The sequence below is a fragment of the Mytilus galloprovincialis genome, chromosome 5, assembly GCF_965363235.1.
Source record: "Mytilus galloprovincialis chromosome 5, xbMytGall1.hap1.1, whole genome shotgun sequence".
NCBI classification, from domain to species: domain Eukaryota; kingdom Metazoa; phylum Mollusca; class Bivalvia; order Mytilida; family Mytilidae; genus Mytilus; species Mytilus galloprovincialis.
Window position 1 is genome coordinate 2291749 of NC_134842.1, and position 144179 is coordinate 2435927.

The 144179-nt window shown below is 32.3% G+C and overlaps 7 protein-coding genes and 1 long non-coding RNA gene across 10 annotated transcripts; 5 read left to right on the forward strand and 3 right to left on the reverse strand.

The window, feature by feature from the left end:
- Positions 1–16064: 16064 nt before the first annotated feature.
- LOC143074947 (uncharacterized) lies at positions 16065–32619 on the forward strand. The gene is made up of 5 exons (XR_012978192.1): positions 16065–16206; positions 17779–18033; positions 21173–21259; positions 26129–26248; positions 27649–32619. It is a non-coding gene; the product is annotated as an uncharacterized LOC143074947 (long non-coding RNA).
- Positions 32620–38261: 5642 nt separating this feature from the next.
- Positions 38262–64601, reverse strand: LOC143074949 (splicing factor, suppressor of white-apricot homolog). Its single transcript, XM_076250149.1, has 16 exons — positions 64397–64601; positions 60581–60741; positions 59347–59454; positions 57994–58052; positions 57127–57355; positions 54902–55079; positions 54270–54554; positions 49282–49507; positions 48464–48605; positions 47860–47988; positions 45372–45524; positions 44256–44466; positions 42525–42701; positions 41885–41998; positions 40782–40860; positions 38262–38418 (listed from the first exon to the last, which is right to left on the reverse strand). Exons 1-16 carry the CDS (start codon positions 64573–64575, stop codon positions 38335–38337), a joined length of 2514 nt encoding a protein of 837 aa, XP_076106264.1. The 5' UTR covers positions 64576–64601; the 3' UTR covers positions 38262–38334.
- A 208-nt stretch (positions 64602–64809) lies between these two features.
- Positions 64810–73301, forward strand: LOC143074948 (vacuolar ATPase assembly protein VMA12-like). Its single transcript, XM_076250148.1, has 6 exons — positions 64810–64991; positions 67145–67221; positions 69152–69244; positions 70352–70382; positions 71838–71965; positions 73028–73301. Exons 1-6 carry the CDS (start codon positions 64811–64813, stop codon positions 73106–73108), a joined length of 591 nt encoding a protein of 196 aa, XP_076106263.1. The 5' UTR covers position 64810; the 3' UTR covers positions 73109–73301.
- A 4868-nt stretch (positions 73302–78169) lies between these two features.
- Positions 78170–83891, reverse strand: LOC143074950 (uncharacterized). Of its 2 annotated transcripts, none has more exons than XM_076250150.1 (3): positions 82810–83891; positions 80439–80597; positions 78170–80029 (listed from the first exon to the last, which is right to left on the reverse strand). In XM_076250150.1, the coding sequence occupies exons 1-3, from the start codon at positions 83807–83809 to the stop codon at positions 78246–78248; spliced, it is 2943 nt and encodes a 980-aa protein (XP_076106265.1). In that variant the 5' UTR covers positions 83810–83891; the 3' UTR covers positions 78170–78245. The 2 variants fall into 2 exon arrangements, with proteins under 2 accessions (XP_076106265.1, XP_076106266.1); XM_076250151.1 differs by lacking the exon at positions 82810–83891 and adding an exon at positions 81514–81536.
- Positions 83892–84107: 216 nt separating this feature from the next.
- LOC143074951 (F-box only protein 39-like) lies at positions 84108–87999 on the forward strand. Its single transcript, XM_076250152.1, has 3 exons — positions 84108–85203; positions 86361–86522; positions 87769–87999. The coding sequence occupies exons 1-3, from the start codon at positions 84162–84164 to the stop codon at positions 87921–87923; spliced, it is 1359 nt and encodes a 452-aa protein (XP_076106267.1). The 5' UTR covers positions 84108–84161; the 3' UTR covers positions 87924–87999.
- Positions 88000–92854: 4855 nt separating this feature from the next.
- On the reverse strand, positions 92855–109257 carry LOC143074953 (SKA complex subunit 2-like). The gene is made up of 9 exons (XM_076250155.1): positions 109184–109257; positions 99591–99671; positions 99147–99242; positions 98469–98549; positions 95633–95807; positions 94848–94978; positions 94344–94387; positions 93612–93687; positions 92855–93058 (listed from the first exon to the last, which is right to left on the reverse strand). The coding sequence occupies exons 1-9, from the start codon at positions 109214–109216 to the stop codon at positions 92999–93001; spliced, it is 777 nt and encodes a 258-aa protein (XP_076106270.1). The 5' UTR covers positions 109217–109257; the 3' UTR covers positions 92855–92998.
- A 49-nt stretch (positions 109258–109306) lies between these two features.
- On the forward strand, positions 109307–119936 carry LOC143074952 (uncharacterized). Its single transcript, XM_076250153.1, has 10 exons — positions 109307–109408; positions 113089–113155; positions 113756–113888; positions 114598–114687; positions 115097–115321; positions 115836–115928; positions 116529–116644; positions 117114–117164; positions 118174–118273; positions 118810–119936. Exons 2-10 carry the CDS (start codon positions 113121–113123, stop codon positions 118885–118887), a joined length of 921 nt encoding a protein of 306 aa, XP_076106268.1. The 5' UTR covers positions 109307–109408; positions 113089–113120; the 3' UTR covers positions 118888–119936.
- Positions 119937–125607: 5671 nt separating this feature from the next.
- On the forward strand, positions 125608–143265 carry LOC143074954 (RING finger protein 215-like). Of its 2 annotated transcripts, XM_076250156.1 has the most exons (12): positions 125608–125941; positions 126741–126866; positions 127603–127674; positions 128088–128173; positions 130035–130089; positions 130757–130864; positions 131521–131634; positions 132376–132492; positions 135847–135949; positions 140136–140772; positions 142121–142614; positions 142855–143265. In XM_076250156.1, exons 1-10 carry the CDS (start codon positions 125660–125662, stop codon positions 140165–140167), a joined length of 1095 nt encoding a protein of 364 aa, XP_076106271.1. In that variant the 5' UTR covers positions 125608–125659; the 3' UTR covers positions 140168–140772; positions 142121–142614; positions 142855–143265. The 2 variants fall into 2 exon arrangements, with proteins under 2 accessions (XP_076106271.1, XP_076106272.1); XM_076250157.1 differs by having other exon boundaries at positions 125609–125941; positions 142121–143265.
- Positions 143266–144179: the final 914 nt, after the last annotated feature.

Below are 144179 nucleotides of genomic sequence, written 5' to 3' on the forward strand. Positions count from 1 at the left end.
TCTAAAAATGTAGTTAAATTTTTTTTATTGGCCCAGATTTCAAGTTGGCCCAAACGTTGTTTGATTTCATTAAATAATTGGGGTTTTTTTATATGCCGAATCTAACCGTGTATTTAGAATCTTAAAATTTGGTCCTGTTTATAAATTGGTCAACATTAAGGTCCAAAGGGTCCAAAATTAAACTTAATTTGATTTTAACAAAAATTGAATTCTTGGAGTTCTTTGATATGCTGAATATAATAACATGTACTTAGGTTTTTGATTATGGGCCCAGTTTTCAAATTGGTCTAAGTCAGGGTCCAAAAATAAATTTTGTTTGAAATCAACAAATTTTGAATATATGGGGTTCTTCAATAAGTTCAATCTTACCATGCATTCAGAATTTTTAACCGGATTTTTGTGACTAAAATGTCGGTTATTAATTTGGGGATGTATGGCGGCCGGGCGTGCGTCCACCAAATGTTGTTCGTGCATTTACTCATGAACCGTTCAACCAAACCTTTTACAATTTTAATATGTTGTTACTGACAACAATATGAAGGTCAAGTTCAATAATGACGACTTTGACTTTTACCTTTCAGGAGTTACGGTTTCTTGAAAGTTTAAAATATGTTGTGTCCGTGCATTTACTCATGAACTGTTCAACCAAACCTTTTAAAATTTTAATTTGTTGTTACTGACAACAAAATGAAGGTCAAGTTCAATAATGACGATTTTGACTTTTACTGTTCAAGAGTTAAGGTTCTTGAAAGTTTAAAAAATATCGTGTCCGTGCATTTACTCATGAACCATTCAACCAAACCTTTTAAAATTTAAATATGTTGTTACTGACAACAAAATGAAGGTCAAGTTTAATAATGACGATTTTGACTTTTACCGTTCAGGAGTTACAGTTCTTGAAAGATTAAAAAATGTCGTGTCCATGCATTTACTCATGAACCTTTCAACCAAACCTTTTAAAATTTAAATATGTTGTTACTGACAACAAAATGAAGGTCAAGTTAAATAATGACGATTTTGACTTTTACTGTTCAGGAGTTACAGTTCTTGAAAGATTAAAAAATGTCGTGTCCGTGCATTTACTCATGAACCGTTCAACCAAACCTTTTACAATTTTAATATGTTGTTACTGACAACAAAATGAAGGTCAAGTTCAATAATGACGACTTTGACTTTTACCTTTCATGAGTTACGGTTTCTTGAAAGTTTAAAATATGTCGTGTCCGTGCATTTACTCATGAACTGTTCTACCAAACCTTTTAAAATTTTAATATGTTGTTACTGACAACAAAATGAAGGTCAAGTTCAATAATGACGATTTTGACTTTTACCGTTCAAGAGTTAAGGTTCTTGAAAGTTTAAAAAATGTTGTGTCCGTGCATTTACTCATGAACCATTCAACCAAACCTTTTAAAATTTAAATATGTTGTTACTGACAACAAAATGAAGGTCAAGTTTAATAATGACGATTTTGACTTTTACCGTTCAGGAGTTACAGTTCTTGAAAGATTAAAAAATGTCGTGTCCATGCATTTACTCATGAACCTTTCAACCAAACCTTTTAAAATTTAAATATGTTGTTACTGACAACAAAATGAAGGTCAAGTTATGACTTTTACTGTTCAGGAGTTACGGTTCTTGAAAGTTAAAAAAATGTCGTGTCCGTGCATTTACTCATGAACCTTTCAACCAAACCTTTTAAAATTTTAATATGTTGTTACTGACAACAAAATGAAGGTCAAGTTCAATAATGACGATTTTGTCTTTTACCGTTCGGGAGTTATGGTTCTTTGAAGATTGAAAAATGGCGTTTCCATTCTTGTTGTTGCATTTACTTATGAACCATTCAACCTAAGCATTTCAAATTTTAATATGTTGATACTGATGACAAAATTGAGGTAAAATTTGATATTGACAATTTTCACTTTCACCGTTCATCAGTTATGGTTCTTGTGATATTGGCAGGACACAAATAAATGTTAATAAATCCGGTTTGCTGTCGTTGTGACAGCCTCTTGTTAATATTTGGGCCCGGTTATCAATTTGGTCCACATTGAGGTCTTAAGGGTCTAAAATTGAACATTATTTGATTTCATCAAAAATTGTATTCTTGGTGTTTCTATGATATGCTGCTCCAACCATGTATTTAGATTTTGGATATTCGACCATAATAGGTAAATGTCTAGACTTGCCACATGTCCCTTCCTAATTATGTTTTTCTTTTCTTTTTTCAATTTTGCCCCTTTAATAATTTTACTGCTGTAATTAGGAGATAACAATTATACTGACATCTACAGGAGGAAGGAACTTGTAAAGTTTGTCTGAGGCTTGACCAAACGGTTAATCTTGGAGTAATTAAGATTGACATTTATTGATAAGAATTTCAGATAACAGTTGGGAAGTGAAACTTGATATTCCAGTGTTGTGCAAAGACTGTTTATTTGTTTTCATTTTATTACTTACTAGAAAGATAAGGTCACTGAACTTATACATATGATCAAACATCACATCATTGTCAGAGTTTCTGTTGTTTCAAATGGCAGACAGTTCTACTCCAAATTTTTTTTTTAGATTTATAAAATTTACTCCCAACAACTTTCCCCAAGGGCAATCAGTAGGCTAACATATAAATTAGTAAGAGAAAAATAATAGAAAGGGAATTGTAGCAAGTCTAGTAAATGTCCAATTTAAAATGTTTAAGTTTTTAAGTTTAATTTCGTAGACCATGTTCATTCTGTGTCAGAAACCTATGTTGTGTCAACTATTTAATCACAATTCAAATTGAGAGCTATATCAAGCTTAAATGTTGTGTCCATACTTGCCCCAACCGTTCAAGGTTCAACCTCTGCGGTCGTATAAAGCTGCACCCTGTGGAGCATCTGGTATAAGATTCATAAACTATCCTGGATTTTTACCAAATTTGGATAGAAGCTTCTTGCAATTAAAAGATAGTATCGAGAGGAATATTTTAATTGATTTTTTCATCATTTTTGTTGAGCCTGCGATTAACAGCAAAAGAGGGCAAGACACTGGGTTATGCAAAACCCTTTCAATTTTTTTAAATACATCAGACAGTTGGTTTCCTCGTTTGAATGGTTTTACCCTAGTACTTTTGGGGCCCTTTATAGGTTTCTGTTAGGTGTGAGCCAACCTCCGTGTTGAAGACCGTACCTTCATCTCTTTTATAAATTGTAAAATTGAGAATGGAAATGGGGAATATATTAAAGAGACAACAATCCGACCATAGAAAAAACAACAGCAGAAGGTCACCAACAGGTCTTCAATGTAATGAGAAAATCACGCAACCGGAGGCGTCCTTCAGCTGGCCCCTAAACAAATATATAATAGTTCAGTGTGACTTGGATGGAGAGTTGTCTCATTGACACTCATACCACATCTTCCTATATCTATACAGTATGTGCAAGTACTTTTAAAGTCCTAATTACAAAATCTGGTGCTTCTTTTCAAAAGTTAGAAATTCAGGTACATGAGTACCTCTTGACTAATTTTTAGCTCACATGGTCCAAAGGGCCAAGTGAGCTTTTCTCATCACTTGGCGTCCAACGTCTTCCAGCATGGTTAACTATTAGAAAAATCTTCTCCTCTGAAACTACTGGGCCACAGTTAACCAAACTTGGCCACAATCATCTTTGGGGTATCTTGTTTAAAAAATGTGTCCGGTGACCCTGTCATCTAATCCTGATGGCTGCCACGGCTAAAAATAGAACAAACGGGTAAAATACAGTTTTTGGCTTATAACTCAAAAACCAAAGCATTTAGGCAGCAACCATTTGATTTTCTGGTGGGGGCTATGGGGTTTTTTTTCTGGACAGATTTTTTTTTTCGCCTGTGGCGAAAAACAATCTATTTTGTTCACGACAAGTGGAAAACAATTTTTTCTATCAATGTTAGCATTACACATAGTGGCAGCTGAGGGTGAAACAAACAATTTTTTTTTCTTTCTCAGAATCAAAAACAAATTATTTTTTTCTCCAAAAACTGGAAACAAACTTTTTTTTCCAAAAAAAAACAAAGCCCCCCCCTCCCCCAGAAAATCAAATGGTTTCTGCCTTAGGGCAATCTGACATGGGGGTAAAATTGTTTATTAGGTCAAGATATATCTGCCCTGAAATTTTCAGATGAATCTGAAAACCTGTTGTTGGGTTGCTGCCCCTGAATTGGTTATTTTAAGGAAATTTTGCTCTTTTTAGTTATTTTCTTGAATATTATTATAGTTAGAGATAAACTGTAAACAGCAATAATGTTCAGCAAAGTAAGAATTACAAATAAGTCAACATTACCGAAATGGTCAATTGACTCCCTTATTGTCCTTTATAGTCAACTTTTAACAATTTTCATAAAATTTGTAAATTTTTCTAACATTTTCCACTGAAACTACTGGGCCAAGTTCATTATAGATGGAGATAATTGTAAGCAGCAAGAATGTTCAGTAAAGTTAGATGAACAAACACATCACCATCACCAAAACACAATTTCGTCATGAATCCATCTGATTAATATTCAGATAGACCAAGGTGAGCGACACAGGCTCTTTAGAGCCTCTAGTTTATCAGTTTATACATACATTAATTTCTGTAGAACATTGCACGTTCGAAAATGAGACAACAAATTTGTTATCAAACAAACTTGATTTTCGACTGAAGCTACATCCGGTTTTGGAGTACTTTGAAACGTGAAACGAGGACCCTAAAAAATACATGAAAACCTATAGTCCATGGAGCAAAAAAAATATTATAAGATAAATATTCAAATATTGTACACAAGACTCGGATGCATATAAATCTAGCTATTGATAGCATGTATACTATAAAGTCCTTGCACGGTCGGTGTATCCCTTTGGTATCTTTTCTCTCTTTTTTAATAACAAACTTTGGTTGATGAAATATTGCTGCTATTCGATTTATACAAGAGAAAAGTGAAGTTGTATTATAATGATCAGTTTTCAAATGTAATGACAATTTTTGAAAATTAAGTATGAAGATGAATAATTACCACATTTATGATTTAACTTTCTTCTATATATAGTGGACAGGGACGTATATAAGTCCTTGTAGTGGATGAGTATGACGTAAATTTTATTCTTAATTTACATATTTTGTATTCTGTGTAGTGTTTTCTGTACGTTGGTTTATCGCTTTGGTTGTTTGTTTTTCTCCGCCTGTATCGTCTGCCTGATCAAACTGCAGAACTATGACACTATGTGATTATACAAAAGAGCAATGTAGACGCTCACTTTACCAACCTTTTTTGCTTCATTTACTTGTATGCTTTTGAGATTTATTTAAACTGAGTGACCACCATTCGTATAGATTAATAGATAGGTCTAGAATAACATACTACATGCAGTAACTGTTGGGTTGATTGCAGATCTTGGGTTATCTCTGTTATCAGTCTAATTAAAATGTAGAACTGTCAGAATTCTCAGTATATATTGATTAGATTGACTCTTATATTTACAACGTATTAGTTTCTCAGCAATTTCAAAATAGCTCTTTGTTTCCATCAGGTATGTCTTTTGTTAAAGACCCTTTTACTCTAGATGTCATTGTGGGTTATTTCTGTGGTATCACTGGGCGACTCCTTTTTATGATTTATTCATTTTAAGCTCACCTGGCCCAAAAGGCTTAGTAAGCTTTTCTCATCACTTGGCGCCCGTCGGTCGTCTGTCGTCGTCCGTCGTCCATTAACTTTTAAAAAAAAAAATCCTCTGGAACTATTAAGCAAAATTTATTCTAAACTGGACACAATCATCACTAGGTTATATAGTTTTTAAAATGTGTCCACTGACCCAGGCCGCGAACCAAGATGGCCGACATTGATAAAAATAGTATAAGTGTAAAATGCAGTTATTGGCTCATATCTCAGAAACCAAAACATTTAAACAAATCTGAGGAGGGATACATTGATCATTAGTTCCAGACCAATAAGGTAACCTGTTGTTGGGCTACTACCCCTGAATTGATAAATTTAAGACAATTTAGCTTTTTTTGGTCATTATGTTCAATATTATTATAGATAGGGATAAACTGTAAAAAGCAATAATGAACATCAAAGTAAGATCTACAAATAATTGACACCTTTAGGAGTTACTGCCCCCTATTGCCAATTTTTAACAATTTTAATTTTTGAAATTTTTTTACACTATATTTTCCTCTGAAGCTACTGGGCCAAGTTCATTATAGATAGAGATATTTGTAAGCAGCAAGAATTTTTAGTGAAGTAAAATCTACAAACACATCATCATCACCAACAACACAATGTTGTCATATGTATCCATGTGTGTCCTTTGTTTAATATGCACATAGACCAAGGTGAGCGACACCGGCTCTTTAGAGCCTCTAGTTTAATTTATTTTTACTGACAAAACTTAGAAACTTTATCGACTGCGTTGTGCATAGATTGTCAAAAGGTAACCAACCATCAGAACGTGACATACTTTATCAACCTTTAAAGTTTAAAATATATGATACGTCACACCTTGGTTTTTTGAAAATGCTTCACATCAATGCATATGATTTTAACTATTAGGTAAACATGCAAAAGATGGTATGCATAAGAAAGATTCATCGAATCGAATACCGAAAAATGTGAGGTGTTTCGCTGTTTGCAGTCCAAAAGTTAAGTTTAAAGGAGTTTGCTTCTGAAATAATATACGTGTTGGCAGTTTTTATAAAGTATTTTTAATGCATTTTGTTTGTGTGAATGTATTTATATGTCGATTGACTGTTACTGCTTGTTTTATTTCCAGTGGCAAATATTCCATATATATTCAGATGAGAGAACGTTAATATAGGGTCTGCAAGGTAAAAAAAACTATTCGAACTCAATTTAGATAAATATTCATTTATAACTTTGGCCTTGCGCAGAACAACGTCAGTGATAAAATGAAAATTTCCATTTATGGATTTGAACGTACACGTACCTATGAAAAACTGTGTCAAGTTTTATGGTCATGGAACTATTTAAACTATAGAAGAATGGATTTTTGTTAATTTCACAAGTATGTTGATCAAGACAGTTTGTTTTTTTATTGACAAGAAAGATATGATTTAGGGTAACTATTTTTAATATTTAAAGGTTTATTTTGTGTAATGGCGGAAATCAATATTTCTTTTCTTACGACGTGTTGATAACATTAGTGTGAAATAAAAAATGCAAGATATTTGACGTCAGGTCCTACCGATGCAGATTATCAAAACTTTCGATGTCTGCGTTTGCATTCCCCCTTTCCATAACCCTTAACATTGCATGAAACCCATTAAGTATTAATCTTTATTAAAGTCTAATTTTGATTGATTTTAAAAGTTGATAGTTGTTCAATTTCACTCGTCGGATCTTCTGTAGTTGGTGATCGCAATACTGGTTTTGTGCCAGTATTGTATTCCAGTATTGTACCAGTATTGTTGTTTTTATAAGATAAACTATTCATTATAGGTACAATGTATAAATTAATCTTTAATTGCAGGTGTCACATATCATGCATAATGAACATAACATATGACATGACAATTTTATAAGGAATTATTACTAGTATATGTTTAACAGATGCTGCCATTGATTGTACATTGCCATCAAAGAAGGTTTTAAATCTTGTGATGTTTTTCTTTCTTATATATTTTTTATATGTTTTCTTATATTTAGGTATCCAGTCTCTGTGGACTTTCTCTTATGCTTACTATATTTGTACATTACACGACTTTTCTGATAACACCTGTACGGCTCTCTTACTGTTAGAGTGCTTATTTAGTATAAGTATTTGTACCAGTAGATATATCTGCTATAAATTGTTTTGTCCATGATTCAGAATCAACTGCTTTAACTACCCTTAACATTCATGTAGTCAAACAAGTTAGTTTTATTATAAATAGGTTCCCATATTAAGCAACTTTTTATGGTTAATGGATATTGATATCCTTTACTGGTGTAACGTGTAACCGGGCGGGGACGTTTATATGTTTTTATCCTCGGGTTCGTACCAGTTTCCTGGGATTTGAAAAGTAATTCAAAAGTTCTAAAGTCAATAAAAAGTTTACACTATCACTATCAAATATGTAACAAATACTATACTACATAAAACGAATTTCAACACCTATCAACCTAACCCGAACTTGTTTAATTGAAACTGTTTAAAACCCCTTTCTGTCCGATACTGTTTAAAACCAACTGTTTGAAACTATAGTCTGGAACCTAAATGTATAGAACTGGTTTTAAACCTAAATGTATAAAACTGGTCTGAAACCTAAATGTATGAAACTGGTCAGACGGTTTGGAACTATTGTCTGAAACCTAAATGTTTGGAACCTGTCTGAAACCTAAATGTTTGGAACCTGTCTGAAACCTAAATGTATCAAACGGACTGAAACCGAAATGTATCAAACTAGGCTGAAACCTAAAAGGTATAAAACTTTATTTAATAAACATGTCTATAACTGTCTGAACAACAGGGCAGCACTAAGGCATGGTATGTCAGCAAACACTCACTGCAATAGTGAGAGATGTGAGACGCAAAACCTTAGCACCAGCCCTGTTTGGACAATCTGTACCGAACCAACAGTCTCAGCCCTTTCTATATTCTTTCCGCAGGTTCCAAGCACTTCACTTTACTTAAACTAAACCGTCTGCCTGCTATTCACTACTTTCTTTCCAACCTATCCGATGTTAACTGTCTGCTGTCTTCGGTACAAATGACAATTTACACTGGATAGCTACCCACTATTTATACTTCTAACGCGGACCTCGAAGAGAGCACAATAGTAACAACTGTACAGGTAAAGCGTCTGATAGCAACCAAGGATAAAGGGATGTTTTTAGATACAGTTTTCAACGATAAACGGATGATATAGGAAAGTAATAGAGATATCGGAAAATATAAAACTGCAGAACTATTATAACCTTCTTAAACTGCAAATTCGCAACACTACCCACGCCTCCGATTTCATGCGTCCTCGCATGAGTTTAACAATTTTATACTGACTTAATCAAAACACCATCAAAACTGTTCTCGTTAAACTAGCTGACACCATACCAAGTTTCTATTTTAAACCTCAATGTATCCACTCATTCCGCGGCAGAATACCTCTCCCAGCAACTGTTTGTACACCGAGGGTTATACCATGATAACCAACTAATGGCTTTCCTACAACAATCTGTTGACAAGCGTCAGACCTAGGGGTACCTTAGCCTACTCACAGTTCCGGGGTTCCTGTCAGCCTCTTTCGACTTGCATGTTCTCTCTTTTTTGTTTGTTAAGTTCCTATTTTCAAAATATCCTACTTTAATTCACATTTGTACAAGCAACTGAATACTGAACTTAGATTAAACTTTGACCACATAAAACCATTTCAAATATTCTATTTTGAATACCACTTGAAAAGTTGTGTTGCCAAAAACCGGTTTAAAACAATTTTGCCTCACAACAGGCCACTTATGGACCCCTCAATGAGAGTTGTTGTAAAGGGTTCTTTAACGTGCACAAGACGTGGTACTTCCTGAACACGGGACCTCGGATTTAACGTCCCCATCCGACGGACGGACAGTCATAGACAATCACAAAATACTCAACAGAGATGCTAGAAAAATCCCACCGCTAAGCCACCATTTGTAACGTGTAACCGGGCGGGGACGTTTATATGTTTTTATCCTCGGGTTCGTACCAGTTTCCTGGGATTTGAAAAGCAATTCAAAAGTTCTAAAGTCAATAAAAAGTTTACACTATCACTATCAAATATGTAACAAATACTATACTACATAAAACGAATTTCAACACCTATCAACCTAACCCGAACTTGTTTAATTAAAACTGTTTAAAACCCCTTTCTGTCCGATACTGTTTAAAACCAACTGTTTGAAACTATAGTCTGGAACCTAAATGTATAGAACTGGTTTTAAACCTAAATGTATAAAACTGGTCTGAAACCTAAATGTATGAAACTGGTCAGACGGTTTGGAACTATTGTCTGAAACCTAAATGTTTGGAACCTGTCTGAAACCTAAATGTTTGGAACCTGTCTGAAACCTAAATGTATCAAACGGACTGAAACCGAAATGTATCAAACTAGGCTGAAACCTAAAAGGTATAAAACTTTATTTAATAAACATGTCTATAACTGTCTGAACAACAGGGCAGCACTAAGGCATGGTATGTCAGCAAACACTTACTGCAATAGTGAGAGATGTGAGACGCAAAACCTTAGCACCAGCCCTGTTTGGACAATCTGTACCGAACCAACAGTCTCAGCCCTTTCTATATTCTTTCCGCAGGTTCCAAGCACTTCACTTTACTTAAACTAAACCGTCTGCCTGCTATTCACTACTTTCTTTCCAACCTATCCGATGTTAACTGTCTGCTGTCTTCGGTACAAATGACAATTTACACTGGATAGCTACCCACTATTTATACTTCTAACGCGGACCTCGAAGAGAGCACAATAGTAACAACTGTACAGGTAAAGCGTCTGATAGCAACCAAGGATAAAGGGATGTTTTTAGATACAGTTTTCAACGATAAACGGATGATATAGGAAAGTAATAGAGATATCGGAAAATATAAAACTGCAGAACTATTATAACCTTCTTAAACTGCAAATTCGCAACACTGGGAAAGATTAATAAGTCATTAAAGACCAACAACATGAACAAATGCATACGTATCTTAGTATACATGTATTACAATGTCTGTGAAAAATATACGATGGCATACATTGTACATGTTATGATGTAAATGCCGAATTTACAGTGTTCGAGTGTAATAATTTGCTTGATTTTATTAAATAATAATTCAGATAATAATATAAAATATGGAAATATGATAAAATTAAATGTATTAGCAATTATTTTATTCATTAAATTTACAATTGTTTGAATAATATTAGTTAATTACAATAATCAGTTTGTTTATTTCTTAAAACCAAATGATATGAATAATAGTCTATACCCTGAAATTTTCAGATGAATAGGACAACCCGTTGTTGGGTTGCTGCCCCTGAATTGGTAATTTTAGGGAAATTTTGCTGTTTTTGGTTAATATCTTGAATTTTATTATAGATAGAGATAAACTGTAAACAGCAATAATGTTCAGCAAAGTAAGATTTACAAATAAGTCAACATGACCAAAATGGTCAGTTGACTACTTTAGGAGTTATTGCCCTTTAAAGTCAATTTTTAACCATTTTTCCGAAATCTTATATATCACAAAATGTTCTCCTCTGTAACTACTGGGCCAAATTAATCCAAACTTGGCCACAATCATCTTTGGGGTATATAGTTTTTAAAGTTTGTGGCGTGACTTGTCAAACTAACCAAGATGGCCGCCATGGCTTAAAATAGAACATAGGGGTAAAATGCAGTTTTTGGCTTTTAACTCAAAAACCAAAGCATTAAGAGCAAATCTGACGGGGTCAAATTGTTTATCAGGTCAAGATCTATCTGCCCTGAAATTTTCAGATGAATAGGACAACCTGTTGTTGGGTTACTGCCCCTGAATTGGTAATTTAAGGGAAATTTTGCTGTTTTGGTTAATGCTTAATATTATAATAGATAGATTTTTGAAAAATTGGCGTCCTATTTCACTTTTAAACACTGTCTATAAAATTGGGTCAGCAGTAATTGCAAACAGATTTAAGACTGTCCTTGACAAGCTTATTAATCTAGATCAGACGGGTTTTATCAGTGGGAGGTACATAGGAGAAAATATAAGGCTCTTATATGATATCATGCAATACACGGAAGATCACGAAATACCTGGACTCTTGTTGTTAATTGATTTTGAAAAGGCTTTTGATTCTATTTCTTGGGATTTTTTGCTAAATGTTTTAAAGTTCTTTAATTTTGGAGAATCAATTATCAACTGGATAAAAGCTTTTTATCATAATATCAAGTCTGCAGTTATACAAGGGGGTAACCTTTCTGAATTTTTTAACATAGGTCGAGGATGCCGACAAGGTGATCATCTTTCACCTTATCTTTTCATCCTTTGTGCTGAGATTCTTGCACTAAAGATAAGAGGAAATAAGGAAATTAGTGGTATTGAAGTTACTCAAGTTGAGCATAAGTTATCACAGTTTGCTGATGACACTTCATTGATTTTATATGGTAGTGAAAAATCTTTATATGAATCCTTATCTGAATTGGACTGGTTTGCAAAAATATCTGGTTTAAATATAAATTTTGAGAAAACACAAGTAATTTGGTTTGGAAGTAAACAGTATAGCAAGGAAATTTTATGTCCTGACGTTAACCTGTCATGGGGGGAGACAACTTTTAAACTACTTAGGATAAATTTTGATGTGGACTTAGACAATATTGTCAACATCAACTATAATGATAAAATTATACAGATTAAGAACATAATAAAACAATGGTCGAAAAGAAACCTTACAGTAATAGGAAGAATAACTGTGATAAAAACTCTTGTTTTACCTATTTTAAACCACCTCATTATTTCTTTGCCTAATCCTACAAACAGTGTATTCCAAAAAATTAATGACATTTTCTATTCGTTTGTATGGAATTCTCCTATTCATAGAGTGAAGAAGGACGTATTGATTAAAGAATATTTGGAGGGAGGATTAAAAATGATAGATATTTATAGTTTTACCATGGCACTAAAATCATCATGGATAAGAAGGATTTTTCAGAGAGATAATAAGTGGCAAAGTATATTGATGTCAGATATTGATAAAAATAAACTTTTTAATTGTGGTGTTCAGTATATCAAACAAGCTAGTTTATATATCAAAAATAGTTTTTGGAAAGATGTATTCAGAGCATGGGAAATGATTACTGATAAAGAAAGAAATATGGACTATGAATATTTTTTATCAATTCCTCTTTGGTTTAACAATAGGATCAGAATTGGTAATAAACCTGTTTTTTATCAACATTGGTTTAATCATGGTTTACAATATGTTAATGATGTAATAGATGAAAATGGATGTTTTATTTCATTAGAATTGTTACAACAATGTTATGATGTCAATGTAAATTTTTTGAATTACATGAGTGTTATTTCTGCTATTAAAAAAGCAGCAAATAATTACAAAAAAGGTTCATATAAGTTATGTTGTCCATTTATTCCAGCTTGCTTACAAGTCTTTTTCAAAAGTAGAAAAGGTACTAAAGATATGTACAAAATACTCATAAGTAATGAGGTGACTCCAACAGGACAACTGAAGTGGAGTGAAATATTAGGTGAAGATCTCATTTGGAAACATATATTCAAACTACCTTTTACAGTCACTGTCAATACTAAACTACAGTGGCTTCAGTACAGGATCAACCATAGAATTCTTGCCACAAATAAATGTTTATGTAAAATCAAACTTATTGATAACCCTCTATGTACTTTTTGTAAATTAGAAGATGAAACCATTGAACATATTCTGTGGAATTGTGAGATTATTCAAATTTTTTTACAAGATGTAGATTATTGGTTCTTATCTGGTGGGGTAAGCCTGCCATTGAATAAGTTGAATTTTATTTTTGGAGATGTAACAAAAGTTAGAAAAGGTGACCCATATAATTTGATTTTTCTATACATGAAACAATATATATACAACAGTAGATGTTTTTCAAAAGATCTTTCAGTCAGTGCCATTAAAGAAAAGTTAAAATATATGAACAATTTAGAAAAAATAATGGCAGTCAAAAATAAGAGACAAAAACACTTTGATACCATGTGGAATGCATTTAAAGTATTATTTTTATAATTCAATTTGTCATTTGTTTTTACAATCTATATTTATTGTCAAAACTAACATAAAATATTATTGTATCTAATAGCACAATTTATTATGTACTGAAAATCTTACAGGATATTTTTTATTTTTTATGAATTTTTTTTTTTTTTTTTTTTTTACAATTCTCAAGTGCCACACAGTGGTACATGAACAATTAACTCTAATTATATTTTCTTACTTCTTTTTTTTCTCATATAAATAGAAAAAATAAATTTACAACAATTTTTATTGTCATAAATAAATATATATTCAAATTTATTGCTAATATTACTGTATGTATGTTTGATGTGTTGTATTTGTTGTAAATCTTGAAAATAATAAAAATTTAAAAAAAAATATTTTAATAGATAGAGATAAGCTTTAAACAGCAATAATGTTCAGCAAAGTAAGATTTACAAATAAGTCAACATGACCAAAATGGTCAGTTTACCCCTATAGGAGTTATTGCCCTTTAAAGTAAATTTTTAACCATTTTTCGTAAATCTAATATATATTTTACAAAAATCTTCTCATCTAAAACTGCTAAGCCAATTAATCCAAACTTTGCCACAATCATCTTTGGGGTATCAAGTTTAAAAAATGTGTGACGTGACCTGTCAAACCAACCAAGATGGCCGCCAAGGGTCAAAAAAGAACATAGGGATAAAATGCAGTTTTTGGCTTATAACTCAAAAACCAAAGCATAAAGAGCAAATCTGACGGGGAGAATTGTTTATCAGATCAAGATATATCTGCCCTGAAATTTTCAGATGAATAAGACAACCCGTTGTTGGGTTGCTGCCCCTGAATTGGTAATTTTAGGAAAATTTTGCTGTTTTGGGTTATTATCTTGAATATTATTATAGATAGAGATAAACTGTAAACAGCAATAATGTTCAGCAAAGTAAGATTTACAAATAAGTCAACATGACCAAAATGGTCAGTTGAGCCCTTTAGGAGTTATTGCCCTTTAAAGTCAATTTTTAACCATTTTTCGTAAATCTTATATATCTTTTACAAAAATCTTCTTCTCTGAAACTACTGGGCCAAATTAATCCAAACTTGGCCACAATCATCTTTGGGGTATTTAGTTTAAAAAAAATTGTGACGTGATCTGTCATACCAACCAAGATGGCCGACATGGCTAAAAATAGAACATAGGGATAAAATGCAGTTTTTGGCTTATAACTCAAAAACCAAAGCATTAAGAGCAAATCTGACGGGGTAAATTGTTTATCAGGTCAAGATCTATCTTCCCTGAAATTTTCAGATGAATAAGACAACCCGTTGTTGGTTTACTGCTCCTGAATTGGTAATTTTAGGGAAATTTTGCTGTTTTTGGTTAATATCTTGAATATTATTATAGATAGAGATAAACTGTAAACAGCAATAATGAAAAGGTCAGTTTACCCCTTTAGGAGTAATTGCCCTTTAAAGTCAATTTTTAACCATTTTTTGTAAATTTTATTTATCTTTTACAAAAAATCTTTTCCTCTGAAACTGCTGGGCCAAATTAATCTAAACTTTGCCACAATCATCTTTGGGGTATCTTATTTTAAAAAGATTCTGTCAAACCGCCATGGTTAAAAAAAGAACATAGGTTAAAGTGCAGTTTTTGGCTTATAACACAAAAATCAAAGCATGAAGCGCAAATCTGACGGGGTAAAATTGCTTATCAGGTCAAGATCTATCTGCCCTGAAATTTTCAGATGAATCGGACAACCCGTTGTTGTGTGCTGCCCAAGAATTAGTAATTTTCAGGAAATTTTGTCCGTTTTCCATGATTTTCCTGAAAATTATTATAGATAGAGATTAACTGTAACAGCAATAATGTTCAGCAAAGTAAGATTTACAAATAAGTCAACATGACCAAGATGGTCAGTTGACCCCTTAAGTACAAATTGCCCTTTATAGTCAATTTTTAACAGTTTTCATGAATTTGGTAAATTTTGTTAAGTTTTTACAAAATATTTTCCTCTATAACTAAAGGGCCAAGTTTATTACAGATAGAGAAAATTGTAGGTATCAAGAACGATCAGTAAAGTATAATCTACAAACAAATCACCATCACACAATTTTGTCATGAATCCATCTGTTTCTTTTGTTTAATATGCACATACACCAAGGTGAGCGACACAGGCTCTTAAGAGCCTCTAGTTTTTAATGTGATCTTTTGAAAAGAATAATTTTTTCACAAAAAAATGCTTGATTTAGTTGTACTATAGGTGGTTGAATTTTCTCTGACTTGTTTGTTTACAAAAATCTTGAATTTCTGCAGGTATTTTTAAATATATTTTTTTGATTTTAACTTTACTAATTGTAGGAATCGTATTTACTGGTGACGTGACATAAGTTGAAATGGCTGCTGCTCTGGGGACAAACTTAGATGGAAGCTTGTGCGAACAAGATGAATACCATGATGCTCTTTGTCCGGAAGAATTGGAGGAACTTTGGCAGCTAGAGGATACAGGTAAATGTATTGATAATAAAATATATAAATATGCTAATAGACTGTCATCTGTAATGAAAATAATAAACACTGTTACAAGATTTACAAATATTTACTAATTATAACCCATTTCGGCGATTTGCTAGACGAGATTTTAAGCCATGTTTGCAAATCAAGAATTAATAGGAACTTTGGACAAACCATATGGATTCCCCCACCTGGGTATCGGAAAATGTAAAGTGATGCACAAGTCAGTCTGTCACTCATAAATTTGATTACCGGATGATTATTTTAGTATCGCTTGATCAAATTTTTACAAACGTCAGAAACGATAAAAAAAATAAAGGTCAAGTTCGATTTCGATGGTTTTGTCAGTTATTGCTTAAAAGTTTTTTCCTTTTTTTATGGAGCAACTATTTAATTTCAAGGGGTGTGAATTTTTTATGAGTAAGAATTTTTTTTTGAATTTTATGAAGCAATCAATCAAATATGTTTTTCAAAAAATGTTCTGATTTTCTCAAAATGTTCTGATTTTCTCAATTCTTTAAAAGAGGGACGAAAGATACCAAAGGGACAGTCAAACTCGTAAATCTAAAACAAACTGACAACGCCATGGCAAAAAATGAAAAAGACAAACAGAAAAACAATAGTACACATGACACAACATAGAAAACTAAAGAATAAACAACACGAACCCCACCAAAAACTAGGGGTGATCTCAGGTGCTCCGGAAGGGTAAGCAGATCCTGCTCCACATGCGGCATCCGTCGTGTTGCTTATGTGATTACAAATCCGGTAAATAGTCTAATTCGGTAGGTCAAATTCATGAAAAGGAAGGGGATTGTAGTTACGACGTAAGGAACATATCCGATATCATTTGTGAAACGGTTATTCCATAACGGTCAACCAACTCGTGATGGCGTCCGTAAAATTTACGAAGGGATGATTTCAACTTCACCATTTGGAACTCTTGGTTTAATAGCTTCCTTGTGAGCAGTAACCCTCTATCAAGAAAATCATGATAGGAAATGCAAGCACGGGAATATCGTATCATTTGGGAGATATATACCCCGTATGCAGGTGCTGCTGGAATGTTGCTACTTAGAAATGGAAAGTTCACAATTGGAAAGCTGAAATCATCTCTTTTGTCGTAAAGTTTTGTCTTCAACCGACCCTCATTTTCAATTTCTAGATGTAAGTCAAGATATGAAGCCGACTTAACTGTATCTGTAGTATCCTTTATCTCCAATTCGATGGGGTAGAATTTTTTAGTGAAAGAACGTCATCTATATAGCGGAAAGTAGAGTTAAAGGATATTGCTAACTTCTTATCTTTCTTCCTAAGAAGTTCCTGCATGAAGTCAGCCTCATAATAATAAAGAAACAAGTCAGCAAGGAGAGGGGCACAGTTTGTTCCCATTGGGTTCCCATTTAAGGTGTTAAATTTTATGGTTAAATGTCAATTGAACCTCTTAGTTAGAGATCGGTTACGAATGAACTAGGCGTGGTGAGCTAGTAAAAGAGGGGATGTCAAACTTTATCTTGAAAACTAGATTAAGACTACCATCGATCAAATGTAAAGAAAATATTTCAGAAATTCTAGACATAGCTGGTGAAATAGGAGGTGATTGGATGATTATAGGAATACAACTCGGCTACACCAGAGTTATGCTTAGTCATTTGGAAGAAGTTTACCCAAGACAACCAAAATGGAGGAACTTTATGATGATTGCTGAATGGTGTGATGTTGTATCACATCTTGGTTTGAATGTTAAACAATACCTTGCCAAGTGTTTAGCGGGCGCAGGACATGCCGACATTGCAGATGCTCTTGGTACTGACTACAACAGTAAGTAAAATAATATATACACAGCAATCACCAACACATTGGACAGCGCACCAAACCTTGCCATGCAACCACAAAAAAATCCCAGACATACAAGCAAGGAACACTAACAACGAATAATATATTTAAGTTAACCAAACGTCTTTCTTTTAAGAAATGTTGAAGTTGGTTTGCGCATTTGATTTCGTTGTTATATACTAAAATCTACACTTTTTGACTGGGGTGGGGGGAATACAACTAGAGGCTCTAAAGAGCACGTGTCGCTCACCTTGGTCTATGTGCATATTAAACATAGGACACAGATAGATTCATGACAAAATTATGTTTTGGTGATAGTGACGTGTTTGTAGATCTTACTTTATTGAACATTCTTGCTACTTACAATTTTCTATAATAAACTTGGCCCTTTACATACAAAGGAAAATAATTTTGAACTAGTTTGAATCTCGGTCTATTTCTGTAATTTATTCTTACATACTTTTGATTTTTTAACTCTGTATGCGTACATTGCCTATGAAAAAAATTTAAAATTGTTTGTATGCACATTGAACATCAAATTTATGTGACGTATATAATTTTTCTAACGTCAGACACTCAAATCAATCCATGTGTTCTTAGACAGTAGATGTTATTGTGTCCTGTTAAATTGTTCCCTTTAAAAAGTTTTGGATTCTCATATATTCTATGTATAATTTTTGGACTAGTTTGAATCTCGGTCTATTTCTGTAATTTATTCTTACATACTTTTGATTTTTTAACCCTGTATGCGTACATTGCCTATGTAAATTTTAAAATTGTTTGTATGCACATTGAACGACAAATTTATGTGACGTATATAATTTTTCTGACGTCGGACACTCAAGTAGATCCATGTGTTCGTGGATAGGTTTTTGTGTCCTGTTAAATTGTTCCTTTTAAAAGTTTTGGATTCTCATAAATTCTATGTATAACTTTTGGACTAGTTTGATTTCTGTAATTTATTCTTACATACTTTTGATTTTTTAACCCTGTCTGCGCTCATTGCCTATGTAAAATTTAAAATTGTTTATAATCCAGGTACTTTGGATAACTATTGTATGCACATTGAACGACAAATTTATGTGACGTATATAATTTTTCTGACGTCAGACACTCAAATCAATCCATGTGTTCGTAGATAGTAGATGTTGTTGTGTCCTGTTAAATTGTTATACGATGATGACTGATGTTCCCATATTTTGACTATTTTATTGATTGTGACTGTTTATTTAACGCATCATGTAAATGTAACGGAATTTGATGAGACTGTTATTAAAGTGAGAGGGTTAGCGCTATAGAACCAGGTTTAATCCACCATTTTCTACATTTGAAAATGCCTGTACCAAGTCAGGAATATGACAGTTCTTGTCCATTCGTTTTTGATGCGTTTTGTTTTTTGATTTTGCAATGTGATTATGGACTTTCCAAATTGATTTTCCTCTGAGTTCAGTATTTTTGTGATTTTACTTTTTCCTTAAGGGATCAACTGACCAGTTTGTTCATTTGACTTATTTTTAGATCTTACTTAGCTGAACATTATTGCTGTTTACAGTTTATCTCTTTCTATACTAGTATTCAAGATAATAACCAAAAAACGACAAAATTTCTTTAAAATTACAAATTGTTGCAGCAACCCAACAACCAGTTGTCAAATTCATTTAGATAGATAGATATTGACTTGATAAACAATTTAACCCCTCTCAGATTTGATCTTTTAAAAATGATTTGGTTTCAGAGTTATAAGCCCAAATCTACATTTGACCCCTATGTTCTATTTTTAACCATGACAGCCATCTGGGTTGGTTGGCCGGGTCACCGGACACATTTGTCAAACTATATACCCTAATAATAATTGTGGCTAAGTTTGGTTAAGTTTTGCCAAGTAGTTTTAGAGGAGAAGATTTTTGTAAAAGATTAAAAAAAAATTATGAAAAATTGTTTAAAAAAAATACTATAAAGGGCATGCGCAATAACTCCTTAAGGGGTCAATTAACCATTTAGTTCGTGTTAACTTATTTTTAGATGTTACTTTGTTGAACATTATTGCTGTTTCCAGTTTATCTCTATCTATAATAATATTCAAGATAATTACAAACAAGAGGCTCTCAAGAGCCTGTGTCGCTCACCTTAGTGTATGTGCATATTAAACAATGGACACAGATAAATCCATAACACAATTGTGTTTTGGTCATGGTGATGTGTTTGTAGATCTTACTTTACTGAATATTCTTGGTTACAATTATCTCTATCTATAATGAACTTGCCCAGTAATTACAGTGGAAAATATTTTCTAAAAATTTACAAAAATCTATGAAAAATGTTAAAAATTGAATATAAAGGGCAATAACTCCTTAAGGGGTCAATTTACAATTTTGGTCTAGTTGACTTATTTGTAGATTTTATTATGCTGAATATAGATAGAGATAAACTGTACACAGCAATAATGTACAGCAAAGTAGGACCTAAAAATAAGTCAACATGACCAAAATGGTCAATTGACCACCTAAGGAGTTATTGTCCTTTATAGTCATTTTTTAACAATTTTCATAAAATTTGTAAATTTTTACTAACATTTTACACTGAAACTACTTGGCCAAGTTCATTATAGAGACTCAGAGATAATTGTAAGCAGCAAGAATGTTCAGTGAAGTAAGATGTACAAACACATCACCATCACCAAAACACAATTTTGTCATGAATCCATCTGCGTCCTTTGTTTAATATTCACATAGACCAAGGTGAGCGACACAGCCTCTAGTTTAAACAAGATACTCCAATAATGATTGTGGCCAAGTTTAGTTAAATATGGACCAGTAGTTTCAGAGGAGAAATTTGTAAAAGTTAACGACGACGGCATAGGTACAGTTTCCAATTTGTTAGCCGGCATGACGTAAAAACAGCGAATCAAAGAATTCAACTTTATTTATAACTAATATAGGTAAATGTTGTTGATTAAAACTAACACCATTCCAAGTACAAAGCTTTTACCAATTTGTATTGAACTTCAAAGAAATATCGATAATCTTAATGACGCCTTTGCATAAGGAATGTTGTAATCTAGCATTTACATATGGTATGTATTTTCAATTGACTATTAATCAAATAATATTTTTGTACTTTTCAGTTGTAGGGAATTCATTAGAGGATATTTCCAAGCATGTTAAACATATATCGTTCGACAAGCCAATACCTAAGGTTTTGGGTATCATTGGTAAGACTTCACATTTTCTTATTTTAATTTTGAAAACCAGTTACCTTTATAATAATCGAAACAAGTTACAAAATGTAACGCTTTCAAATAAAGGAAAATTATATCATATTAACCTTATACACTTCTTGATAAATTTCCAATTGCGATTAATGTAGATTTTAAACGTGTGCCTGTGTATTTGTTTCCTTCAAACCAATGTCTTCCAAATTCAATCCAATCAAAATTTTTAAAACATTAACATTGGACCAAGTTATAGCTTGTAGTGATTTTGATTCCCGTATAATATTGCGTGTGGAACGACGTACAACTTTAGATAAGCTTTGAATTTTTAAGGATTCTGACTCATTTCCAATCTTAGTATAAATCTGTTGTGTCTGTTTTGTTCACGCATCGTTGTAAATATAACGGAATGTGATGCGACTGTCATACAAGTGAGAGGTTTAGCGCTATAAAACCAGGTTCAATCCACCCTTTTTAACATTTGAAAATGCCTGTAACAAGAAAAATACTAGTTGACCCCATAACTAAATTATTTAACCTAATCTTCAAAGAAGAAACATTTAGTTGTCGCTTTTGAATTGTTTTACATTGTCCCTTCGGGGCCTCTTATAACTGACTATGCGTTATGTGATTTGTTCATTGTTGAAGGCCGTACGGTGACATATAGTTGTTAATTTTTGTGTCATTTTGGTCTCTTGTGGAGAGTTGTCTCATTGGCAATCATACCACATCTTCTTTTTTATATTTCCTAAGGTGTGGAATGAAAGTTTCATTTCTTTAATACACAAAAAGGGCAATGAGTTGGACCCTTCAAACTACAGGGGAATTTCTATAACCTCTAACCTGGGAACATTATTTAATACAGTTATTTATATGAGAATTACAAACTTTGAATGAACACAACATTATTAGTGAACACAAATTGGATTTAAAGAAAAATCTCGTACATTATAAAATTGAGAATGGAAATGGGGAATGTGTCAAAGAGACAACAACCCGACCAAATAAAAAAAACAACAGCAGATGGTCACCAACAGGTCTTCAATGTAGCGAGAAATTCCCGCACCCGGAGGCGTCCTTCAGCTGGCCCCTTAGATCACATCTTCACTTTAAAATCTATAATAGAACCAAAGAAAAATAAGAATCATAAGGTGTTTGCTGACTTTGTTGATCTCAGGAAAGCATTTTTTGGCCTTTGATACAGTTTGGAGAAATGGATTAATTTATACCCTTTTGGAACTTATTTGAATTACCCTGTAAACCTTTTAATATAATGCATTCCGTGTAGTGAAGTATGGTGAATATGCACACAACATATGGATTCAGATCCCTTTGAACACTTGCAGTTTGAATTATACGTGTTGTTTATTCTTTGGTTTTCTATGTTGTGTCATGTGTACTATTGTTTGTCTGGTTTTTTTTCATTTTTAGCCATGGCGTTGTCAGTTTGTTTTAGATTTATGAGTTTGACTGTCGCTTTGGTATCTTTCGTCCCTCTTTTAAATTTATTAAAGATATTCTAGGAATAGCATCAAATGCTGCATGTTTAGTTGAGCTGAATAGATTGCCTTAATATACCAGAATAGAATCTTCATCAATAAAATTTTGGATTTATATACTAGAGTCAAATAATTCTCTTGCCCTAAAAATATGCAAAGCAAATGGAAAAACCAACTCTTAAATAATAAATATGAAAAATAGTATTTCAATTTATCTGTTTCCTATTGATATAAAAAGTAAAAACACAAAAAGACTGAACTCCGAGAAAAATCCAAAAGGGAAAGTCCAAAATCAAAAGGCAAAATCAAAAGTCCAAACACATCAAACAAATGATAACAACTGTCATATTCCCAACTTGGTAGAGGCATTTTCTAATGTAGAAAATGGTGGATTGGACCTGGTTTTATAGCTATCTAAATATCTCACTTCTATGACAGTCGCATCAAATTCCATTACATTGCCAACGATGCATGAGCAAAACAAACATACTCAAAGAGTAAAAATGTCAAAAATAGGGGTACAGCAGTCAATATTGTGTTATAATCTTAATATCACTATAAAAACAACAAATGTAACGAAGAAGCACAAAAAGGCATACATCAAATCAAAATATATTTAAAACCCATTCAAGAGAGAATCAATGATATAGCCTCTCAGAAGCAAGGGACTGACATCAATCAAATTAAAAAAATAAACTTTTTAATATATCAATTCTAAATAATAATTCCCCAACAATATTAAAAATTTTGTCAACTATTTGAATGAATGCTTGTTGGTGAGAAACTCATTAGTAAAAGGTACTTGATTTTTTTCTAATAATTTACATGCTTTTTTTTATATTTTCTGATAATTATCCACTGTCACTCCTTCATTGTATATTATATGTTATTTAGGTCTCAGACAGGGTATATACTGTGACATTCCCGGCTTAGAGTTTATATCCCCTGAGCCGAAGGCGAAGTGGATATCAGCACTAAGCCGGGAATGTCACAGTATATACCCTGTCTGAGACCTGAATTACTGTAAATTCAGAAATTATTGCGTGCACTTATTATTGCGATTTTGTCATTTTAAACTTGAATGCGATTTTAATTTTTACGATTTTGAGAAAAGTCATGCTTAATTCAGGTAAAATATTACAAAATGCGAGTTTTAATTATTGCGTTTAAAACTCTGTCGCATTATTCGCAATAATAAAAACCAACCTGATATGTTCGGCATACGTGAAGGATTTTCTAATTTGCTGTGAACATAATTTTATCGTGTATGTAATAATTTGTAATAACACTTTTAACATTAAATTCAAGTATCAAAAGCGTTAATTGCGTGATTTGTATCAAAAATGTATTATTGATTGAAGCACGTCATTATTTTCCCTCTGTGAGCCTCTGACAGTCTGATAGCTTTTGACTACGTCACATAGTAACCGGTGTTATGATGACGTTTTTGAGGTTCCAATTGGGGATAAAAACGTCGTATATACCCCGGCAGTTTCCTGAATATATACTGACATCTCTGTGTTGTTATCCAATCACTAACCTCGACACATTTGTAATCCGTAATATATGTTATTGTAGTTTGTCTTTAATTTGTTGCCATAACCTTTCATTGTTAATGCGTTAGTGCCAATAAAGTTATCTTATATGCTCCGTCAAAATATGAAATAAGATTTTTTGCTAAAATCTGCCAAATCTCCGCAATAAAGCAAATATAATGATAACATCGTACAATAGCTCTAGTACAAAAGGACACGTTTTAGCTCACCTGGCCCTGCCGGCCAAGTGAGCTTTTCTCATCACTTGGCGTCCTCGTCGTTGTCGTCATCGTCGTCGACACCATCAATCAGCGCATATTCAACATCATGCAATGAATTTAGTGTAAAGATGTCATTAAAAGTCAGAGAAAAACATTACTTTGTGCAATGCCATGATACGGGTATCGATGATTATAGATTCCCGAAATTGTATATGTATATAACAATAAATTTTTACTTTGCTTTTAATTTACTGATAACAAAACAGCATTTCCGTGAAATAGAGGATGTGCTATCCCGTTTGAAATACGTTTTCTACTGGTACAACCAAACTTCAAAACAAAAATCTTTATATCTATGGAAAAAAAAACAGTAAAGTTTTTATTTAATTTATGGTAACGAAATCCATGGCTCAATAATTCAATAATTTACCAGTCATACATAAGTTACGTTCGTTAAAATAAAAAAAAAACGTCACAATAGCTGATACGGGCATAGCAAACGAGCTGTGAAATGTAAACACTGTAAGGTGGTGCCACGGATATGGACATAAAAGAACGAAAATATCAGTAGTACCAAATATAGCATTTTGTCGGGCATAATATCATCAAGTATCAATCTGTACAAAAAATCCTAACAAACAAAAAAACATTACGGGATTAGCAACACTGATGGCCCTAATTTAACCAAACGTAGCCACGCTCAGCATTAGAGTATCCAGTTTTAAAGATGTGTCCTATGACCACGCTTGTAAACCAGATTTCAGAAATTAAAAAGATTTTTTCTACAAAATGTTTTTTTAGGGGTTAATATTCAACAGCATATATAGTGTATTGCTCAATAGCAAAAATCTAAATACATATTAAGTTCATTAGATCTCATTCATTCTGTGTCAGAAACCAATGATGTGGCAACTACTTAATCACAATCCAAATTCAGAGCTGTATCAAGCTTGAATGTTGTGTCCATATTTGCCCCCAAATGTTAAGGGTTCGACCACTGCGGTTGTATAAAGTTGCGCCCTGCGGAGCATCTGGTTGGTTATCATATTACATATTCTTAAAGATAGTCAGAGATTATTTATGTACAGCAATAATGTTGAGGAAATTACGATCTACTATTGTCCATTGACCTCTTCAGGAGTTATGACCCTTTAAAGTCTTCTCTCTGAACTTTATTGTAATCTTTTACAAAAATCTTCTCCACTAAATCTACTTGGCCAAATTGAAATAAACTTAGTCACAATTTTGAATAGGATATACATTGATTGAAAATATATCCGATGACTCTCTTATCGAATCAACATGGCCGCAATGACTAAAAATAGAACAAAGGGGTAATTCACTATGAAAATTTATGGTCACAACTTGGAAAACTTATTTAAATAATGATAAGGGGTCTTCAGTATTTATCGTAAGACTACAATGGGATGACGTGCTTTTAATTTAACTTCTTAGACAAATTAAACCTCAATCTTTATTAGGGTGTTTAATACTATTAATTATGATATAACCTTATTTTACATGATTTCCAAACCAACTGTAGATACAGATGAGCCACACAGGCTCTTAGAAGCTTCTAGTTTTATTTACTCATTTTGTATTTTTTCTTAATAGATATGACTGTAATTGAAAAGTCTTTAGGAAAAGCATCCCAAGCACGGTTTGAACTTAGACTAAGTGGACCATTGGAAAATCAGGAACATATCAGAGCAATTGAGTGGCAAGAACAGTCAGGTATTTAATAAAAACAAATGTTACCTCGCTAGTACTAAAATCCATGAGGTTCCATTTTATAACACACCATGTATTAGTTTTAATGACTGTCATTGTGTTACAACTGCACAATTACCTATTTTTTAACTGAATATTTACAAACAAAATGTTTTTTGATTTTACCCCGACCTCAATTAAAATAAAATGCTGTATATAATATCTTTATCGGAACCAACTTGACTTAATCTATCCTTTCCTCATATATGTGTTATACGATACGTCGATTCGGATACTCCAGCAAATACTTGATTAATGCAAATTCTCTATTATGTGTTACTGCTATCAACCTATCGACGTAATCTCTGGGCTACCAATCGGTTGCAATTTAAAGGTCTTTTTATATATATATATTCAATTCAATTCAAAGCTTTATTTATAGTCGGCATGTTACATAACAAATAAACATAAGCTCTCTGAGCTTTTGTAACCGACAAATACATACATTTACATAATAATCATATACAATACAAATATTAAAACATAAAAGACATAGAATATACATTCCATACACATTAAGGCTGCACTATTTTAATATTATAATTATACTAAACACATACATAAGCATAAACACTAAAAGCAAACATAAAAAGTAAAGCACAGCATTCACAAATTATAAAAGGCTAAGCAAACAGTCTCAAAATACAGCACTATTATGTTTCAAGCTGTAACATAAAATAAATAAAATTAGGAACATGCATTGCAATGGCATGAGTTGCCATTCCATGGGTTTATTAGACTCTTGTATTGGGTAAAAGATGTTTCAGTTCTAAAGTGGTTTGGCAACTCATTCCATAGTTGGCAGTAGAATATTTGAAAGATTTCGAGCCATACCTTGTTGTTTTTAGGTCACACCATCACACCTCCTGTAAGTTTATCTGGCATATTTCTTTCGTTCATCTATTTTTTAGCATTAAATCACTCAACGAAATTGTTGACCCTTGTTTAACTTTCAATATGGAAATCATTTTCTTTAAATAATTGACTACAGAAATCCTAGAACATACATATGCGTAACTCATCTCCAGGTATGGGGGTTACATTTTGAAGTTCATATCAATACGAATTCCCCCGATGTCGAAGTATTCACTTGTAAATACATCAGCTATATGTTTGAACTTATTACTAATAGTATGACGAACTTTTCCAAAATAAATTCTTTTAAGTTATAACGAGATATTATTTCAAATTCACCTTTTATTAATACTTAAAACGAAAACAAAAAATTGTATTTCAGATTGTTGTCTAATTCGTAGCTAATGTCCACATCCATATATTTCCAGCTTAGACATCTATTACTGGCATATAGCAAATATAGTTATAACACACGGTGAAATTATTTTGTTCTCTATTTATCTTTTCAGATGAAGTCGTAGATACTGAAGATGTTTGGTCAATGGAAGACATGAAAGTTGCTCTTCCAAATACATCTTTTGATGAAAGAGAAACAGCTTTATCAAAATTATTGTTAGATTTATCACTCAATCAGTATTATCCTGCAAAGATAGTTATGTCTGACATTCAGGAAATAAAACATAAACAAGAGCTTGATGAAAAAAATTTGCCGTGGAGTCTTCTGAACAAAATTGTAATGCTCAATTACAATGCACGGGAGGAAGATCTTAACAGTTTATTTAAAAAGGCAATATCCAAGAATTATGACGATTATGACGATTCTGATACAGACTCGGACGACGGCCTATTTGAGGACAGAACAATCAACTATATAAATCCAATGGATCTTTTTTATGCAACATATCTGTGTTGTCATCCCATACTCAAACAAGATATTATTTCAAAGATGTATGACTGTAAACTTGCTATTCCGTTCATTTATACAGATTATAATCAACAAGTGACCCTGTCACAATGGGCTTTACGGAAAATTTTGATTGATAAACGTTTAGATGACAAAATCTTACAAATCGATCCTTTGCAACATGACATTAAAATTGTTTCATTTTTAAGAATAGGATCATTAAGCATGTCGAAGTCAAAAATCATAAATGAAATCCTTCATGATAAGTACCATCCAACTTTTTTTAACAGAGATTGTCATTTAGGAACAACTTCTCGTAAGGTAGCAGATGGTATTGTTGAGGCATCCTGGTTTATTCCATCTGGGCGAGAAACTGATATTTTCAATGATATCATTATGGTTTTGAATTTAAGAGGTGACAGCATGCACTACAGTAAGATCAGCGAAATTGTATTCAAACTATCTCAGGCAGTAGTTGTCCATATTGATGTTGAACAATTATCATCAACACATGTGAGAGATGCCTTAATGGCTGTTCATAATTATAACATTCCAGTCATATATGCCCTCGAAGCAAATAACATGTCTGGTAAAAATCCTGCTGACATCTGGAAGTCATATAAAGCTAGTATAAAAAATTATAAAACACAGATCAAAGTTCTAAACTTAAAAACATTCAAACAAACTAAGAGTTCATCAGATATTACAAAGGAAATGAGATGCTTTATCATTGATTCCTTACAGAATAAAAGCCCTCTTAAATTGATTAACCTTACCAAAAAAATAAGTTTTACAGATGAAAAACTGATTGGTGAATGTCGTCTAAGCAAGCGACTGGCAGGTGTTGTTATGAAAGAAATTGCAAACTTAGAACCTACAGAAAAAGCAAGTATACTTCCGCTTCAAGGTCGCCCATGGTCTTCCTGGTGCTCTGACCTGAAGAAAATGTTTAAATCAATGTCGGACGTTGAGCAAGATCATCTGAAATCTAGCATGGATTTGGTGAGGACAGAACAAGTACATAATCTGGATCATCTCCATAAATTTATGGCATTATTTATTCATTACTTAGATTTTGAGTCCAATGAGAATATGGAAAAAACTGTTTTTTTCTTAAACTGGATTAAGATATATTTAGATGAAAAGAGTAGACGTGTTGTACCTCATCTTATATCTAAGTATCAGCAATGTTGCCTATGCCTTCGAACTGCCGTTGAAAATCACAGAATCAATGAAGTGGAGAATCTCAGGATGTTAGTTGATAAGGCAGAACAGGGTTTGGTTGAGGCTACTTTTGGTCTAGAGCATTTGATAAGAGAATTGGGACAGATTTATGAAGCTGTTAAGATTAAATCTGCCTATACTAACTCATCAGTTGAAAAATTTCCTGAATTAGTAAGCAAACTCATTCAGTGTGGTTATCCTCTGGAAATAATGAATGGAGATACTGCTTCTGTTCCTTTACTGTGGGTTGAATCGGTCATGGGGCAGCTTCAAAAAGATTTAGGAGATAGAAAACTTTTAGTGATTTCAGTTTTGGGTATTCAAAGTTCTGGAAAGTCTACTTTACTTAACGTGATGTTCGGAGTACAGTTTGCAGTCAGTGCTGGACGTTGTACAAAGGGTGTTTTTGCGCAACTTGTAAAGGTACAAGAGGGAACGTTGCCTTATGATTATGTTCTCATAATAGACACTGAAGGCCTGAGAGCACCGGAATTAGGAGATCAAAAACAAACCCATGATAATGAATTAGCTACATTTGTTCTTGGTTTGGGCAATATCACAATTATCAATATCAAAGGCGAAAATACGCAAGAAATGGAAGATGTTCTTCAGATTGCTGTTCATGCATTTTTGCGATTAAAAATGGCAAATAGTAATATAGACATGAAACGAACGTGCATATTTGTACATCAGAATGTGCCTGCAGTCGACGCTGCTACAAAAATGATTCATGCTCGACAGAAAATGATGGACAAGTTAGACAAACTAACTTGTGAAGCAGCGAAACAGGAAGGTATTGCGGATATTAATTCCTTTAGTCAAGTTATCGAAGTAAATCATGATACACACATGTGGTACTTTTCGGATCTGTGGTCCGGTGACCCCCCAATGGCTCCTATTAATGTAGGTTATAGTAGAAATGTACAAGATGTCAAGCGACAGTTATTGTTTGATTTTGGTAGAAAGAGAAAAACATTTTTGACCATATCCGAAACAACAACTCAAATGAAAGACTTGTGGTATGGTATTTTATCAGACAATTTTGTATTCAGTTTCCGAAATAGTCTCGAAGTAAAAGCATATCATACAATGGATGAAAAATTTCATAAGCTTATGTGGGATATAGAATTGGAAATGCATCGTTTTGTGCAGAAAAAAGCAAATTTTCAAATTGTACGATGTGCAAATAACGAAATGTTAGAAAAGGAGACCAACACACTCTTAAATACCTTGAATTCAATTCTTCACCAACAATTGCAAGAAAAAACTAATTTGTGGAATAAGTTTATTGAAAATTGTCCTCTTCAAGAAATAATGGAACAATGGAGACAAAATAGAATTTTACATTTAACAGAAAATGTGAATGACCTTGTTCGAACTGGTGAAAAAAAAATACGTAAACTAAAAGCCCAACAAGCTGCAAACCTAGTCAGTATAGAGAAAAGATCAGTCCATGAATTGGAACTACGACTCAAAGCAGAAGCTTTGGCAAATCAATTTAAAGAAAAATCGCTTTCGGATGGAGAACTAGAAAAAATATTTAATGTTTTTTGGGATAAAAGCATCAGTGGAGCGGAACACTCAAATACCCCTGATAAGCGTTCGGTGGCAGATGAGATAGAAAAAGTGTTATTCGACCTTTTTAAAAGTGATACGAGTCTTTTAAAGAAGAAAACGAAAAGAAAAGCAAAGGTTGTATATACTAAAATGAACATGCTTGAAAACTCGATTTCTCCTAATGAACTGAAAGATAAAGATATAAGCATATCACAAGCTTGGTACAAAAATATCTTAAATTTTAAAGTAAAAAAAGAGCAGTGCAAAGAGCATGCATCAAATATTATCAACATGATACTAGGGAAAATCGATAACTTCTTAGAAAGCGTAATATATGAAGACAGTCCATTTGAAAGCACCCATGCTAAAGAGGTATTCATGATATTCATTGAAAGCATTAAATCTCATAATGCTGGAATTGATGATACACATAGCTTTACATTTACTGCAGCATTACGTATCAAATTGGCAGTTCATGTAACACGATATATAACTATTGTTTTCACAAATATGGATAAAAGATACGAGGCAAACCACAACATTATCGCACAGATAGAGGACTATAAAACTTCTATTTGGCATTATTTTAGAGGTGTGTACAAAAACATTCAAGATGATATTACAACAGCAAACATGATAACCCGCCAACTTGAAATAATTGTAAAAAGTGAAATTCAAGAGAATCTACCCTTACAAGTTGTAGACACCATTGTCACTGAACATTTTTTTACAAAACATAGCTTAATACTCGCAGTGATGGAAGATCTTACGAAAAGAGACGATTTTCAAAGTTTTTACCGTTACATTAATGACGCCGAAAACTTTACTTTGAAATGGGTAACAAAATTTACCAATGATCGTATGTTTGAAACCAGCGGTAAATCAAGTAGTAGGTACATGGTTATTGTACGAACATTAATTGATGTTTATTTAAAAGAAATAAAGCAAAGCGCGGATACTGCAACGTTTGTTTCTAAAAACCACAACCCAAACAAGTGGTCATTTCCGAAGCACGTTATTTGGAAAAAAACATTTGAGCATAATCTCTCTAAATACCTTCCTATTCCACTGACTGCTTTTTCTTTTCTTGAAAATCAGACGGGTGTGGATTTTCAAAATCTTCATAAATGTTTAGTCAATCAGCTAAAGGATATTAGATGTAACCTTCTGCGGGAATTTCGTGACGAGTCACAACATCATGTTATTTGGAAAGGCGAAAATCCTTGTAAAACCATTTTTGATAAGTTGTGGGGATGCAATGAAAGATGCCCATTCTGCAAAGAGGTTTGTGAAAAGACTAAAAGACATATATTTGAGAATCATTCTTGTATTCAACATAGGGTACCAGGTATTGTTGGTGTTCGAAGACGTGAATCAAAAATAATGTCATGGGAGTCTTGTAATTATAAAGTGCACTCAAATCATACATTCAGATGTGATGTTGTCGATAAACGTTGTCAGAAATATGGCGAATGCAAAGGAAAAGGTGCAGAAGGGGCATCACATTTTTACAGAGACTATAAAAGGCTTATTCCTAATTGGAAAATTGAACCGTCTTCTTTGATGGATTCGTCTGCATACTGGATGTGGTTTGTTTATACATACCGTGCCGAACTGTCCGTATCATACAACTATATAGTTCCAGCAAATATTTTGAAATGGGGACGTATTACTAAAACAATGGCTATCGAATCTCTTAAAACACCAGCATTTATGCTACTTTAATAGAGTTAGATCGTCAGTGAAGTGAGGCAGCCAATGGGATATTACCATTCAAATGCTAATGCAAATTATTATATTGATTATTGTTTTACTGATCTGTTGTTGGTTGCTTACTTTTCTAGCATGTAACTTTTTCTCCTCTTAAACTAATGAATATAAATGGAACGCAAATTAGCAATAAATGTACTATACAGAATTTGTAATTTTGGTGCCAATCGATTAGTGAACGTTGCCGAGACTAATAATGTGTTTAAGGTGGCTGTGATAATGGACTATCTATCTATCGATTGTGGAAACCTCTGCAGACTTTTCCATATGACCAACACAAATCTTTGAGAAAAATGTCATTCGTCATTTTCTAATTCATATGATGTATTTCATGAAGGAATTGTTGTTGTGAATTCATGTGCTGAAAGACTGACAATAAAAACACTGATTGAATGGGATTAATGTTAATTATGTCCTGCCACAGATCATCTCGTTTGTCTTGTAAAAGATTACAGGATACCAGTAGTAGGTAAATGTCCATCTTAATATCATACTGCAGAACATAAGTCAATAACATATTTGGCGGAAGTCCTTGTACAATTTCACACAAAAACCTGCGAGATATTTCTAACATTGTAAGTTCTGTTTGAGCCAAATTGTTCCATAATTCACAAGCTTTGCTGTTACATATTTGAAGTATAATCTTTGAACACGTCAAATGTTTAAAATTGATGGATGAATTCAAGATTGTAGAGCTGAAGCACACATTCTATGTCTGGTTCATTGATCTAACTCTTCAGTTCAGAAGAATGCCGACATGTTTGGCAGACGTCATGTGCGGTATGATGTCATTATTTATATAATTATTAATTTCATAATATAAATTTACAATATATGTTTGTCATCGTTTTTACCTTTATAAGAATGATTTTTTGTGGATTGAATCAGTCATTCAAATTATTTTCCTTTGTTTTATACAATCAATATTGACATTATTTTCCTTAATACAACTTTACACATACAATTCACATGTTATCGAACTCTAGCTGAGGGGTTAAATTGATGTTCACATGAATGCGGATTCAATGCAAGTTTATAATTCACTACCAATATTTCTTAGCTTAAATTGGCAAAATTGAATCATACTGGCTGCTAAAAGCAAATAATTATTTCACTATTTCACTTTCATTAATGATTGATCAAAAACAATTATATATTAGATTTTTTATACAGCTTCTAGCTAGTGTCCCTTTAAATTTAGCCAAGTACATTCATTTTCCAATTTCAAATTTTATAATTAGTGGTATCGACTTCAAATGGAAAGGTGGTCTTTTTTTACCTAGTCTATGTTTCTTCAGATTGTCAGTCCGTTTAATTTCGTCCAAGTTTTTCCAGGCAAACCCTTCTTAAAATAAACAGATATTCATAAAATATGTATTCGTTTTTGTATGGTTTGAAAGAAACAAAGCGCTTTTTCTCTGTAGATATGATATAAACCAAATGTTATGGTCACCTTACAGGCATGTTGTCGCTGGAATGTACTGTTATCAAAGGTACCAGGATTATAATTTAGGATGCCAGACGCCTGATTCGTCTACATAAGACTCATCAGTGACGCTCATATCAAAATATTTATAAAGCCAAACAAGTATAAAATTGAAGAGCATTGAGGATCCAAAATTCCAAAAAGATGTGCCAAATATGGCTAAGGAAATCTATGCCTGGGATAAGAAAATAATGTTTTTTCGAAAAAAAGTTTTGTAAACAGTAAATTTATAAAAATGAACACATTTATATTGATATTCTTGTTAACACTGAAGTGTTGCCTACTGGGCTGATGATACCCTCAGGGAGAAAACGTCCACTAGCAGCAGGTAGCTTCAGCTGTAGTCCAGTCGATCTAGCATAAATTTGATCCTAACCTTGAAGTAATTGCAACAGAAGATTTTGAGTTTTAATCTTTAGCATTATACCCCAAATATACACAGAAAAAAGTTCAACAAAATCTAACTTAATCAAAGAGCTGATAGCTCTGAAGTGGAAGAAGGTGAATAAAAAGTAACTTGAATTACCATAAAAGCAGCCCCACTTACCCAGGCTGCTTTGTTCCATTATTGTTAAAATGTATTTTTTTCTTCAAACAAGAAAAGGTCATAAGTACATGGATTTCCCATCCGTACAATCATTTTCTATGTTCAGTTGACTATGAAAATTAGGTTAAATCTTTAATTTGGCAGTAAAATTTAGAAGATCATATCAAGAGGAACACATGTGTACTAAGTTTCAAGTTGATTGGATTTCAACTTCATCAAAAACTACCTCGACCTTAAACTTTATAACCAGAAGCAGGACGGACGGACAGACTAGAAAACATATTGCCCATAAATGGAGCATAAAAATAGTAAGACTTGTTACATACCCGCCAACTTTTGAAAGTTCCCATATGGGTTTTTACCGCACAACAACAATTTTAAAGGTTACAATTTTTAGCGACGTATTTTGCAAGATCTGGATTGTCTAGAAAAAGTGTCATATTTGTACGATGAACTTACATGCCTTTTCCTTAAGTCTGTTTGCATGATTCTAGTTATATATTAAATCAGTAGAAAAAATATACATGAAGCTAGCAGACCAGGGTTTATTTTCCAGATTAAGAATATTAGATGCTTGTTGAAATTTCCAATTTTGAATAATGCACAAAGATGGACCTTTAACATGTTGGGAACAACACTCCAAATGAGGGTAACTAACTGGAAGATCATCACAACCCACTGTAAAAAATGAGCACAAAAAAAGTCATTTATATTCATATTATTTGATGAAACTTTTCCCCAAGAACTATGCATCTATTAAGTACTGAATGGTCAAAACATCATGTTTTTTATCGACATAAATTTTGTCGTAAATGTAACCAAATGATGTAGAAATTGTGTTTTTTCTTCAAATTTCCATCAAATTGTGATGTTTATAGTTCCCTTATTGCCTCTCTATTTGAATAAAATAAAATAATAAGAAGAATCTGTTTCTTGTTTTGTTTTGTTTTTGACAAATGATTGTTCACTGCTTGCAAATGAATCATTATATTTATATATCTTATCTGTATATATTTTTGTTCATGTCTCCATCTCCTTATCATTTGTAAATGTTTAGACAAATAAGAAAGAAATAAGCTCCACATGTATATTTGCAACATCGTAAATTAATTAAAAAAATAACATACACTAGCACTAGTACTGCATGGATTTTAAGCATTATGAAAGTCATATTTGTAGAAAGCTTAAAAAGACTTAAAAACAGTGTAAAATGTTTTGCTATTTCTTAGCTTACACATTAAAATCTAATATATACTAACATTTACAAATTTAAATTTCAAGATTTTACTAGGAATTCATCTAACTACTAGACCTTTTATTAGTCTAGTTGCACATAATGTATGTTAACTTCTAATCAGACAGAAACAAATTTATCATATAAACTTCAATGTAATCCTTGAAAGGAGGTCTAGATTGCTAAAATAATTTATAAATTTTAATTTTTTTATTTGTCCAAAATCATTTAAATTCATTTAATCAACATCATTTTATGATTATTTGATTAAAATATTAATCATTTATATTCTTTTTACAATTTACATTTTTGAAAGCAAAATAACTGGAAACAGGCTAAAACAAAGGGAAGTAACAAAAAAGTATTTCAATATTCCCAATACACATCGTTTTGATAACACAACAGCAGTTAGCCGGAGGTAAACATCGTTGATTACCAGTATGTTTGACACCCAAGCTGTCAAGTGAAGCCATATAATAATACATCTTCTTTGATGTTCAGGTAAAATTTAACACAGGTGTCAATTACACCCGTACAGTAGTAAGAAATGATCAAATATGGCGTCTGAAAATTTTCATTCATGAAATATTTCATACACGGGAGTTTTTTCTCCTAAACGGGAGGACGGGAGGGGACCCCTGAAAACGGGAGTTTTGTACTCCCGTCGGGAGGTTCACATGTATGTAATACGAAGGGCATCTAATTCACATGACAAAGGAAAACCATGAATAAAGACAACACTTTATATATCCTTTTTATTTATATAAAAACAAAATCTTCTTGTCTGCAGGATTGCAAATTCGTAACTTCAAGGGCGAACTTGTAAACAGGGCGAGTTGTCCCGAAACCAAATTCACGCATGCGTAATACAAATATATACAGTTAAAACATCCTGTTACAAGTAAACAAATAACGTTCATGTGGATGAGATGAAATCTAATAATTTACATAAATAAAAGGGTCATATTTACGATAGTGATTGTTTTACAATCATAATTTACAAATTAAATGATGCAGATGCCTAATCATGTGTAAAAATCGGTGTCAGGAATCTTAAGTTGTTTTGAAATTGTAATACACGAAATGAATGCGGCATACGGAGACTCAATGACAAGGGTCGGCCCCTTAAGTCTTCAGCAGACACTTGTCTTCTTCCACTAAAAACTTAACAAATGATTTTAAAATTCCTATGGAGATTTGCATTGAAATGGGAGATAATTCCGCAAAACAAGCAGAAATATCAATAAAAATTGATACAAAATTATATCTTTATCGCTTCTATTCAACAGAATGTATTGATTTTGTTTTATATTTTATAGTATAACAAACAACTCTATAGGTGTTTTCATATCTTTTATCAAGCTACAACCTAGATTTCATCATTCATTAGTTGACCATTTATTAGATTTTTCAAATAAAGCATCTATTCTTTTTGTGGTTTAAAGTATATTGAAACAAGGTAGATGCTGAACAAATATAATTTACAGATTTAAACAATGCCAAATTCACTTTTTTTTTAAATTGGTCACATAAATTTGCCATTTGTTTAATGAAAAATGTGCAATAACAAATAAAAAAACACATTTATAACACTTTTCATGAGCAGAAGATAATTCAATGTAGTCAAATATAAACTTATAATCCCATCAAGTATCATACTTTACATGAATTTTAAGAAAATCAACCAAAATTGACCAAAAAAGTCTCAATTTTGCAGAGTTATCACCCTTTCCAATGTTAATTTTTTTAAAGCGTGTCTGACCTTTATACAAAATTTTAATCCTGGTATCTATGATGGGTTTGTTTTCCATTGGAAATTAAAAATGCTGATTTTGAGTTTTCCTCAAGCAAGATTTTATGGGACTTTTTTCTGTGTATATTTAGGGCTAAATGCTATAGATTAGAACTAACACATTTTCTGGTGCAACTAGTTTGAGGTATAAACTTAGTTTGACCTGATAACTGGTATTCAAATTCATTTGAGAGTAGTTTGTAATATTAAGACCTTGAATAAATTGGACCTTCAGGCGATTTTCATGCACTTCTTATAAAGCTATGCAGTTTCTGTCTTTTGCTATCTCCTTATGAATATAAATATGATCATCAATCACTCAGTCTGCACTTATAATAGACATATTGAGAATGTGATCATGCTGTTGTTTACAAAGGAAATGAAGCATGTCATATAAGAATTCTTGTTTTCACATTTCAATTGTTTTGAGCAAAAATGAATCAGCAAACTACATTGGCAGCAGATTCTTGGTCTACATGAATTGTATAACAACACTAGTGTTTCTAGTTATCTGGTATTGATATGAGATCAAAAGTTGATCCCATTAAGCAACAACAGTAAAAGCATCTTAACTATAGATAATAATGGACTAATGTTAAAACTAAAAACACTGTTACTATATTTATTAGAGTGATAACAGTATACAATACAGACAGAATAAACAATTGTAAAATATTGATGTCACGTGTCTTCAAATATATCTTCATCTTTCTTCACTGCTTCCTTGCTGGCCTTAATCAGAGCTCTTACCCTATGTAACATGTACTGGAATGAAGAAGAAAAAATGAAATTTTAGGTAATTTAAAGGTATAACTCAAGATCTGTGTTTAAGGTTTACAACTGGTAGAAGATTTTTATGCACTGCTAATAATTGGCAATGTTATATTGTGTTACATGTGTCTGTCCTTCCATCATCCATCTTGTTGAAAAGTTGTTTAAACTTATTTCATTGAATCTGCATTGCATTTTGTTCCGGTTTTCCAAACTTTCCCTTGAATTATTCCTCTTACCAGGGGTATGTCAAAGAAAGTCTCATCCTTTTTCTAAAAAAGTTCATCGGAAGATACCCAGAACTTGTTGATAAATATTCCGTATCAACTTCACAAATAATACAAGATGGTCTTGAAGTATAGATTTTGCGTACTGACTTTGGGTTATCATCTTAATAACGTGTTATATTATTCTTTTATTTGTCTTTATTAATATTACTTGTACTGTTAAGGAGGCTCGCGGGTATAAGATTTTCAGAAAAAAAATAAACATTTATTTTTCATTACAAATTTTATTTATTACCTTCAGTAGTTATTACTTTATCATATGGTACAAAAATCATTCCAAAAAATCAATTCGTGTTTGCCTCAGGTGACTTTTAAAATGCAGATATCATTGAAAAAGCTCCAAATTATCTTCCTTTGGTGCAAAAATGCAATTTTTTGGCATTAAAATTAAAATATTTTTTTTAACACATCGGTGACCTATATTTTTTATTGCTGTTTTCGAATAAGCTGTACATTAACTAAATAATTGTAAAATTTAAGCGATTTCTGTAATTAAGTTCTTTTTTTATTTCGATATTACCGCTATTTCTCCTATTAGTTCAACAGAAAAAAAGGACATAAATTTACAAAAATGTATGCTTTTTTCGAAGGCAGATTGTGAGCGGAAATGAACGGTGACCCCACATTTTTATTTCATATTTCTATTAAGTATAAGATAACGTTCACTTATAGAAAAATATAGCGAATTCTTATATCAAAATAAAAAATTTGATTTAGACCCGCGAGCCACCTTAAGTCAGTTTTTTCATATATTCTTTTGGAGCGACCCTGTGGTTGTGTAAAACATCATACTTTGATCGCCAAAATTATTTCATTTACAATTATTTCTTTTACGTATTGATCTTGAATACTATGAATGACAAAACTATTTTATTCAATAATATTACTTTTTCTGTCAAGTCTGTTTTTTATGATATACATTTGACGTGAAACTGTACTTATGTATCCCGTCACACTTTGAACCACACAATTATTTTATTTATTATTATTACTTTTACTGTTAAATCTGTTTTTGTTATATCTACTTTAAGTGACTCTTCATGTATGTATGCCGTCATACTTGGAAGGACAAAATAATTTTTATGCCTACCTGTGCGAATTTCAAGCGCGCAATTTTACACCAGTACTGAAAACCTTCTATCCTTTACGGGAAGGCTTTACATACATAATTTAAGTTGTATAAGAAAAACAAAATCAGTATGTTAAATTTCATGTATGCCTTTTTGTGCTTCTTCGGTACATTTGTTGTTTTTACAGTGATATTAAGATGATAACACATTATTGACTGCTGTACCCCTATTTTTGACATTTTTACTCTTTGAGTATGTTTGTTTTGTTCATTCATCGTTGACAATGTAATGGAATTTGATGCGACTGTCATACAAGTGAGAGGTTTAGCTAGCTATAAAACCAGGTTCAATCCACCATTTTCTACATTAGAAAATGCCTGTACCAAGTCAGGAATATGACAGTTGTTATCTATTCGTTTGATGTGCTTGGACTTTTGATTTTGCCTTTTGATTTTTGATTTTCCTTTTTGAATTTTCCTCGGAGTTTAGTATTTTTGTGTTTTTACTTTTCTTATACTGAAAAAATATCATGAAAATGTACTGAGATATAGAATGATGTGGTATGAGTGCCAATGAGACAACTGTCCTGTTTTGTTTTATTTTTTTGACATTGACTGCAGATTCAGTTAATCTTTGGTTCATTAGTGTATAATGATAACCTAACAATAGAACATGGCTTTTTTTCCTGTTGGCAGAATTTTTCTATAATTGCATATCTGTTCAACATCTACTTCCTATTCACTGATTCATGTACTTTGAACTACAAGTATTGTGTTTTCATGCTTGCATTCCTCTTAGCACTTGCACCTAGTTGATCATTGTTTTAATTGCCCTATAACCCGATTTAAACTAACATTTTTTAAAATTTGTAATTGGTCAGACTTTAGATATTTTACAGTAAACTGATCACACACAAAAAAGGTTGCCTTTATGTTCAGGTTGACAAATATTTTTAAAAATAATATACAATTTCCACAAATTCCACTTTGTTGATACTTACATTAGAAACATTTTTAGAACTATCAGTTGACATGGTACTGTTACTGTCTTCATCTAATGGCTGTGAGATTCTTGTGGAACTAAGAAAATAAATCATTAAAGAGGTCAACACTTGTGGAACTAAGAAAATAAATCATTAATAATATAAAAACTTGTGGAACTAAGAAATAAATCATTATATAGAAATTTGTGGATCCAGAGGCTATTTACACAGTAAAATTATAACAAGCATTTAGTTTTAATGATGTTTTTAAAATGATAATTATTTGAGTGATTTTTAATTATGTTGTTGTTACAATAGACAACTTTCGAGTTTGATGCATTTTCGTCAAAAACTTTGGTTTTAGTGAAGGTCACTCGTGTGTTTAGGTGCATCCTGACATCCGTTTCAATGTAGAGCGAGTGGTTGAAAAACTATAAAGCTATATTGCAGAAATTATTCGGCAAACTATATATTCTTATAATTGACAATCTGCCCCACTGTCATTAGGGAATTGTGATAAAGTATCTACTGAACTAACTTTTTTCTAGTTAATCCTGTACAACAATGATCACTAAGACGCTTGATAAACCTTTATAGTGAAGGGATACAGGCCAGCCCCTCTATCTGGTAAATGACGTCACAAAGGCGCTTATAATTGACAAGTTATTTTCCAGTGAAGGATGAAGTCGAAAGTGGTGTATTAGAACATTAATTTGGATATTTAATCTTGTCCTTGATACTCAAACTTATTAAATTTGGTTAAAAAAACCCAACTTAAATGATAATTTATCTCAATCTAATAAAATTCTTATTCATTTGTCAGAATATTTGCAATTACATATTATTTATGTATTCCATATGGAATTCTCTGAAATGGGTGTTGCGTTTAAAAAACTTCCTGTTTGCCTATTTTGGAGCTTTAACTTTTCCAAATATGTCTATGAGTAATAAACAATAAATAACCATTTTTCTCTTGTTTCTTGGACCACAAAGGGGTTGTGCATTATACACCCCAAAAGACGGTAGCTATTTTAACTGGAGATTTTGAAAAGACAAACTTTAGTGATGCACAATTAGAAAATACAATGTATCCCAACAAATATTATCAACTGAGTACTTACATGTCAGGTGATATTGAGGTAGTTAATGGCGCCGGACTAGCTGATAATCTCTCCCTTATACTATCTAATGCCTCGGGTTCTTCATATTTTTTAGATGACTTTCTGCTGGGAGATCTGAAATGATTATTTAGGAATACAATGAAATATACAATGCATCAACTTTTTGTATTTTTTTCATACTTTACCATTTTTGTGTTTTTACTATTTATGTGTAGAGGCTTGCCAAAATGTGTAACCATCATGGACAGACTAGAAAACATAATGCCCCTCTACTATCGTAGGTAGGGCATAATCAAGGATTTAAATGTATTGAAGAGTTCATCCGACAACTAATACATTGTTAAGTCACTGACCACTGTATAATAATAACATTCTTTATCCACAACAGTTTACATAAGATAATCTTTGATCATCATAATAAATAATAAGTGATACAGTGTTTTAATAATGTGAATGAAAACTATTAAATATGTTTGACAACAATTATAATTATCAACTTTTAATTTATCTTACAAATAAACATCCCTTTTGTCTACTCAAAGATTATTTTGGATAAAAATTTCAGACATATTTTTGTATCCCAATATATAAATATATCCCTTAAAACTTTTCATACGACACTTATCATTAATCATCATACCTGGATTTTGTCCTTGAACTTTTCTTTGACTTCTTTGACTTCTTTGTTTTAGTTGGTGGATCTAAATCTATTACAGTTGGTGGTGACCTTGACCTTTTACGACTAGGTGATCTTGACTTTTGATATGGACTAGAATGCCTGGAAGTTTTATATCTACTTGGTGACCTAGATTCTGACCTTAAAAAAAAATCAATAACATTCAAGTTCAACAACATTATTCTGAGACAACAAAGTTACCTACCAATCTAAGTTATATAGTAATATACAGTTGTTAATAAAAGTATTATTGCTTTTCTTCTAATGAAATCTTATAAAATACACATCAGCAATGAGAAAAATATAGTAACCAAGGTTGGTGAGAAATATAATTCAAATATTAACAATAAGTGTTCAAACAAATGCTTATCTTTCATTGGTTGAATAAAATTATAGAAATATAAGATCTGCCAACCTACACTTGAAATTAATCAACACATTGTTATTATACTTCATTCAAACCGTATGGCTTTTAAAAAATCATGTTTTATTGAATTTAATCTGACATTATGAATATACTGTGGATTTATTTATTTTTATGGGTACAAAGTTTTGTTGAGGAAACTTGCACATATATTAGATATTTGATTTCATGGTTTTCCATGAGTCTGCATGTTTAGTAGGTGTCTTTTGTTGATGTGGTTCATAAGTGCTTCTATTTTTTTTTTTTTTATAAAGATTAAACTTTTGGTTTTCCTGTTTGAATGGTTTTACACTAGTCATTTTTGGGACCCTTTATACATTTTATAGCTTGCTGTTCCATGTGAACCACTGCTCCTTGTTAAACACTGCACCTTGACCTATAAAGGTTTTTCTTTTACAAATTGTGACTTGGATGGTGAGTTGTCTCATTAGCACTCATACCACATCTCTTACATTTTTGTCTTATATCTATATATTCATATTAAGCCAATTTGTAATTCTTTAAATATTTCAATTCTTGGTTTCCCTGTACCTGAAAATACACAAAATTGGTATCTAAAAAATAATAATAATAACAGTCAGTCGGGGTACTACTTGTATAAGTTATTTTTATTTTCTTGAAGAAGTAAAAAAAAAAAAATACACATATAAGTGAATTGATAATGTTTAAATAATCTCCCTTCAATTTTCTCAAACATTTACTTGTATAAGTAAATTTTTCTTACAATCCTACAAATATTCTCAAGTTTTGAGATGTAAAATCAGGGCTTTTATGATTTTACCAAGGTTAGCTCATATTTTTTAATTAGAGTTCAATGTTTCATCTCATTAATTCAACAAAGAAACTGATTGTGCAAAGATCTTAAGTATTTGCTCAATGCCTTCAACAATTGCCCCTAGGGGGCTTGTAAATGAGCAGTGTTCTGAAGACAAATGGGATTTTCAATGCCCATGAAATTACACTTAAATGTTTAGTAAAGACATCTGCAAGGGGCAGATAACTTAAAATTATATTAGAGCAAAGAAATCTTAAGAATTCAATAAAAGAAGATAGGATGACTTTTTTACTTATACAAGTAAAAAAATCTGAATGTCTAAGGGACATAAGTCAGCCAATATTTTTTTACTTATACAAGTAAATAAAATTCACTTGTATAAGTAGCCTACAAATTTGCTTATATAAGTATATTAATATTACTTCTTCAAGTAATTGTACAAGTAGTACCCCTGACTGACAGTATCAAGAGTATAGCTTTGATTGAAGATAAATACCTTTGTATACTAGGGAAGGCACTAGGTGGTGGTGCTGGAGATTTACGTTTCCTAGGTGACCGTGACCTTGAACGATGTTTTGATCTCTTAGGTGACCTTGATCTTGACCTTGAGTATTTAGACTTTTTTGTTCTCTTTGGCTCACTGTCTTCCCTTGGATCCTCTGATGGAGCAGGTGTGTGTGATCTACTACTACTGGGTGTTCCTCCATCTGTAAAAACAATAATTTCTATGTCAGTTATATTAATATTACATTGTGCTTACAGTAAGTGCATGTACATTTTAATACAGTACATTGAGGTGCCTGTAATTCAGTGGGTGTCATTTGTTTATGTGTTACATATTTGTTTTTCGTTCATTTTTTGTACTTAAGTAAGGCCATAGTTTTCTCATTTGAATTGTTTTTCATTGCCATTTCAGGGCCTTTTATAGCTGATTATGCGGAACAGACTTTTTGTTGAAGGCAGTGACCTATAGTTGTTAATTTCTGTGTCATTTTGGTCTCTTGTGGAGAGTTGTCTCATTGGAATTCATAACACATCTTCTTTTTATAGCTAAAACTGACAAGACAGGATTGCCAATGAAAGAACTAGCTTGTTCAAGTAATCTTGTCAGTGGTTGTCTTTGGTTGTATATTTGACTGTATTTCTGTATCCTATAGAGAGTTCAGTGTTCATGGCAGAGCTTTTTTGTCCCTGTTAAATTTATCAACATTTCTTCTAGATTCTGCAGGATTCAGAGCTAGACTAATAGTAAAGACTTTTATCTATAGTAATGATTGTAAAATGATCTCTAGATGCCGTTTGTGTACTGCTGTTGCTTTCATTAACCCCATAATTTCAATCAATTAAACATAAAATATATCTGTAACCACAAAAATTTTCTGTCAATTTTTAATGATTTACAATGAAGAAAAATAAATCTTTTTACAATATCAAACTTTAGTTTTAAATATAATATTTTTTGTTTTATAACACAAATGCAAGGTTTGTCATATATTATATAGCTAATGCAATTATAAACCTGATACCGGAGGTCAGAAAATGGCTAATGATTACACCTCTCTACTCCTGTATTTCTACTCATAGGATTTTAAAGTGGAGAAGTTTGACCTACTTTTAGTTTCATCAGAAGATTTTGTAGATTTTAACATATTGATAAACATGGCTGCCTTCCTTTTCCTCTCAGCCTGGACCTGTTTCTCTCGACTGGCTTTAGATAACTTCTCTCGAGCAGCCATTGCTAATTTATCTTTCAGTTTTTCTTGAGCTGCAAACAAATTTAAATAAGTTGTAAATCAACTAAAACACTAAATTAATTAGCTTCTTATAAAAATTTTTAAAGTTCTGTGGATCCCTTGTAATTGATATTAATTCATTGGATACCAATTTTCGTTAAAAACCATGAAATAAATTGTTCAAGGAAATTACTAATTCTACATGCCTTGAATGGAGACATTGGCAGAACCACGAAATTGCAAGTTTTCCTCAATCCACAAAAATTGGTACCCATGAAAATAAATGAATCCACAGTACTTTCTCTGAACTCATGCATGTTTTGATCAAAGTCCTTTATAAGAACAAGAGTGCACACGCTGAAATGTCTCGCCTTCTATACTAATCATTGATATTATGTTGATAGTCCTTAGTATAAAGCTAAGCTTTATAACAACTGTCACATAAACTTAACATTAACCAAGATAACTAAACATAGACCAATGAACCTTGAAAATGAGGTCAAGGTCAGATGAACCATGCCAGGCAGACATGTACAGCTAACAATGCTTCTATACAACATATATAGTTGACTTATTACTTATAGTTTAAGAAAAATAGACCAAAACACAAAAACTTAACACTGTGCAATGAACCGTGAAAATGAGGTCACGATCAAATAAAACCTGTGCGACTGACATAAAGATCATAAAATATTTCCATACACCAAATATAGTTGACCTATGGCATATAGTATTAGATAAAAAGACCAAAACTCAAAAACTTAACTTTGACCACTGAACCATGAAAATGAGGTCAAGGTCACATGACATCTGCCCACTAGACATGTACACCTTACAATAGTTCCATACAACAAATATAGTAGACCTATTGCATATAGTATGAGAAAAACAGACCAAAACACAAAAATTTAACTTTGACCACTGAACCATGAAAATGAGGTCAAGGTCACATGACATCTGCCCGCTAGACATGTACACCTTACAATCGTTCCATACAACAAATATAGTAGACCTATTGCATACAGTATGAGAAAAACAGACCAAAACACAAAAATTTAACTTTGACCACTGAACCACGAAAATGAGGTCAAGGTCACATGACATCTGCCCGCTAGACATGTACACCTTACAATCGTTCCATACAACAAATATAGTAGACCTATTGCATATAGTATGAGAAAAACAGACCAAAACACAAAAATTTAACTATAACCACTGAACCATGAAAATTAGGTCAAGGTCAGATGACACCTGCCAGTTGGACATGTACACCTTACAGTCCTTCCATACACTGAATATACTAGCCCTATTGCTTATAGTATCTGAGATAGGGACTTGACCACCAAAACTTAACCTTGTTCACTGATCCATGAAATGAGGTCGAGGTCAAGTGAAAACTGTCTGACAGACATGTGAACCTTGCAAGGTACGCACATATCAAATATAGTTATCCTATTACTTATAATAAGAGAGAATTCAACATTACAAAAAAATTGAACTTTTTTTTCAAGTGGTCACTGAACCATGAAAATGAGGTCAAGGACATTGGACATGTGACTGACGGAAACTTCGTAACATGAGGCATCTATATACAAAGTATGAAGCATCCAGGTCTTCCACCTTCTAAAATATAAAGCTTTTAAGAAGTTAGCTAACGCCGCCGCCGTAGCCGCCGTAGCCGCCGCCGGATCACTATCCCTATGTCGAGCTTTCTGCAACAAAAGTTGCAGGCTCGACAAAAATCATTAAGAAAAATTGCAAGATACAAGTTTATAAATATAATATTGAGGTTATCAAAAGGGACATTTTAGACAAAGAAGTAAAGAAAGGAAAGAGAAAATTTGTAATTCAGAACAATGTATTAAAAAGGAGGGTGTTAGAATACTATTTTGCTCTCTAAATTCTGTCCTATTTCATTGTATTTAATTTAGATGTGTGGATAGGTAACTCTCAACACTAAATCCTAGAGAATATTTTTAATGCATAAGAATAACAAAATTTGGTTAACTTTTATCATCAGTAGCACATTGTGTGGCGACATCCTTCTAGAATCAGATCTACCCATAATTAACAAGTTCCTGAAGTTATATCTCACATTGGCTTACATACTATTATATATAGAAATTAAAAGCATGGTATACATGCCAATGAAAGAACTCGCCATCCAAAACACAAGGTGTAAAAAGTAAACAGTCATTTTTGAGGTCCTTTGTAGCTTGCTGTTCAGTGCAAGCCAAGGCTCTGTATTGAATACCATACTTTGATCTAGGCCTTTAATGGTTTACTTTTACAAATTGTGACTTAGATGTAGAGTTGTCTCATTGGCCCTCGTACCATGTATAGGTCAATATCTCACATTAGTCTTACCTAGTTTTTTCTCTGACCTCTCTGATTGCCTCTCGTCTGACGATATTCTACTGGACGACTCCCAATCAACAGGTGTTGAAGTTCCAGACAAATCAGATCTAATACTTCTATCTCTCGTACTTTCAGAATCTAAAATCAGAAAAATAAATGTATGCTTCATTTAAGCAACTATTTTTTTAAGATTAAGTGTTATAATAGCAGGTTATAGAAAGCAGGTTTAAACAAGAGTTCTATACAAAATAATAACCCATCTTATGCTAGCTAGTAAAGTTCTCTTCCATCATTTATACTAAAGATGAATGAAGTCTTCTGTCACATTATATCCTTAATATTGAAATGGACAGATGGATGGATGGATGGAGTAGAGGGTTACTAGACCTGCTTTCATCTTTGGAAACACAGGTAATAACAAAATGAATAGAAACCATGGTGAATATGCAAAACTTTAATTTTTTCTAACAAAGAAAATAAACTGAGAAAATAAAGTGCTCAAAAGTGAGCCAAAAAGGGGTTTAACACGTAAAAAAAAGTAGTTTTTATCACAACCACAAGAAAACTTCAACAAAATATAGAATCCAAAAAGACAACTTGTTTGGTCTCATACCTTCATCTCCACTACTGTCATGGTCAAACACTTTCTTCTCTGATGAGACAACACCGTCCTGATCTTTGGTTTTATTCTTTATAGAGAAACTAAGTTTGGCTGGTTTGTCTTTCTCAAGTTTTTCTCGTTCTTTCAATACTTCCTGGAAATATACGAAAAACAAAATTACAAAACAATTTCCCACAATTCCATATCCTTAAAGTGTGGTTAAATTCAAAACTTTAACATCAAGGTCAAAGCTTTTGTAAACTAGCCTGTTAACTATATAGCTAAGTCTTGTATTTCTTAGCTAAGCCTAGTAAAATATTGTTTTAAGAACAAGATTGAAACCCTAAGCTTGTAACGATTGAATTCTGTTTATTTCATATAAGGATTTAAATTTCTACAAGTAGAATCAGTTTTGATAAAACTAGATTACTGTAGATCTTTCATTTCATATATACCAGTTTTCATGGATTGAGGAACAATTGTTTTATTGGCAGATAATTGTTTTATTGGCAGATAATTGTTTTATTGGCTTTGCCAGGCCTGCATGGAAGGCTACAACAAATGTTTACTTTGTTGAACATTAAAATTCTGGGTTCACAATAAATAAAAATTCCACAGTAGTTACATGAGATTTTTCATTTCCTTTTAATTTCTGATAATTAAATCAGTGATCTTGTGGTTGTATGCTCACCTCCAGTGCTAAAGGTTTTTGTGTGTTTCGACTCCTTGGATCAATACATTAAAATATGTTTTATTAAATTTTATCCTCATTTAAATACAAATGTTCAGGTGGGTATATTCATGTGCCCAACAATGGTTTCATTACTTACCTCAATAAATATTTTCTTTTTCGAGTTGTAATATCTGAAGTATGAATGCCATGGTTGTAGAAATTCAAAGCGTGGATCATTTTTACTTCTGACTACAATCTCAAATTCTACCCCATTCTTGGCGACATACATGGCCATCCTATCAATGATTGGTTGGATGTCAGGCGGAGGTGGTATAACTTTAGGCTCTAACGATGGACCCATCATCACAGGGGCATGCTGAACACTAGAAAAAAACATTCAAAAATACTTTCATACAGATACTATTATGTAAATAAACTCATAGATACCAGGATTAAATTATTGTTTGCCAGACAGTTATTTCGTCTACAAGAGACATCAGTGACATTCACAATTTTTTTTTATTTCTAAAGGCCAAAAAATGTATGAAGTTGGAAACACTGAGGAAGGAAAATGATTTATTGATCCTAAAATTAGCATTTTTTTAACATGACAAATTAATACACCAATAGAATACACGAAATACAGTTGGATTTCAATTATCTTTTTCTATGTACCAACTTTTAATTTGTCAGTTTACCTATTCTTGTAAAATCCAACGAAAAGATGAACCTATAAACTGAATCTACAGCAACTAAGTAACAACATTTACAATATGTTTTAAAATACAGCTTTTAAAGGTAGACTATGTCTTTATGCCATAACAGATCAGCTTTTAAAGGTAGACTATGTCTTTATGCCATAACAGATCAGCTTTTAAAGGTACACTATGTCTTTATGCCATAACAGATCAGCTTTTAAAGGTACACTTTGTCTTTATGCCATAACAGATCAGCTTTTAAAGGTAGACTATGTCTTTATGCCATAACAGATCAGCATTTAAAGGTAGACTATGTCTTTATGCCAGTAGACTATGTCTTTATGCCATAACAGATCAGCTTTTAAAGGTAGACTTTGTCTTTATGCCATAACAGATCAGCCTTTAAAGGTACACTATGCCTTTATGCCATAACAGATCAGCCTTTAAAGGTACACTATGTCTTTATGCCATAACAGATCAGCCTTTAAAGGTACACTATGTCTTTATGCCATAACAGATCAGCCTTTAAAGGTACACTATGTCTTTATGCCATAACAGATCAGCTTTTAAAGGTAGACTATGTCTTTATGCCATAACAGATCAGCTTTTAAAGGTAGACCATGTCTTTATGCCATAACAGATCAGCCTTTAAAGGTACACTATGTCTTTATGCCATAACAGATCAGCCTTTAATGGTACACTATGTCTTTATGCCATAACAGATCAGCTTTTAAAGGTAGACTATGTCTTTATGCCATAACAGATCAGCCTTTAAAGGTACACTATGTCTTTATGCCATAACAGATCAGCCTTTAAAGGTACACTATGTCTTTATGCCATAACAGATCAGCCTTTAAAGGTACACTATGTTTTTATGCCATAACAGATCAGCTTTTAAAGGTACACTATGTTATATGCCATAACAGATCAGCTTTTAAAGGTACACTATGTCTTTATGACAGAACAGATCAGCTTTTAAAGGTACACTATGTCTTTATGACAGAACAGATCAGCTTTTAAAGGTACACTATGTCTTTATGCTATAACAGATCAGCTTTTAATGTAGACTATGTCTTTATGCCATAACAGATCAGCTTTTAAAGGTAGACTATGTCTTTATGCCATAAGAGATCAGCTTTTATAGGTAGACCATGTCTTTATGCCATAACAGATCAGCTTTTAAAGGTAGACTATGTCTTTATGACAGAACAGATCAGCTTTTAAAGGTACACTATGTCTTTATGACAGAACAGATCAGCTTTTAAAGGTACACTACGTCTTTATGCCATAACAGATCAGCTTTTAAAGGTACACTATGTCTTTATGCCATAACAGATCAGCTTTTAAAGGTAGACTATGTCTTTATGCCATAATAGATCAGCTTTTAAAGGTAGACTATGTCTTTATGCCATAACAGATCAGCTTTTAAAGGTAGACTATGTCTTTATGCCATAACAGATCAGCTTTTAAAGGTAGACTATGTTTTTATGCCATAACAGATCAGCTTTTAAAGGTAGACTATGTCTTTATGCCATAACAGATCAGCCTTTAAAGGTAGACTAGGTACACTATGTCTTTATGCCATAACAGATCAGCCTTTAAAGGTAGACTAGGTACACTATGTCTTTATGCCATAACAGATCAGCTTTTAAAGGTAGACTATGTCTTTATTCCATAACAGATCAGCCTTTAAAGGTACACTATGTCTTTATGCCATAACAGATCAGCTTTTAAAGGTAGACTATGTCTTTATGCCATAACAGATCAGCTTTTAAAGGTTCACTATGTCTTTATGACATAACAGATCAGCTTTTAAAGGTAGACTATGTAGATCAGCCTTTAAAGGTACACTATGTCTTTATGCCATAACAGATCAGCTTTTAAAGGTACACTATGTCTTTATGACATAACAGATCAGCTTTTAAAGGTACACTTTGTCTTTATGCCATAACAGATCAGCTTTTAAAGGTAGACTATGTCTTTATGACATAACAGATCAGCCTTTAAAGGTACACTATGTCTTTATGCCATAACAGATCAGCTTTTAAAGGTACACTATGTCTTTATGCCATAACAGATCAGCATTTAAAGGTACACTATGTATTTATGCCATAACAGATCAGCTTTTAAAGGTAGACTATGTCTTTATGACAGAACAGATCAGCTTTTAAAGGTACACTATGTCTTTATGACAGAACAGATCAGCTTTTAAAGGTACACTATGTCTTTATGCCATAACAGATCAGCTTTTAAAGGTACACTATGTCTTTATGCCATAACAAATCAGCTTTTAAGGTAGACTATTTATGCCATAACAGATCAGCTTTTAAAGGTAGACTATGTCTTTATGCCATAACAGATCAGCTTTTAAAGGTAGACTATGTCTTTATGCCATAACAGATCAGCCTTTAAAGGTACACTATGTCTGTATGCCATAACAGATCAGCTTTTAAAGGTAGACTATGTCTTTATGCCATAACAGATCAGCTTTTAAAGGTAGACCATGTCTTTATGCCATAACAGATCAGCCTTTAAAGGTACACTAGGTCTTTATGCCATAACAGATCAGCTTTTAAAGGTAGACTATGTCTTTATGCCATAACAGATCAGCTTTTAAAGGTACACTATGTCTTTATGCCATAACAGATCAGCTTTTAAAGGTTGACTATGTCTTTATGACATAACAGATCAGCTTTTAAAGGTACACTATGTCTTTATGCCATAACAGATCAGCTTTTAAAGGTAGACTATGTCTTTATGCCATAACAGATCAGCTTTTAAAGGTAGACTATGTTTTTATGCCATAACAGATCAGCTTTTAAAGGTAGACTATGTCTTTATGCCATAACAGATCAGCCTTTAAAGGTAGACTAGGTACACTATGTCTTTATGCCATAACAGATCAGCCTTTAAAGGTAGACTAGGTACACTATGTCTTTATGCCATAACAGATCAGCTTTTAAAGGTAGACTATGTCTTTATTCCATAACAGATCAGCCTTTAAAGGTACACTATGTCTTTATGCCATAACAGATCAGCTTTTAAAGGTAGACTATGTCTTTATGCCATAACAGATCAGCTTTTAAAGGTTCACTATGTCTTTATGACATAACAGATCAGCTTTTAAAGGTAGACTATGTAGATCAGCCTTTAAAGGTACACTATGTCTTTATGCCATAACAGATCAGCTTTTAAAGGTACACTATGTCTTTATGACATAACAGATCAGCTTTTAAAGGTACACTTTGTCTTTATGCCATAACAGATCAGCTTTTAAAGGTAGACTATGTCTTTATGACATAACAGATCAGCCTTTAAAGGTACACTATGTCTTTATGCCATAACAGATCAGCTTTTAAAGGTACACTATGTCTTTATGCCATAACAGATCAGCATTTAAAGGTACACTATGTATTTATGCCATAACAGATCAGCTTTTAAAGGTAGACTATGTCTTTATGACAGAACAGATCAGCTTTTAAAGGTACACTATGTCTTTATGACAGAACAGATCAGCTTTTAAAGGTACACTATGTCTTTATGCCATAACAGATCAGCTTTTAAAGGTACACTATGTCTTTATGCCATAACAAATCAGCTTTTAAGGTAGACTATTTATGCCATAACAGATCAGCTTTTAAAGGTAGACTATGTCTTTATGCCATAACAGATCAGCTTTTAAAGGTAGACTATGTCTTTATGCCATAACAGATCAGCCTTTAAAGGTACACTATGTCTGTATGCCATAACAGATCAGCTTTTAAAGGTAGACTATGTCTTTATGCCATAACAGATCAGCTTTTAAAGGTAGACCATGTCTTTATGCCATAACAGATCAGCCTTTAAAGGTACACTAGGTCTTTATGCCATAACAGATCAGCTTTTAAAGGTAGACTATGTCTTTATGCCATAACAGATCAGCTTTTAAAGGTACACTATGTCTTTATGCCATAACAGATCAGCTTTTAAAGGTTGACTATGTCTTTATGACATAACAGATCAGCTTTTAAAGGTACACTATGTCTTTATGCCATAACAGATCAGCTTTTAAAGGTACACTATGTCTTTATGCCATAACAGATCAGCTTTTAAAGGTTGACTATGTCTTTATGACATAACAGATCAGCTTTTAAAGGTACACTATGTCTTTATGCCATAACAGATCAGCTTTTAAAGGTACACTATGTCTTTATGTCATAACAGATCAGCCTTCATGGTAGTACTAATACTTTGTACAAGTTTAGTCTGCAATTAATTTCATATATGTTGTGTTGTTTGGTTATTGTCTCCATTAAGTGAAAAAATATATATAATAACCAGCAACTCAGATCTTAAAACAACTAATGACCAGTAACTCAGATCTTAAAACAACTAATGACCAGAACTTTTTTTTCTTCAAATAATGTTGTTTATTGGTTGTTTATAAAAACTTGTTCATTAGACAAACCTTGGTGGCTTTTCCTCTTCTTGTTCCTCGTCCATGACTTGTTGTTGTAGATGTGGTGGTATCAATGGTCCCTCTAACTCTGTACCTGGGGGTGGAGGCTGGTTAGATGATGGTAAGGTGACAGGCTCCAGTCCCGGGGGTGGGGGTACACCAGGGTGCATGTGATGGTAGTCTGTGGTCTGATGTATGAACGTGTTACCTGACTCCGGGGGAGGAGTGTTGCTCGTAGGCTGTGGAGAGTAACTTCTTCCTGAGTATTGGTCCTGATTAGGTGTTGGTGAACTACTGAAATGAAAATACAAATCAATTAATTCTAATTAATCTAAACATATTTTGTTCAATAACTTGATGCATCAAAATATTTTAAGTACATATCTTAAGATATATTATTATACATGTTATACAGTAGCAGAACTGATAGACTTTGTGCTTCATCACCATGAACAAACAGGTAAGTTTCAATAATATTAATACATTATTATTAATAAATTTGGTATGATTGAAACAGGAAAACAGTTTTTAACTACAAGATAGATTAAACTACTGTAGAGCCTATCACAAAAGATTTACAACACAAGTAATGGTTTACCATACGGTGTATCATGTATAGATACAGCTGACTCAGTACTAACCTGTTTCTTTCTGAGTCAGGAGTAGATTTTTTCAGATGTTTGAGCAGTTTACCATACGGTGTATCATGTATGGATACAGCAGGCATCTTGACAGCAGGTGCTAAGTTAGGCTTGGCTGTGTGTGTCTGCACTAAACTGGGATGTAAATATCCATGCTGACTATGTGGAGCATCATCATCTGAAATAAAAAGTTTATCATGTAACATTTATAATCAATACAGTTCAAAGTCAATTAAAAATAACTCAATTATTCACACTGAATGCTGTTTTTAGTGGATAATTCATGCAGTTATTTATCTCTGTTTATTTAAAAAAAAACACATGGCAAGGTCACAAAGTTAAGTAATCGCCCCTCATATTTATGATTTCATTTCACATGTTTATGAAAATATCTAATAATAATTTAGTACCAACTTTCTGATGTAAAAACATATTAATATCATTCCTAACGTAAAAAGCAGTGTAACATTCAGTGACACTGGCAAATTAAACATGTAAAATGCATATTCAGGAAATGAACACAATAATTGTGTCAGATATGACTATAAACCCTGATTTGTACTAGACCGATACGCTTAACTGTATTTTCAACATGCTACCTCACAAGGTAACAGACTGCAGGACGACATGTTACCATATTCAGATACATTATACTGACTCCAAACAAACCAGTCTTCTTTGTTCTTTTACAGAAGAAGAAAATACAAATCTGTCCTGGATTTTTATCAGAATATGAAAAAATACATAGAATTGGTGAATGGTTTTTTATTCTATTGGGGTATTTTGGCCCAATAGAATAAACATTTGGCATTGCTGTAACAGACCATACTAACCTCTGTTATCATCATCATCCTCTTTAATCTCTTTAGGTTTATATTTCCCAGATTTAATCATGTTGACCATATGTTTATAATACTGATTTAACATTGTTATAACTGACCCTACTAACCTCTGTTATCATCATCATCCTCTTTAATCTCTTTAGGTTTATATTTCCCAGATTTAATCATGTTGACCATATGTTTATAATACTGATTTAACATTGTTATAACAGACCCTACTAACCTCTGTTATCATCATCATCCTCTTTAATCTCTTTAGGTTTATATTTCCCAGATTTAATCATGTTGACCATATGTTTATAATACTGATTTAACATTGTTATAACTGACCCTACTAACCTCTGTTATCATCATCATCCTCTTTAATCTCTTTAGGTTTATATTTCCCAGATTTAATCATGTTGACCATATGTTTATAATACTGATTTAACATTGTTATAACAGACCCTACTAACCTCTGTTATCATCATCATCCTCTTTAATCTCTTTAGGTTTATATTTCCCAGATTTAATCATGTTGACCATATGTTTATAATACTGATTTAACATTGTTATAACAGACCATACTAACCTCTGTTATCATCATCATCCTCTTTAATCTCTTTAGGTTTATATTTCCCAGATTTAATCATGTTGACCATATGTTTATAATACTGATTTAACATTGTTATAACAGACCCTACTAACCTCTGTTATCATCATCATCCTCTTTAATCTCTTTAGGTTTATATTTCCCAGATTTAATCATGTTGACCATATGTTTATAATACTGATTTAACATTGTTATAACTGACCCTACTAACCTCTGTTATCATCATCATCCTCTTTAATCTCTTTAGGTTTATATTTCCCAGATTTAATCATGTTGACCATATGTTTATAATACTGATTTAACATTGTTATAACAGACCCTACTAACCTCTGTTATCATCATCATCCTCTTTAATCTCTTTAGGTTTATATTTCCCAGATTTAATCATGTTGACCATATGTTTATAATACTGATTTAACATTGTTATAACAGACCCTACTAACCTCTGTTATCATCATCATCCTCTTTAATCTCTTTAGGTTTATATTTCCCAGATTTAATCATGTTGACCATATGTTTATAATACTGATTTAACATTGTTATAACAGACCCTACTAACCTCTGTTATCATCATCCTCCTCTTTAATCTCTTTAGGTTTATATTTCCCAGATTTAATCATGTTGACCATATGTTTATAATACTGATTTAACATTGTTATAACAGACCATACTAACCTCTGTTATCATCATCATCCTCTTTAATCTCTTTAGGTTTATATTTCCCAGATTTAATCATGTTGACCATATGTTTATAATACTGATTTAACATTGTTATAACAGACCATACTAACCTCTGTTATCATCATCATCCTCTTTAATCTCTTTAGGTTTATATTTCCCAGATTTAATCATGTTGACCATATGTTTATAATACTGATTTAACGGATCCTCAAAATGAAGAAAATCAAACTGTGAATTCTTGGCTTGTTTGGTCTTTATTATAATCTCCATTTGCATGCCATGACCAGCAATAAACTTGGCCGTCTTTTCTATAAACGCATGTTGTTTTTCTGATTCAGGCTAAAATTAGAAGTTATATTTAATCATGAAGGCATTATACAAGATATTGTTTTATTACATTGTTAACCTTACTGCAATTTATGTTATTTCTTTGGTGTCATGACCATTTATTGATCTTTAGTTTTGATTTAACATAAAAGGAGATGTGATTTATGTGTAAATGAGAATTATTCAGCCCTTAAATGAAATGAAGCTGAGAAACATAAAAGTGTGAAAAATATTTGATATTCTGTTGATCACTGTGTTTATAGGCAATGTTAATGACATAAGCTTATGACATCATCATTTTTATCTACTCGACTGAGACAACCATACTCAGTTGAGAAACATGATATGAAAATTATCACCAAAAAAATTCAAAGCAACATTTAAGAAAATGGTGATAAAAATAAGTTTGATGTTTGATTTCAAATAAAAACACTTGAATAAGTTTCATATTCAGTAAGGGCTGTTCCATTGAGTGAATGTTTGAGGGTAGGCACAGGAATGTCATTTTTGCACATGCAGTGTGGGTTATTAATTGTGGATTTATGTCACAAATATATTATAAGAATAACGCTAAGAAATATGGGAATTTTCAATGTCCTATGATATTTTCTGGCGTCCATTTAAAAGAAATAACCCTAGATGTAACTTACGACTTCCATTTCTGAAGGAACTTGTAAATCTTCTGGTACTATAAAAATAGGCTCTGGTTCTATTGATAAAAAATAACAATAAATTACATTTATATACAATGATATAATTAAAGAAGTTCTAAGTTTTGAAACAATCTTTTCTCTTAATTTCGATAGTTTTGGCACATTGTTTGTACACACTGTGACTCACTTGACCAGAAGTTTTACCATCTGTCATGTCTGTGGTAAAAGTGAACATTGTGTTTGTGATCATTTTTGTCAGAAAGTTTTACGAAGTCACATGTAGTTATAAGTTAGTGAAAACTAATTGTAGAAATCCTCGTTTAAGGAGGCTCGAGGGTACAAAAATTTCAGAAAAAAATCAAACATTTGTTTTTCATTACAAATTTTATATATTTCCTTTTGTAGTTGTTACTTTATCATATGGTACAAAAATCATTCAAAACAATCAATTTGTGTTGGCCCCAAATGACTTTCAAAATGTATACATCATTGAAAAAGTTCCAAATTATCTCCCTTTGGTGGAAAAATGCCATTTTTTGGCTCTAAAATTGAAATATCTTTTTCAACTCATCGGTGACCTATCTTTTTTAATGTAATTTCCATATAAGCTGTACTTAAACTAAATTATTGTAAAATTTTAGCGATTTCTGTAATAAATTTCTTTTTTTTATTTCGATATTACCTTTATTTCTCCTATTACTTCAACAGAAAAAAACCACCTTTACAAAAATGTATGCTTCTTTCGAAGGCAGATTGTGAGCGCAAATGAACGGTGACCCCACTTTTTTATTTTATTTTTCTATTAACTATAAGATAAAGTTCATTTATAGAAAAATATAGAGAAATCCTATATAAATGATTTAGACCCGCGAACCCCCTTAATTGTTATGGTCAGCTTTTAAAATTAGAGATTTGTTTAATCGGCAGAGAGAGTTGATGTTTGAGCAATAGACAACTTTCGAGTTCATCCGTCACTGGAAATGCATCGAACTAAAAAGTTGTCTATTGTTTTCTTGTGCAGACTGCCATTGACATCTATCTGTGTTGGAAAGGACAAAAATTTCCACAAAATAACAGAGATATTAAAAAGGCCTATAGCTAGAACATGAGGTCAGATTGGACACAGTATCATCTGATTATTAAATTTTCCACATCGTGTTTTAATCAAAGTCTCACTGTCATGTGAAGGAAGATCGATTGATTGGTTGATGTTTAAAGCCACTTTCAGCACTATTGTACTATTTTGTGACAGTCAATTCTTGTTTTTTTAAGGAAGCCGGAGTGCCTAATTCATGCAATTGGAAGAAGACTGTATGAGATATTGTACTCACAAAAAATTATCTAACCTACCTTGTACTTGTGTTTCCATGAAGTCTTGGTGATGTTGGTGATCGTAGCTAAATCCCACCGCATTGAAACCCTCTGATAGAGACTGATAATATCTCTTCCATTCTTCCTCTACAGACACAAAAATATATGCATGACACAGTATATACACACATATATATTAAGAACATTTTACAAAATATTATTTTAATTTTTTAGTGATTGAGCACTATGCATATTTTGAAATAAAAATGTAATATGTAGTTTTTAACTTGCCCTGTGGATTACTTCATTTTTCATGACCTGAGGAAACTTACATTTACATAGATATTTGATTTTCTGATTTTGTCATCTGCAGTTCAGCTTAACGAAAATTTATGATTCAAAATTCCATGTCATGTTTCACTTGAACCTAGATAATCCACATAAAATAAAATATGAATATAATTGACGCCTGATCCTAACTTTTTCAAGTTTTTGGTTGTGAAAAAGGACATTTGATTGATTTTTTTTGGGTCATTTTCCTAGAGATGCAACATTTTTGTATGCACAAACATTTTTAAGTTTTTCAAGCAGCATGTTGACTGATCAGGATGTTTTCATGTGGAGTAAAATTGACAAGATAAGTGTTTCCAATCATTTTTTAATATTTCTGTCGAGGAATTAAAAGACCAGAAAGAACATAGATCATTGACGTCATACAAGAGAAATATATATATTTTACCTATACAAATATTTAACAGAATTCCTACCTTCGTACATCTTTTTACCTATACAAATATTAAACAGAATTCCTACCTTCGTACATCTTTTTACCTATACAAATATTAAACAGAATTCCTACCTTCGTACATCTTTTTACCTGTACAAATATTTAACAGAATTCCTACCTTCGTACATCTTTTTACCCATACAAATAATAAACAGAATTCCTACCTTCGTACATCTTTTTACCTGTACAAATATTAAACAGAATTCCTATTTCCGTACATCTTTTTACCTATACAAATATTAAACAGAATTCCTACCTTCGTACATCTTTTTACCTGTACAAATATTAAACAGAATTCCTACCTTCGTACATCTTTTTACCTATACAAATATTAAACAGAATTCCTACCTTCGTACATCTTTTTACCTATACAAATATTAAACAGAATTCCTACCTTCGTACATCTTTTTACCTATACAAATATTAAACAGAATTCCTACCTTCATACATCTTTTTACCTATACAAATATTAAACAGAATTCCTACCTTCGTACATCTTTTTTTCTGCCAGATCATTTTTGAGTTCCAGGTATCTTTCCTCGTCACACCAAGCTTCCATCTGTTTATCTTCCTCGGATAGCTCTGCCCTCTTAACATGACTGGCATCGTATTTTGAAAGGTCAAACAGATGACCTCGTCCATCATATCTGAAGGTACAGAATAAATACATACATTTATAATGCGATCATAAAATGATAACCAGTAAAATTTAAGAATACTATTCTCTTCAATATGACCACCAACATACATATATACATCATAGCATAGCAAAAATATGCAAAAACCAAACACATGTTCATGCTTTCAAAGAACTGAGGTCAGCTAAAGGTATGCTTAAGAAGTTTTTCAGAGGAAGGTTACACATATGCAAAAATGATATGTGTACATAATTTGTACAAAATATGGCTAAAATATGCAGATTTTCATTCCTTTCATTATTTTTGTACAAATTAGGAAAGTAACTGTTTTCTCAAGTTACAAAGCAGTAGATATAATATCAGTTATCATGATTTACCACATGACTTACACAGTAAAAAAAAATCTGAAAAGAGGCCTCACAAGCTTATTTTTTTGGTTAAATAGCTTCTCACTATTTTGGTTCTTGTCCATCCTTGACTTTCAAATATTCTGCTACAAGTCATGCAAGTGTTCCTAATGAAGGTAAATTCAGAAAAGTGTTGGAGACTCATGAAACATATAAGGTGTTGTTTTCGTTTGTCATAAATTGTTCCTATATTTTTATATCTATATGTACACATGTATATGGTATAGTGTGTGGTCATACTGAAGATAATTTTAATCTACTTTCAAGGTGATTTGAGTTGCATATAGTTTTAAATTAAAACTAATTGCATTTAAAACAAATTTATCTGAATTCTAAACATATGTACGGTCACATCATGTAGTGTTCTCCAAAAGGTTATTTATCACATGGACTCATGGTAATCAGTAATATGATTTTAATTTTCTTGAGTGTGTATTACTATCTTAAGGATGTGATACAGTGTACTTTAACTTTTAGAAACAAGATGCAGTCATGGTATCTTAAATTTATTTGTACAACAGGATGATTTATCAAATTTGATGGGAGAACACTAACATGATACAACACAACATGTTTCCTATTGAAAACTATGGTGACCTACATGTATCACTTTATAGTTTTTATAGTCATTCTAAGTTGAACGAATTGTTTACAAATAGTAATTAGATTGTAATACAAATACATCAGCAAACAACAAAATGCACCCAAGGGTCATGACCTTGAACACTGGACAATTGAATAAATTCAACAGACACTACCAGTTAGATCAAAAACATTTTTCAATAATTTAAAAAATTCTAAAATCATTCACATTTATTTTAACCAAAATGACTTTGATTTCAGCAAATTTATGCACATTTGGGAAAACTTCTAAATATATTTATATACACATTCTCTAATAAACAAATTTTTCAAATCACCTTAAATTAGATTAAAATTTTTCACTATGCTAAACATGAAGATCAGTTAATGATATTTTAAATTATTATAAAAATATGTTTGTTTCTATGTAACCATTGAGTTATGATACATTATACAATCTTTTTTAGTAGGTCCTGATTATTACATTATTTATAAACAGTAGGTTTAGGAAACAAACATATCCTTATTTTACAACTTCAATATCATAAATTACTGACATGACTGTTATATGTTTTTTCAATGTCTAAAAATACGATTTTACCATGTTTACAATCATGACAATTAATACTAAATTCAATAATTCAAAAAAAAAATTAATTTTGAAGTTGGATTTACCATTGTTTACCATGTTCATGATGTTTATAAAGAAAGAGAATCTCTTTTTATAGTGTATGGCATGTAATGATGCATGTAACCAATTTTCTTAAATTGTTGGCTAAGATGATAATGACAGATGTTTTTTTAGGCCTAGCCACAAGTTAAATGCATATTCAAGACAAGAAACATTAATCATTGTTAATATGATATGAAGAATGAAACCTTCTATGTACTAGTTTTACAGGATGAGCTTTATTTTCAACATGCTAGTTTAAAACTAAAAGGTAACAGTTTGCATGAATACAATTTAACTGTCACTTGTCATTTTACTCAGACAAGTTATTCTGATTCTGAACTCACTCCTACATGTTGAGCGATAAGCACAGAAGCAGCAAATATGTGTTTTCAAGTCTTTGTTTCCATCTGGATCTGCTTAATCTTTAGTTATCTTTCCTCACCAATATGAATTATTTCAAAATATCTGATTAAGTTCTATCAACATGATTGTTTCAATAACATTCTCAGTTATATATAAAGATAAATGCATCTGTTGAATGTTTAGGTTAAATATGTTTTTATGATCTATGTCAGAAAATAGAATTACTCTTTATTTTTTTACTGTGTCAGTGTGTGTAATTGTATTGTGTGGCAGATTGGACTAGTTGTTTAATTCTGGGACTATAAGATGACTCATAATTGTAGAAAATGTGACCAATAATCACATAAACCAATACTTATCCTGATTAATCAACACTTTTGTATAATTACCAACAGTGTGTTACTCTCTGTGTTATAACGTCACTGCAAGGCAATCTGAAATTAAACATTCTGCAAACACAACATATACATAATTTTGTTTTTAATTACCAAATATCAATATTGCTCAAAAACAATATAGACAATAAATTCAAAGGACTTTATATATATATGTATAGTCACTGTCATGTAAAATTGGCACCTGGCTACTATCATGACTATCAATAGTACTCATTAAAGGTGAAGTTTTTTCACTAGGCCTAATCTAAAAGTCCTAAAAACAGGGAATGTGTCCATGGGATATAGATGAAAACCCATTTAACATAAAACCTTTTAAAGGGTCTTAACTTATGAACTATGAAAGTGAGGACCCAGGTTTGTACTTGATCTGAGTTTTGTGGTAAAAAGCAGTGTATAATTTCAACACATTCAGTCATAGGCAACTTAATTATAAGTTTGAGAACAGAAATGAAAAATTCAGCAATTTTTCCATTTGTAAAGGGGCATAACTCTAGAACAGAAAAAGTGATGCCACCAAAATTCAAACTTGATCTGTGTTTTGTGGTACAAACAAAATATCTGACGCCACAAAGGAAAAGTTACTGTTGTTGACGTCAAAAGTTCAAGCAGCCGGGTCGGCCAGGATTAGCAATAAGGTGTATTATTTTATTTATTTGGGCCTGTTCTGTTTGCCACTAAGATTAATGACGCTTAATGGAATGTACACAAAGCAAAGGAAGTGGGATTTAGAAGAGCAGAAAACAAATATTCTGCACTAATTTTGTACACTGGTAATGGCGTAGTGACGACATTGCAGATTTTTCCTGAATGATACGTACAATAACAAAGTCAGGACGAACATGATGACGGATTATAGTCTGCAGTAGAATATATCGATAGTTGACATCTCAAATGAACATATCAGATCAATGTAAAGATTTTAAGAGAAAACCTGGTGCCGATTTTACATGACAGTTACTATAGTCTATATCATCAACTGACAAAAGCTTCCACCAACATTTGTCATATGGCAGGGCATTCCTTTCATTCATAAGGTCAAGGTCAGTCAGAAATTACTTTCTTCATTTCTGCTGTATTGTGTATAAATTAATAGTTGCTAAATACATTATTCATGTTAACAAATTATTTGATCATTTAAGTACAATTATCCTGAAACGAAAATGACGTGATTAACGCGTTCGCGTCGCGAGAAATACGAGCTAATCGAGACCTGTAAAAGCAGCTGTTTCTTGAGAACCGACCTGTCAATCAACAGACTGGAATCTCCCATCCATGGTATCAGATGTTCTTCTTCGTCGATGGAGAAGGCTTTCCTGTCATCTCTGAATAATTTACATGCATAACCAAACACAGAGAGCTCCTCTGGTTCCTTAGATTGTTGATTTTCTCCCTCTGGTATGTCCCATATGAGCGCCGCCATCTTTGACGTTTTTCTAACGAATGGAATAAGCCAATTTGTGACAAATTTTCTAAAGAAATTTTAGTTTAACGCGAATTTCTCCCCCGGTTATCTACATTTATTAATTTTCATAAAATCATTTGTTTTACAGTCACTAAATATTGTAAGCATTTACACATAAATAAATATGCATTTACAGAAACCTGATAACCCTAAAAGTAAAAATAAGATTGACCCTTTTCATTTCCGGTACAGAATGGAACCAAAAGTGAAAGTTACAGAAAGGATCAGAGAGTTACTTCAAGATGTAACAGAAAAACTGGACACTGCCACAACAAATGAGATAGAAGAAATAAAAACATACATTATAAAAAATGAAAAGAACACAGAAATACCATTTAAACTTGTTCATTTTGCATATAAAAACAGAAAACCAGGTACACATCACATGATCAGTTCAACAGTTGTCATTATGATTAATAACAGACTGCCCGGTGTCCTAGCACTCCCTTTGTGTTGGTTGGGGATTGATTGTCCTTGTAAAAGTAATTGTCGTATAAACATACGTTAGTGACACATCTCCATTAATCACGTTGGGGAGTGTACATGGATGCCACTGTACCCTCACAGCTTTCGAGGGGTTCTTCAGATATCGGAGGCATTTACCAGTACATACATACTTATGATTAATGAAAAAGATGAAACTTTGTTTGTGTAGAAATTCAGTGCTTTGTTGTGAGGTCTTGAAAGGTTATTATATTTTTTTTTGCTTTAACCCCTTTAATCGACCTAGTCCAAAAAATTATGATGTCTTAAAAGGCTATATAATCATTTTGTGCTAAGACGCATTTGACATCGCCTTACGTCGACTGTCATGACTAAGGTGTCAAAGCAAAAAAGATAATACTAACAGCCTTTCAAGACGTCATAATTTTTTGGACAAGGTCGATTTAAGGCGTCAAAGCGTTACCTATCAAGTAAATGCAGACCTGCCAACTATCCCGATTTTCGCGGTATCATCCCGATTTTTAACCCGAATCCCGATATTGGGATTGTAAAACTTAGTCAAAATCCTGATTTTCACCAAATATACCTGAAAATTATTGTTTACCAATTTTGAAGTTTTTCTGATCAATTTTTAAAAATCTATAATTTTACCTTGGGACATATTATGACAAGTTAACGACCCTATTCTTATCAACAGTCACAACAGGTGTCATAATTAGTGGTTGTATGTAATCAGATATTATGGGTTGTAACAGTCCTCAAAATTAATTTGTATACACAAATTTGGTCAAACAGCCTTTCAATTTTAATCAATTAATCATACAAGCACAATTTGCAACATTTGCCGTAGTTCCACAACAAAATCATAATTAATTGAAAGATGAGAACTGTAATGAACTCTCAAGAAAACATCGTTTATCTTGAAACCGTTTAATTTTTTAAACCAGACCTCGTGTGTCTGTTGATTTAAAATCAACGCCATTTTGTATTCACTTCTACTGTGTTACTGTATAAGCCTCTGCCGGTAAGAGCACCTCTGAATACAAAGAAAGATAACTCAAATTATATCCATTTTCTCATTGACACTGATAAGACCATAAATAAGACTAAATCAAAATCTGTCTTTATCCTTCTAACTTAAGGACATGTCGTTTTAGGTCTTTTGTGTCAAGGTTCATAGATAAGAAGGTCTTTGGAGGGGAAAAAGGGGGGGGGTCTCTACTTATATATATGCAGTCTACATGTATTTCAAACAATAAATAGTATTGATTCAATACCCAGCTTAACAAATTGACTTATGAGACACTATTTTAAATATATAAAAAAGTTGTATACATATATTCTTTAAATCAAATTAATCTACTGATACTATACAACTTCATCTTCTTTGTATAAGCATCTTAATTATAAGAATGCCTCTAATTATATTAGAGACTGGTTAATTTTGTAACTAGAATAACAAAATGTTGGTGTATTATATTTCAATAAACTACATTTATGTATTACAACAAACTATGTAGACTCCTCTCCCCCTGAATGTCAATTTTATTTCAATGTAATGTAGACAACTGATGAAATTTCATGCAAGCAGGTGGCTAATGTATGGCGCTGGAAACTGCATTCAGTTTGTAGAACCAGTGGAACATGAAACATTTTGAATGTTTATTAGCTACATTTATATTTGGTATGTTTTTAAGTTGATGTTAGATAAATATTTGTTATTTTTCGTGGATGCCCTCATGTTGACTTTTATCATGTTAATAGGATATATATGTGTTATAGAAATGCTGGATGACCTATTTGACAATTTGTGGCCAAATTGTGGGAGCCCCATCCTATTGTCCTTGAAAGATTTGAGCAAGATATTATTTATGACATTCAAAAAGTGACTGCTGTTACCACCTAATGTGACATGTCAATTGATGGTGTCAATGAATGTTAACGCCGAAGATCAAAACACAGCTTAAGTGTATATGTTTCATTATCAACATGATCAACCATACGAAAATAATACTGTAATTTTTCAGTTTATGAATTTTTCAAATAAGTAACATTTAATGATAAAACAATTCTTCCTTTTCAGAAAAATGCAGTTTATATTTAAATGAACTCTTAGAAGACAGCGACCTTATTTTAAAGGAATACATTCCACCTACAAGAGTAAGTTACTTATTATATTTTTAAACTTTAACCTTTAGTTATTATATTAAGATTGGGCAGTATAATCTCACACCCAGGCACATCATACCTGCTAAGTTTTCAAAATGCCCATGGGAGTTTTACGTGAAAAATGGCTCCCATAGTCCCACAAAACTTTCAAGGGGGCATTCAAATACATGTTTATGTTGTTTTTTGGCTTCTTCGTACTTTAACAAGCCTATAGCCATTGTAAAATTAATTGTTTTGTTTGAAATTGTGGACAAATTTGTTCTTTCAAAATTTCCATTTTGGAGCCTCCATGGGGGAAATTCCCCGCCAATAGTGACAGTTGGCAGGTATGGCACATTCTACTCAAGGGAACAACTGGATACAAATAATGCTATCAAATTTACAGAAAACTTATTTTCATTAATTCTATCATATATAGAAATGTGGTATGAGTCATAGTGCCAATGAGACAACTCTCCATGTCAGGGTTTTTTCATTCACCATCTTTGCAAAAATTTCTAAAGTTACAGGATGCATTATATTACATTGACTTTTAATTTAAGGAACTAAAATCTTGTTCTGCATGTTTATGTTTTGTTAATTACTTCATCTTCTGCTCTATATCGCACCAGAGGAGTAAATGTAAAGGATTTTTTTCATGAGGGAAATGTCAGTTTATTAATGTTATTGACTAGGAAATACAATATTTTCACGGAAACAAATGTTATGCATGAAATGAACAAAATCTTAGTAATTTTATCAGGCCTCGACAATAACGCTTGTCCGATTGTCCGGTACCAGAGGTAAAAAAGGTCGGACAAGTAAAAGCTATACCAAGCTTGTCCGATGGGACAAGTAGAATCATTCTGCAGAAAATAAATTTTAATCCAACTTTGATGAACAAAGTATAATTATTAACAAAAAAAACAAGAAAAGAAGATTTGTTTGACATCTTTCCTTTTTAAACTGAAACTAATTGAAACTTTTTATTTATAAAGACCCCTCAGACTTGCAATCGATAATTTAAAACTGGTTCTTTGTCAAGTACTTTAAACAGGTAAAAAGCACACTTTTCTCGGAAACCAGTCTTACAGATTCCATTCAACCATGCGATTTTTAGATAAGGTAACTTTAAAAGACAGTTCGTCTCCAGCTCAGAAATGATTCGGCTCCAAGTTTAATAGACAGTTGGGCACCGTAGGAGACATATTTCATAGACTTGATTAATAGACAGTTTGGCAAGGCAGTAGACATTTCTGGACCAAGACAAATCAGAACCTCCTTTCCTACCTTATTTTGTTGCTTTATAATAATTAATACCAATGTCCATACCGTATTTTTTAAATAAGAATGAGGAAATTATTTACCATAAAAATCATCAAATCAATTGTTTGATCTTTATGTAGAAAAAACAATACTTGCAATGCAGTGACCTAGCTATAGTTGTTAATTTCTGTGTCATTTGGTCTTTTGTCTCATTGACAATCATACCTCATATTCTTTTTATTGATTGCATTTGAATAAACTTTTTTCAACTTTTAAAAAAATAGGATAAAAATCCAATGAGTGTACATTTAGAGTCCAATCAGATGGTGCCTCATGTGCAAAGTATGATGAGACTTTAGCATTTATAGAAACTATAGAACCGAAGTCCTGTGACACAACTAAATTCAGTTGTTCATGGCTCATATCTTTTAAAAGTATTTCAAAGGATATAAATCAAATTCTGTTCAATTTTTTTTTTAATTCATTTTGTTTCTTGAATCAACTTGAAATGCAAAAAAGGTTATTATTAAGATTTTTTTTGGACAAGTTACAATTTCATTCGGACAAGTAAGTTTTGGTATGTACTTGTCCTACTAGACAAGTTGAAAAAAAAGTTATTGTAGAGGCCTGTTTATACCAAAAGATCATTTCAGTTTTTATCAAGTTTTTGTTTTAGAATCCAGAACTTGAAGCTAGAATTAAAAAACTGAAGACACAACAAGAAAACAAAGACTACAAAAAGATGACAAAAAATGTTGGAACATTCAAGGTAAACTATAGTTATTATAGTGCTAAAACAGACTTTTTGAGGTCTTTTCTGAAGGGTTGTCTCATTGTTAATCATACCACATTTTCTTTTTATGTTATTATAATCTTTGTATAGTTTAAGGTAAAACAAATTGAAATGATTCCCATTTAGAAAACTTTCATTATTACTACTTCTTGTACAAGTAATAAAGATCATTTATGTACCTTGGACTACAAAGTTTAATTAGGGATACTGGCATTATGATACTTAGGTGGACCATTTAAATTAAAAACTTAAGATATATATCGTATTGTAGTAATTCAAGGCAATCCATATTTGACTGTTGATCTGTGATGTCCATCTGGCACATTTGAGTTGTCCTTGGCCTCATTTCAAGGTGAAAAGGCATTTATATTGATATAACATGAAGTAACCTTTAGGTTTAGTTATCTCAGCTACAGTTATTTTAATTAGAATATAATTGGTGCACATGTCACTTTTACTGGATACTTATAATCTTGACCTCATTCTCATGGTTCATTGATTCATATTGACTGGATTCTTATGATCTTGACCTCTTTTTCATGGTTCATTGATTCATATTGAATTTAGTGAATAGTTCTCTGTCTGAATTACTTCATTAGATAAAACTTGTATCTAAGGTCTTTCCTGATGCCCTAACACAAAACACATATGTAGTTTGTTACTCGAGAAACATAATACTATATAATTTACTTTTCTACATTGGCTAGAGGTATAGGGGGAGGGTAGAGATCTCACAAACATGTTTAACCCCGCCACATTTTTGCGCCTGTCCCAAGTCAGGAGCCTCTGGTCTTTGTTAGTCTAGTATTATTTTAATTTTAGTTTCTTGTGTACAATTTGGAAATTAGTATGGCGTTCATTATCACTGTACTAGTATATATTTGGTTAGGGGCCAGCTGATGGACGACTCCGGGTGCGGGAATTTCCCGCTACATTGAAGACCTGTTGGTGACCTTCAGCTGTTGTTTTTTTCTATGGTCGGGTTGTTGTCTCTTTGGCACATTCCCCATTTCCATTCTCAATTTTGATATGTATTCATTCAAATTAGACTAATGATCAAGATAAATCTTTTTTTATTTTTAGGTTCATGAACCAGGTTCAATAGGAAAAGAATGTAAGTTATCTCCCCTTATAAAAAAACTTCTTTGTTTAGCATAGCAAAAGTTACCAAAACAGAAATTTTAGAAAAATAAAATATATACATACTATAATGACTTTAAAACCCTCCCTATTATTGAAGACCATATGTCGACCTCTAGATATTTTTTAGTTATTTGTGTCCCTACATGTATTCGCTGTTACAACATCTTGTTTTACTTATATAAAGTTGAACAATCTGTAATTTAAAAAAGGCCTTCCATCTCATGCATCTGACCCATTTTCATTTCCGCATGCTAACTTAAGATTGCCTCATACAAAATTAATGAAACTCATACACATTGATAAAAACCAAAACTCTCAGACAGAGTTAAAATTTGGGTAGTAAGTCACTTAGGGTTCTAGAGTCAGTAGATAGATATAGGAAGATGTGCTGTGAGTGCCAATGAGACAACCCTCCATCCAAATAACAATTTTAAAAAAAGTAAACCATTATAGGTCAATGTACGGCCTTCAACACAGAGCCTTGGCTCACACTGAACAACAAGCTATAAAGGGCCCCAAAATTACTAGTTTAAAACCGTTCAAACGGGAAAACCAACGGTCTAATCTATATAAAAAAACGAGAAACGAGAAACATGTATAAATTACTTAAACAAACGACAACTACTGTACATCAGATTCCTGACTTAGGACAGGTGCAAACATTTGCAGCGGGATTAAACGTTTTAATGGTACCAAACCTTCTCCCTTTTTCCTGAAACAATAGCATAACATCACAACATAGAAAAACATACGATAAAATATCAATTGGCAGGCTTAACTCAATCAAAAAAGGTAAATTAATACACTGAAGGAATAAATTTGATCTGCGATATCTGAATGATAATTAATAAAATATCAGGGATAAACATTCAAGGCCAAAAAGCAAACAAATAAGTCCAAACAAAGCAATGGCAAGACACCACTGCGAAATATTTAACCCTACGAAAATTATCACATTTGAAAAAAAAACGGTTTTAATAATACAGGTAAATCTTGAAGTTTATACAAATGTAGTGAAAATTAGAAGATATTCCAAATAATCAAAGCTGGTATATATAATATTCCATATTAATATAAAATAACAAAAAGGTATTATAAACAGTTTCAACAGGTCGAATTAACAAGAAAATACGATTAGAGAGTACTCGCAGTTACTGACAGCTAGTTAAAAGCCAAAAACAATAATAAAAAAAAAAAAAAAAAAAAACTTGGAAAATTGCTATTTTTTTTTTTAGATTCCTCATCCAAACTTACATAACTTACATTTGTTACATCCAAATTTTATGAAACTCATACACAATTCTTTCATTTATATGAAATATGACTTTTGTCTGACATATTTTAAATCTTTCAAATTCATCTATTTATAGGGTTATTCGTACAAAAATTAAAACACCATTAATTCTGCATTATGTTTATTTTTTAGTGAAAACACTGAACAATCAGATGATAGGAGTGTTTAACTTTGTGTTGACAGTGGGCGGGGCTTTTGTCTTTGGATACATGGCTACAAAGTATGCATTTGCTGATTCTGGACAAGATTCTTTCCCTTTGGTAAGTTAACCAGAATGTTACAGACATTTTGATAAGAGGAAAGTTTTTCTCAGTCTAATTATATCTTTTGGAATACAGTACCTGAAGTCATCTGTTATACAAACAGACATATTTTGAAAGGTAGTTTTTCTCAGTCTAATTATATCTTTTGGAATACAGTACCTGAAGTCATCTGTTATACAAACAGACATATTTTGAAAGGTAGTTTTTCTCAGTCTAATTATATCTGTTGGAATACAGTACCTGAAGTCATCTGTTATACAAACAGACATATTTTGAAAGGTAGTTTTTCTCAGTCTAATTATATCTGTTGGAATACAGTACCTGAAGTCATCTGTTATACAAACAGACATATTTTGAAAGGTAGTTTTTCTCAGTCTAATTATATCTGTTGGAATACAGTACCTGAAGTCATCTGTTATACAAACAGACATATTTTGAAAGGTAGTTTTTCTCAGTCTAATTATATCTGTTGGAATACAGTACCTTAAGTCATCTGTTATACAAACAGACATATTTTGAATAGTAGTTTTTCTCAGTCTAATTATATCTGTTGGAATACAGTACCTGAAGTCATCTGTTATACAAACAGACATATTTTGAAAGGTAGTTTTTCTCAGTCTAATTATATCTGTTGAAATGCAGTACGTGAAGTCATCTTTTAAACAGCTAAGAATGCAAACAAAACATTTTAAGCACTTGATTTAGTTTTAAATAATTTTAAACATAAGCTTTAGATAAAATAATATTTAGTGTATTCATCAATTAGATAGCAATAAACGTATTTACACTTTTGGTATTTAGCTGTATTTTGCCTCTGAATGACCTTTGATCTACTCTGAATAACCTTCTGACGTCGAGCAACAATCACTTTCTAATTTTAACGTCAAATGTTATAAATTGTGATGTCAAAGTTTATTGAAACCTGTGTGATTTTATGTAATGGCAAACAAATTTGCTTTCAAGTGTAAATAGTCTTTTAACAAACAAAAAATGTGTTGAGGTCTAGGTAGGTTCTTGAATTCCTACACCAGTACGTCCATTATCTGTTTTGTATTTCAGCAATTGATGTCTGGATTAGTACTTGGTACCATCGTGTTCTTTGCTGACCTTTATTTCTTAGTGAAAGAGGACATGAGGTGACACAAAAGGGAGGTAATCCAGTTTATACAGTGCAATCACATGAAACTGAATGGAGCCAAACCAATCAGAATGCCAAGAACTATAGACAGAGTCGAGCCACAAGGGAAGATGATGAATTGTAGAAAACTTTGGTGCTAGAATCAAGACTTGTTATTTATTTATTTATTGAAATAATAAACAGAGATTAAATATATGACTGATTTGTTGTTTTCTTTACAACTTAAATGAGTATCCATAACTTTTTTGTTAAATCTGTACAGGACTTTTCCACTGACAAACATCCCTTCCTTGAAGTGCCCAGACAATTCACGCTTGAACGTGTAGTATTAATCATTCAATTTCCATACTCAAATACTGTTTGGTACAGGTGAACAAGCAAAAGCATAAACTTCTAATTCTTGGGGAGATCTTTTAGAAACTTGATAAGAGACATACATGCACATAATAACTTTACAAAATACCAATTTTATTGCACTTGATGTGTGTTTGGACAACTGAGGTCTCTTCGGGGATGGTAACATAGTTAATAATCCAAAACCTAATACAAACTTTGAAGAGTAAATGGAACAACACAAAAGGACAAAAAGTATTGTCAATCCTGGACAAGGATTCAAATCAAAGCTATGCATCATGAAGAAATTAAGTCATTCATTTGGATGTGTTAGACTTAATCTAGTAATTGTTGTGTCATGGAAGAAAAAACTTGATACTGATATGACACAAAGGTTTACACACATGTCAATGTACAGTAAAACATTATGTTTGGGTCAAAATCACAATTTAGCATAGAAGTAAAATTTCACTTCACAATGAAAGAGAGGCAAAGCTTTCAACAGGACATTTAAAATCATAAGTCAAAATTAAACTGACAACCCATTGGCTTAAATAGAATGAAGACAAACAGAAAAACAACAGACTGAGTACAAAATACAGAAAACATAACATTAGAAAAAAAAAGTACTCAGCAGCACAACCCTCCCACCAAAAGCTGTAGATGTAACATGTGTATTAAGTTGCAAGTTGATGTGCCTGCAATTTCATTGTAAAATTGAGAAAAGAAATGGGGAATGTGTCTAAGGGACAACAACCCGACCATAGAAAAGACAACAGCAGAAGGTCACCAATGGGTCTTCAATGTAGCGAGAATTCCTGCACCCATAGGTGTCCTTCAGCTGGCCCTTAAAAATAAGTATACTAGTACAGTGATACTGGACATCATACTAAACTCCGAATTATACACAAGAAACTAAAATTAAAAATCATACAAGACTAACAAAGGCCAGAGGCTCTTGACTTGGGACAGGCCCAAAATTGCGGCGGGGTTAAATCTCAACCCCCCCCCCCCTATACCTGTAGCCAATGTAGAAAAGTAATTGATAAAAATACGCACATTAAAATTCAGTTCAAGAGAAGTCCGAGTCCTATGTCAAAATGTAAGCTACCTAAACCAAATATTTGAACTCGAGAATGTTCTAATTTCACGCTTTTAAATTATGTATGTTCAGAGAACAATGAAAAAGTGTCAAAACAGTAATTTGGTATATAACTTTAATAATGAAAATGTGTATTAAGGTTCAAGTTGATATGACCACAACCTCAGAGTGAACTACCTTCAATAATAAATTTGCTTGAACAGGATAAGCAAATGTTATGAAACTTATAAACAATGCTTTTTACCACAAAACACAGATCATGATGAATTTCTGGTGGCGTCAATTTTACCTTACTAGAGTTATGCCCCATTGCAAATCAAAAATGTTGAATTTGAAGTTTCAATTTTTAACCGGATTTTTGTGACAAAAATGTCGGTTATTGATTTGTGGATGTACGGCGGGCGGGTGGGCCGGCGGGTGGGCGGGCGGCATCAAATGTTGTCCGTGCATTAACTCATGAACCGTTCAACCAAAGCTTTTGAAATTTTAATATGTTATTACTGACAACTATACGAAGGTCAAGTTCAATAATGGAGATTTTGACTTTTACCGTTCAGGAGTTATGGTTCTTGAAAGATTGAAAAATGGAGTTGTCCGTGCATTTACGCATGAACTGTTCTACCAAAGCTTCCCAAATTTTAATATGTTGTTACTAATGAAAGAATGGAGGTCAAGTTCAATAATGACGAATTTGACTTTTACCGTTCAGGAGTTATGGTTCTTGAAAGATTGAAAAATGGAGTTTCCAGTCGTGTCCGTGCATTTATGCATGAACTGTTCTACCAAAGCTTCCGAAATTTTTATATGCTGTTACTGATGATAAAATGGAGGTCAAGTTCAATAATGACGATTTTGACTTTTACCGTTCAGGAGTTATGGTTCTTGAAAGATTGAAAAATGGTTTTTTCCCGTCGTGTCCGTGCATTTTCTCATGAACCATTCAACCAAAGCTTTTGAAATTTTAATATGTTGTTACTGATGACAAAATAGAGGTCAAGGTCAATAATGACGATTTTGACTTTTACCGTTCAGGAGTTATGGTTCTTGAAAGATCGTAAAATATGGTGTTTCCATTCAGGTTGTTGCATTTACTCATGAACCATTCAATCTAAGCTTTTCAAATTTTAATATGTTGATACTGATGACAAAATGGAGGTCAAATTTGATATTGACGATTTTCACTTTCACCATTCATCAGTAATGGTTCTTGTGATATTGCCAGGACACAAATAAATGTTAATAAATCCGGTTTGCTGTCGTTGTGACAGCCTCTTGTCTAACTTTAGTTTGCCTCATCAAAATGTAATGACTCTTATACACAATTCTAAAGTATACCATAAACAACTGAAAGCAAATTCTACAACTCTAAACTCTGTGTATATGAAACAGCACTCATATAATATCAGTGACTGTACAAAGGATCATTTCATGCACACTATTAAAGGTTCAGGAAAACATGAGCATGTGCAAGGCTACAGTTAGCTAAAATACTAAATACCAATGCAGAAACAAAAGCTAAAAATATTTGTCTTTTAAATTTATTTATGAGCAAATTGATGTTAATCTGCCAAAAAGCAGATGTTATAATTGTATGCAACAGTTTAATTATAACTTCTTGACATTATTCAGATTGCCACACATGAACATTTGAAGGACATTTCTACATTTTTGTGCTCTAGAAATAATGCCATCATAAAAATCTTAAAGCCTGTTTGCCCTAATTGTCTAAAACTTAATTAACTGTCATATGAACGTTATCATAGGTCAGTCATCATAAATCTGTATAAAATAAAGGTCACCAATATAACCTTGTCACAGTAAGTGAAGAGTAATCTTTTCTATTGCTCTTGGCTCACTGGAATAACTCATTGATGTTTACCCTCGGTTCCTTTTGCATTCGTTTAAAATTAGCATTATTTTTACAGCGGATTTCATTGAGTGTGAAGCCACATTGTATATCTTTGGTTAGCTGGCTTGTAAGCTGAACAGTGAAGTTATTGTTAGGTCAGGTACACTACCCTCCTTTGAGAGTAGACTAGTCCAGCAGATAACTAATCTATCTGTCTCTGGTGGACTATACTACTTCCAAATAAGGGCAGTTTACCTGACCTAATAATGACTTTACGGTTCAGATAACAAGCAAGCTAACCAAAGATATTACCTTTCCCTACACACTCAATGAAATCGGCTATAAATGAATGAAGATTTCAACATTGTTAGCAGCATGCGTCTTGTATGAGAATTGAAAACAATTATGTGGAATGCTGAATTAATTAATTTTGAACGAAATATATGTTCTTTTTTGTATTTTAATAGTATTGTGTTGTCATCTGTGTATCTTATTTTGTGTGTAAGAGAACTTGTCTAGGTGTGATGCGACTCAAAGCTTGACCCATGGTATAAACACTTGTGGTTTGTTGAAGAAAGTATATTGGCATCTTGTTCTCTTATTTTGTGGGTGAGAGAACTTGTCTGGGTGTGGTGCGATTCAAAGCTTGACACATGCTATATATATATATATATATATATATATAGACACTTGTGTTTTGTTGAAGAACATACACTGTCATCTGGGTATCTCAAAAGCTTGACACATGGTTTGGACATTTGTGATTTGTTGAAGAACGTATGCTGTCATCTGGGTATCTACGGGTGCGGGAATTCTCGCTACATTGAAGACCCATTGGTGGCCTTCGGCTGTTGTCTGCTCTATGGTCGAGTTGTTGTCGCTTTGACACACTCCCCATTTCTTTTCTCAATTTTATCTTATTGTGTGGGTAAGACAATTTTTCTTTGATAGGTTCTACTCAGAGCTTGACATATGGGATAGACATCATTATCAGTTTGTATTTTGCTGACGAATGCATGATGTTATCTGGGCTTCTTATTTTGTGGGTAAGAGAATTTGTCAAGGTGTGGTTCGATTCTTGTTTTTTTGTTTGTTGAAGAACGTATATTGTTAATAAGGCTGGATATCTTGGCAGATTCATGTTTGAATGATCCTTTTCCGTTTTTATAGTTTTTTGTTTTCTCTTGTGACAAGATAATTTCTCTTCGTTTTAAAAAAAAATCATGTCTTTTTAATATAGTTATAAATAAGCGTTTAAGGAGTCCAACTGCTTCATTTCCTTGTCAATCATTAAGTTACTTTTCATCGTCCAGTTTTCTTACAATATTTTGAATAAGCCATGCTTTTGCCAGTCTTGTTTATTGTTTTTAGTTTGTGAAATCCTTTGTTGTGCGTGCAAGGGGACTTTAAAACACGTTTTATATAGTTAGTTTGTTACCAACTCTTGCAAATGTTCCTTTAAAGAGAACTGTTATAGTTGATGTTAGAATCGTTCTTTACTTCATCACTGAATAACAACTGGCAAGATGGTGAACATAAAAACTGAAAAGTATAGTTCCTTAAATAGATTTTTTTTTTTACATATGATTAATTGTCTTTTCGATAATCAATTGAAAAGAGATTAGATTCAGATATGGATTTAAAGGGGTCAGGGGCAGGGGTTTCCTCCCCTGAAATGTCACCTAGAAAATATTGGTGAGTGTCTGCTCTATGTCGAGGCAGTATGTTAATACGCCTAAAGCCATATGATCTTAACATATAATTTAAGTACAGAAAATATTGCGGTTTTACAATTATTTTTATTCATAAATTAATCAAACTTCATACCAAATAAATAAGGTAGCTATTCAGATTTTTACAATTCTTCGTCCGTTGTTTCTGCTTCATTTATCGATCTATCGTCGTTTTCATCATCACCCTCATCTTCATACTCAGTAGACTCATCATCCTCGGATCTATCCTCCATTAAAACAACATCGTAGTCTTCGTCTTCCTCTTCATCATCAGTTTCTGCCATTAATTGGGCAAAAATGTCATCGACTGAATCTTCATCTTCTTCATCGCCTTCATCGTCACCCTCATTCTCATCATCATTTTCATCTAAATGATCAGTTTCATCGGCTTCGTCGTCTTCAGGATCATCGTCATTGATATCGGAATCATCAATGCCATCATGGATATCATCTTCATGATCAATGTTATCGTTTTCATGGTCGATGTTTTCATCATCATGGCCTATGTTTTCGACATTGATTTCGTTGTTTCCTTCATCATCATTGTGACAAATTCCTTCGTCCACGCCTCTTTCATCGATATCATTGTCATCTGCGTTATTAAAACTCTCCGGTTCGACGTCGGAAGGGCCATGTTCATCGTTTATTTCTACACTTTCTCTATTGATCTCTTCACTATTTTCATCGTTCCCTTCATTGTCGATATTATCTCCATTCTCATCATTGTTTTCTGCATTTAAGCCGCCCCTGTCCTGGACACCATCGGTTTCAATGTCCTCCCAGGGGAAGTATTGGCTGACCTCGTTATCGACACCATGGAAATCTTCTCTGGCACGGGTCCTACTATTCTCCCAGTAGAAAACTTCTACGTATCCAACGCAATGCCCAGTACTGCTGTCTCTGTCATTATTCCGACTGGTTTCTCCCGGATAACTATTGATCTCTTGCATGTTGCTCTGTTCATCTATTCCAATATTTTCTGTATCATAATTAATGACGTCTTCAATGACAGATATATTTTCGTAATACTGATCAAAGCTCATTCCATAATTATGTTCAGTATTAGTCCTGTCGTCTTCGATGTGTTGAGGCTCACCATTTTCACCATTCAAAGAGTTGTGTCCAATAATTGTTCTGATTTCCTGTTGACCACTAGTCAGGTTTTCTTCTTCATTGTATTGTTCCACATTCTCCTCATCATCTACATTTCCGCCATCAATGTTTTCAGTATCAAGCATAGCGTTTCCTTCATTCAAATTGTTTTCATCTTGGTTCCCATTGTTAACTTCGCCATCATTTTCATTGTTAACCTCTACATCGTTTTGATTACCATCCTCGACCTCATCATGTTGAACAAGTAAACCATTGCTTTCGTCTCCCTCTTCATTTTCAATAGCCTCTACAATTTCATTGTTTTCTTCGTTATTTTCATTTTCCTCCTCATCTTCGTTACCCTCATCCTCATTATTGACCACCTCACGAGGTTGTTCTGCATTAGACTGTCCATCAAGATTTCCAATTATGTGACCATTTTCATCTCCATCTTGGTTGCTCTCTTCATTATTTTCATTTCCCTCTTCGTTGCCATCATCTTCATTATTTACAACAGCCGCAAGAGGTTGTTCTTCATTTGCCTGTCCATCGAGATTACCAAGTACGTGACCATTTTCCTCCTCAACACTTTCCTCCTCATCTTCATCTTCTAAAACATCTTCTTCGTTTTCCTCTTCCTCTTCCGATTCCTCTTCCATGCTTTCCTCGTCATCGTCTGACTCGAGCTCCGATGTGATGACGACGTTATTATTGCTTTGGCTGATAGCTTGTGTAAGTTGTACTCGGACGGTCATTAAATACTTCAATTCTGTTTCATCTAGACCCAATACTCCAAGATTCAGGGATCGCAGATCTGAATTTGACAAAAGTATTCTTATTGTAAAACTCATCTAAACATTTTTCAAACAGTAAAACTACATTTAATATACATTTCTGTTTGTTCTATTTTCACTGTAGTTTCAGTATAGACTTTTCTTTTTATTGATACTACCCTGGGACTTCTACAACAGTCTCTATACTACCTACCTTAACAATCGCATATGCCTTACATCTTATTAGTCCCATTCACCAATGTCAAACTTTTTTTTTATGGACAAAACCTTATTATTTATTCTGTAATACTTCAGTCATTGATTTTGTTTCTATCGTATCATCAGGATGTAAGACTATTTTAACACATAGTCAATGTTATAGTTATCTCATTTGATTCCAAAGACCCGATTCCAAACAATGTATAAAAGTCAAAACTTATAAATTCTTACTTAATTGTTTATCATACTGCATCTGGCAAATTTTCTCCACAGTGTTAACAGACATTTTGCAGAACAGACTTAAATGTTTGAGACGATAGCATCTCCCCAGAAAGTACAGGATCTCGTCGTCAACTGGCTGGTTCTTGTCAAGGTGAAGGCTGAAACTCTCTGAAAACAAATAACCTAAGTTAATAATTAATCTCAAGTAAAATAAGTGTTCGTATGCAGATTTATGTTTAAAAACGGGAGATGTATATGTTTGGTTACCTTGACATACAATTAGTGGTAGGATCCATGTAGAAATTTCATAAGTGGGCTTCAGTGATTGCCTAATTTATCAACAAACAATTTACCACAAAAGAAGGATCCGTGTCCCTCGAAAACCCTCCAAATCCGCCTCTAATTACATAATGGTGATATCGGATTATCCCGTTAGTTTTATCGTTTGAATCGTTTTACATTGCCATTTCGGGCTTTTATAGCTGCCTATGCGGTATGGAATTTTCTCATTGTTGAAGGCCGTACGATGACCTATAGTTGTTAATTTCTGTGCCATTTTGGTCTCTTGTGGAGAGTTGTTATACAACTTAATGACACTTTCAAAATTATAAGGTTCCATTAGAAATTCGGTTGGACTAAACCGCTGCGAATAATTGAATCAATGATTATTTCTTTTGTTAGAGTAAACAATGATTATTTCTTTTGTTAGAGTAAACAATGATTACCATACTTATTGTAAAAACAGCTGATGTTATGAAGTAAATTTAAAAATCATCGGTTGTTGCTAGAGGAACATTGTTGTTGTGATGAATCATGTATTCATTATGTTATTATATCGGAGAAAACATTGCTGATGAGATTAATCAATGTTTCACTACCAAAATTGTCATAGTACACATTACTGGTGTGATAAATCAATGATTCGCGACACAAATAGTTTAATTATGATTGCTGATATAAACCAACAATGATTCATTTATATAAAGTGTTAAATAGTTATTGCTGATCTGAGTTATCAGTGATTCACTTACCTATAGTGTTTAGAGTAAATATTGCTGATGTGATTAATCAATGAATCACTTACCTAAGGTGTCAGAGTAAACATAACTGATGTGATTAATCAATGATTCACTTACCTAAGGTGTCAGAGTAAACGTTACTGATGTGATTAATCAATGATTCACTTACCTAAAGTGTCAGAGTAGACATTACTTATGTGATTAATCAATGATTCACTTATCTAAAGTGTCAGAGTAAACATTACTGATATGATTAATGAATGATTCACTTACCTAAAGTGTCAGAGTGAACATAACTGATGTGATTAATCAATGATTCACTTACCTAAGGTGTCAGAGTAAACATTGCTGATATGATTAATGAATGATTCACTTACCTAAAGTGTCAGAGTGAACATAACTGATGTGATTAATCAATGATTCACTTACCTAAGGTGTCAGAGTAAACATTGCTGATATGATTAATGAATGATTCACTTACCTAAAGTGTCAGAGTGAACATAACTGATGTGATTAATCAATGATTCACTTACCTAAAGTGTCAGAGTAGACATTACTTATGTGATTAATCAATGATTCACTTACCTAAAGTGTCAGAGTAGACATTGCTGATATGATTAATGAATGATTCACTTACCTAAAGTGTCAGAGTGAACATAACTGATGTGATTAATCAATGATTCACTTACCTAAAGTGTCAGAGTGAACATAACTGATATGATTAATGAATGATTCACTTACCTAAAGTGTCAGAGTGAACATAACTGATGTGATTAATCAATGATTCACTTACCTAAGGTGTCAGAGTAAACATTAATGATGTGATTAATCAATGATAGACTTACCTAAAGTGTCAGAGTAAACATTGCTGATATGATTAATGAATGATTCACTTACCTAAAGTGTCAGAGTGAACATAACTGATGTGATTAATCAATGATTCACTTACCTAAAGTGTCAGAGTAGACATTACTTATGTGATTAATCAATGATTCACTTATCTAAAGTGTCAGAGTAAACATTACTGATATGATTAATGAATGATTCACTTACCTAAAGTGTCAGAGTAGACATTGCTGATATGATTAATGAATGATTCACTTATCTAAAGTGTCAGAGTAGACATTACTGATATGATTAATGAATGATTCACTTACCTAAAGTGTCAGAGTGAACATAACTAATGTGATTAATCAATGATTCACTTACCTAAAATATCAGAGTAAACATTAATGATGTGATTAATCAATGATAGACTTACCTAAGGTGTCAGAGTAAACATTGCTGATGTGATTAATCAATGATTCACTTAATCAATGATTCACTTAATCAATGATTCACTTAATCAATGATTCACTTACCTAAAGTATCAGAGTAAACATTACTGATGTGATGAATCAATCCACACAATCTAGTCTGTGCCTCTGCTCTCGACTCTACAATCGCTGGCCATGCAATAATGTCAATCTCTTTCATAGGAACAGTTTCTGGTAGTGCATGCTGTATACCATGACGGAATCCAGAAGCATAGATATAGAATATGACTTTGGTGTCAGGACATTGCCTTTTAAAGTAGGTCCACGTCTCTGGTTCTATTACCCAACTATTAATATCGCAATCAATAGTAAGAGTAAATGTTTTCATTTTCTGTTCCCTGGCGAAATGCCTTAGAATTTCTCCGTTTACCGTGTTGTAATTAGTATAGATATAAGTTAATCCTTTCATCTTTGACATAGCATTTCTATAACGTGATATAGAGATGGGGATGACATTGGTTTGGAACATGTCTTCCATGTATAGAAATTTCAGAGTTTTTGATGCTGCTCCCCGTCCGAGGGACTCTAATATTCTACAACCATCTACAAGTGTTACACGTGCAGCGATTAAGTTTAGTACTTCAAGTTCCCGGCATCGTCTCAGAAAACGACAGAGCGAAGCAACGACACGATTTTTAGAGGCTACAAAATGCCAGTGATTTTCCATATTAGCATGGTAGAGTGTAAATTCTTTGAGTCGCATGTTTGCTATGACTGCTAACTTCTTCAGAAAGACTTCAGTCGCTTGAGAAATGACTTTCACCGTTCGATAGGTAGGTCCCTGGAATCTTATAGCTAACGATCGCAAGTGTTTTCCAAACCTTTTAATATATCTACAAGCTCTTTCCGCCGTGCCCATAGCATCGAATCCACCAAAGCTAACACACCGGTACCGCCATAGTAATGGCGTTTCAAAGAGCCGCAACCAGTTTTTACATACACGGGCTGCAGCCACTCGTTCACTGTCATCCAAGTATTTGTAAACCTCTATTAAGGCAACATCTGGAAGATAACACCAGTCGCTACTTTGTCCTAAATCACACATGTTTAGGAAAGTTTGTAGACACCAACGTTACCCATGCAAACACTTATCCTGAAGATCCAAGCGTGCGCAGATTTACCACAGAAACGACAATGGGGAACGTCACAAAGATCATTACATTATAGTCGGTCCAATCAGAAATTTTAATAAAAAATACCAAACATTAAAATGGCTTTAAATATCGTAAATCGCTTTTTTTCGTTGTCTAAATACTTCTAAAAAAAATTAAAACATGACGTCCAGTTGATTTTTCCCAAACAAAAAATGCTTAAAAATTCGGACTACGGCGAGTCCAACGTCATAATGTCTCAATTTGACACTATGGAGAACGTCAAGCCTAGTAACGTCAAACTGAATGGAAAGTAGTTGGGTTGTTGGAAAAGTTTGTGAGATATTCACGTCAGTGTCAAGAATATTTAACAGTAGTATGGAACAATCGACATGGGTTGATCTACCAGATGTCGTGGTTATAGAGTTATTTAGATTTTTAAAAGACAAAGATCGAGCGGCTGCCGCGCTAGCATGTAAAAACTGGGCAAGATTGTTTAAGACGCCATGCCTATGGCGCTCTCGACACTTTGAGATGGGAGGTTATAGGGCGCACAATAATGGAAGCCGCGCTTGTGCGTTTTCAAGTTTATTCGGAAACTATGTTAGATATTTATCGATTTCGTGTAGTCATCCTTCATATCACACAACAAAAATATTCCAGAGAGCTATCGAGGACGTCCTAGGAAAAATGCGCACGTCGAATTTATTTGAGTTTGAGCTGGAAAGATTAGAACTTGAACGTTTTTGGAAGTACGAAACACCCCGTGATAAATTAATAGCATGTTTTGTTAGGTTTTTAAAAACACAAAAATATTTGAAAATATTTGATATGACAGCTGCACAATGTAACTTAGATGGAGGTTGTCGAATTCTACAAGCAGTGGGCAATAATTCTGGTCACAAAGTACAAGATGTTTTTATAGAAGACTTTTTTCATTCAAGGCTAGCAGTATTTCAAACTGATCATTATAAGTCTGCAATTTACAAATTTACAAACATAAACTATTTAGGAATCAATTACAACTGCTTGTCCGATGAAATTATTGAAACTTTTTCCAAAACACTTGAAGGAAAATTGGAGTGTATGAACATCAAAGTTTACCGAAACGATCCACATTTCCACACCATAAGTGGCAGCCAGTGGTCTATGTTACGACGGAAGTGTCCAAAGTTGAAGGTAACCATGTGGTTTGAAAGCATTGGACATTCCACAGATATAATTCCGGTTCTTGTGAAGGAGATTCCATTAAAAGACTTACATATCTGGACAGGATATGATGATGATGTGGAATGGAGACTTGCAATAACGATAGACCATATTGCAAATTCTTACGCCAATACTTTAAGTAAGTCAAATTGAATACTTGCAAGTCTTATCAATAGGATAATTGGTCAGCGGAAAACATTAGAAAAGTAACCCTTCTTTTGATTAAGGTAAAGAAGACAAGAATGTGATTACCTCTACTAATATTCAATAATAGAAATTTTAAAACGAAATCGTTAATGTTTTGATTTTAGAAATATATATATACAAATTGTCTTTTGAACAGTTTTATTTAAAATACATGTATATACACACTCATTATTTATCGTATGTGTCTGTCGCATATTGTTGGTTTTTTTTATTTAAGTCAGACCGATAGTTTCTCGTTTCTTGTTTTACATTTATTATTTCGGCGCAATTTAAAGCTATATAAGTGATATTGGTTTTGCTCATTGTCGAAGGTCTACAGCAGCGACCTACAGTTGTAAAAAAACATCATTAAAGTGCAAAAACTCCGATAAGGTGTCCTTATTATCTTATTTGTAGACCTTGTCTTACTGGTCATTTTGCTTATATTAGTTTCTTTCTATCTGTACTGTTTTCAAAATGACGAAGGAAAATTAAGATAAAATTTGTCAATTAAGGGCATTAATTCCTGCAACAAGGCATCTGACTGTCTTGATTTAAATTATAGCAGGTAGATCGCAACATTCTGGACATTTTAGATCCTAATATATTTTCTCTATTCATAGCAGTTTTTAGTATAATAGACAAAAACTTGCATTTTACCCCTTTGTTCCATTTTTAGGCCATGGCGGCTATATTGGTTGTCTGGCGGGGTTATCGGACACATTCCTTAAACTACACACCCCTATTATAATTGTGGCCAACTTTGGTTGAATTTGGCCCAGTGAGATTAGTTTCAGAGGAGAATAATGTTTTAAAAGTTAATCGACGACAGATCGAGGCCAAGTGATGAGAAAAGCTCACTTGACGCATTGGTCCAAGGGGAGCCTCACATTTATCTGATTTTTTCCTGCAGTACCACATTATGATAAAATTTAAACTATGCTTTGAGACTTGGATTGAGGGTTGTCTCATTGACACTCATATCGCATCTTCTTATATTTATTAAACGGTACGAATGCGAATTAAGGCGTAAAAAACAAAAGAGGAAACACAGAACTGCACTTATTATAATGACTTTACTAAAAGATTGATTGTTTTATTTTATTCCAGGCATGCTCTCGCTAGAACTAGATAATAATCACGAATTTGTGGACGATAATGTACTGGCACTGTTACAAAAGTGTAAGAAACTAAACCAGCTTACTCTCAATGCCAATGTTGTGGTCAGCACGATCAGGGCTATCTGTCTCTTGCGGTCAGAAAAGAAAACCAGTAAGTAAAATTCAATAGTAAAAGTACCACAAACGATATGACAGGTAAAATTGAATTTTAACAGTTTGTGTGAATTGATATTAAAACTAGAAAAAATATTTTTCTAACTATTTGGATAGTGTCGGTTTTAATTAACGCTCAGCAGAAAACAAAATGCATATCTAGGACGAGAATATGTTAATATTATATGAATCTTAACACTGCTCTGTACCAATTCCCTCAGACGGACTTTTTTCAGTGCTAGTTCACAAGGTAACAGCCCACAGGACGAAATGTAAGCCTAACTGGACACATTATTCTGACTCCGAGACGACTGCTTAACATTTGGTCATTGATGCAACAAACCTTTTAAAGAAGAACATTTTTAATAGCACTATAATACAATTCTCAGGAATACAATTTAGATAACGATCACATTTTTACGTAGATCATAATACTAGTACACAGTTTTGCTTAGTCACATTTTGGAGCAGGTATATACAGTTTTTCATAACTGACACGCTTAGAGTAGGTATATAATATAATTTAAATTTCTTAGGGTAAGAATTTAGGAATGTTTCTGTTACAACCTCGCATCTTAGAGAATATATTTGTCGTTAACCTCAAGATGTCCTTTTGTTTTTGTGCAATCCCCTTTTATTCATACTGTATAAATAACAATTGCTGAAGTCCTTGTTCATAAAACTGGATAGACATAATATTTTATATGCTGACTTCTGGCCTTTGTTAGTCTTGTATTATTTTAATTTTAGTTTCTTGTGTACAATTTGGAAATTAGTATGGCGTTCATTATCACTGGACTAGTATATATTTGTTTAGGGGCCAGCTGAAGGACGCCTCCGGGTGCGGGAATTTCTCGCTACATTGAAGACCTGTTGGTGACCCTCTGCTGTTGTTTTTTATTTGGGCGGGTTGTTGTCTCTTTGACACATTCCCCATTTCCATTCTCAATTTTATTCATCTGTATAAATATAAGAAGATGTGGTATAAGTGCAAATGAGACAACTCTCCGTCCAAGTCACAATTTATAAAGGTAAACCATTATAGGTCAAAGTACGGTCTTCAACACGAAGTCTTAATTGGCCCACACTGAACAGAAGGGCCCAAAAATTACAAGTGTAAAAACATTCAAACGAGAATACCAACGGTCTACTCTATATAAAAGTATGAATAGGTAAATAAAGACTGTTTTGGTCGTCATGTTTTGTTGCAATCGTGTATAATGATAATGCTTTTACATTTACAGCCTTACAGTCCCTCCATCTGACCGCATGTGGACTGTCCGAACAAGAATGGACTGTCTTGTGTCAAATCAAAGATGAGTTTTCTGAGATGATTGAACAACAGGGTCTGGACTACAAATTCTGTACTGATTTGTTAATAGACCTGACGCCAATGTAGATGATCTTGGTCCATCATAAAAAATATTGACAATCAATTATGAAGTTTTGAATATATATATATATTGTTTTCTTGATTAAAAGAGCTATGTAAAACCACTTGCTCATCTTTAAGGTTTTGTTTTTGCCATTGCATTGTCAGTTTTTCTTCGCTTTATGAGTTTTGAATCTCAACTTGGTATGAACAGTGAATATGATTATCTTGAATGTTCATGAAATATTTGCCACTGTAGTAAAACATCTATCAATATGTGAAAATAATCCTGCATTTACATGGAACAAGCAATATATGTGAATATAATCTTACAAATACATGAAATATTCGCCACTGGACTCAACAATTAATAAAAACTTGATAATAATCCTACATTAACATGAGAAATATTTGCCACTGGACTCATAAATGCTGCATATAAATGAGAAATATTTTCCACTGGACTGTGCAATCAATCTATGTGCGAACATAATCTTCCATGTACATGCAATATTTGCCACTGGACTCAACACTCAATCAATACATGAACATAATCCTGATCCTGCAAAAAGATAAATGTATGTCACTGAACTCAACAATCAATATTTGAAAAATGTCTTGCATATACATGAAATATATGTTACTGGACTCAACAATTAATCAATTAACAAACATGATCTAGCATATACATGAAATATTTGCCACTGGACTCCACAATCAACAAATAAACACACATGATATTACATGTACCTAAATTGATTGTCACAGGACTCAACAACCAGTCAAAAAGTGAAACTTATCTTGCATATATATATATATATGAATTATTTACCACTTTACTCAACAATCAAGCAATACAAGGACATGATCTTGAATATGCATGAAATATTTGTCATTGGACCTATCAAACAAGCAAAAAATACGTGATCATGCTCTTGCATATACATGAATTGATTGCCACTGGAATCAACAATCAATCAATACATGAACAAAAAGATCGCATGTACATAAAGTTTGCCACTGGATTCAACAATCAATCTATGTGAATATGCAAGAAAAATTTGTCACTTGACTCAGCAATCGATCAAAAAGTGAACATTATCTTGCATATACATGAATATTTGCAACTGAACTCAACAATTAATATATTCATGATCATAGTATTGCATATATATGAAATATTTGCTACACTAAGCGATAATGATGTTCTTAAATATGTATGAAATATTTGCCACTGGATTCAACAATCAATTCATAAGAAACCATAAGCTTGCATTAACATGAATAATTTGCAACTGGACTTAATAATCTTTCAATATGTGAACATAATCTTGAATACACATGAAATATTTGCCACTGGTTCATAGTGTTTCTGACACATGAAATATTTGCCAATAGACCCAACAATCTATCAATATGTGAATATACATGATATATTTGTTACTGGACTAAACAATCAAGCAATACAGGGACATGATATATTTGTTACAGGACTAAACAATCAAGCAATACAGGGACAAGATATATTTGTTGATTGATGTTAAGTAAGGCACAACCAATCAAATTGTGAAAATGAAGTTTGGTTTTGGGGATTATCAAGGATTATGTGTTATTTATTCACAGAGATCACATTCTTCCAGAAAAGAATTCCTGTTCACTTTGAGTTTATCATCAGTCCTTGTTCATAGTGTAGGATTCTTACACATGATATATTTCCCACTGGACCCAACAATCTATCAATATGTGAGGCTTATCTTGAATATACATGATATATTTGCCACTGGACCCAACAATCTATCAATATGTGAGGCTTATCTTGAATATATATGATATATTTGTCAACAATCAAGCCTGTATATGGAGTAAATATCTCCAAATTGATAGGATATTCCAGGGTTTGTATGTCCTTATATGATTTCCTTGATAGAGGGTTGCTGCTCACATCTGACGCAAGGAAGCCATTAAACCAAAAGTTCCAAATGGTGAAGTTGAAATCATACATTCGTAAATTTTACGGACACCATCACCAGTTGGTTGACTGTAATGGAATTTCCTTTTCACAGATGATATTGGATATGTTCCATATGTTATAACTATAATTCCCTTTTAAATGTGACCAAGCAAATTAAGACTTTTTACCGGGTTTGTAATAACATGAGCAACATGACATGTGCCACGTGTGGAGCAGAATCTGCTAACCTTTTCAGAGCACCTGAGATCACCCCCAGTTTTTGTAGGGGTTAATGTTGCTTAGTGTTTAGTTTTCTATGTTTTGTCTTGTGTACTATTGTTTGTTAGTCTCTTTTTTAAGCCATGGCAGTGTCAGTTTATTTTTTATCCCTCTTTTTTAAACCACTCAATGCATTAATGAAATAAAAACACCAGATTCTTTCATTTGTATTTTTATTATATCAACATGTGTATATTCAATGAACATATAGATTAACAAAATACCTGATAATAAACCAGTTATAGCACACTTTGATACTGTGTATACATAATTGGTATCAGTGTCACATTGCTTATGGTTGTTCAGTTACCTAGGGAAGCACCTTGTTATCTCATCTACAGATAGGTTCTAACAAGAATGTGTCCAAAGTACATGGATGCCCCACTAGCACTATCATTTTTCATGTTCAATGGACAGTGAAATTGCATAAAAAATCTAATTTGGCATTAAAATTATAAAGATCATATCATATGGAACATGTGCACTAAGTTTCAAGTTGATTGGACTTCAACTTCATCAAAAACTACCTTGACCAAAAACTTTAACCTGAAACTCCCACTTTCATTTATTATGTTCAGTGGACCGTGAAATTGGGGTCAAAAGACTAATTTGGCTTTAAAATTAAAAAGATCATATCATAAGCAACAAGTGTACTAAGTTTCAAGTTGATTGGACTTCAGCTTCATCAAAAACTACCTTGACCAAAAATTTAACCTGAACGGACGGACGCACAGACGAACAGAGCCACAGACCAGAAAACATAATGCCCCTCTACTATCATAGGAGGGGCATAAAAAAATCATATATTGATGGTTTTCAATGACTTCATCGGGTGTTATGCACATTCTAATCTGACAAACATTATGAACTGCATGTTAAAAAGTTACAAGTTATTTAAAAAAAAAATCCCCAATTTTAAAGATGATTATAACTTGCCTCTTGCTGAGGGAATAGCATTACATAAATGGTGATAAGAAATAAGATTTTGTTTTACTATTGTCACACTTCTTCATTAAAGTTTTCCAGAAATGCAGAATACATGCAAGTACATATGAAATTTAGTTTTTGGATTAAAATTTTGTTGCATCAAATAAAAATTAATTTAGTGATTAGCATGATAAATCAGATACTAATTTTACATCTAATTTACTTAACACAACTACCAATATCTTGGATTCCACAAACCCTCATGATAAAATTAACAATACACAACATATTATTCTTTTGAAATTTTATGAAATTATACACCAATCTCAATTTTTTTTATGAATGAGTAACACCATTTGACCAGAGGTCAATTTGCGTAAATTTTCACTGTGACATTATAGTATAAGCATTGTAACATATGAAATAAATGGGAAAATGCAGTTATCTATGAAGTTATCTAAACACTATAAAAATATTGCACACGAATAAAATGTCAGAGGTTTTCAATTTATAACCATTGAGTACAGTAATTAAATACAAGAGTGCACACACTGAAATGTCTCGCCTTCTTTACTAATCATTGATATTATGTTGATACTCCTAAATATAAAGCTTTATTACCACTGTCACATAAACTTAACATGGACCATGAAAATGAGGTCAAGGTCAGTTGAACCATATGCCAGGCAGACATGTACAGCTAACAATGCTTCCATACAACAAATATAGTTGACCTATTGCTTATAGTTTACGAAAATAGACCAAAACACAAAAACTTAACACTGAGCAATGAACCATGAAAACCAGGTCAAGGTCAAATAAAACCTGCACGACTGACATAGAGATTATAAAATATTTCCCTACACCAAATATAGTTGACCTATGACATATAGTATTAGATAAAAAGACCAAAACTCAAAAACTTAACTTTGACCACTGAACCATGAAAATGAGGCTAAGGTCAGATGACATCTGCCCGCTAGACATGTTACACCTTACAATCGTTCCTATAACAAATATAGTAAACCTATTGCATAAAGTATGAGAAAAACAGACCAAAACACAAAAACTTAACTATAACCACTGAACCATGAAAATGAGGTCAAGGTCAGATGACACCTGGCAGTTGGACATGTACACCTTACAGTCCTTCCATACAACGAATATACTAGACCTTTTGCTTATAGTATCTGAGATATGGACTTGACCACCAAAACTTAACCTTGTTCACTGATCCATGAAATGAGGTCGAGGTCAAGTGAAAACTGTCTGACGGGCATGAGGACCTTGCAAGGTACGCACATACTAAATATAGATATCCTATTACTTACAGTAAGAGAGAATTTAACATTACAAAAAATCTGAACTTTTTTTTCAAGTAGTCACTGAACCATGAAAATGAGGTCAAGGACAATGGACATGTGACTGACGGAAACTTTGTAACATGAGGCATCTATATACAAAATATGAAGCATCCAGGTCTTCCACCTTCTAAAATATATAGCTTTTAAGAAGTGAGCTAACACCGCCGCCGCCGCCATAGCCGCCGGATCACTATCCCTATGTCGAGCTTTCTGCAACAAAAGTTGCAGGCTCAAAAAAAACTATAAATCTGTCATAAATCTGGCTTTGATACTATTTTAAATTTACCTAACATTCACTAATAGTATCATCATTGTTGTTTTTCTTTCTTTCATCTTTTTATTTTGAATTTTCATCGATTTTTTGATTTTTTGAGGTCATTCCCTCATTATTTTTAAACTAAATGTCATGACTGTGTTGTTCTATGATACAAAGACCAGACAGTTCACACAATAAAACTGTGGCTGGAATCTCTTCATACAACATCTGTGGTACATAATGTTGTCCTCTCATACAACCATACACATGAATGTCATGTACAACAAAACTAACATGTATTCTTTGGTTAATTATAGTCATTACACTACACTAGCTGTACGTCTTTGTTCCTTGAAATGGTAAGTAGTTTTAGAGCCCTGAGTACCTGTAATATAAAAACAGTCAGTAAGTCTAAAGCCAGAGAAAATGTAGCATCAACAAATTTTAAAAATAAAAAATAACCAAGAATGTGTGTGTACCTAGTACACAGATGCCCCATCCGCACTTTCACTTTCTATGTTCAATGGAAATGGGGTAAAACTCTAATTTGGCATTAAAATTAGAAAGATCATATCATAGGGAACATGTGTACTAAGTTTTAAGTTCATTGAACTTTAACTTCATCAATAACTACCTCGACCAAACTCTATAACCTGAATCGGGACAGACGGAAGATCGAACAGACGAAAGGACAGATGCACACACTAGAAAACATAATGCCTATAAATGGGGCATAAAAAACTTTAAAAAAAGTGCATTTATGGATTTATCATCATCAGAAACGTTGAAAACCCCAAAAATTGTAGGCAATGGTCCAAAATCTCTTGTTTGCAGATAGATAACAGTTGCCGAGGTTTCCAGATATTAATTTTCTTTAAATAATATGTAATTGATTAACCATATTTTTAATGCATTAAAAAGACTATTTTTTATTATACCTTTAACTTAGCCTCTCCTGTTGAACCAAACACTTTCAGTCCCATTTTATTCATTTCACCTGCTGACAAAGGTGATCTGTAATATAATCAAAGGTGTATAAAGTAGGAATTTTATCCTTTATTAGCCAAATAAAAAATAAACGCTTTAATATGTTCTAATAAAATACTTGGATTGGTTTGTTAAAAATTACCTTTACATGTATTTACATATATTTCATTGTTTCTTCATATAGAAATTATACCTTATAAATCATTTCTATATAACGAAACAATGAAATGGTTACATCTATCATAATAAATAATCAGACAGTTTGAATTTGAGCAGTGAGTCACTAACTGTTCTGCAGTTATGTCCCTTTATAACTTAAAAATAGCAAATTTGTTGACCAGTATCTGCATTTTAACTAAAGTTTGCACCATTTAAAGTTTATGAAAGTCATTAACAATAGCAAGCATAGGACACAAAAGCACTTATCAGAACACTTATTACATAAATAATAAATTACATAATAAAAACAAAACAGTGAAAATTTTAAAATAACACCACACTAAAATACCTAAAACTAGAACAATAGAACAGACATCAACTGCTCTCAATATTTTATCATTACTTGAGGTGTGGCATTTTCCTCAGATACATCCTTTTCAAACTGTTTCCTCGTATTTCTGAAATAATATATAATTACTTTTTATTATGTTATTTTTAAAAAATTTCTTCTAAAGTTAACTCACTTGTTTTCTTCCTCTTTAAAATGTCTCCACAATATTCTGTATACCTATAATACAGGTAATATAACTGTTGATATAATATGCATGTGTATAAAATATTCTAAAAGGCATGTAATCGAAATGTTGGTATAGTAAACTTAATATATAATATATGATATATATGATCTGTTAAAAGACATAGGACAACACTCAAAGGTCAATTGATTATTAAGTTGGACAAAGAAGTCAAAATGTCAATTTATCAATTATTGATGTTTGTCTATTAAATGTTCAGTGGCAAAAATTATATGCTTATTTATGCTGAGAATAAATCACCAATATATCAACATATTTATTGATTTTAAAACACTAAGCATAATATAAAAGTCTGCAAATCTATGATTTTGAATTCGTTAAAAAACACTCTAAACTTAAAATGATATGAAGTATCAATTCTCCTTTGGGTCTAAATTTTGAAATCAATTCTAATTCTTTAGTTTGATCTATACACAATACATTATGTCATACCATATTAACTTCTAAAAGTTTAACTCTTCCTTTTATGAGTGAGGATACTGTATCAAACTCTGACTCGGTGATCTCTATAAACTCAGAGGTACCAGATCGTAACTCGGCAGGGGATAAACAACACTCGGCTCCTGCAAATATCTAGTAATATTAGTCATTATAAACAATTTTACATCTTATATATGCAAATATCTGAATTCTTCAACAATTAGATTTCCACATAATAGTCACCTGTATAGATGTCTAACAGTTTCAAGGGAGATAATTGCACATAAGTAACATATTAAGTGAGAGTTCTGTATAACTATATTTCGAGGACAAGGAAAACGATTGTTGGTTGAGAATCCGTTTACACTTAACTGCAAACTTTATTTGTCATATTTCTCTGTGGTTCCAAATAAGACTGACATGAACTATGAGAAATATAAAGAGCTTGTGATTCAGTAATAGTGTTTTTTGTTGTTGTTCTATATCATGTTTGTTTTGTACATAAATCAAGCTGTTGATATAAAAAAGAAGATGTGGTATGATTGCCAATGAGACATTTGTCTACTCATTCTAATTTTACTACATTTTGTCATGTGGCTGCTTTCTTTGCTTACAATCTGGTCTGTGTTATTTTTATTTTTGAAGATTGTGCGATAATAGATAGTTGCTTCCATCCACACTATGTTGCCTCTGCAGAATATTTGTTTCATTGGCAATCATACTACTGTAAGCTAATTTAATGCTCTGGAATTCTTCAACTAAGACATGAATATAAATTATATTTTTCTGACAATCACCTGCTGTGTTTTCTTCCTCTGTATTATTTTTAGAATCAATAGTATATGTGTGGTTCTCTTCTTCCTCCCCTGTATCTTTCTGGTCATTAGATGGACCCTGTATCTCACAACCTGTAGGAATCTTAACACCCAATATTTCTTCTATTTTATCAAGTTCCTGGGGTCTTTCATTATCCTGCAAAAACATTTAGGTAAAAATCAAAATATGTCTAGCTATGCATGTAATACATGTTGCTTTTGTCTTGAAGAAATAGTAATATTAAAAGTTAGATAAAAATTTCAAAAACTATTTTGATTATTACATATATTTAATACTTGAACAGTTCTGAATTGACATTAAGTTTGGGTTTGACTCAAAAGTTTCCTCATAGCAGATATACATTTTGAGCTTATCTTTCTTTTCATTAGTTCACAGCATCTACCAAGTCTAAATTTGTACTATGTATAAATATGTTAAGATGATTAAAAATTTATAAAATGCAACAAAAAATAGTGAGTTAGAGCTTGACAAAACCTACAAATTTACTGATTATATAAGAAAAGAGTAGGTCCGTTAAGGGCCGATTTTGGCCTCAAATTTCAGGTTCATCGAACGAAAGATTTTGGACACATTCTAAACACTTAAGTGTCTATTTAAACTGATTCAATTAGTTTAAGTAAAAGATTTAAACTGATTTAGTCATTAACAAGAGGCTGTCACAACGACAGCAAACCGGATTTATTAATATTTATTTGTGTCCTGGCAATATCACAAGAACCATTACTGATGAATGGTGAAAGTGAAAATCATCAATATCAAATTTGACCTCCATTTTGTCATTAGTATCAACATATTAAGATTTGAAAAGCTTAGATTGAATGGTTCATGAGTAAATGCAACAACGTGAATGGAAATGCCATTTTACAATCTTTCAAGAACCATAACTCCTGAACGGTAAAAGTCAAAATCGTCATTATTGAACTTGACCTCTATTTTGCCATCAGTAACAACATATTAAAATTTGGGAAGCTTTGGTAGAACAGTTCATGCGTAAATGCACGAACACGACTGGAAACACCATTTTTCAATCTTTCAAGAACCATAACTCCTAAACGGTAAAAGTCAAAACCGTCATTATTAAACTTGACCTCCATTTTGTCATCAGTAACAACATATAAAAATTTCAAAAGCTTTGGTTGAATGGTTCATGAGAAAATGCATGGACACGACTGGAAACACCATTTTTCAATCTTTCAAGAACCATAACTCCTGAACGGTATAATTCAAAATCGTCTTTATTGAACTTGACCTCTATTTTGTCATCAGTAACAACATATTAAAATTTGGGAAGCTTTGGTAGAACAGTTCATACATAAATGCACGGACACGACTGGAAACTCCATTTTTCAATCTTTCAAGAACCATAACTCCTGAACGGTAAAAGTCAAAATCATCTTTATTAAACATGACCTCCATTTGGTCATCAGTAACAACATATTAAAATTTGGGAAGCTTTAGTAGAACAGTTCATGCTTAAATGCACGGACACGACTGGAAACTGCATTTTTCAATCTTTCAAGAACCATAACTCCTGAACGGTAAAAGTCAAAATCGCCATTATTGAACTTGACCTTCATTTAGTTGTCAGTAACAACATATTAAAATTTTAAAAGCTTTGATTGAACGGTTCATGAGTTAATGCACGGACAACATTTGATTGCCGCCCGCCGGACTGCCCGACCGCCCGCCCGCCCGCCCGCCCGCCCGCCCGCCCGCCGTACATCCCCAAATCAATAACCGACATTTTTGTCACAAAAATCCGGTTAAAAACGCTCCGATTCAAGCTTAAATATGAAAAATCTATCAAATATGCCAAAAAACGTCACTTTTCAGATAGTTTTTGTCAAAAATGAAAGTGGCCACATCCGTGTTCATCCTCAACCTTTATTATATACTTAGTAGTAAATACAGATAAATTGTATGTGTAATACAGTCAATGGCAAGCGTGCTGTATCAGCCACCCGTGATGATATCGATATCAGCACGGTTGCAAAAGCTTTATCACACCTTTAATCTGTATGACGTCATGTCATCGAATGCAGTCACTGTTGCAAAGGCTTTATTAAATCCCTATAATCTGTATGACGTCATGTCAAACCTATAATCTGTATGACGTCATTTCAAACCTTCTTATCTGTATGACGTCATGTTACTTAAAAAAAAACATCTACTTGAATTGAGGTATATGTATATAATAAAGTGTATATGATATTTTTTTTTCAATATCACACACCATATCAACCCTCAACCAATATAATCCCTTGAGCAGAGCTCTTGGGATTATATTGGTGTCTCGGGTTGATACAGATGCGATATTGAAAAAGCCATATGATATTCTCTATTTATATTTGTTATGTATTATCATCAAATACAACTTACATTTTAATATTGTGAATGAACACGAATGCGGCCACTTTCATTTTAGACAGAAACCGTCTGAAATTTTACAAAATGCTCAAATTGTGAAGATTTCAGTAATTTAGCATGACTTAATGATGCTAGTACCCGATATATGTGCATTGTATTGTCAAAAACTGCCCATATTTATGTGGCAGAATCATTCTTTTTTCCAATAAATAACTAAAAGTTTACATTTTTACAATTTTATAAAACTGCTATATTTTGGGGCCAAAAAGGGGTCTTACTGAACCTACTCCTTTAGAGCTTGACAAAACCTACACATTGTCAGAGGAAATTTACTGATTATATAAGAAATTTGCATAATAATTATATAGCAAGTTTTTTTGGTGTCAGGTATTTAAATAAATGTAATGTTCAACACAAAGTTTGACCTACTGATTTTCCTGTTTTTTGTTGTAGATCTTCTAACAATTTACATACAGTCTGAATCTGTGTCTTAAAATAATCTGCTGCTTCCTATAAAATCAAGTAAACAAATGCTAATTAAAAATGTACAGATTTCATTTCAATTTTTTGTACACATACATGTATTTGATCAACAGTAAACAAAAGCCTGTTTACCAAGGGAAACAATATTTTAAGAGGAATTGATAAAATATTTCTGATAGGCTTTTCGTTTTTTATTGTGCTGTTGGGTTGTTGTCTTGCTGATATATATATACACTATATATTTGTTCATTCATAAACCACTGACACTAATTTTATTTCAAAAAGTCATTTACATAGATTTTTCTTCTCCCTCAAACTGGTACGGTAATCTGAACAGGTAAAAATTGAGATATAGACACTCTATCTGAACACTGTATCTGTAAACCTACCAAAGATTACTGGAAATGGTTTATCAGAATAAGAAATGCAAATTCTTGTCCTATAATATTTTCTGAGGCAGAGTTATAGCTGTTTTATTCTGTTTTTGTAATATTTCCCCCCTCACTTTTATTTGTTTCAATGATGCATTTTTTTAATCTAAAACAAAACCACTAAAAATACAGATAAGAAGAAGCTATCTTGACAACTACAAAATCATTAGAAATACAACAAAATGACACAAACCTTTTGGACTTGCTGTATAGCAGCTGCTTCTTTGACAAGAGATCCATATTCTTTTTTTATGTCTTGTATTTTCTGTAACATTTTAGCTGGGTTCACCTGTAATCATGATGAAAAGATATATATAATAACCAGCCAATCATTCAAAATTAAAGTATTTTTTTTTTATCATTTTTATATGTAAGAATATATTTTTAAACCTCATTGCTAATGTGTCACTATTACTGTATGAAGCATGAAGAATATCTTATTAATAAAGTTGACCACAATGAAGATAAGGAGTCTAGGACACTTTCAAAGAGCATATTACAATATTGGCCTATATGTTATTGCAGCCACTGTACCTCAAAATTTCACATAATTGGCTGAATATCCATTTAACATTTTGGTGTATGTCATTTTAACTATATATTAATTAACATGTATGGAATGCAGTAAATTTCTCACCTTATTTTCTTCATTATCTTTATCGAATTCAAACTCAATCTTCCTGGACAAATAATTCAGATCAGATTCTGCTTGCTGGAACTGAAAATGTACATGTAATAATTAGATATCAAAATTTCGTAAAAACATATCAAATTCAATCTTCCTTGAAAAATATAATTTTAAATCAGATAAAGCTGGAACTAAAATCATTTAATTAGCCTATTCATTCTGTTACAAATGTATATGTATTTGGACAGAAACATTTTTCTTGCCATCAATATTACTAAAATTTAGGATGTGTAATTTGTTAATTAATTGTTTAGTAATAAGTATATTGAAAACTTTCTTTATTATTTGTAATTTGGTCCGAGAACACAATTAATTCGTAGTGCATTTCTTTTAGAACATAAATGAAAATAAAAAAAATCCCACCTGCGCTTTCTCAAAGAAACTTTTACAGTGTGTTGTACTACTTTTGGGACAAATTATATCAAATTTATAGAAAACTTCATCGCCTCTAACTCAAAATATGGACAATTTTATGTTTAGGGCGTCTTGAAATCTTTTGACAGCTTCCGAAGTGCTCATTTTCAACCTTTTTCAGCTGGACCAAATCACTACTTTCCTTTAAAATTCTGGACCCAAATTTTTTTACAGTGTAATTTCATCCCCCTCCTTGCAATTTGAGGCATTGAACATGGAGAAATAAATTTGGAAGGGGTATAAAAATTAATGGCAAGTAACCAACCCTCAACACTAGGGACTATATTTGTGGACAACGAAAATCAAGGGACGACAATGGTGATCTCGGACCTAATAGGGTAGAAAGAGTTGACAAATCTTAAAAAAACTTGGTATGAACAAAGTTTAATGTATTATAACACTGCTTACAAAGTTTCATGTCAATAGGATGTATATTGTAGACATTAAATTAAGTTCTATACTCATCTTTGCGTGTAAAATTTTGACGTTAAAATTGAAAAATTTCAACTATCAACATTTGGGGCTTTGAAAATTAAAATATTGCAAAAAAATACTTTTTAAATGCCTTAATATATAACTTATCATGTACTAAAAGCAATAGAGTACTCATTTGATTTATCAGACTTGGCATAATTATTCAAAAGTCAAATTTATATGAGCCTGCCCCTAAAAATTTAGGTTTTTCAATGAAGGGGAGCCTTACATGAAGATGTAATATTTTCCAGCAATTTTAAATTTGTGAAGCTTTTTGGTTATAAATAATCCTTACATATGTATTTAAAGTACTTTAAATGGAAAGAAAAGTTACAAATAACATATCATATTAGTTTAAAAGGGTCTTAGGCCAAGTAAGACTGGAAAAAATTTAGGGTCAATTTAGGCCTTGCCACATATTTACATTAAAAAGTGCATGTTGAGGCTATAAGAAATAAAAATGTGTGTCTTTTTTATCATTTCTATACTCATGTGACATGATACAACAAATCTGAACACAAAAAGACTCTTGCAATTAACTTTTCTTACAAGCAGTATGGGCTGAAACAAAGATTTTTGCCTTTTTAGGGAAAAACTTGCATGCAATTTATTCTCAACAGGCTTATATTTAAACCACTTGCTATCCTACAGAAGAAAAGAAATATATTATGTGAAATGAAACAGGTACAATAGACATTGTAAAGTGCATTTGATACAAATTTAGTGAGGTCTCTAATATGGACATCAAATTTTATATACCAAGTTCCCCACTATTGACTGCATCCGAACAAGGCGTTAGACAAGGGTCATTTATACAACACATTTTGCACATTTTATCTGAGATAAATTTCTTTTCTGTAGATTCAGAGTTCATAAATAAGTAAAAGAAGCAGATAAAGGCATAGAAACACAAATATTGACACATTAAAACCTGTCAGATAGAAAGTCAGGATGCCATTTATGCATCAATATTGAAAAAGTTATAAAATGCCTATTTTGACAATAAAATGCCAAAATTGGTCGTTTTTGCAGAAATTCTATAAAATAAAAGTTTAAATCCTTTAGTTTCATGCTATTTGACAAGTTGACACCATCAAATCATTAAGGGAAGTTGCCAGAGTACAAATTCTATATTTACAGATTTCACCTCTTAGGTCCGAGAACACAATTAATTCGTAGTGCATTTCTTTTAGAACATAAATGAAAATAAAAAAAATCCCACCTGCGCTTTCTCAAAGAAACTTTTACAGTGTGTTGTACTACTTTTGGGACAAATTATATCAAATTTATAGAAAACTTCATCGCCTCTAACTCAAAATATGGACAATTTTATGTTTAGGGCGTCTTGAAATCTTTTGACAGCTTCCGAAGTGCTCATTTTCAACCTTTTTCAGCTGGACCAAATCACTACTTTCCTTTAAAATTCTGGACCCAAATTTTTTTACAGTGTAATTTCATCCCCCTCCTTGCAATTTGAGGCATTGAACATGGAGAAATAAATTTGGAAGGGGTATAAAAATTAATGGCAAGTAACCAACCCTCAACACTAGGGACTATATTTGTGGACAACGAAAATCAAGGGACGACAATGGTGATCTCGGACCTAATAGGGTAGAAAGAGTTGACAAATCTTAAAAAAACTTGGTATGAACAAAGTTTAATGTATTATAACACTGCTTACAAAGTTTCATGTCAATAGGATGTATATTGTAGACATTAAATTAAGTTCTATACTCATCTTTGCGTGTAAAATTTTGACGTTAAAATTGAAAAATTTCAACTATCAACATTTGGGGCTTTGAAAATTAAAATATTGCAAAAAAATACTTTTTAAATGCCTTAATATATAACTTATCATGTACTAAAAGCAATAGAGTACTCATTTGATTTATCAGACTTGGCATAATTATTCAAAAGTCAAATTTATATGAGCCTGCCCCTAAAAATTTAGGTTTTTCAATGAAGGGGAGCCTTACATGAAGATGTAATATTTTCCAGCAATTTTAAATTTGTGAAGCTTTTTGGTTATAAATAATCCTTACATATGTATTTAAAGTACTTTAAATGGAAAGAAAAGTTACAAATAACATATCATATTAGTTTAAAAGGGTCTTAGGCCAAGTAAGACTGGAAAAAATTTAGGGTCAATTTAGGCCTTGCCACATATTTACATTAAAAAGTGCATGTTGAGGCTATAAGAAATAAAAATGTGTGTCTTTTTTATCATTTCTATACTCATGTGACATGATACAACAAATCTGAACACAAAAAGACTCTTGCAATTAACTTTTCTTACAAGCAGTATGGGCTGAAACAAAGATTTTTGCCTTTTTAGGGAAAAACTTGCATGCAATTTATTCTCAACAGGCTTATATTTAAACCACTTGCTATCCTACAGAAGAAAAGAAATATATTATGTGAAATGAAACAGGTACAATAGACATTGTAAAGTGCATTTGATACAAATTTAGTGAGGTCTCTAATATGGACATCAAATTTTATATACCAAGTTCCCCACTATTGACTGCATCCGAACAAGGCGTTAGACAAGGGTCATTTATACAACACATTTTGCACATTTTATCTGAGATAAATTTCTTTTCTGTAGATTCAGAGTTCATAAATAAGTAAAAGAAGCAGATAAAGGCATAGAAACACAAATATTGACACATTAAAACCTGTCAGATAGAAAGTCAGGATGCCATTTATGCATCAATATTGAAAAAGTTATAAAATGCCTATTTTGACAATAAAATGCCAAAATTGGTCGTTTTTGCAGAAATTCTATAAAATAAAAGTTTAAATCCTTTAGTTTCATGCTATTTGACAAGTTGACACCATCAAATCATTAAGGGAAGTTGCCAGAGTACAAATTCTATATTTACAGATTTCACCTCTTAGGTCCGAGAACACAATTAATTCGTAGTGCATTTCTTTTAGAACATAAATGAAAATAAAAAAAATCCCACCTGCGCTTTCTCAAAGAAACTTTTACAGTGTGTTGTACTACTTTTGGGACAAATTATATCAAATTTATAGAAAACTTCATCGCCTCTAACTCAAAATATGGACAATTTTATGTTTAGGGCGTCTTGAAATCTTTTGACAGCTTCCGAAGTGCTCATTTTCAACCTTTTTCAGCTGGACCAAATCACTACTTTCCTTTAAAATTCTGGACCCAAATTTTTTTACAGTGTAATTTCATCCCCCTCCTTGCAATTTGAGGCATTGAACATGGAGAAATAAATTTGGAAGGGGTATAAAAATTAATGGCAAGTAACCAACCCTCAACACTAGGGACTATATTTGTGGACAACGAAAATCAAGGGACGACAATGGTGATCTCGGACCATTTAGTGAATATTTTAATAAACATGCATAATTTGATCATTTTTTTTTCAATTTGTTTTGTCTGCTTCTAAAGACGATTACACTTTCCTCCCTTTAGAACCATGTTCTGTTCTGCTTAGGTATGAACCTCCAAATCCGGGTCCATTCACACAGTGTCCATTTGCCCTGATTATATTTTATTTCTAATTGTTGTCTAGACAGACTAGTTGCATAATAATTATTGTTTGAACAGGAAATGTACAAGTTGTTGAAATATTGCAAGAATATTTGTATTGCTGCAAACAATATATTATAGTCCCCTTGATTTGCATAGTAGAATACCTGAATACAATGTATTTATCTTTATAACACATATATTTGTTAACAAAATAATTGAATTCAGTCAAAATATGCAGTATAACTGAGACAAGTCTCAAGAGTATAACAATACATGAACTTATAACTCCTTTTCATGATTTACAGTTAGTACATCATTGTTTTTAATAATTCCAAGCTGACTAGTTTTATAAATTTACAAAAGTTAATGTTTATTTTTGATTACTAATCAATCAAAAGACAACAATTAGTGAGAATTGTTATGTGAACAATTAATGATTCTAAACAATTTTTCAATATTTCAATATGTTTTCATAAATTTTAAGAAAAAATCTGAATAAGTTTATTCAACTTCAATGCCCTGAATAGATGTATTTACACTAGTATGCAAATTTGTCCACATTATGTAAAATCACACAGGTTTCTGTAAACTTTGACATCTTAGATTCGTAATTCAAGACATTTGACAACACAATTGTGGTTGTTGCTTGACGTCGAAAGGAGATTCAGAGTAGATCTAAGTAAGGGAGCTACCATTTGATTTTTATGGGGGGGGGGGGGGGGGGGGGGGGGGCAAGGATGAAAAATTTTGTCCTGCATTTTTTTTTTTAGTTTATCCTAACTTTTTTTACCTAAACTGTCATCCTGCCTTTTTTTTTTGCAAAGTGTCTCATCCTGGTTGCACTTTGTAAATACAGCTTTTTCTCAAAACACGCCTCTTTTGGGGAGTAATTGAATATTCATAGAAAATTAATTTTGTTTACATACTGGTTCCCAGTTATGCTCTCTGTGTTCCATATCGCAGAGACAGAACTTGGGAATGTTACCAGTAAATAAACACGTGCATATTGTTTACATTGAAATCTGTGGTAACCTTTCATTCGAGGTAGGGGTAGTTAAGAAAATTAGTGTAAGTTTTAACTCTGAGAAGTTCAGGGCATATAAATGTTGAAAATATGCCGCACAGCCCTATATTTTGACCTTTGAAAAAAATTGTGGTGCATATGAACTTTCAATTCTAGGATAAGATTTTTTTCAAAACTTCATAATAAAAGTGGTACAGTTTTAGCCGTAAAAGGAGTTCCTATGGGAAATTGCAGTCAATATTTACAGAAATGCAACCTATATACATGTAGGGTGAAAAAGGGGAACATTCAGAATTTAACAAAATTTGCTTTATTTCACAGATTTTAAAGAAATTAACTCAAATAAGAAGTTTTATAAATATTTAATGAAGATTGATAGAACCCTGGGCCTTACATATGATGACTCAGCATAAATTCACAGTTTACAGTATGCATAGTTTACTTAAAGTCCTGGATACAAAATTAAATCATAATATTTGCATATTTGTAAGTTAAATTGTTTTAAAGAAGTGCTTATATTTACTCTTCGCAGTCATTGAAACTCATAGATCCTTCCTGAATATTATTTATGGGGTATTTGTGTCCTTTCGATAACCCAAAAGTAAGCCGCAACACCTAAATCTGCTTTTTTGTCACCACGGCATAATGAATAAAAGCTAGAAAAACAAAAATATCTCAAGAAAACTTACAATAGTGTGTTCTATCCTAAATATGTACTAAATATTCCAAATTGCTAGAAACAGCAGAATGATTTAGGAAATTTGAGGCCCCAGGGGCAAAAAACATAGAAAATTGCCTACCCCCTGGGTCATAAAACAAATAATTTAACTTGTAAATGCAATGATTTTATGATTTTAAAGTTCTTGATATAGAAAACAATAACTATGCTTGGAAGTTATTCAAAAATCAGATGTTAGCAGTCATCTCTACAACATTTTAAGTGAATTTATATCTCAGACTGGTATCTGCATACATACAACTATTGCAAATATGGCTTTGTTTGAACACTTCTAGTATATATATAGTAGCTAAATTGTGTCAGATATATGGTTACAGATGATACTGTTGTGACAAGAATTCTAAATTGACCATTTGAGGCAGAAAATGTGTTCTTTAATTGACAAATAGGCATACAGTAAGATGTGGACTGGAGATAGAGGCTGGATTGGATACTTTATATAATCTTGAATGTTGTAATGATTGACTGCTAAACATTACATTTATGATATTCTGATATGCTTTCAATATGTTATTAAAACAGTTTTTAACAGGTTCTAGGCATTTTTTATTAGAAAATATGCAAGTGGGTACGCTGGCAATAATTAAAGTCTTGTTTTCAAATTCTTTAAAAAATTGAAACAGGGGAGGGGGTATAAAATGTATAGTAAAGAAAAACTTAGAGTATACACAGTGATTTCTTTAAGACTTTAATTCTGATAAATGAGTATTAACATGATTAATGTGAGAAAGACTGATTTTAGAGAGTTTTCTATTTGAATAAATGTCTGTATAGGTTGCACTTTGTAAATACAGCTGTTTCTAAAAACACGCCTCTTTTGACCTTTAAAAAAAATTGTGGTGCATATGAACTTTCAATTCTAGGACAAGATTTTTTTCAAAACTTAATAGTAAAAGTAGTACAGTTTTAGCCGTAAAATGAGTTCCTATGGGAAATTGCATTGTCAATATTTACAGAAATGCAACCTCCTGCCTTTTTTTTTACACTCAAAACTCCTGTCCTGCCTATTTTTTTCGAATTTCATCCTAGCCCCCCCCCCCCCCCATAAAATCAAATGGTAGCTCCCTAAGGTGATTCGGAGTAGGTTTAAGTTCATTGGGAGGCAAAATACAGCTAAATAACAAAGGTGTGAATATGTTTATACTAATGAAAATAAAAAATTAAAGTAGGGTGAACCGACTCCATGGGCGAACAGACTCTATGGGCGAATGAACTTAGGGCGAACCCTAGTCCAAATAATTATGACGTCTGGCAAGGCTATTTTATTTTTTTTTCTGGGACGCCTCCCAGCAAATTATTTTTTTTCTGGGACGCCTCCCAGAAAGAAAAAAAAAAATAGCCTTGCCAGACGTCATAATTATTTGGACTAGGCGAACCCACCTGATACCTGAAACTCCTGCTCTGCTTATACAGGTTGGGAACGAACCCCCTGAATGGTGATTATACCTCTATAGAGGGATAATCCTTCTTTAGAGGGATAAAATTATCCCTCTATAGAAGGGTATTTTTGTTTGCACTGGATTTAAAGCAAATTAGGGCAGAATGGCATTTTCTAGTTATATTGGCTATAATCTCTAGCATTATATGCATCAACATATGCACTTTACTAAAAATTGGGATAACCAGTTTTCTGCTAAAGTGACAAAACTTGCAATCTATTGTAAACCTATCTGAACACCTGATCAACAACAAAAGGAATAGTTGACCTTTAAATTTCATGTTAAATCTAACAATAGAAATTCTGTTCAGTTAGGCATAAGTGAGTAGAATTTACCTGATCATCACAGCTTTCAATCATGGTGAACAATAGATTTTATATTTAGTCAGATAAGCATCAAACTGGGCATTTGCATATTAAATTTAGTACATCAATTGGTGCATCAACTGTTCCAGGTTACTGCCATAATAAGTAGAGAATGCCATTCTGCCCTATATTGATTTAAATCCAGTCTAAACAAAAATATCCCTCTATAGAGGGATAATTTTACCCCTCTATAGAAGGATTATCCCTCTATACAGGTATAATAGGGCTCTTCACGGTTAGTTCGGCCATTATTGGATAGGGGGCAGATTTTCAAAATAGAGGTAAAAATGGTGTGAAAAATACGGGAAAACATCATTAAAACAGAGCTGTTGCTTGGAAACACACATAAGATTTCCAACACTTTCATACCATTTCCACCTCCTTCCAAAAAATCTGCCCCTATCCAATATGGCCGAACTAACCGTGAAGAGCCCTATTACCATATAGAGGTATGCGGTATCAGGTCCGTTCGCGCCCAATATAGTTTCGCACCCTACACGTTCGCACCTCACATTTTCGCCCCCCGCGTCCGTTCGCACCCTACATGTTCGCGCCCAATTTTTAATAAAATTTAAGTTAAATTGTTAGCATGGTTAGAAATTATTCATATGAATATAACAAATGATTGTATTCTATTTGAATAAAATTTGAGAATTTATTGAATAGATTTTTTTTTTATCAATCTGATGATTGATTATTAAATGTTGATTATATATGATTATTGCTAATTGGTATTTATAAACAGCCTAATTTGGTGTTCTTGTTTACTGTTGTTTATAAATCATGATTGTTGTTTTAAATTGCTTTGATGTAAATACTAATAAAATAAATATTAATTATAGCAATACACTTACCATGCATACCAGTTGTTCAACATGTTGTCAGATTCGCACTTAATTGACTAGAAACAGTGAAAAACAAATTATTTCAATACACTAACCAAAACACGATTAAGAATTATTCAACACATAAATGAAATAGTTGTTGTCAGAATAACATAATCCGACTTAAAAACAAGGACTTTTTTTTATATAAACTTGTCATGACACAAAAAAACTTGTCAGTATCTCGAATTATTTAGAAACAATGGCAAATATATTTATACCAATACACCTCCAAAAAATCGGTAAAATTGGGTGCGAACGTGTGGGGTGCGAACGAACTTTTCGCACAATTCGGGTGCGAACATGTGGGGTGCGAAAGTGAATGGGGGCGAATGTGGAAGGGTGCGAACGTGATTGGGCGCGAACAGACCCGGATTCGGTTGTTCCCAACCTGCTATATTCTGAGCATTCCATTTGAGTAATTATAATCTTGGCCGAAACGATTTAACAGAGTATGGACGAACTGACAGTATGGTTCGATTCACTGTGGCCGAACTGGAAGTGTGGCCGAAACGTCTTTAATTAATAAATTTCGTTGTCTTATAAATCAAATTTGTTGGGAAGGCTTTGCATATGTTGGAACGGATTTGACAACTCAGGAGTATTGAGTTAAATCTCTTGGTTATTCATTTTAGATTTAGCTTAGAAGTGACATTATTCTAACGCACACGATCATTAAATTAAACAATTTTTACCATTGACTCCAAAATCTCAACATTTTTCTCCATTTTCTTTATTTACTTCCGGTAATTGTAAACTGTTCTGTGATTGGACAATGTTTTGTTAAACGAAAGTTGATTGGATGTCAATTAAAGGGCGGTCATTACAATAGTCTAGATGTCTAAGAAGAACGTTTATTCATTTAATTATGTCAAGCATATACTAACTTGACAACCAGTTTTATATACAAGTATTTAATAGTATGTTATATGTGCAGGTTATCTGATAATTTAAACATTTTAATAATATTTTCAATTTCAAGTGTCTGAAGGTTTCATACCACCAATTTAAAGTCCCTATCCACTGTATCTGTTCAACCAAATTTTGCAATTTTCACAGCTTTCTAAATATTTTACCTTAATTTTAACTTCATAGAAACCAGGTATATCCTGAATTGTACATGTATCAGCTTTCTACATGCCAATTTTCAACAGGTGTTTAAAATCATATAAAAAAGAAAAGGTCTTCCGAAAAGAGGTACCACTAAAAATAATTACCCCTGGTTTTCTGGAAATCGTCAATTAGTATACTAAGGAGTGCATTAATCCCCGATTTTGAATGCAAACTAATAAACAAGTAAATTTTAGCTCAAAATGGTCTTAATATATTTCTCATTCACCAAAAGTTTCATTTCTGTCAATTTGTTTGTTAGTTTAAGTAAACAATGACACCAAATGCACTATTTTTTGTCCTAGTAGGCCTACTTTCACATGTATACATTCTAAATTGGAGGGAATAATTGGTGGTGTGATACCTGAAGTGAACTCTATCAATAATGTCATAAATCAAATATTGTTTTATTATTAATTATATGCTGCCTTATTTTCTTTGGTATTGCTATCAGGTCTGATAATTCCAAATACACTTCACACCCCACACGTCCATCCTGCATCCAATTTTTTATTCAAATTTCAGTTGAAATTATTATATTTTTGTCACACTTGTGACTTCTGTCTCAGAAAGCTCAACATCGGGATAGTGATCAGATCAATTAAGGTGGATCGGGACTTTTCGACTGTGCTTAATTTCATGCATAAATTACAATGCACAAAAGTATGATTGTATGTGTGTTTTAGCTCGATATTATTTTTTTGAATATTTTGATTGATTACAGAAATGTAAAATCATTGTAAGTTATGTCACTAAAAGAATATTTATTTTATTATGTGTGTCTGAGAAACTGAAAGGCTCAAAATGTCATTTCTCTCATTTCCCCGCCAAAATTCTGGTTTTAAGGCAAAATATTTTTTTTCCGTATCGGTGCCCTATGTTTTTTATTTGCTTATTCTTTGAAGCTATATTTCAGCTTTTTATATTACAGTTTTGGACCAAGTGTCATAGAATGTTTTTTTGATATTGCGATAAAAATATGTCAACACCTCTATTTTCCCTATCAATGTGGAAGTATCATTTCATATTAAATACCTGTTTAAAAGTAAAATTTTGAGCTTAAATGGTCTGTGACCCCCTATTTTTATTCAACCAATCAATTCACTTTCTGTAAAGAATAAAATAACATAAAATACAGCACTTCTGATAGAAACTTTGAATAGGCCTGAGCCACTTAACTAACTTTTTGAAAGCTTTATATTTAAGAAGGTGGAAGAACTGGATGCTTCCTACTGTGTAGATGCTTTATGAATGTTACAAAGTTTCCTTCTGTCATACATCATTTACATGTCATATATGGACCATAATTTGGTATTCGGCCTTTGGTTTCTTTTTGTATCCTTTTTTATAAGTTCTAAAATTTTAACTTTTATTTTGTGGGTTGTGTTGGTGTTAGAATAGTATGAATGGAACAATTGAGTTTTTCGAGAAAAAATTAATACATTTTGATTCACCGTTTACGTGACAGGAAACCTAACAGGAAACCAATCTTTATTTTCTTTATTTTGCACAATATAATTCAAAAGGCATAAATAAACACCATTACTAGTGTTACTTGCTTCATGTTAATATTTAAAATCTATTTTCAATGTTATATTAAAGTTTTTTTTAAACGTGACAGGAAACCATAAGAAACCGAAAGCATTTTTTTAGTTTTATTTTATTGCAAAATCTGCTTAAAATAATCTGAACAGTATACTTTTTCTTAAAATCCATCTTAAATGTAACAGTATTATAAAACTCCTAAATATGTGCTTGTTTTGAAAACAATTAGTACAATTTATTCAGAATTTTCCATATTTTCTTCATTGATACAGGATACCATAATCGTTGTATCTTGATGTTTTGGCCAAAAAAAAATATTTATATTTGGTTTTGAAATTCCAGTTATATAAAATTTATTCCAAATCATTGGCAATGTAAAATTCTTTAAATCCAGTAAAGAAAAAAAACTTTTAACTTGGAATTAAAATCTTTAAAATAGGCACCATGTGATATTTGTGACCTGTACACCATCTACATGGTTTCCACATTTTAACCTACTTTAGTGGGCTAAAATCAATAAAGTACTTCCTTTCAAGTCATGCCTGGTAAAAGTTTACTTTTCCTTTGACAAGTTTATTGCGTTTCTGAAAAGTGTTTGCAGAACATGAATAAAAAAAAATAATTAAAAATTGTGACAAAGTTACCAACTTTGTACATTCCAAGTGTAACGGTATATCAACATGCATTTTTCATTTAATTATCTTTATTCACCTAAAATATCCAGTAATATTTACTGCTGAAGCAAAATCAATCCAACGAACATCGGCACCATGATAAGAGACGTAATTTCGATTGAATTTTCCAAGGACCCTTTACATCGTTATTGGGAAACGTAGTGTGTTTAAACATCGGTCAAATCTGAAATCGATTTTGTCAAGTCATTGGGCATTTATTTTCACACAAGATCGTATGTAACATTGTGCACATAGGAAAAATAATAGACCCCCAGCGCAATCTCTTTGAAAATTGTATTTTCCTTTTTTAAACAAGTCGAAACAAGTCTACAGATTATGTTTGCTAACATCCCGTTGGAAACAAAAACAATGTTTAGAACTAGTATATCGTATGTCCGGCTGTTATGGCGTGATCACATGTTAGTCACATGTTTCACGTATGACCGGAAATGATTAGAACTTAAGGACAAAAACAATTTTAATAAATAACTGGACTTCTGTTTCGTGTGAAATGTAACGCATAACGATAACGTCATTTTCTTACATAATTATTACGAAGATCAAAACAAGAATGTAAATCATCTCTGATTTACCTGTTTGAACATCTCGCGAGAGTTCATATTTGCATATTGTTTTTAAGAATTCTATTACAACAAAGCAGATTACATCATCTAAAATTTGCGTTACGAAATCGGACACAAAAATCACGCCACTGTTCTTACATCTGCTACATAAATACTTATAGTTCTCAGCATTTTCTTCTCACTATTCTTATTAGTCGATGTTCTTTGTTATTTGAAAGCAAAAGTTACGAATTTGCCGGTGACGATTATCTATAAATCAGTCAGCGTTATGCTCTTCGGAAGCAAAAAGTAACGTGAGAAACGACACAAAAATACGTTTGTAGAATCTTTGAAATTCGTATATATATTTCAATTTTTTTTCTAGGGAAGAGTAGCATACACTTGTATGTTGATAAAAATAATGGCATCTTTAGATGTAGTTACAACTTTTCTTACAGTAATTCACATTTTATCACTTTTCTATAGTTATAGGAAACGGAGCCCAATAGCAAATTATGGTCCATATCCATTGTCTTTGACCTTATGTTCATGGTTCAGTGAATACTTGTAATGTTAATTTCTTTCTTACTATGAGTAATAGGATAACCATATTAAGTATGTGTGTACCTTGCAAGGTCCATATGTCTGTCAAATAGTTTTCATTCTTTAGTTGTATCATGTGATGTTAATGTATATGTACATTTACAGATGAGGAGAAAAAAGAGTAGAAAAATTTGAATATGGATTTAAAGAATAAAGAAGAAGATAAAAATAGGTAGTATGAAAATATGGTAACAGAAATGACAGATGGAAAAGAAAAAATACAGATTTAAAAAATATCAAATTCAATCTTTTTCTTAAAAGATATCAAAGGAAATATAATTAGGTCCTCCACCATTTAATTTATGAATGAGATTAGATTTACAATAATTATCAACATGATCAATAAGATAGCAGAACAGTGATGTAATTAAACAAGAAAGGACAAGATCTGAATTGAAAACTATCTTGCTAAACATTTGTAAGTACAGATGAAAGCTAAATTTGGAATAGATCAGTCTGTTAGACAGTAAGGACAAAAAATATATGTTTATAATTGGTAATATTCAAAGATTTGTTATGATGGAAATTTGGTTGCACCTGTAAAATCTTAATACAACAGGAACATCACATCCTAATTTAGAATACTATAATACTATAGATGAATGAATTCAGTAAACTTGGAAGATTATTTAACATGTTTAGTAATGTGTTATAAAACAGTCCCTGACTTTATGATTTACCAATTATACATACGTTCTTTAAAGTCTTAGATAATGTCACTACAAACATAGAAATAGCAATAGAAAAAATAAATAACCTTTTTATCTTTCAGACTTTCTAGCATTCTGTTGTTAAGTGACTGTTTTGGTAGAGAAGGAGTTGATGTATCAGGATGGATAAGCATGCTCAAGATATTTCTCCATATAACTGGAGTATTTAACTGGGTGCAACAGTGTTTTTTCAGGGTACATTAGTATTTTATGGATCTGTTTATTATTGTTTATTAAAATTACGTTTAAACTGCATTAACATGTTCTATACTTATTTGTACATTTTACATTAATATTCAATCAAGGTCTTGGAAGTGTTTGACATATATCATGACTCTTTACTTTTTTAAAAATACATGGTCAAGCTGCCATCCGTGATCAGAAGATTCGTCAATGTTGTTAACGTAAATATATATCTGAGTATGCGGTCTTTGTTTATGGTTCAATACAGTTTACTTATTTATTTCAGTAGTTACCAATACTGACTTTATCAGAAGTATGCACTGTAGTTACAAATACCCAAATGAGGTTGCTAAGATTAGAATTTTTACTGCTTTGACTTTCTTATGTAAACAGTAAAAGAAAGAATTTTCTTGATCAGAATGTTAATTTATCCTCTGTATAAATATTAAATGGCCAGAACTTTAAATAGAATAATTCTATGAAATGTTTTGACACTGAACATTATTTCATTTCTCGCAAATTTTATGATTTGGATAGTAACTTAGTGAACATGTTGATTTTCTAATATGGTGTCACACTCAAAAGTTGATACCTTTAAAAATATGTCATGCCACTGTATACTTGATGGCAACCAGTAGACAATTAAAACAAATATGGATATCTTTTTAGCCAGGTAATAGTTACAGGCTCCTTTTAATTTCATGTTAACCATGTTTTTCAGAGAAGTAATGAAAACCCAGAGTTATTAGAAACAAAGAGAAGAATAAAAATCCTTGAAGAACAGGTCAAACAGTTAATACTAGATCAAAAAGTAAGAATATATAAAAGGTTCTTAGCTTTGGTCATATAAAAATCTGTAATGTGTAACAAAATTTAGCATGATTATATTATAATGTTAACTAATTGATGAACATAGTCAGAAGTTTTTATGTTAAACAGAATAACTGTTGGCAAAAGTCCTATGGTTCTAGTAAGAAAAAGATCTTGCAAATGTAATAAATAGTAAGTAAAGTTGTAATATCCATGGCTGACATTTTAATTTACTTGTCAAATTTTAGTTCAAATACAGTTAATTCCAGGTCTGTTATATCTTTTGCTGGCTAGACCACTTACTTTTATCAGGGCATGGTATTAAAAATACTGAGATAAAAGTTTGATTTAATAAAACTAAAAACTTGATATGAATGTAGAACATGATTGATAATAATTTTCTGTTTCAGAAACTGGCTACCAATTCTGTTAGAAATAATTGTACAGTATGTACCTGTCAAAGGCATGGAGATGTGGGTGTGGTCATTAGTGGAGGGTGTGTCCCACAAGCACCACCTCCCCCGCCCCCTCCACCACCGCCCCCACCCCCACCACCTCTCCCACCAGTGATGTCATTATCAAAGAGAGTATTGGCTGAAAAGAACAACAATACAATGAGATCAACAGATAAGCCAGTAAGCTGTATAATAAAAGACTGTATTATCAGAAAATTTTGACAACATTTTATTTGTTGCGAAAGTCACAATGGGTTTTGCAAAAATAATTACTAGCATTTTAAATTTTGATTATTTGTATGCAACATTTCCTTTCATCACAATAAACACGTTATTTTGTATTCAACATATTTAAAAAAAAAAAAAAAAAACTCAGACCAGATTTGTTTAGGGTTGTAAAGAATTAATAAATTTTCTTATTGTCTGATCGATCATATAAATACAGGTTGATATAAATACTTTGACTAGTTCAGAAAAATATAAAATTTCAAACATTTTGAACCTCACACTTTATTGGAAAAAAAAAATAATTGGATATATAGCAGTTTGACAAACACTAATTTTGATCATTGAGATGTTTAATATTTCCTTAATAGTAGATAGAATCTGATAAAGTTCAGTTGATTTTTACAGAGTTATCTCCCTGTAGTGTTATGTACCACCTTAATCTCATCTTAACAACTATTTGTTTCAGAGGAAGAGTCCTTTGAAGTCGTTAGTGTTAACACCAGCTGACCTCCAGCAGATCAAACTGACCACTCCTAAAGAAAGACATCCATCACAAAATGTAAGATATATTATCTCACTAAAACAATTGTTAAGTGGATCATCATTGATAACATAACACTTTCTATCAATACATGGCAATCACATTTATATCAAAGGTATAATAAGAACAGGGCTAACTTCTTTTCAATTCTCAATACACCATAAATGACAAGTGACAAAAAATATCTTTTGGTAGAATTTGTTGAAAACAATTATGCATAAAAAATGAAAGTACACATCCTTTTAATAGTACTGATCGACAGACAAACAAAGCACGTACAATAAGACAGATCAAGACATAAAAAAATTGTTATAATTTTTTGGTTGCTACATGTACAATATTGTTATCTTATATCTGAATATGTTGACCTAATAATGATTGACCGGAACTTGAAAGAGTTATCTACCTTTGATATAAGTTAAAAGGAGCAGATTAAGACATAACAATTGTTGATATAAAAACATGGAGATGTGGTATCATGTTTATCAATGTCTATCTGAACATAGTAACTAACTATAAGTATTACTTTTCAGGGAGAAATGGCGATGGTTGTATGGAGATGTGGTATGATGTTTGTTTATATCTGTCATTGTAACTAACTTACTATTTACTTTTCAGGGTAAGAGAAATGCCAATGGTTGTATACAGCCACTGATTACAGAAGAAGATCTAAGAAATAAATGTCTAAACAAAGTTATACTGACCACACCAAACAAAGAAAATGTCAAACACAGGTTTGTTTCTATCTAACTATGTTATATACTGACCACACCAAACAAAGAAAATGTCAAACACAGGTTCATAAATATCTTATTCATCAATTTGCAAGTAATATTGAAAATGCAGTGACTTATAAAAACAGATATTTCGCCAAGTTTAGACAAAGAAGAGCTCCATTTATAAATTATTCAAGGCCTTAGGCACGTCCATGGAGAATATTTGACTCCGTTCACTCATGGGCCATTGACTATAAAAATTAGTGAAAATACTTCAAGTAGTGTATACAAAAAAAGAAACAATCTATATCTCTGCCCCCCCTCTAAACAGTTAAGATAAAATTCATCAACATCAAAATGTTTCACAAATGTGACATGGTTAAACTAGTTCATTTAAATGAGTGATAACATAGTCAATTCACATGTATATATACCTTTTATGGACTAAGTTGGACTAGAAATAATTTTACAACTTCTATATTTTTAGATTAGCACAAGAAGTATTAAGTTTTAGGTTAAAGAAAACTGAAATTAAGAGGTAAGACCATTGATATTAAGTTGTGCACCAACAGCAGAAAACACACTATGACATTAAGGTAGCACAATACAAAGATTTGTTCACTCCCAATTGCAATCGGACAACTTTAAACTGATGTAATTCATTTAATCCTGCTTTATATATTATAAATGAGGTACCAAAAGAAAGAAGAAAGATTCATCTTTCAAATTGTGATAATTTCATTATGACATAATTATTACATAATTAATTATTATGTAATAAGTTGCTATATTGTGATGTCCACACTTGAATGAATTTAGCGTCTTTGTTCTTCATACCATCCCAAAATATTTAATAGATTCTGGTACAACACAGCTTGACCTCCAAAACTGTGTCTCAGATATCCAAAAACATCAATAGAACAAATTTTATACCCAATTGAATTTAGTGGTCTCTTATGATTTATTGTTGCAAATTTCATTGTAGATTTATGAGAATGAAATACAATAGGAAAAATCTGAGACACAGTTTTGGAGGTCAAACTGTGTTGTGCAAGAATCTATAAAATATTTTGGGATGCTATGAATAACAAAGAAGCTAAATTCATTCAAGTATGGACATAACAATATGGCAACTAATTACATAACAATTAATTATGTAATAATTATGTCATAATGAAATTATCACAATTTGGAAGATTAATCCTTCTTCTTTCTTTTGGTACCTCATTTATAAAATTTAAAGAAAGATGAGTGGAATTACATCAGTTTAAAGATGTCTGGTTGGGGATGAAAAATCTTTGTATTGTGCTACCTTAAGTTGTGCACCAACAACAGAAAACATACTATGACATTAAGTTGTGCACCAACAGCAGAAAACATTAAGCTGTGCACCAACAGCAGAAAACACACTAAGACAAGGGATTCCTTGGTAATGAGAACAGAAAACTGAGTTTTCCGACTCCTTTCTTAATCTGACAAATTTCTTTTGGTCCCTAGATGTTGGATAAAACAGGTTACACTTTATAAGTAAAGTTTATGTTTTCCAGAAGTCCAGGAGGTACACCACAGGTGAACAGAAAGAGGAAGATGAGAAGGGGGAGTGGCTTAGCACCAGTCATGGCAACAGCACTCAGAAAAAAATTCATTGTAAGAATTATAGTATTAAATGTTATATGAAATGTACGATGAATTATGATTGAATGACGTCTGCTATCAATTCCATTATTGAAGATCAGAGTAAAACATCAAAGTGTAATCATATAACCAAGAAAAATTAGTGTGGTTAAATTTTTTTATGAGTTATGTCCCTTAGAAATGTAAGTTCTAAAGAAAATTGAACACTAGGGCTATCACTTGTATCATTCATTCCAGATTTATGTAGCAACAGTTATCTCAGACATGTTTGAAAATGAGTACTGATCAAAATATTTTTATTTTAGAAATGCTCCTTTGAAATATTATTTATACACGTTATGGAAAATTGCATCGTAATTGCTCGTCCAAATCTCTCTACAAGATTTATAAAAGATGTAAAGAATAAAAAAAATCAAGTTTTGTCATTGGACAGATAAATATGTGCGAAGCAAAGACCATTACAACACTTTTTATTGATTAATAAATTCTGAAATTTAACCTTATAACGTCACAAACGAGCTAATGATTTAATGTTTTATCTGTTTCAGACAGTACACAGCAGTCCAAACACATCTGACAGTTCAATAAACAGTCCTTTGTCAACAGATACTAGTCCTTTTAGTTGAATTGTTCATCCTTCATATCTAGTCTTATATTGTTATATATTTTTGGTTACTACATGTACATTATTGTTATCTTATATATCTGAATATGTTGACCTCAGACTGGTTGACTAGAACTTTAAAGAGTTATCTACCTTTGACATAAGTTAATAGGGCCAAACAAGGGAGATAATTGGTTACCAGGATATTAATTCCCATAATTTCAAATGTTAGCTTATATAGATATAACTTATTAGGGAGGGGTCCAGCAACCATGAATGTACAAGACTAGTTGAACAATTCAGCCGTACATAGCCAAGACTGGTGATGAAGCTTGTGATAATTTTGGGTTTATTGTATAGCCTGACTTATGTTAATGTTCAGGTCACACTAGACCAGCCCAAAACTTCTAGAAAAGACTTTACCTCATTCAACTAAACTTGCAGACGTGGAGATCTGCACTTGTTATTTAGATTCTTATTGATATGATTTAAGGAGTTTTCCTTACGAAAACATAGATTTAAACATTCCTGCTTTAATAGTGTTCCCTGCCTTTTTGTTTGTGATATACAATTCCTGAATATTTATTATTAATTAACTTACTGAATAATTAAATATTCAACTGCTCAAGTAATAATATTACCATGATTTTTTTCCCATTATAAAATACTTATTATCATACTGAAATATGAAAATTATTTTTATCAGTTATAATACAATACTTTTTTGACAACCAATATTTTTCAGTATATAAATGAATGGCTTATGTATCTAGAATACACATTTTAGGTGAGGGAATTCACTGAACATTGAAATGTGATTGTGCAAGTAGGCATGCTTTTCTACAGACAAATACTCTTGTTATCCTGTGTTCAACTGTTTATTCTATGTAAAATTAAGGTTTTGATTGAAACATAAATCCACATTATTTTGTAGTTTTTCCTACCCAGATAAAAACTTTTTATTTATACATTTATAGATATTTATATTATATATGATATTTCATGAACAATATTGATGCTATGATTTGTATATTGCTTAAATATGTCTTTCAAATATAAAGTCTTTCAGAATTCGTTGATTATTTTCTATTATTGTGTTTGGTAATTCTAATCAATTGGTATGGGTCCTGATTCTATTAAATGGTAAATTATAGGTTAGATAAAATCTTAATATATTGATGTTTTCTATTTAGAATTGAAATTATTGATATATATTATTGGTAAGTTGCAGGACAGATGTCACTAGTGGAGCTGGAAATTACTATTTTTGAGCCTCTGATTTCACACACAGTTGATGTATTGCTCATTCTTTTAAGTTAAGTTTACTATTTTGTGGATAGATTTGTATTTTCATAAATTTTACATGCACATCTATTAGCCAAAGCTAGTAAGAGCTAGACTGTCTGTCCGTTCAAAAGAACTTGTGTAGAAAACCTCCTTCAGATTTTTCTTGGTTCTATGAAAGAAAATAATTTTATATTTTGTCTACAGCTGAAAAAAATAAGTTGTAGCATGTGCACAACTCATTCATCTCCTCTGCAACCACCTTCTGTTTGTAGATAGTTTAAAATTTTACAACACTCATTGTACAGGTAAAGTTTTTGTCAAAGTTTTCTTGGTTCACAAAAAAATCTCCCCTTCTTCAATTCAGTATCTTAAGAAAATTGACTGTAAGTAATTGTTCAACTAGATTTGTTATATGGACTGATTGCAAGGTGTACATGTCTGACTGGTACATTACATCTCTTCATGACCTCTTTCAGGGTTCAATTGACACCATTAGGATTTTATTGTTTGGTTTATTTCTCCGATAACCAATGGCTTATATATATATTTGGTGAATCAAGTTATTCATGTTATTATATGGTGTACAGTACAAATCTACGTGGCAGGTTTAACATTTTGGTAGATTGATTGTCAGTGTTAAGTTTTCATGGTTTTCTCAGATTCTATAAGCAATAGGTAAATTATATTTGGTATATGGAATGATTCTAAGGCATACATGTCTGACTTCTTCCAGTAAGCGGTCACCTTCAGCTGGTTGACTCTAAATGAAACTTTGAAAGATTCATGACTTTGGGCAAATATGATACAGTTAGGCAAGGTGTTCCACTCTAGGATGTCTGACAGGGTTCATATAACCGTCACCTCATTTTAATTGGTCATTGGTGAATGTTAAGTTTTTATGGTTATGTCAGTTAATCAGATACTATGAGCAATGTAAATTAAATATATACTTGGTGAAGGGTATGATTGTAAGTTTTACGTATCCATCTGGTAGGGTTCATATAACCTTGATCTCATTTTCATGGTTCCTTGGTCAATGTATAGTGTTTGTAGTTTGGGTCTGTTTCTGATGTACTATTAGTACTGCAACCAGAGTTCATTTTTTAAAACTTTAATGGTCCTAAAGAACACACACCTAAAGTATATATCGATGGAAAGAGGAAAACGTGTATAATAAGAAAAGTTGGGTCGTAAAAATCCGGAGTGGTCACAATTTTGTGAAATTGAGGTCAAATATCAACATTTCAACCACAAGGACAAAAAGGAGAACTATTCTGATATTTATTCAATAGAATGCTACAAAAACGATTCAATCATAAGCATATGGTATAAACGATATTAAAACGACAAATTTGACTACTTATATGAAAAGCTGCCATTAAAAAATGGCGTTGATTTGGAACCTTCGGATTTTTTCCATTTAAGACATAGCAAAAGAAGAAGTGGCCTTGACCTTTTCACATCCATAAACTTTCATATTGTGTATAGTATTTCACTATAGTATATTACAGAATTATTTTCTAAAGTATAAAACACCAGTTTATCAAGTTAAATTATTTCAATATTTTTTCTATCTTTGAAAAAAACAAAATTCAAGCGCTGAAACAGTGTTTTTAATTTTGCATCTTAAAGGTTGTGTATTTTGTGAAAATTAGTATCTAGTTATAGATAAACACATATTGTGTATTTGCAAAGTCTAGACAGGGCAGTTATAACACAAAATATACTATAGTCACACGAGGCGAATGCGAGGTTTAAAAAAATTGAGTGTAAAACAAAGTCAGTTTGGTGCATGAACATTTTTTTAGTGGGATAATCCTGGTAAAAAAGTTAACTATTTTTAAGGGAAGGATGAAAAATTATACAATGCAATGCCAATTTTCTAATGTTGTAATTCAAAATCAGTCAAGGTCCTTATATAACTTTTAAAAGTGACACACAATATCTCAAGTATTCATAAAATAGGGACATGAATCAATCTCTTAGTCATCATATGCGGATTCAGTACGCGTATTAGAATTAAAAGACACTTCCTTTTTTTATAAGAACAAGTTCGGCGTAGGACAGAGTTTGTTCAAAGCAAACACAGTTTATGAGTACAAATGCTATCTGGAGCGTAAATACCGTCATGATTCGGTCAAACTCGTCAGATATAGTCTTACCTTTGCATAGGAAACACAAAAGAAATGTGAGTACAAAGTTTCGATCAATGTTAGTGACCCATATTCCCATATGCATATGCATGATGTATCTGCACTGCCAATCCAAAATGTAATGGGGCGAATGTTGCTACAGAAACGATTGATTTTGTAATAGCCATCCATTTACGAATTTTTGTTATCTTTAGGGACAATATACGGTTCAGAAGCGCCTTTGTGTTATTTTTATCAATTAACTAACAAATTAACTTTTGAGCCTAGGCTCCGTGTTGAAGACCGGACCGTGACCTATAATGGTTTACTTTTATAAATTGTGACTTGGATGGTGTGTTGTATCATTGGCACTCATACCACATCTTCCGATATCTATTAACAAGCTATGCATTTCCATAGAAATACCAAAACGAGGACATAGCTCAAAGAGCACTGGTGGCAGGGTGAAGTAATTGTTCTTCTTTTAATGTATCCTTAATATTTTCAGACACACCTTGGTGTAATTCTGAAAGTCTTAACATAGACTTCAATTTCCCTGCAGCAGATATGGCATCCCCTAAATTGAGTTCAGAGCTAAACTCATTATTTCATATCCCTTGGCCCCACTGTGTTTGAATTGTAAGGTGTCACAATATCTAGTTACATTGTAGTTCTGGAGTTTGGCAGTTTGGTAAGCATCAGAGACAATCTTGGGTAAAATTGATCGGTATATATAGAGGATGTGCTACATGAGAAAGGCTTTTTTTTTTATGGAAGAACAAATCACATCACTAACAATCGTTATTAATGAACTGACAGCAAGTTCAATTTCTAATTTTTCAGTAACTTAATTGCACAGGTGTTGTCTTCAATAAGTACTTGGTTATGCATGGATAAATGATTACTCACATTAATAAGCACAACTTAAAAGACTGTCAACACGTTTAGAGGACTCAGTTTTGCGTAGTTTTCTGGTTTTGTTTTAAAGGTTTGTCTTTTACACAAAAAACCCTGTTTCATATCCAAACTACAAGAAAGAAACTGAGCGCGAGATCGTATAAAAGTGTCAGGTTGTGCGATGTATGGATTTCTGTTGTTTCTAATTTAAAGTTCCCCAAGGGTGACTGGGGAAACGAAATGTGGTCACTTGGGGTTCTCCCGACCGGCAGTAAAACGAAGTGGGGCGTCCGTTTGGCTGTGCGGGATGTATCAAGTTCGCAGTCACGTCCGGTCAGAATTGGGACGTTAAGTCTGATGCCTCGTGTAAAGGGAGTGTCACGTTCTTTGCATGTTAAAACCCTTGCATCAACTCTTTGAGGAGTCCGAAAGTGGCCTGTTGCAATGGAAAATTTCTGTCCCAATCCAATATACCATCATTTTCCAGTGGCAGTCTAAATTTTCCCGATCATCATCTCGAATGGCCTCTATTATGACAAAACCTACCTATTGTTTTTATTGTTAACTTGTTCTCGTCCTGAACATGCATGAAATATTTGTCACTGGACCTTAAGCAACCATCAATCAATCAATCAATCTAATTTAAAGACGCACCAATTTTGCCTTCTGGTGCAAGTCTCATAACATCACTGATGATTCTCCCACGGAAAGCAGAATATTAAGAGAAGTTGGTTTTAGCATCACCTTGTCACACACCAAATCTCTGCGAATCTTCAATAGTACTTTTCCCCCGACCAGTTGCATGAATATAAATTGCTCTGAGGTTAAACATTGACATACAATGTATTTTCACACAATGTCAACTATAGTCATTATCCGGAAAAACCTCTTATCCGAAGGATTTGGTTAACTTTTATATAAAGTCAAAATTTTATTAACAAAAATATAACTTATTTACAGAAAATTCACGAAAGAACTACTATATATATTCAAATCACTCAAAAATAAATTAACTTCTCCTACAAAATCTACATAATCACATCGAAACTATCAAATTGATGGTGAAGGAAAAAATAAATGATGGAGCTGATAGACGGATAGGAAATTTCCGTAATTAAAAAAGGTACAAATGATGTTTTTATTTTTGAGTTTTTGACAAAATTGTTTGGAATTTGCCCAACAAAATTTGCATGCAGTATCGCAATAATATGTTTTGTCCTCTCAAATGTCAAATACTATTTTTGAATCATATGTTTTCTCGTTTTCAAAGAAAAACGCGTTAAATTTCTACCTTAAAAACAGCTAACTTTAAGTTTGAAACTTTTACTTGGAGATGGTATTATATTTATGTCTTCATAATTCCGATGATCCTTGATGATATGTGCATAGAAAATATTTACGAAAATAGCGGGAAATTTAACCAAAAAATATATTTTTTGATTTTAAGGTAACTACCCAAAACCGTAAATTGTGGGGTACCCCCATTAAAGGGATAAAATACAAAAATGTGACCATAGAAACTTTTTACGACCCGACGGAAATTAAAATATAGCTATTATTCTATCATTTAAAACAATTTGCAGCCGTGTGTTATTCCGGACCATTAAACTCGTTAACTAAGCGTCTTTTTCGATGTCAGTTGCAGTACTATATAAGCAATAGGGCTGCCACTATTTTTGATGTATGGAATGATTGTAAGGAGTAGATGTCTGACTGGCTTGGTTCATCTGGCTGTGACCTCATTTTTTATTGGATCATTGGTAATGTTAAGTGTATGCAATATTTGTATTACAAACTTTTCAAATAAATTCCTAATCATGATAATCAGTACTGGTGAACAGATACAGCAAGCAAGACCTTTCAACATGTGTACTCTGGTTATGGTTTTACCTTATATCTTGAAATTTAAAACAGATATAAATAGAAACTATTTAGCTAAATGATCAGTAATTCTTGGTCCACAAAGATGCATTACTTCTAAAACCATCAATCAACTCAAAGGCACTAGACTTCATATTTGACAAATTTCAGAATTTTTACCTATTGTCTTGAAACTTATAATAAATAGACTCTAACAGATAAAGGCAAACAAGTGAACAAAAAAGTTCTATAAAAGAAAGAATGTAACAATATAGAAAAAAATATCCACACCTTTTTAATATTTTGACAAATTGTAAGATCTTTGTCTTTAATTTGGAAAAGTATTATGAAACAAATGAAATGAACATCTGGGACTATCATACTAAGTCCCCAACTGGTGAATATTTTTTAGTCCTGTCAATTTATTATTTTCATTTACCAAAATCATTATATATGCAAGAATATACCGTTTTCATGATTTAAAAAAAAATCTTTTAAAAAATTAAAAGGGACGTTGTGTATATTTTTTGGTATTTAGTTAGATCGGGCACCTGTTGCTCTTCAAAAATAGAGAAGCAAAAGGTGTATTTAATCATAACATTACAGACGGACTCACAAATGGGAACGTTTCATAATCATAATAAGTCTAGAAACTCCAAATCGTTTGCAGTATTGTTGTATTTAATTTCACTGACACCTATTCTCTCTGTAGCAGAGGAATTTGCGGTGATAAACATTCATAAACATGAGTTTTCAAGTGGACAGCCACAGCTGTCAGGTCAAGGTGTCGACGATGTCAGCTTTGGAATGGAAGATCAGGAAAATATTCTGCTACAGCACATTAAAGGAAGATTTGCAAGCATTGGTAAAACTGCTAAAGCAAATGGAAGATTACATATGGTACGAATGTCATTCATAATTGATGCAGGACAAAAACATACTAAGGCTTAACCTCTGACCTTTTATAATCCTCTCCTAAGGTCGAATGCTCTTTTGTGCTTTTTTGATGGAACAGATGGGTTTTCAGTCACATGTTTATGACCTATTATTCCTGTCCTCTTAGTTCAAAGACTTCATGGCAACCAGCTTTATATCATTGCAAATTATCTCTCTTTCACAATAGATAAATAAGCTTTATTCAGAGTCAACATAGTATACAAAGAAAGATATGACTTAAACTCTAATTAGCTTTTACCGATATACAAGACATTCATAACAATACAACATTTAATACACATACAATAAAGAGAAGAAATCATGGAAATAAAACCCTAAAAGTAATAAGCAGACTATAAGCTATTAAAGCTAAATTAAAAGAATGCATAATGGTAAACTAAGCACATGATTAAAAAAAGCTGGTAAAATGCATAGCATAAAATATTAAAAAATGGGATGATCAAAATCGTAAAAATTTAGCATAATATATTAATAAATAATCTGCACAAAATGTGCTATTATAGTCATTTCCATTCCAAGACTTTTAAATATTTTTTTTAACTGACTTAAATTTGCAATTTTTCTAAAATCATCGAGTAGATCATTCCATAAAACACCCATAATATCTTATTTGATGACCATTCTTGAACTGAAGCTAGTGCTAAAACATAAGATGAAAAAAAATGTAAGATTTAGTTTTAAACTTAACTTTAAGGGGACATTTTTTGTTATTGCATATTATTATATGACTATTTTTTTTCAGGCTGATTCTGACTGTGGAAAAAAGGATGGTGAGAGTTATGCCAGGCTACCACAAGACTGGATAGCTGTGTTCCATTATCCAGAGAGAGGCACACTAGATGATGGTTGTCCATCAGTTATAGACCGGGTAAATTGCTTTAATATGTTTCATGGAGGAATTAGAGGGTTAAATTAGTTAATTTGGATTTTACAGCAAATAACTTGAAATGTGTAATCACTGGAATGATGCAGTGGCAAATATAAAGTAGTGATGAAGTACAATTCATCTGTAAAACCATTTGAAGTGTTCTGTGTGATCATGTGTATTAAAGCAGGTCTGCTTCAAGCTCAAGAGGTATCTCATTTGATTCTGATCTTCTTCTTTCATATACTGCCCACATTCAACTTCCTGAATATAGTGACAAATTTGTTTTGCATTGACTTGTTTAGTCAATTATGCATTAAATACTTCCACACTGATTAAAGAGTAAGAGAAAATACATCTCTTGTTGTTGCAATTTAAGGTGTTAGTTTTTAAAAACATTTTTATAAATAAAGGATTTTGTGATCTGTACCAATGGAGTACCAAAACCACCAAGAGATCCCTGATTTAAAAATTAACCAAATGACATCATGGTTGATACAGCTTTCAACAAAAGACAAGTGTCTAAAAAGTATATCAAGCTCTTTACTTATTGCTTTTATTTTAAACATTGTAAACTGGATGATCAGACATCTTCTTAATTATGATAAAAAGTTATTGTCTTTTGGGATTAATTAATGTGGTTTAACTATGATAAATCATTTGATATTATAGATGCAGAAAGTCCTGATGTTTTGAGGATCAGCTATGTTCTTTAATGATAAATCATTTCCTATTATAGATGCAGAAAGCCCTGATGTTTGGAGCCTCAGCTATCATCATTCTTACTCTTAACCAGGATATACTAAAAGAGGTAGGTATGATACAAATATGGAAGGACATACGTTCGTCCCAAAATTAGTTTCTCTTAATTTTGCCTCAACCAAATGTTATGAAACTTATACACAATACTTATTATCAGATCAGATCAAGTTCGAACTTGATTTGTGCCACTTTTACTAACTTTTCTGTTCTTGAGTTGAGCCCCTTTAAAAATGGGAAAATTACTGAATTTTTTTGTTTCCGCTTTATCTTTAGTTTACCTCAACCAAATATTATGAAACTTATACCCAATGTATATCACCAATTTACACAGATCAAGTTCAAATTTGGGTGGTGGTATTTTTACAGTTCTCTAGTTATGTCCCTTTATAATGTTGTATGCTAACAGGGACATCATCGGTGTCCCAATGACACATTGTCAATGTATTGCAATTTATATTTTAGCTTGAAGTAAAGCAGATATTTTCTTTTCCTGTGATAATTGTGGAAGCTTTGGAGAATATTACAGATATGATTGTGGTCCTTAAAAGGTAGGAAAGTATACTATATAGGACAACTCATTTATACACAAGCAATACTCAATTCTACACCCTTGAAGTTCAGATAATGGTTAGTTTATGATATTTGAAATAAATGTAGATATGATACATTTACATACCAAGCTATGATATTCATAGATGTGCAAAGTACTGATGTACATCTATCTAAATCTTTCTCAATAGATAGAACATCTACAATGGATATCCCAGGGGTCTATCCTGGGTCCTCTTTTATTTTTGATATTTATCAAGGATATCATATCTGATATACAGTCTACTATTAAGTTGTTTGCTGATGACATAAGTTTATATTTGATAGTAGATGACCCCAGAGAATCAGCAAACAACTTGAATAGAGATCTCGCAAATATCCATAGATGGTCTTCAGATTGGCTAGTGACCTTTAACCCTCAGAAAACCGAGACCATGACAATTTCACAGAAACTTCACAAACCTGATCATCCAAAACTTAACATGGACAATGTAACTGTAACTGAGATATCAACCCATAAACACCTTGGATTACATATTTCAAACGATGGCACTTGGCATAAACATATTGATGTAATAACCAAAAAGGCATACAAACGACTGAATGTTCTACAAAAATTTGAATTTGTCCTTGACTGGGGGTACTAGGTTGGTGTCCCTAGAGAGATTATATCTCAAAACGGGTTGGGAAAAGCTTAAAGATCAAAGGGAGGCCCACAGATTAATTTATTTTTACAAGATGAAAAATAATATTACTCCGGAATATTTAGTTCCAGAATCCCATGCAACCATACATAATCATAATACGAGAAACTCGTCCCTATTCCCCCCTGTTCAATCAAGAACAGCCCTGTATTCAAACTATTATTTACCGGCAACTTTAGTTCATGGAATCTCCTCCCTGAGAATGATAAGACCAGTACTTCGGTGGGGGCGTTCAGGAATTGTGTCCAGTCTCGGGTGACGAAACCTCCAAATTATTTTTACATTGGTAAGCGATTAGGTCAAATTTATCACTCAAGACTTCATATACAATGCAGTTCTCTAAATCATCATCTTTCTGTTAAAAATATAGTGGCTTTGCCACTTTGTTTATATGGTGCTATAGAAACAACAGCGCACTACTTGTTGCACTTGTTTCACATTATGCGTGAACAGCATTTTTATAATATCAATATTATACATTTATTGTCGGAAGAAATCTTGCTACACGGTTCAACAGATTTCAGCTAGTAACAAACAAAACATTGAAATATTCTTGGCAGTTCAAATATTTATACTCAGTAGCAAAAGATTTGTCATATGATAGCACACATTTTGTTCAACAAGTAATACTTATATCTTAAATAATTGTGTCCGTTCAAAATCATACACTTTATTATTGAATTTCCGATGTATATTTTTTTTTCTTCTTTCTTGTGTGTCACAACCTTATTATTATGTTTTTTTTCTTTCCATCTAGTGGAACATTGTTAATTTTTTAACATTTTACTCCTTGAGTATTACAATATGAAATGTTCTTATCAGGAAACAGATTAATATAAGCTAACAGCTTGTTTCTGGATCCTATTAATTATTTCACCTGTATTATTATCTAAATGCCTATTTGTGTACATTACTTTACCTGAATTTAATTTATAAAATATGTTTACACTAATGGATATCCTTCTCAAACATTTCACATCTGAAGCATTTCTCTTATTATTTTGATTTGCATCCACATTATTGTCTTCTTTTTTTTTTTAATTTCTATCCCATAACCATTCTTAATATAGTTATGGAACATGTATTGTGTAGTTACTTTCCCCATAGCATCATTTATTTCTGAAAGAAAAGTAATTTGTTATCTTCTTTGTTTCAGTAAAATAAAGTCTAAGGCTAGCATTAGGATCAACATGACAAGACATAATATTGTGGTAAGTATAAAGAAGAAAGATATAATAAAGTGAGTGTCCTTTAGTTAGGTAGTATAGTATAGTATGATATGTCCAGGGGTAAAAACAAAATGGCTAATTTATGATGAACAAACCAACAAGAAATTGCTTACTCAACAAATATGCCTGAAACATGGGGAAAAATATGAGTTTCAAACATAGTCCAATTCAATATTAATTTATATGTCACTTTTGAATTTTAATAATTGTAAATGTATTGACTATTTTAGGTCTCCAGATTTTAAGATAGGGCAGAATCATATGTGAATTTTACAAATTGATGTATATAATCGAAAAACATGGTTGTGAAAATGACTTGTAGAATGTATAAAACAATATTATTCATGTTTTTGCAACTATATGCCAAAAGTACATCCAAATGGCAGGAATTACAGTTTACAAATAAAGCTATCAAATTTTTTTGCAGGTATTTATTTCTACAAAACATATCACATAGCAAACTTTGCAATAAATAGAAAATAGCAAAACATTCTGAAGTTACAGTATTTCAGAATTAGACTTATAATTATGTCTATTCTGTGACAGGACAAATGGTATTAAATTATTTATTCATGAGTTAAATGACTTTAAAAACAAATGATTTTCAGAATTAGCCTACTAATAAGACTAAATTTATCTTTGATTTCAGATCTACCCTACCTTGACTCTATGGTCTGCATGTGGCAGGACTTATGGGAAGGGTTATCATGAATGGGATGGAGTTGTCTGCCTTGGTCATCAGGAAAATGAAGAAAAGGTAGGTTTTACAAGGCATTTGTGCTGGACTAAACAAAATATAAGATATGCTTGGATGAGATAGCTGCCAAACAGTCCCGAAAGTCAAAACATCTAGAGGTCAACATTCAGCTCTAACCCTGTGCTCTGCTTGCACAGTCTAACATTTTACTGACAAAGTAAAAATTGCCCTTTGGGTATTTGAAGTGGGTGTTGCTGACCTGCGAAAGGCACAGGAACATGATGTAGAGTAAAACTAGTTGTTTGGGGGATCTCAAATTCTCAAATATCACTTTTTATTGTTGAGTTGAATTACAATAGGTACACACAAAAACATACATGAACATCAATACTATTGGTTTAAAAGATGAGGAAACACAAGTACAATGGAAAAAACAATACAATGTCTAAAACACAAGTACAATGGAAAAAACAATACAATGTCTAAAACACAAGTACAATGGAAAAAACAATACAATGTCTAAAACACAAGTTCAATGGAAAAAAACAATACAATGTCTAAAACACAAGTACAATGGAAAAAACAATACAATGTCTAATAGTGTGCAATTTTTTTTATCATTGTATATTGTTTATTTGCTTACCTTGATTATTCTGTGACAGTTGATATAAAGTTTAATTATAAATAGAAACACTGATTATAGCACTTTTTTTCAGGCTGATCCTGCCAACTTCTGGAACTTTTTCTACTCCATTTTATTGACTTTGATGATCTTAGTGGCCATTAAAACAAGACTAATAGATGTGGGTGATGGAGACAGTGATATAGAGGTAGAATTTAATACTTACAGTCAAACTCTCTGAATACTTACAGTCAAACCTGTGTATAAGGGTCACCCTTGTTACCAGAGAAATCTGACCTCAATAAAGTATTGGCCTTTGAAGTTAGGTTATTAATGTCTTTAGGTATCACTACAGCTGGACAAGATTATTATGTACACGTACTAACAAAACAGGTTTTTGTTTGATATAAGTTACCTTTATAGCAGCTTTGACTGTATTATCAATTTACATTGTGTATGTAGACAGCAACCTAGCAACACTTAAAAACCACAAGATATTTAGAATGTCTGAGATGATTTTTTGTATATTTGTGCTTATGCAATGATTAGTTACCATGTTTTGTTGATGAAGATTGCCTGCTTGCAGAGAACCACTTACTTTCCACATGAAAACTGACAATCTTCAGGGGCAGATCTAGCCATTTAAAAAAGGGGAGTTCCTAACCCAGGACAAAAGGGGGGGGGGGGGGGGTTCCAACTACATGTCTCCATTCAAATGCATTTTTCGTCCCCAAAAAAAGGGGGGTTCCAACCCCTTGAACCCCCACCCCTGGATCCCCGCCTACTCTTTGTTAAAAAAAACTTACCAAAAGCATACCTATAAAAAAAATTAATGTGTTTTTCTACAGAATATTTTGCATCAGACTAATACATACACAATAATTTCATTCCATATTTTAAATGACTTGTTTGTTTAAAACAAATGCTATTAAAATATTCTTTTTTTCAGAGATCACTAAGAAGGTTAGCTCAAGAATCTCTGATGTTGATGAAAACAAAGAAATATAAGTATGATATGTCAGGGGATATATGTGCAATATGTTTGGACCAGTTCAGTCCTAAACAGGTAATTACATAGTTAGATAGTGTAGTATAGTATGATATGTCAGGGGATATATGTGCAATATGTTTGGATCAGTTCAGTCTTAAACAGGTAATTAAATAGTAAGGGGGTATAGTATAGTATGATATGTCAGGGGATATATGTGCAATATGTCTGGATCAGTTCAGTCCTAAACAGGTAATTAAATAGTTAGGGGGTATAGTATAGTATGACATGTCAGGGGATATATGTGCAATATGTTTGGATCAGTTCAGTCCTAAACAGGTAATTAAATAGTTAGGGGGGTGTAGTATAGTATGATATGTTAGGGGATATATGTGCAATATGTTTGGACCAGTTCAGTCCTAAACAGGTAATTAAATAGTAAGGTAGTGTAGTATAGTATGATATGTCAGGGGATATATGTGCAATATGTTTGGATCAGTTCAGTCCTAAACAGGTAATTAAATAGTTAGGGGGGTGTAGTATAGTATGACATGTCAGGGGATATATGTGCAATATGTTTGGATCAGTTCAGTCCTAAACAGGTAATTAAATAGTTAGGGGGGTGTAGTATAGTATGATATGTCAGGGGATATATGTGCAATATGTTTGGATCAGTTCAGTCCTAAACAGGTAATTAAATAGTTAGATAGTGTAGTATAGTAGGATATGTCAGGGGATATATGTGCAATATGTTTGGATCAGTTCAGTTCTAAACAGGTAATTAAATAGTTAGGGGGGTGTAGTATAGTATGACATGTCAGGGGATATATGTGCAATATGTTTGGACCAGTTCAGTCCTAAACAGGTAATTAGATAGTAAGGTAGTGTAGTATAGTATGATATGTCAGGGGATATATGTGCAATATGTTTGGATCAATTCAGTTCTAAACAGGTAATTAAATAGTTAGGGGGTATAGTATAGTATGACATGTCAGGGGATATATGTGCAATATGTTTGGACCAGTTCAGTCCTAAACAGGTAATTAAATAGTAAGGGGGTATAGTATAGTATGACATGTCAGGGGATATATGTGCAATATGTTTGGATCAGTTCAGTCCTAAACAGGTAATTAAATAGTTAGGGGGTATAGTATAGTATGACATGTCAGGGGATATATGTGCAATATGTTTGGATCAGTTCAGTTCTAAACAGGTAATTAAATAGTTAGGGGGGTGTAGTATAGTATGACATGTCAGGGGATATATGTGCAATATGTTTGGACCAGTTCAGTCCTAAACAGGTAATTAAATAGTTAGATAGTGTAGTATAGTATGATATGTCAGGGGATATATGTGCAATATGTTTGGATCAGTTCAGTCTTAAACAGGTAATTAAATAGTAAGGGGGTATAGTATAGTATGATATGTCAGGGGATATATGTGCAATATGTTTGGACCAGTTCAGTCCTAAACAGGTAATTAAATAGTAAGGGGGTATAGTATAGTATGATATGTCAGGGGATATATGTGCAATATGTTTGGACCAGTTCAGTCCTAAACAGGTAATTAAATAGTTAGGGGGGTGTAGTATAGTATGATATGTCAGGGGATATATGTGCAATATGTTTGGACCAGTTCAGTCCTAAACAGGTAATTAAATAGTAAGGTAGTGTAGTATAGTATGATATGTCAGGGGATATATGTGCAATATGTTTGGATCAGTTCAGTCCTAAACAGGTAATTAAATAGTTAGATAGTGTAGTATAGTATGATATGTCAGGGGATATATGTGCAATATGTTTGGATCAGTTCAGTCCTAAACAGGTAATTAAATAGTTAGATAGTGTAGTATAGTAGGATATGTCAGGGGATATATGTGCAATATGTTTGGATCAGTTCAGTTCTAAACAGGTAATTAAATAGTTAGGGGGGTGTAGTATAGTATGACATGTCAGGGGATATATGTGCAATATGTTTGGATCAGTTCAGTTCTAAACAGGTAATTAAATAGTTAGGGGGTGTAGTATAGTATGACATGTCAGGGGATATATGTGCAATATGTTTGGACCAGTTCAGTCCTAAACAGGTAATTAGATAGTAAGGTAGTGTAGTATAGTATGATATGTCAGGGGATATATGTGCAATATGTCTGGACCAGTTCAGTCCTAAACAGGTAATTAAATAGTAAGGGGGTATAGTATAGTATGACATGTCAGGGGATATATGTGCAATATGTTTGGATCAATTCAGTTCTAAACAGGTAATTAAATAGTTAGGGGGGTGTAGTATAGTATGACATGTCAGGGGATATATGTGCAATATGTTTGGATCAGTTCAGTCCTAAACAGGTAATTAAATAGTTAGGGGGTATAGTATAGTATGACATGTCAGGGGATATATGTGCAATATGTTTGGATCAGTTCAGTCCTAAACAGGTAATTAAATAGTTAGGGGGTGTAGTATAGTATGACATGTCAGGGGATATATGTGCAATATGTTTGGATCAGTTCAGTTCTAAACAGGTAATTAAATAGTTAGGGGGTGTAGTATAGTATGATATGTCAGGGGATATATGTGCAATATGTTTGGACCAGTTCAGTTCTAAACAGGTAATTAAATAGTTAGGGGGGTGTAGTATAGTATGACATGTCAGGGGATATATGTGCAATATGTTTGGATCAGTTCAGTTCTAAACAGGTAATTAAATAGTTAGGGGGGTGTAGTATAGTATGATATGTCAGGGGATATATGTGCAATATGTCTGGACCAGTTCAGTCCTAAACAGGTAATTAAATAGTTAGGGGGTGTAGTATAGTATGACATGTCAGGGGATATATGTGCAATATGTTTGGATCAGTTCAGTCCTAAACAGGTAATTAAATAGTAAGGGGCAGTCCATAACTGATTAAATATTTTGACAAAAGGAGGAATCAAATTTCTTTTCAAGTATAATAACAAACATTGAAATTCTTTGGTAACATTTTAATGATTCAAGGTATATACTTGGGTTATGGGACTTTATCAAGTTATCAAATGATGAGTATGTGAACAACAATATTTTCATGAAGAAACTTGTTTTATTCAAAATTTCATAAGTTGCAGAACTTAGTGTCTGGCAAATAAACTAATATATATGTTCTACTTACACTTGTAAACAAAGGAAGATAACTCCAGTTCACAATGTTGCCTAAATGATTCAATGCTCAATATAATGCAGTTTACAATTATGGAAACTTAAAGGAATTTTTACCCCCTGCACACATGTTCTTTGATATGAGGATTTTGAAATAGAGGACAATTAGTATGGGCATCTTCTTTAAATTTATCTAAAACTTGCTCTTACATGAAATATGTACCCAGATAAAAAGTTTGACAGAAAAAAGTTTATATTTCATTTCATATTATTTATGTTGCAATATTTGTAATTGACAGAAATTACGGGTGCTTCCATGTTCTCACGAGTTCCACACCAAATGTGTTGACCCTTGGTTGGTAAAAAACAGGACTTGTCCACTGTGTAAACTCAATATTGTTGGTAAGTTATTTTATATTCAGACCATAACTCAGATTGATTGATAATAGAATATTTTCTAATTTAGTACCATACCAGAGAGTAGAGTGAGGATATTTGAAACAGAAATCATGGGCAATATACAAACAACCAAAATTATAAAGAGAATGGAACTTCACGGATCAAAAAGTAACCATGGCCAATAAAAAAACAACAATAAAAATTAAGGGAAATAAGGAACACTTGTTTATGAGACAGAAAACAATACATAAAAACTAAACAAAAGGCATCTAAAGAGTCAACCTTCTATAAGTAACAAATGAACCACAAAAACATTAATGATTCAAAATTTTATTTTTCAGTTATTTGGTATTTTGTAAAAAAGGGGTAGGGGTTTTTTACATGTCGCGCCGTATCTCAAAAACAATTTATGATTATTAGTTAAAACTTTACACACTTCTTTGTTATATTAATCTAAAGATCTGTATACTTTTTGGTTTTGATTCAAAATTTTATTTTAGTGATATTTAGTTTTTTTGAAGAAAAAAAAGAGGCGGGGGGGGGGGGGGGGTTCATATGTCCCTCTGTATCTCAATCAAAGAGCTGAAAGCTCTGAGGAAAAATGACGCCACTGTCTCTAATATTGGGATAGTTTTTATGCAAGTCTTGATTTTCACATACCGTAATTAGTTTAACAATGCAACATGTCTCGTAAGCATGTAATTGATATTAGTATATGAGTGTGTGTGAAGTGAAGGTGCCAACTGGCTGTTTTTTTTTTAAGACAAATGAATAGGTCAAGACTACCTGAATTGTACAAATAAATACTGTAGAAAGGCTTCTATATTTCTCACTGATACATAGGCTGAATCCGGGTCCGTTCGTGCCCATTCACGTTTGCGCCAACTCATGTTCGCCCCCTTTCACTTTCACACCCTACATGTTCGCAACTAATCTTAATTGGTTTTGTGTTTAATAACTCTGTAAGCAAGTGTTTTCTTATAAGTATAATTGTTGTCATTGTCTCAAAATAAAGTGAGACAGCATTTTTTTTTTGTGTTGAATAAATCTTAATCATGTTTTGGATAGCGTATTGTTAAAGATAATAATAATCCTTTCTAAATAAAGTGGTATTTTGTCAACGTTTTATTTAGCGTTGAATAACTCTTAATCATGTTTTGGTTAGTGTATTGCTATACTTTGTTTCATTGACCTCTTTCATAATGAAGTGAGATTCTGACTAATTTTTTTTCTGTGTGTTGAATAAATTTTATCATGTTTTGGTTATAATAGTGGATTGCTATATTTTGGTTCCTATATTTTATTGTTTCGTTGTTTCAGATCAAAGGGCTTAAAAACAATTATCTTTTGTGTTTTTCCTGTAAAATCTTCAATGTTTTACTCATACCAAGCTATAAATACATTCAGTATTTACACCAAAGCAATTTAAAACAACAATCATGATTTTCCAATTATTCAACTTGAATTTGAATTAAAATTGGGCGCAAATGAGTAGAGTGCGAACGGACCTTGGGTGTGAACGTGCGAGGTGCGAAAGTGTATTGGGCGCAAACAGACCTGATACCACATAGTCTGAACCCCCTTCTCCCACAAAATATGAAGTAAATTAAAAACAAATTGTTCAGAGAACAATTGAAGTCTTTCCACTAGAAAAGATCTATTTTTATATTGAAATATGAAAAATCAGTTTAAAATGTTAGTTCCTATGGCTTTATGACGTCCTATTAACCTATGACCTTGACCTCAATTTCAAGGTCACAAACCATGGACCTTGAATCAAAATATCCTAGGTCTTTAATATGTTTGGTTAATGAGTACTACCACTTGACGCGTAATTTTAAATGTAAGATGGACAAAAACTCCCTTTTATTGTATGCGCAGCCTTTCAACCAAAATATACAAGTAAGGACATGTCGCAACTAATAATTTATGAAAAATTATTTGTCAAAATGTCATACAGTATTTGAAAAGAAGTGAAAATAAGCCAAAATCAAAATTTATAATATGACCTTGACCTTTGACATTGACCTCATTTTCATTTTTAGTACCAATGACCTCATGAAGACCCTAGGTCTCTATCAGTTATGGTTTACCAGTTGAAAATGCACATCGCTTGAATCAAATGAAAAAGGGGGAATAACTCTCATATGGAGTCCCCATAGAGCTAGGGTTCAAACGAATATTCTTATCCTAAATATGTAACGAGTAATTTGGTAAAATAAAATCTTTTACGGTTACGAAGGAGAGGTGGCCACAAGAAAAACAGTGTTTGGGGAGATAACTCTTACAACGTAATGTATTTTGTTATAATTACATTTGATATATGTTTCATTATAATACTTTATTCTGATTGGCTAACTGCACATCACATGTTATTCCTCAAGCAATTGCATCACTCAATAAAACTTTTCATTCATGATAACACGTGGTCCCACAATAAAGTGCACAGATGAATTGAATAAAAAAGTTATAAAATTCGTGTTTTCATGATCCTAGCTAAAAAAAGTAATTATAAGTATTGAATGTTTCTTTTTGTAACCTCATTGGGGTTGCAAAAGCGTTGACCGTGTGCACATTTTTAGAATGAAGCGCTTACGCTTACGCGCTTCATACAAAAAGTACTTCGGTCAACGCTTTTACACCTCAATGAGTTTACAAAAAAAAAAGCATTCAATACTTAAATGCAGTTGTAAATTTTTAAAGCAAAAAGAGTTAATACTAACTTTCACTTTTTTGGATGTTCATGTACATTTTGTATGTATTTCTTTTTCTCAACTACATGAATTTTTTGGTGTATTTTTAATGATATATATGAGTAGTTCAAATAATTATTACGTCTGGCAAGGCTTTTTAAATTTTATTCTGGGACACCTTCCTATGACCACAAGGCTATGTTAATTTTTTTCTGGGACGCCTTCTTAAGAACGTCTTAGGAAGGCGTCCCAGAAAAAAATAAAATAGCCTTGTCAGACGTCATTATTATTTGGACTAATACATGAGATATTGGATATTTTTATGCATTATTTAACCAGTTGAGTCTTTTACAGGATTGTTTGTTTAATGCTGTTTAAACATTACTGAAAAAAAACCACCTTAAATTTGCTAATTATTTGGCATGAAAGTTTGATTTATTGAGTACTCATAGTTTTCCATTTAATTTTAATAATTGTCTAATGGTTAAAACAATAGTTTCGTTGTTTACTTTTATACACAACAACATATTCACTTTGGTTTCGTTGTTTACCTAATATTCACTATGTACTTGGTAACAGTTATTAATTAATTGAATAGAAAATATTATAATAAATATTATTGGAAGCCGAATTGACGTCAAATAGGTGCCGATTTGACTAGATGCCAATTTAACCAGGTGCCGACTTGACTTGTACGTTTCAATTCCTCTGCGATCGTTTGCGGTATTTTCTTGAGAAAACCTATTTTCCATCATCAAAGAGAAGATGAAACTGCTTGAAATGATTCCCGAACGCTTCGTGATTGTTAAAATAAGTTTAATTCACTCAAAAAACAATTTTAAAACTTGCGATGTTTAAACAGGAAGTTTCAAAAGCACGTGTAAAAGAAGAAATTAACCGGTGAGAGTGGAAATCCGTACATAACATATATCACTATAGTACGACTTTTAAAGCAAAACTGTAACAGTTTCATCCTTTTGTAAAACAGTCTTTAATATACCTATCACATTAATGTTTGAAGGGTCTTAAGCTTATTCAAACCATATAAGTCGGTATGAAACACCAAAACGGAATGATAATAACCGATTACGTTTTGTAGTTTACAAAATTCTGGACTGGTTCCTGTCAAACTACAACACTTTGTTCGACTGTAGTGGAATACAAACAGAAACCAGTTAGTTTGTAAACTGGTTCCTGGCTGATTACTACACAATGCTCATGCATATTAATGATAACACAAGCACATTCCAGTTTGTATTGAAATTAGTAAATACGAAACCAAGCGCGGTAGGCAGAGAAATCAGGTCGGCAGTTATGGAACAATGACTGCGTCATTTTCCAAAAACAATATATGGTTATTACTTAAAACTTTCTCAGAAACTATTTATAATTATTGCATTTAAACTTTCACACAAGACAACAGGCGTATTATGCGCTCATGGCACAGCTGTTTATTGTCTAAATAGTCTATATTAATTATAACCTTTTATTTACAGAGACCCTACACAGTGGTTTCCTTGGTAACTAATCACTGATGCCTGTACCATAATTGGTCGTGTTGATGCTATACATTATTATACAGGGTGTTTAGTGTTTGTACTTACTGCCTTTGTGAACAGTATTTATTATTTATCAAGAACAATTGTGATCTTACAGGGCATTTATATTTTTATGGCCTATTATTTACCAAGAATTTCATGTTTGTTATACGTTAACCTTGTTTGTGCAAACAAAATACAACTTCCCAATAAGTACGGAATAGTCCTTAGGAAAATAGACTGACCCATAGTACCTCAGCATGGCAGAAAAACAGCCACCCCAATGGCCAGACTAATGAAAAAAAAAGACATACAACAATATATGTTGTTAATATAAATGCAAGAATTTTCACACATGTTACCAAAAGCATGTGATAGGAAATGAAGGTGGATTTTAAAATATCTGACATAATTATTGAAATTTTGTCTTTCATGAAAGATTACTATATAATCTCATAGTTTTCCAAGTATAAAATGTTAGTTTTTTACAAGTTTTATTTATAGTTATACACATTATTAATTGTTTAGTTTTGAGTTTTAGTTATTTATAAACTAAATTGACTGTCATTGTAGAAATGTACAATAAGTTGACTTTGTCATTGTAGAAATGTACAGTAAGTTGACTTTGTCATTGTAGAAATGTACAATAAGTTGACTTTGCCATTGTAGAAATGTACAATTAGTTAGCTTTTCCCATCACTTTGCGTCCGGCGTCCGTCGTCGTCCGTCGTTCGTCGTCGTTGTTAACTTTTACATAAATCTTCTCCTCTGAAACTACTGGGCCAAATTTAACCAAACTTGGCCACAATCATCATTGGGGTATCTAGTTTGAAAAATGTGTCCGGTGACCCGGCCAACTAACCAAGATGGCCGCCATGGCTAAAAATAGAACATAGGGGTAAAATGCAGTTTTTGGCTTATAACTCAAAAACCAAAGCATTTAGAGCAAATCTGACAGGGGTATTATTGTTCATCAGGTCAAGATCTATCTGCCCTAAAATTTTCAGATGAATCGGACATTCTGTTGTTGGGTTGCTGCCCCTGAAATGGTAATTTTAAGGAAATTTTGCTGTTTTGGGTTATTATCTTGAATATTATTATAGATAGAGATAAACTGTAAACAGCAATAATGTTCAGCAAAGTAAGATCTACAAATAAGTCAACATGACCAAAATGGTCAGTTGACCACTTTAGGAGTTATTGCCCTTTATAATCAATTTTTAACCATTTTTCGTAAATCTTAGTAATCTTTTAGAAAAATCTTCTCCTCTGCAACTACTGGACCAAATTTAACCAAACTTAGCCATAATCATCATTGGGATATGTAGTTAAAAAATGTGTCTGGTAACTCGGCCAACAAACCAAGATGGCCACCATGGCTAAAAATAGAACATGGGGGTAAAATGCAGTTTTTGGCTTATAACTCAAACACCAAAGCATTTAGAGCAAATCTGACGGGAAGTAAAATTGTTGATCAGGTCACGATCTATCTGCCCTGGAATTTTCAGATGAATCCGATAATCGGTTGTTAGGTTGCTGCCCCTGAATTGGTAATTTTGGAGGAAATTTTGCTGTTTTTTTGTTATTATCTTTAATATTATTATAGATAGAGATAAACTGTAAACAGCAATAATGTACAGCAAAGTAAGAACTAAAAATAAGTCAGTATGATCAAAATAGTCAATTGACCCCCTAAGGAGTTATTGCCCTTCATAGTCAATTTTTAACAATTTTCTTAAAATTTGAAGATTTTCAATAACATTTTCCAAAGAAAGTACTGTTATAGATAGAGATAATTGTAAGCAGCAAGAATGTTTAGTAAAGTAAGATGTACAAACACATCACCATCACCAAAACACAATTTTGTCATGAATCCATCTGTGTCCATTGTTTAATATTCACATAGACCAAGGTGAGCGACACAGGCTCTTTATAGCCTCTAGTTTAGAATCTGAAGGATTATGGGTAATTTGGATTGGTTATTCACTAGCTTATTAAAAATGAAAAAGTTACACTATAGGCCAAATAGTCCAACCTCCGTAATTGTTGTTGAATTTTATTTCTTTAGTTATTTTTTTTATTGAATATGATAGATGAAGGAATACAAATAAATGTACACATCTATATAAAATAATGTAGAAACGTCCAACTTTTGTGTCCCAAGTTAAGATTTTTTTTAAATAATTTGAAATAAAATTATTTTACATACTGATTTTGATATTAAATAAAAAAGTAACAAAAGCATTTGGCAGAAATAATGTTTTGAATTTTAAGGACTGTTTGCTTTTTAGTGCTATATGTGTGCTATATTATTCTGAGATTTAAAGAAATTGCCACTTTATTTTTTCATATAATAATTATAGATTTTTCTGTGTTTGATAACTTATTTTTATAACAATAGTATTTCAACACATACTTAGTTTATTCACCACTTTAGGTATAAATCATAGTCTATTCACCACTTTAGGTATAAATCATAGTTTATTCACCACTTTAGGTATAAATCTTAGTTTATTCACCACTTTAGGTATAAATCATAGTCTATTCACCACTTTAGGTATAAATCATAGTTTATTCACCACTTTAGGTATAAATCATAGTTTATTCACCACTTTAGGTATAAATCATAGTTTATTCACCACTTTAGGTATAAATCATAGTTTATTCACCACTTTAGGTATAAATCATCAGTTATTTTGTCTAGTTTTGATTTATTTGATTTATTTGATTAAAATTTAGTACAGTAAAAAGAATTACCTGGTACACAATTTTTTTTGGTTTATTCAACACTGCCTATACACTATACTTGTAACCTTTTAAAACACATTTTTCTTTAATTTATTTAAACAAATTTTAAACATTGCATAATATGCAAAAGAAAGTGCTGAGAAATGCTAAAAACATTAAACATGTTAAAGACATTCTTTAATATTAATGCAATAATTCTGTTTTGAACCATAATAGATGTGATGTGTGTAATCATATATACATGTTTATGTGCTATAGTTATGTCTATGTTTCATGCATGTAAATGTTTATCATTGTTATTTGTTATCATTATACATAAATAAAAAAGTATTTAACATTGTCTTATTTGATTTGTTTAAAAATAACAACAGATTTTGGTCCCATTTATCAACTCACTTAGCCCTGTGAATTTTTGTATTCAATTGTCCCCTCTATACCCAAACAAAAAAAATTGAGTAACAAATCAGGGTAACAAATGATAAACAAATCGTATGATTTCTTTGTGATTTGAAAGTGATAAAATTTCACATGCAAATGAGCTAACAAATCACAATAACAAATCACGAACAAATTGCTTACAAAGCATAAGCAAATCATAAACAAATTGCCATGAAATTGTTTTGAAATCATTTACAAATCAGAAGCAAATTGTTTTCAAATCGTTAAGAAATTGTTATCAAATCTTTAACAAATCAGAAGTAAATCATATTCCTACCTCAAGCAAATCACAAGCAAATCGTAAATAAATTGGCATCAATCATCAATTCACAGATTATAGCATTAACATCCAGATCAAAAATAAGTTCTGCCCATGAAACCCCAAAACTTTGAAGCGCAAGTGTCTTCATTTTACCTTTAATAGCTACTCCACTAATTGTAAAAAGAAGTACCATCTTTGGTTGCGATGAGGGACAAATTGTTCTTTGTGAAGTTTCTCTTACTTTTTACCCGAAATTTGAAAAAAAAACCATAGGCAACCATGTGTACTTAGTAGAATAATGTTGAATAGGTGATGGGTCTTAGTCTTGGTCCAAATCTGCTACATTGTAATATATATATAGCTTTGTCCATTTTGCCCGGGACCTGGTCAGTAAACAACAATTAAAACATTAAACTTGCCAGTGAATTTTATCTGCTGTCGCGGGAAGCTAGTCTTGAAATGTTTTGATCTGTTTACACATCTTTTACACATTTTTATTTTTTAAATTAATCCTAACATCACTAAACTATCATGATTATAACGAGATACTGAAA

What these genes read in the sequence shown, in the direction of transcription:
- LOC143074949 (XM_076250149.1), bottom strand. Translation starts at nt 64,575, where the DNA reads ATGGCGGCGCTCATATGGGACATACCAGAGGGAGAAAATCAACAATCT. An exon ending in TCCAGTCTGTTGATTGACAG is followed by an intron (nt 60,742 to 64,396) that starts GTCGGTTCTCAA and finishes CTGTACCTTCAG; the next exon opens with ATATGATGGACGAGGTCATC. An exon ending in AGTTCAAGGACAAAATCCAG is followed by an intron (nt 41,999 to 42,524) that starts GTATGATGATTA and finishes TAATCATTTCAG; the next exon opens with ATCTCCCAGCAGAAAGTCAT.
- LOC143074948 (XM_076250148.1), top strand. Translation starts at nt 64,811, where the DNA reads ATGGAACCAAAAGTGAAAGTTACAGAAAGGATCAGAGAGTTACTTCAA. An exon ending in AAAATGTTGGAACATTCAAG is followed by an intron (nt 69,245 to 70,351) that starts GTAAACTATAGT and finishes TTTTATTTTTAG; the next exon opens with GTTCATGAACCAGGTTCAAT. An exon ending in AGGTTCAATAGGAAAAGAAT is followed by an intron (nt 70,383 to 71,837) that starts GTAAGTTATCTC and finishes TTTATTTTTTAG; the next exon opens with TGAAAACACTGAACAATCAG.
- LOC143074950 (XM_076250150.1), bottom strand. Translation starts at nt 83,809, where the DNA reads ATGTGTGATTTAGGACAAAGTAGCGACTGGTGTTATCTTCCAGATGTT. An exon ending in TGTTTACTCTGATACTTTAG is followed by an intron (nt 80,598 to 82,809) that starts GTAAGTGAATCA and finishes ATTTGTTTTCAG; the next exon opens with AGAGTTTCAGCCTTCACCTT. An exon ending in GCAGTATGATAAACAATTAA is followed by an intron (nt 80,030 to 80,438) that starts GTAAGAATTTAT and finishes TGTCAAATTCAG; the next exon opens with ATCTGCGATCCCTGAATCTT.
- LOC143074951 (XM_076250152.1), top strand. Translation starts at nt 84,162, where the DNA reads ATGGAAAGTAGTTGGGTTGTTGGAAAAGTTTGTGAGATATTCACGTCA. An exon ending in TTCTTACGCCAATACTTTAA is followed by an intron (nt 85,204 to 86,360) that starts GTAAGTCAAATT and finishes ATTTTATTCCAG; the next exon opens with GCATGCTCTCGCTAGAACTA. An exon ending in GCGGTCAGAAAAGAAAACCA is followed by an intron (nt 86,523 to 87,768) that starts GTAAGTAAAATT and finishes TTACATTTACAG; the next exon opens with CCTTACAGTCCCTCCATCTG.
- LOC143074953 (XM_076250155.1), bottom strand. Translation starts at nt 109,216, where the DNA reads ATGGAGAAAAATGTTGAGATTTTGGAGTCAATG. An exon ending in TTGAGATTTTGGAGTCAATG is followed by an intron (nt 99,672 to 109,183) that starts GTAAAAATTGTT and finishes GTACATTTTCAG; the next exon opens with TTCCAGCAAGCAGAATCTGA. An exon ending in CTATACAGCAAGTCCAAAAG is followed by an intron (nt 98,550 to 99,146) that starts GTTTGTGTCATT and finishes TTGATTTTATAG; the next exon opens with GAAGCAGCAGATTATTTTAA.
- LOC143074952 (XM_076250153.1), top strand. Translation starts at nt 113,121, where the DNA reads ATGGATTTAAAGAATAAAGAAGAAGATAAAAATAG. An exon ending in AAAGACATCCATCACAAAAT is followed by an intron (nt 115,929 to 116,528) that starts GTAAGATATATT and finishes TTTACTTTTCAG; the next exon opens with GGTAAGAGAAATGCCAATGG. An exon ending in CACTCAGAAAAAAATTCATT is followed by an intron (nt 118,274 to 118,809) that starts GTAAGAATTATA and finishes TATCTGTTTCAG; the next exon opens with ACAGTACACAGCAGTCCAAA.
- LOC143074954 (XM_076250156.1), top strand. Translation starts at nt 125,660, where the DNA reads ATGGGAACGTTTCATAATCATAATAAGTCTAGAAACTCCAAATCGTTT. An exon ending in ATGATTGTGGTCCTTAAAAG is followed by an intron (nt 128,174 to 130,034) that starts GTAGGAAAGTAT and finishes TCTTTGTTTCAG; the next exon opens with TAAAATAAAGTCTAAGGCTA. An exon ending in TGACAAGACATAATATTGTG is followed by an intron (nt 130,090 to 130,756) that starts GTAAGTATAAAG and finishes CTTTGATTTCAG; the next exon opens with ATCTACCCTACCTTGACTCT.